This window comes from Marmota monax, unplaced genomic scaffold (genome assembly GCF_021218885.2).
Source record: "Marmota monax isolate L192 unplaced genomic scaffold, Marmota_monax_Labrador192_F-V1.1 WCK01_AAM20220418_F8-fsc00046, whole genome shotgun sequence".
Lineage (NCBI taxonomy): Eukaryota > Metazoa > Chordata > Mammalia > Rodentia > Sciuridae > Marmota > Marmota monax.
In genome coordinates this window covers 9,873,954-9,979,501 of record NW_026692486.1, presented here as the reverse complement: position 1 = coordinate 9,979,501, position 105,548 = coordinate 9,873,954, and the positions used below count along the sequence as shown (strand labels likewise).

Here is a 105,548-nt window from a genome sequence, read left to right as displayed (position 1 = left end):
GACAGAAAATAAAAAGTATAAGAAAGAGTTCCTTTCTGCTGTCCTCACCAATCCCTTTCTCAGAGCTAACAGCATGTTTGTTGCTGCTGTTCCTTGATTTATCATTTAAAAGTGTCTGTTGATTGTTTGCTGTGATGATAAGCAATTTATCTTTATTTCTCCTTACTATTAGTTACGTTTTTGATTCTTTTTTTTTTTTTTTTTTTGGTTTCCTTTATTCCTTTAATAATCTTTATTTCTCAGTCCATCAATTTTAAACAGTCTCATGACTCCCTACCAATTGAAGAACTGGTCAACAACTCTGGCTTCCTTTCCAACTTATTATGACCTTTTACCTCCTGACTTCTATAAATTATGCTATTAATTTATATAATCAGTATTAATAGATGTTTATTATTTTGAAGTTCTATATTTGACCTATGTTTTTCCTTTATATATTGATCCTAAAAACTGCAGATCTGTAACTAGTTTGTGCTAGAGTATGTGAAGGTATTCATTCACAGGCAAAATTTTATATCTTTAAGTCTGTATTGATTGAAATAAAATGCTCCAAGCATAAGGGGATGGATTCTTTTCTCTCATACCCTTAACACTCTAAAACATACTGTATGTTATTCACTTCAATAATTGGGCCATAGCTTTTGCAGATTTTAATTTTTTCTTGGAGTATTTAATTTATTTAAATTTTGACAGATGATAAATAATTTTACTATAACTGTCTTAATAATACTGTGAATTACCAAATTTGTTCAGTGGTTTTAGTTCTTGTCCTGGGATTCCTGAAGTATATTTTTGTCTGTACTTTTCTTTGACAGAATAAAAATGCCTATTCCTTGATTTATCATTTAACTCAGTATATTTTCTGTAACTCAGATCATTTTATGCTTCTTAATCAACTTTATCAAATTTGTGCAAAAGTTATTTTTAACTACCATTTTGGAATGTATTATTCTTTCTTTTTTAGTTGTAGTTGGATACAATATCTTTATTTTATTTATTTATTTTTATGTGATGCTGAGGATTGAACCTAGCGCCTCTCATGTGCTAGCGCTGAACCATAACCCCAGTCCTGGAATATATTTTTTTGGATCCCACTTTTTTCTTGAATTTGTTTTGTTGTTGTTTGTTGTATCTGTTTTCTGAAGTATATTTGCAAGTGCCCTTTTTTATCCCCCCAAATAAGACTACCTGGAAGATAAACTTTTCATCTTTTTAGGTCTGACTAGGACTTTATTTCTTTCCCATGCTTCATTATGATTGGTTTGGTAATCCTACATTGAAATTCATTGTTTAGAATTTTGAAGGCATTTCACTATTATTTCCAAGCATCTGGTTTGCAGTAATCTAGGATAGATCAAAGAAGAAGCAATAGAGGTAGTGAGGAATGGTTGGATAATGGATATATCTTGCAGTAGGAGTCAAAAGAATCTGCCTGTAAGCCATGTAAGGAGTAAGGCCCAAGCAGCTGAAGAAATTGCCATCAAATGAGATTGAAATGACTAACTCATATTTTTAAAATGAGTTCCTTGTAATAGACATTATTAATGCAACAGTTATCAAAATGCTTTATGATGTTCTGTTAACTAATAACACTAGTGCTTCTGTATCTAGTGATGATGCTTGTAAAGTCATAGCTACAATCAGAAAGCAAAAACACTTCCTTGCATATCTACCTAAGTAGTACCACTTACCACATATTAACAATCTTTGGAAGTTTTCAGATTGTCTAGTTTTATTTTAGGGAACCAAAAGAAATAGGTCTGGGTAGTGTTATGGTTCCTGAAAGGAATTTAGTTTCCAGACCACAGGATGATGTTGAGGATTAGGATTATATAATTTAAGAACATTAGGTACTTTGATAAGATAAAGTTTTATTGTTTAAGAATAACAAATCCTAGGGCTGGGGATGTGGCTCAGTGGTAGAGCACTTGCATTTTCCCTAGCATGCATCAGTTCTGAGTTCAATCTCTAGTATGGCGGGGGCAGTGCGGGGGGAGGGGATGACAAGTTCTAATTTGAATCTTGCTTGACCTCAGAACTTTGGTATAAGAAATACTCTTTTGCCCTTTTTCTTGCTGAGTTTTCATTTTGAATCCATTAAGCTTCACATTTGATGATATTTGAATGCCAGGGTTTTAATGTCAGTATGTTTAGTTGCATTCTGACTTAGCCAAAAACTGACTAGCAGAAATGGAATTTATTGAAAAAATAATACGCCAGAGAGAAGACTATTTTAGGGTGCTGAAATATTTTATATCTTGATCTAGGTGATTATATCTTAATCACAGGTGACTGTGTATCAGGTTGCATACTTAAGATTTGTGACCTTTATAAGTCTCATCAATTTTTTTAAAGCACACTTTTTAAAAATTGGCAAGCTGAAGACATAGACTTGAAAGATAGGCAGAAACTAAAAGAAGTTAAGTAGTCAAAATGACAGCAATCAAGGTCATGCCTGGTTGTGGTACTGCCATTTTTATTACCACCACACAGCCCCCAGATCATCATTGGAATTAATTATAAAATATCCTGTTCTCAGCATAATCCCTGATTCAGGATCCCTGGCAGAAAGCTGTAGATGGTGTACCAATTTCTAGGCGTTAGTAATTGGCTTTCATTCTTTCCCTAAAATTTATACAGTCAGTGGTAGATTCTGTGACTACAAGAAAGGCATTTGCTGGGAGGCAAAAGTGTCAAATGTCCACAATACTTCCCTAAACTTTATCTTTCCCTGTTGCCTAAATTGAAGTCTTTCCCACTTACTTCCATATCCTACCGATCAAACGTCTGAGTACTGTATGTCTTGACCCTACACTTCAGTTTGCTCTATTACTTCAAGCTGCCATTATGCCAATCTCTTATCATCACCTTTGCAATCAGAGATATCTCCTTTCTCCATTCCCACAGTCCATCCTATTAATAGAAGCTAAAGTGATATAAAAAAATGGACCATTTCATTCCCTAGGCCTTCTACTTTGCTCTCTCTGCTCTAGCAGGAGGATCACAAATTCAAAGCCAGCCTCAGCAATGGGGAGGTGCTAAGCAACTCGGTGAGATCCTGTCTCTAAATAAAACACAAAATAGGGCGGGGATGTGGCTTAGTGGTCAAGTGACTTGGGTTCAATCCCTGATACCACCTGCCAAAGGCTGTCTCTGAAAAGTCTATTGGTACTGAGATTTTTGGGAAAAGTAGATGGAGATTTCTGTTTCTCATAGCAAGTACTAATCATAATACTATTTGATTAAATTATAGGCATTTATAAACTTGGCAAATATTTACACTTAAACGAAATTTTAGAAGAAAAAAATTATCAATACCATTTGTCATTGTTTGTCATATCACCTTGGCTTATTTTCATCAAGATGTTTACTTCTGAAGTTACCTTGTTTTTATTTGTTTATATTCCCTCTTTTAGAATGTAAACCCCAGTATAGCAGTAGGGACTTTGTATATGCAGTTTATTGCTGTATGACTAGGGACTGTAGCACAGAAGATCTTAAATTAATTATTAATAAATGAATGACTATAAAGGGACACTTGGAGAGTACTTGTATTTTTCTTAGGGAAGGGCTAAGGACTATAAGATGCAATGTTCATATAATTTTAAAAAACTCACTCCTGAATAATTATTTGTGGTTAAGAAAGTAATGTTATCTCTTTTCTCTCCCCCCCCCCATTTCCCCCTTAATGACTTCATTTTTTAATTTTTATTTTTTGGAATTAGACTGGTTTTGTAAAATTGGCGAATTTAAAAGTGGATTGGTAAATTTTGAATAATTTTTTCTAGTAAATTTTTGATACACTATCGAGTAGAAGCAGTTTTTAAGTGATACCTATGTGAAAAGATACATCTTCCAATAAAAAGGAAGATTTTGAAGAAATAGCTTATTAAAATTCATCATTTGTTTCTTTAAAGAAATTTGTTAGCAAAATATGTCCTTAATTAATTTTGGTCTCATTTACTTGAGTATACACTTTTTCTAGAAGTGGAAAAACCTGTTTTTCATTTTATTAAAAGAATATTTTTATAAGCTTGAATGAACCCTATAAATAGACTTCTTTATTAGAATACCAAAGAAACCACTTTTGGGAACCAGTACTATATTAAATTTTTTTCTTTTTTCTCAATGTCAAATGTTTTTTTAAGCATGTTAGAAAAATGCTTCAATATTGCCACTGGGTTGGGTTGACTTTGTCCTTGTTTGTTTGATAAGACCATTTAACATGCTTTTTAAATGTTTTGGATTAACCTTGCTTTTTTTGCTTAAAGGAAATATAGATAGAGGGAAAGTTTGTTATGCAATATTCTACATACTTCTTTGGAAATTCCATTCCTCAAAATAAACTTCTCCCTGGGGAGTTTAAAATTCCAACTTTAGAAAAGTACAGTTGATATTAAATCAAGAAAGAAGAAAGTCCTTTTCATTCAAGATGTTTTTTTTTTTTTTTTGTGAAAGTTATGAGATGGCATGCTGCACTGCAGCTCAGCTTTTTTTTTTTTTTTTTTACACTGTAGATATTGAACAGTGACCCCTTGTTCTTGACCTTTGCTCAAGAAATCAGATGCAAGTTGCCAGCATGTTTGTGTCTGTTCTTGCCTAACATTCTTTTCCCAGTAAAACTCACTCTTTAACCTAAGAGCAAGTTTGAATCATTAGGTAAGTGAAAACCGCTTGTCTGAACTGGTAGCTAAGAAATGTCAGTGCATAAAGTGCTGTCTGTCTGAGGTTATGTATGAAACTGTAGTTTGATCTGTATTATATCAAAACACCTGTAAAGTCAAGCAAACGGTACATAAAAGCAGCCGCAGTAGTGTCTTTTTTCTTCAACATTTTATTATGAAAAATTTCAATTATAAAGAAATGTTGAACATTATTTACATAAGTATAAGCATTTTCCTATATTTGCTTGTTCACTAATGGACAGCCATTATCTTATTTTTGGTGCATTTCAAAGTAAGGTACAGGCATTGGTGCAATCTACAGTGTGTCATTTTGGAAAACAAAAAAATGAATTAGTGGTAAACTTTGTGTGACGATAACCTCTAAAAGTATCATATGATTTGTGAATTTGCCACAGTATTAAAATTTTTCACTATTTGAAACATCCAATTGTGTTATATTCTAAAAAGTATTAAGTATTTTGGGTAGCTTATGGTTTTTTCCACATTACTGTTAGCTATCCTAGACTTCCACCATTCACAATCTTTGCAATTTCTACCATATTCAAGAACTACCTGTGATATTATTGTTTTATTTCTCTCTCTCTCTCTCTCTCTCTCTATATATATATATATATATATATATATATATATATATATATATATATTCGGCAGTACTGAGAATTGGACCTATGGGTGCTCTACTAATGAGCTTCTTCCGGAACCCTTTTTATTTTTTATTTTAGACAGGGTCTCTAAAGTTGCCCAGCTGACCTAGAACTTGCAGTCCTCTCACTGAACTTTCAATCCTCCTGCCTTAACCTCTCAAGTTACTGATATTATAGGCATGTGCCACTGTGCTGGGCTCTCTAAAACACATTTTTAAAATTAAGTTTATTTTTAGGGTAAAACTTCATATTGCCCCATAAGCAGAAATTCAGCATCACTTGTCATTAACAAGCATAGTCTTTCCTGTATACCACAATAAATTCATAGCGATTAAGATAATTAAGATGTTAAGATGTATTAAGATAATTAAAGTATGTGTTCTGTGTACAGTTCTGTACACCTTGAAATGCATACAGTACTATGGAAAACACTGAGTTAGTCTCCATCCTTCTCCCTTAGTTCCTAACACAAATATGGAAACAACAAAGAGCTGGGGTTGTAGCTCAGTGGTAGAGTGCTTGCCTAACACATGTGAGGCACTGGGTTCCATTCTTAGCACCATAAATAGATAAATAAATAAATAAATGTCTACCAACAACTAAAAAAAATATTTAAAAGAAAAAGTCAAAGCTGGATTGGAAATCTATGGCAGAGCTAGGGAAGGTCTGGCTGCCACCTCCCTAAACACCACCCTAAGATTGTACACCTAGCAAGGGTCATTTTTCATGAACTTTCTAGACCCCACTCTGGTAGGAACAGAGCTAAAGCCCAATCCTTGCAGCCTGAATTTCTTCCTTAGGGACTTCTCTGCTGTGGCCCTGACCACATTTTCTTTTTCATTTTTTTTTTCTTTTCACACCTGTAACACTCTCCTATCACATATCTTTCCCTGAACTCTAACAGGGTGATAAGAGACCAATAACAGACCTATTTTTCCCTCCTAAATTTAGAACCAAGACATAGGAGCTGGATATGTGGAAATCAAAATGCCATGTTTACTACTGATAAAGTTAATCTATAGAATATGACATGAATCTACAGCCAAATGGGCTTCGTCACCTGGCCACTGGCAGAGTTACTGGAAAATAGGCCTCTTCTGGCAGGGGGTGGAGCCTGTCAGCATTATTTTTTTAAGAATCTCCATCATGGTGTGCGTGCATGCGTGCGTGTGTGTGTGTGTGTGTGTGTGTGAGAGAGAGAGAGAGAGAGAGAGAGAGAGAGACAGACAGACAGACATGAACTAGGAGAGAGACAGTGGTGAGAACTCAGAAGGCACTCAGCCAAGCATGCTCAAATTCTCAGTTCACCACTCAGAGAAAGCCATTTTTTGAGACTTGGAGAACAGTAAATGAGGAGGGCAGAGTAAAGTTATAAGTGACCCTCTCATACCTTCTTCTCTTGAGAGTTGGAGAATAATTTCCTTCCTCTTATGGAAACAGGAAAAGAACAGGATTTTATCTCCTAATAAATGCCTCCTATTGCTTCCTCCTATAGTAACCGAAGGTTATACATAAACTTCAGGACTTTTCTACAAATGGAGCAGGAAGTAGAAATGATGCACTGTGCATTGGGAGACAAAAACAACACACAAAGATTCTCCAAGTAATTGTTAAGCAATTTTCATGGCACACCTCATTTATTTGCCAAGTGGTAAAAAGTTGGGCATATTCACCTTTATTGATAAATTCTTTCATTTTCAGGTCCCTGTGGCCATGTGCCAGCTCTAGCTAGCTGCCTTGGGCCTAAGACATCCCAACTGGTCTTTCCCTCCCATTCCCAATAGAATCCACCACCTCCTCCTCCTCTACCTCCAGGGAAAATTTGCCTTCTGCAATCTCATTTGGAATCTTATTATATGATTAAAATACTAAGGTGTTAATTACCTGAATAAGATACTAAGGTATTAATGATGTGTAGGTTTTATTTGTACTTTATTTTTAAATGGGGGCATATTAAACCCATTTTCAAGACTAACCCTAAGAAAGTATCAGAGGAACCTCTTAGTTTCTCTTGGTTCTGTTAATAGCCATATGTCCAAACATATCTAGTTGTATACTTTATATAGAGAATATTTATAGTAACACTATGAAAAATGTGTGTGTTATAAACATGAGATTTGTGTAGGAGCACAATATTGCAGGTGAGAGCATAGACTCTGGAGGCAGACGGACTTGGCTTGTATCCTGCTGTCACTTGATTGCACTGTAATCAGTAATGTGGCATCTGTTAACAGTTTTCAGCAATAAACAACCACTGTCAAATTACAAAGGCCTATTATAAAAATATTCAAGTAATACAGACCTATTAAAGTATTACCTTTGCTTCAAAGTAATCTACAGTGAGGGCTACAGATTAAAGATTAGCCACATACTGTCTTTGTTAAAATTGAGGGTGGTAAAAGTCTGATCTTTGCTTTACACTCTTCCCTTCTTCCTTTCCATTTTTTAGAAATAAAATATCTACCATTTTGATGACTTACTTCCAGGTTTTCATATGCAGAGAAATATCACTATCTATGCCTTGGTATAAATACACATACATCTTTTTTACACAAATGGGGTCATAGTATACTTGTACAACTTGACCTTTCCCTTGCTAATTTGTGGACTTCTTTCCTTATAAGAATGAACAAACCTGTAATCATTGCTCATCACAAATAAAGTAATCCTTGTTTTGGATGAACATAATGTATTTTTCTATCAATGGGCATGTAACTTCCTTCCATCCATTAATGTTGTCTTGGCTAATATACCTCTCTTCAGTACCAGAAGTCAACACTTTGATTTTGTCAGCTTTCCATTAACAGTCTCCACCCACAGTTTTCTTGAATCCTCTGAAATCCAGTGTGTCCCTTAAACCTGTGAGGAGCCTGACCTTCACAGGATAAGAGAAGGAAAAAGAAATAAAAAGTAACTTTCTACTAGTATTATGTTTAAGTCACTGTGCAAACTCTGCTTTCCTGAGAAAGTATGGCTAAGGAATTTATTTTCAAGTTGGCTCTTTAATCCATAAGGTGAAGAAATTTCTTTTTCATTTTTTAAATTCTAAATCATATTTTTAAAAAACAGTTTTAGTTGTAGATGGACACAATACCTTTATTTTATTTATTTTATGTGAGTACTGAGGATCAAACCCAGTGCTTCACATGTGCCAGGCAAGCACTCTACCACTGAGCTACAACCTCAGCAAAATCACATTTTTAAATTATTTTTTGAAGGTACACCTCTTATGTGACTCTTTATGTTTTCTCCTTTCTTTCCATAAAGAGAAAGTAGTCAACAAATAAGTAAAATCTTCTACTGGATTTTCACTCCAACTTTGGAATCTTTATGAGTTTATGCTAGGCTGAATAATGACCCTAAAGATATCTATGCCCTAATCCCTGGAGCCTATGAATGTTACTTTATATAGCAAAAGTATTTAATAGATATGATTAAGGACTTAAAGATGGAGAGATTTCCCCAGGATATCCAGATAGGCCCTAATGGTAATTACAAGTGTCCTTATAAAAGGGAGGCAGAGGGAGATTTGACTATAGAAGGGATAAGGTGATGGATAGATTCGAGTGGTACAGCTGGGAGCCAAGGAATACCAGCTGCCACTGGAAGGTGGCAGAGGCACGGAATGGATTCTCACCAGAGCCTCCAGAAGGAACCAGCCCTGCTGTCACCTTGACTTTAGCCCCACAAGGCTTATTTCAGACTTCTGGCCTCTAGGCCAGAAAGAGAACAAATATCCTATTGTTTTAAGCTACTAAGTTCATAATAATTTATTAAGAAACTAATACTGAGGTGCAGGCCAGTAATCCCAGCAACTCAGGAGACTGAGGCAGGAGGATGGGAAGTTCAAGATCAGCCTCAGCAACTTAGTGAGGCCCTAGGCAACTTAGCAAGACCCTGACTCAAAATAAAAAATAAAATCAAAAACAAAAAAGAAACAAATACTAAGCTCTGTTCACAATACTGTGAAATTAATTTTTGTTATTTTTTCAATTTGTTACTTATTGTTCTTGTTGGTTTCTTTTCCTTCAATGAGTGTTTTTTCCCATATTTTTTTTTATTGGTGCGTTATAATTGTACATAATGGTGGGATTTGTTGTTACATATTCATACATGCATACAATATAACAATGTAATTTGGTTGATATTATTACTCAGTGTTTCTTCTTTCCCTTCTTTCCTCCCTCCCCTCTGGTTCCTTTCCTATGAGAGAGACCTTATGACCCTTTCCCTGAGTTTGGCTTCCTTCACTTAACATAATGTTCACAAGTTCCATCCATTTCTTCAAATTACATAATTGCATTTTTTCTTTATGGCTGAATAAATCTTCATTTCTTTATCTATTTTCTTTATCAATAGATAAAGAAAATTTTCTTTATCTATTCATCCTTTGATGGACACCTAGACTGGTGTTCGTGGTTTGGCTGTTGTGAATTACGCTACTATAAACATGGGTATGCCTGTGTCCCCATAGTATGAAGACTTTAATTCTTCAGGATAAATATCAAAGAGTGGTATAACTCAATTCATATGGTGATTCTATTCCTAGTTTTTTGAGGAAACTTTATACTGATTTCCATAGTGATTGTACTAATTTACATCCCACCAACATGTAAGTATCCATTTTTCTTCACATCCTCTTCAGCATTAATTATGTTTGTATATTTGCTGGCTGCCATTCTGGCTGAAGTGAGATGAGATTTCAGGATAGTTTTTGATTTGCATTTCCCTAAGTGCTACCGATATTGAACAGTTTTTCATATATTTGTTGGCTATTTGTATTTCTTACTTTCTTTTTTTTAAGTGTTTGTTTAGTTCATTTGCCCATTAATTAACTGTGTGTGTGTGTGTGTGAAGTATTTTGAGTTCTTTATATATTCTGAATATTAATCCTCTATCAGAAGAGTATCTAGCAAAGATTTTCTCTCATTCTGTAGGTTCTCTCTTCACATGCTTGTTTCATTTACTGTGCAAATCTTTTCAATTTGATGTCATCCCACTTATTAATGCTTGGCATTATTTTCTGAGCTTTAGGGGTTCTGTTGAGAAGGCACTACCTATGCCTATCTGTTGGAGTTTGATTCTATGTTTTCTTCTAGGAGTTGCATAGTTTCTGGTCTGATTCCTAGATCTTTAGTCCATTTTTAATGGACTTTTGTGTAGGGTAAGTGATAGGGATCCAGTAGTCTTCTACATAGAACCAATTGTTTAAAAGGCTATCTTTTCTCCAGTGAATGTTTTTGGCATTTGTCAAGAATCAGTTGACTGTATCTCTTAGTGTTTGTCTCTGTGTCTTCTATTCTGCACCCTTAGTCTATGTGTCTGTTTTTATGCCAGTATCATGTGGGTTTTGGTACTATGGCTTTTTAATACAATTTGAGGTCAACTATTGTGATGCCTCCAGAATTGCTTTTTTGGCTTTGAATTGCTTTGGCTATTCTAGGTCTTTAATTCTTCCAAATGAATTTTAGGACTATTTCTTCTAGTTCTGTGAAGAATGTCATTCGGCATTTTGATGGGGATTGCATTGAATCTGTATGTTGCTTTTGGTAGTGTGGTCATTTAAGAATATTAATTCTGGGGTTGGAGTTGTGGTTCTGTAAGAGTGGTAGAGCACTTGCCTAGCACATCTGAGGCCCTGGGTTCAATCCTCAGCACCACATAAAAATAAATAAAATAAAGGTATCGTGTCCAATTACAACTAAAAAATAAATATTAAAAAAAGAATATTAATTCTGCCTATCCAGGAACATAAAAGGTCTTTCCATCTTCATGTGTCTTCTTCATTTTTTTCTTCAATATTCTATAGTTTTCATTGTAGACATCCTTTACTGCCTTGGTTATATTTATTCCTAGATTTTTTTAAGGCTATTGTGAATGAGATATTTTCCTGATTTCTTTCTCAGCAGATTCATTATTGGTGTATAGGAAAACTATTGATTTTTGTACATTGATTTTGTAACCTGCTACTTTACTGAATTTGTTTATTAGCCTCAACAGATTTTTGGTGGAGTTTTTTTTTTTTTTTTTTTTGGATCTTTTAAGTATAGAATCCATATCATCTGCAAAGTAATAATTATTCTTCCTTTCATATTTTATACCTCTTATTTCCTTCTCTTGCCTAATTGCTGGGGTTAGAATTTTTAGTATTGTATGAAATAGGAGTGGTGAGAATGGATATCCTTATCTTGTTCCAAATTTTAAAGGAAATGCTTTCAGTTTTGGTTTTGTTATATTTTGTCATATGTAGCTTTTATGATGATGTTGAGGTGAGTTCCTTCTATCTCTAGTTTCTTCAGTGTTCTTTATTAATGGGTGCTGAATTTCATTGAAGGCTTTCTCACCATCTATTGAGGCAACTAAGGGGTTTTTGTACTTAATTTTATTTACGTGATAAATTATATTTATTGATTTGTGTATGTTAAGCCATCCTTACACCCCTGGGATAAAACCAACTTGGTCATGATGTGCAGTCTTCTAATATGTTGTTGAATATAATTTGCTAATATTAAGGATTTTGGCATCTAAGTTTATCAGGGATATTGGTCTATAGTTTTCTTTCCTTCATGTGTATTTAACTGGTTTTGGTATGAGTGTGATATTGGCTTCATAGAATGAAGCCTGGAAGTGTTCCATTCCTTTATATTTTTATGGAATAATTTGAAAAACATTGGCATTAGTTCTTCTTTAAAGGTCTAATAAAATTCAACTGAAAATCCATCTGGTCCTCAGCTTTTTATTACTGCTTCTGTCTCATTGCTGGTTATTGGTCTGTTTAAGTTTTCTCTGTCCTCTTGATTCAGTTTTGACATGTTATATGTGTCTAGAAATGTATCAGTTTCTTCTAGATTTTCCAATGTATTGAAGTGTAAGTTTTCAAAATAGTCCATAATGATCCTCTGGATTTCTGTGATGACTGTGATGATTTCTCCTTTTTCATTTCCAATTTTAATTATCTGCGTCTTCTCTCTTTACTTTGGTTAGTTTGGCTAAGGATTTATCAATCTTATTTATCTTCTAAGAACCAACTCCGATTCATTGATCTTTGTGTGTATTTGTGTATGTGGGTGTTTTCTCAATTTCTTTGATTTCAGCTCTGATCTTAATTATTTTCTTCCTTTTACTGGTTTTGCAGTTGGTTTGTTCATGTTTTTTTTCAAGGGCCTTGAGGCACGTCATTAGGTTATTTGGGATCTTTCTGATTTTCTTCTGTAGGCACTCATATCTATAAATGTTCCTCTTAGAACTGCCTTCACAGTGTCTCAGAGGTTTTAGTATGTTGTATCACTATTCTCATTTTATTTTAGAATTTTAAAAAATTTCCCCTGATTTTTCTATCACCCATATTCATTCAGAAATGTATTGTTCAATCTCCATGTGTTTATATAATTTCTGTTATACAGGGGTTATTTAATGTTGACTTATAATTTGAACTCGAGATTATTTACTGAACCACATCCTCTGCCCTTTTTAGTTTTATTTTGAGATAGGTTCTTGATAAATTGCTTAGACTGGCCTCAAGTTTGCAATCCTCCTGCCTCAGCCTGCCAAGTTGCTGGAATTACAGGCATGCACCACCATATCCCGCTCTATCATTATATCTTCTTTGATGTATTATTAATTTTAGCATATGAAGTAACATTCTTTGTCTCTTTTTTTAAAGCAAGCTTTTATTGAAACTTAAATTGTGATACAGAAACACATATCAACTTATTTAAGTCCAACACAAAGAGAGAAATTATGGCACTAAAATTTTCCTTCTTCTATCACATGAGGATAGATTCTATCCAGTCTACAGTTTTCATTTCTCTAGGCTTTGTTCCATACAAATTTGTGCAAGTTTTCAACATTAGACGTTTTAAAATTATTAGGGGAAAGGAAAAAATTAATAAATAAAAATAAGACCTCAAGCCAACAAACATTACCAGTCTACAGGGATACTGCTCCAAAACAAAATCCACGTTGAGTATAGGTCCTCACAACAGAGCAAGTCAAAACATTAGGTGCTGTGCTCATTACAGAATCAGACAGATCAAGCTGATTGAAAGCTTCCTCAATGAAACAGTCAGTCAATAGCATACTTGAGATATAAGTCAAACAGTGTTCCAACCATGTGATTTCAAATCAAGTAGATTTTATGTTTAGAAACACTGAAAATGTGTTTCCTTTATAAGTATGGAAGGAATAAAGCATCAATCCAGAAATTATGAAGAAAATATTGTGAGTTCAAGAAATACAAAATGTAGTCATTTTTTTTCTGTTCTCTCAGTTGCTTAAATACCACAGTATTTGCAAATACAGCTAAAAGATCCCAACTCTTGAAAGCCTATATACCGAGTCATTTCCCATTGAATATTTTTAGAATTTTAGTTTTTAAAAATCTATCCATACATTCCGCTATATGATAATATCTGAATAATCTGGACAGTTTTCATTCTGGGCAGTCATTCATTTGATCTTGTGGATACTGTGGTGGAAAGAATATGATGCAGGAACAGATGAACATGCACATGTGTTACTTAATCACAGAACTTCTAAGTCTTAATATGGAAAAATGCTGATTCTGCTTTGAACCAAAGTTTACAATACACTATTAAAGGAAATTACTGGCAATGGCTACTAAAAGTAAAATTTAAGTAGATGATCCAAGATGACAGGACTTAATGAATCCAGGACAACCTATATGCTAAATCTCCCTACTTATCTACTTAGTGATAAAAATCCTTTTATACCACTATGTAGGAAGTTAGTACAGGCATGGTACTCCATTAGAAGCTAATCTCATTTATGAAAGAGCACAGCATAGCATGGGGTATACAGTTCAGTAAACCCTAATCTCAATCTACAACTCTCCACGTCCTCCCTGCTAGTCAACATTGGAGATGCTTAAAATTATTTTGTGGGAGACATGTAATTTTGTCACTTACCTTCCAAAAGAGCCCATGCCATTGAAAAGGAGGCCAAATTAATATGCCCTTAAAAGAACAATAAGCCCAGGGACTTTTTCTCATTCTCGCACCTGGGGTATAAGATTAATATATAAACCCCCAGTGTAAATACATTGCTTCATTTGTGGGGCTGGAGGGGAAGACACCAGGTTGAGGGAAGAAATCAAAGGACTACAAATGCAGAAACAATTATTAAAATAGTAATACACAAAATGAGTAATTAGAATAATTTTCTTAAGGACTTGTGAAAGAAAAATGTAATTGGGGTTGCCAAAAACATCTCTATGAAGTAGAAACTGGTTTCAATAACATTAGTAGAGAATATGTTCTAGAAAGTCGAGGTAACTGGATATAAAATTCTGGCAGCAATTTAATAGAACAGCCCCAGATGGTTCAGCTGAGGCCAACACCTAATGAGGATGAAAGCCTTGTCTGTGGGGAATTTTGGACAATAACTGCAGAAATATTATACCGTGCATAAGCCAGTCAAAATTGTTTTCACAAGTGTCATAAAGTTTAATATAGTAAAAGTTTTTTCTGAATGCACTTCAATTTCACAGCAAGAGTGGCATAGAATACCTAAACACAGAAGACAGCCTCCATGCAAGATATCTAACTCCTTGGTATAATAATGCATACTCTTCAAAATGATTACACTATCATTAATCTAGGGCTTTTTGCAACTACAGGTGGTGGTTATGGAAAGCATGGCCCCCAGTACCAACATCTATAAAGCAGCCACCACCTTCTGTGGGTGTTCTCTTTTTAAATTTTTTTCTTCATTTTCCTTAATCAACTCTGCTGTGCTGCTTCTTGGCAAGATTAGTAAAAACAAAGTTTTAATCATTTAACTGACATAGCACTCTGGCAATCAAGACGAGTTCTAAATGTCACACAGTGCTTTTTTCTGGTGTGAATATATTTTGTATACAACTGGAGATATGAAAAATTGTGCTCTATAGGTGTAATATGAATTGTAATGCATTTCTTCTGGGGTGAAGAAAGCACTGTGTGGCATTCAGAACTCTGATTAACAAACTAGGTGGTCACAGATTTTTCTGGCTTGAAGACTTCCCAAACTTTCCTGATCAGATCATCATAAGAGATCTGACTTAAGTTTGTTTCAAAACTAACATAAGAAAATTCTGGTTCTGGAGTGATGTGAATAGTCCAATAAGTTCCATTCTTTTTTATTCCATTCATTGAATACCCACAAGGATTGAACAGTATGGCATCAATGACAAAACCTGGTATCAGGTCACAAATTCCACTCTCACGAGTGACACCCTTTGCAGTAACACCATCTTTTATGTAGAATTGGTTCGTAACTGCTGGGTCAAGCTCAGTCATCAAAATGCTGAATGTTTTCTCTGATATAAGGAGGCTGACTCATAGTGGGGTTGGGAGGGGGAGCATGGGAAGATTAGAAAAACTCTAGATAAGGCAAAGGGGAGGGAAAGGAAGGGAAGGGGGAAGGGGGTAAAAAAGATGAAAGAATGAGATGGACATTATTACCCTAAGTACATGTATGGAGACACGAATGGTGTGAATATATTTTGTATACAACCAGAGATATGAAAAATTGTGCTCTACGTGTATAATATGAATTGTAATGCATTTTGCTGTCATATACAACAAATTAGAATAAAAATTTTAAAAAATTTTCCAGGGTTTGATCTGGCTGACTTATTACCTGACTCTCTGGGAAATCCAGAGTATACAAATACCAACAGTCAGAATTCATATGTCCCATAAAATACAGTGTTCCATTTGGGAAAATTGCATCTATTTCTTCCTGGAAATTCTGGTGCGGGTATCCTTGATGAGAAGGCTTCATGAAATTCTTACAAGAATGAAAGAAGCTTTGAATTGAGTCAAACCCACTGTAATCCTTAGCAAGCTTCAACAGGGGAACCAGTGCTTTCAGCAAGAGGGTGGTACCAAATGTCTTCAAAATGAAACGTCTCTTGGAGACAAACACGCTACTTTCATAAGCTTCCTTATAATCTAGATTGAGGTTCCCCTCTCCCTTATAGGTGTGGTATCCATAGACTTTGTGTTAATTCTGGTTTTGCTGCGGGAGAAAATGTCTGTGAGTGGAATCCAAGGGCGCATACCTAGCCATTCCTATTTGGGTCCTGGTCATTAGTCTGAGTTTTTGCCTCTTCTTTTCATTGTATTATTATTTTTTTTAATATTTATTTTTTAGTTGTAGTTGGACATAATACCTTTATTTTATTTATTTATTTTTATGTGGTGCTGATGATCGAACCTAGGGCCTCGCATGTGCAAGGCAAGCCCTCTACCCCTAAGCCACAACCTCTGCCCTATTCATTGTATTAAAGTGCTACAAAAGTTTGAGTGTGGCTAACTTTAAAAATAACTATTGTAAGAAAATGCTAAAACTGAGAAAAAAGGAAAACCACATGTATAATATATATATATATATATATATATATATATATATATATATATATAGTAAAAGAAAGGAAAAAGAGTTAATAAAAAATGAAAAAAATTGTCTCCATTGAGGTGTTCAAAACAGTTGTTGAGAATGGATGGCCACTGCCTGTGCCCGACTGTTTTTCTTTCCATTTCTTCTTGAGCTAGGTTCAGAGAGAGAAACAGAGAGAGATAGAACATATACAAAGTCTGGGGGTTGTGAAGCCCTTTCTCTTTTTGAGTTGCTTCCTGAGCTGTCAACTGGAGTAGCTTAAAACTGAAGCTGATTGAAATAGCTCTCAGCTTCCCCTCTCATCAGTATAAAGTAGGATGGAATGAGAGGTTCTGTTGATTGAAGTTCTGTCCACACAGACCTGGATCAATGCACTCCCCAATTGGGACTGCTGTAGAGTTCTGTAAGGGGAGTTCCACTGGCTAGGGCTTAGGTCTAATTTAGTGTTGGGTCCTTTGTTAGGTGATATCTGCTCTGGGGAGATTAGATCACCACACCCCTATGGCCAGGCAGATACTGATCACTGCTTGGAGTCTGGATCTTAGAAACCTCCCAAAAATTCTACTCATGGGTCAGGAGAGCCTATCCTTTACACACTGCACCCATGAATATGGTCTTAGTTCCTGAATGTATTCACACTGCCTGTTCAGATTCCCAACCCTCAACTGGTCTTGTGAGCTACCAGACTCAAAGGAAAAGCGAATTTCACTCCTCTTTGTTTTTCCGACTTGAAAACACCTCAGCTCTCTACCTCCTAGTTGAGAAATACAGAGCACTTTTCAAATACTGGTTTGTTGTGCAGTCTCACAACTAAGTTCAGGCTGCTTTCCTAGCTTACACATCCATCCTTCGTGTTTCTCTCAACCCTCCCCTCGGTGGTGAACCAGCGCTGCTGTTGCCACAACTGGCTTTGTTCCATTTAACTCTTTCTTGTTCTTTGTTCAGTGCACCTGAATTTCTGAGTCTCTTAGACACTCTGTCCAATGTTGAATTTTAGTGCATTCCCTCGTTCACCCACCTTACTAAGAAGCAGTACTTCCTCTGCTTGAATCCTGAGCCATGGAGCAACTGGAGATGCAAACTTCCTGTAATTTGCTATCCTGAATCTCTTCCATGAGCCTGTTGTAGACAACAGAACAAAGTTGTATATTTACAACTTGTAGTTAAGGAGTTCATCATGGCCTTTTGTGTTGTAAAGAGGGGCTTTCTACCTCCTAAACTTATTTGTTTCTTGCCCTCCCCACCCCACTCTAGCTGCAACAGGCTCCTGTTCCCTTGCTTGGATTTGGTCCCTTGTCAGCACAGTCTGACTTCCCCTCCATGGAACTCCCTACTCTCCTCCTATCCCAGTGGTTCTTGGGGAGGAAAGAATGAACACTCTCCCACTCTGGGGACATTTGGAAATGTCTGGAGACATTATTTGTTGTCATAACTGAGGAAGTGCCACTCTTAGCATGTCGTGGGTAGAGATCAGGGAGGCTGTTAAGCATCCTATAATACAGAGGATAGTCCCACAATGAAGAAGTATGAAGCTCAGAGATCAACCGTGCCAAGGTTGAGAAACCCCATTTAGTCCCTGCACCCCAGCTCCACTTGCCTGCATTCAGAAAACTATTACTCAGAAGCAGTTCAGTTAGACAGCTTTCTTGGAATTGCTTGTTTTCCTTGTCTCCTCCTTCTGACTAATGATTTCTAATCTGGACTGTGCATCTGTCCATCTCCAGTCACCACAGGTCATTCTCACATGTAGCGAAGATCAGGAAGAATTCCTTTCTCAAGTGTGCATTCCTTGGGGTAGTTAATGAATGAAGCAACTTAAATGAAGCAACTTAAGTATTTTCAAGTTCAGAACACTGTTTTGCAAATTCTTACAGATTTTCATTCTTTGCTGAGTGACTATGCTTTAACAAGATTTTTAAAATATTTATTTATTTATTTAGTTATAGTTGGATACAATATCTCCATTTTATTTATCTGTGTGGTGCTTGTTGGGAAAACATATAACGGCAGCAGCACCCCAGAGAAAAACCCCAACATGGCGTCTAACGACCCTCTTTCTCCTCTTTGAACGTTTCACTGGCGCGAAACGTTCCTGCCGGCGCCAATGTTCAAACCCTGCTGGTGGGAAGCCTTAGCCCCAATTAGAATTAACTTCTTGGGCTCTGGAACTGACATATGGAAGAGCTTGCCAATAAACGGGCGACCTGTTATCTACCTCAGCCCTGCGACCTCTCCTTAGACCTATATAAACACACAGCCTTTTGTAATAAAGTGGGAACCTCTTTGGTGATCTGTGTCGTGTGGTGCGGCGTCTTCCAGTCTTAACAGTGCTGAAGATCGAACCCAGGGCTCCGCAGGTGCTAGGCGAGCGCTCCACCGCTGAGCCACAGTCCCAGCCCCTTTAACAAGAATTTTGATGTTAAAAAAATATTCAACATCAGAAACAATTCTCTTATATCCTTTATTTTTCACTTGCCTGACCTTTGTTTAGCTGTCACTAATGGATTTAAGAAAAAAGTCTCACAGTGAGCACAGTGATGCATGCCTGTAGTCCCACCTACTTGAGAGGTGGAGGCAAGAGGATTGTAAATTCAAGGCCAGCCTAGACAATTCAGCAAGACCCTGTATTAAAATAAAAAAATAGAAAGAGGCGGGGAAGTAGATAGCGGTAGAATGCTTGCCGAGCATGCACAGGTCCTGGGGTTAATTCCCAGTACCAAATTAAAAAAAAAAAATCCGACTTTATTTATTTTTATAAAAATGCCTTCCTTAAAAATTTCAACAATACAGAACGGTACAAAGACAAAATTAAAACCATCAGAACATTGAACATGCAAATAAATGGTTAGGTTACATATTGTTGAATATCCTTTCAGACATGTCATAGTCCATAAAATGTGTATATGTTTGTGTGTATGACATCTTACAAAAACAGGGCCATATATATACTGGTTTATATATTTTTTTTTCTTTTTTAGTAACAGTACTATGTCCTTGGTATATTTCCTGGCCAATACATATAGATCTACATCATAATTTAAATAAATTTTTAGTATTACCCTTTGTAGCTCTTTAATAATTAACATAATCAGTTCCCACTGATGGACATTTAAGTGGTTTCTAATTATTCACTATCATTAGTGAATTATTTCTAATTATTCACAGTGCTGATATGAACAGCATGACCTGAAGGCAAGGTTGATATGGTATAACTCTCAGCTCTGCTGTGTAACTTTAGATGTTACTAAATTTGTCCCTCAGTTTTCCCATAAATAAAATGAAAATATTATGATACCTAATATTTGTTAGGAGAACTGTGTGAATTAGGTAAGTTAATATATGTAGTAGTACCTATTACATATATTAGCACATAACATCTCATAAAAGTTGTGTACTATTCTAATATCTTTTCATTTGTCAGATATGTGGTTTGCAAATATTTTTTTCCTTGTCTATAACTTTTCATCTTCTTAACAAGGCCTTTTGCACGTAAAGTTATTGAGATCCAGTTTCATGGATTGTACTTTCAATGTCAAGTTTAAGAAATTTCCTCTAGGCCTGGGTGCTAAAGATTTTCTCTGATATTTCTAAAAGATTTATAGTTTTACATTTAAGTCCATGATCCATCTTAACTTTTGTGTTAAGATGCGTAAAGATAGTACACTCATATTCATAGCAGCATTTTTCACAATAGCTAAACCATAGAGGCAACCTGAGCATCCATTAACAGATAATGGATGAAGGGATAAACAAAATGTGGTATAAACATACAGTGAGACATTATTTAGCCTTAACAAAGGAAAGGAAATTGATGCATACTACAATGCAAACGAAGAAGACATTCAGCTAGATCAAATAAATCAGGCACAGAAGGGCACCTGCCGCATGACTCCATTCATATGAGGTACTTAGAACAATCAGTTTCATAGAAACAGAAAGTAGAATGGCTATTGTCAGGGGTTCATGGGAGAGAGGAATACGGAGTTATTGATGGGAACTGTGTTAAAACTTTGTACCATTTGGGGGAGAGTTAGCTTCTTTATCATGCTGAGTCTTCCAATCCATAGAAGGAGTCTGTACTTATTTGTCTTCTTTGGTTTCTTTCATTAGTACTTTGTAATTTTCAGCATAAAGATCTGTATATGTTTTAAATTTCATATCATATTCTTTGTAGCAACTTGAAATGGAGGGTTTTTTTAACCTTTATTTATTTATTTTTATGTGGTGCTGAAGATAGAACCCAGTGCCTCACACATGTTAGGCAAGCGCTCTACCACTTTGCCATAACCACAGTCCTAAATGGGGGTCTTTCAAAATAGATTTTGCAAACTGCTTTCTACTCCCTTATAAAGATGTTCTATCTTAAGGCTTCACCAATATTGAGAATTATTCATATTCTTTATCAACGTACAGGCAAAGAATAATAGTTTCTTCTTTGATATTCCAGCAAAGTTGAACATCTTTTCATTTGTTTTTTGGCCATTTGTTTATTTATATTGATTAATTGCCTAATTTCTATTGAGATGTTGCTTTTTGTTAATTTAAGAGTTCTTTGTATTTAGAGGCATTGATCCACTGTCTGTCTTGTATTGCAAATAATTTTTCCAAATTAAAAAATTCTTATTGAACTAGTATATGTGTGGGTGAAGGTTATCTGGTTATAAGGGTGTGTACATAAATAAAAATTGTACATTTTACTGTTGGCAAGCAATACTTCAATAAAAAGAAAGGTAATAAATAAATTCATTGGTTTTTTTTTTGTGGTAATTCCAACAAAATAGAAAAGTCTGTAGTATATTCCACTTGCCAGAGATTTGTTCTATTTATAATACTTACATTTATCCATTTTTAAGACATGGTATTTACTTAATTCTGTTTTCTAATATAGTTATTTGAGTACATGGCTTATCATCTCTATTGGATAATGTGTATTAAAGGTAGGGATTTATTATAGAGTCCCTTTATAGCCGTTCTGGGAATAAATGAAAGAGAAATAAATAACCCACTATTTGGGGGCAATTTCCAGTTATTTCATGTTGTGGTTATCGAAGATCTTTGTTTCAGACACTGTACTAGGAATTCTATTATTCTTCACAAGAGCCATACAAGGTGATCATTTTCTTAGCAGCAAACCATCCCCAAATTTAGTGGCTTAAAACAATGATTCATGCACTTTGCTAAAAAATCTGTGTGTGGGCATACTTAGGCAGAGACAACTACTGTTCTCAGCATCCACTGGGTAGTTTGAAGGTTCAGGGTTGGAATAATTTGATGTCACATGCATTTAAATGATGGGGTCAATGCTGGCTGTTGGCTGAAACCTTAGCTGGGCTGTTGATTGGAACACCAGTATGTGCCTCCTCCAGATAGCTTGGACTACCTCACAGAAGTGGCTGGGTTCCAAGGCTGAGTGCCCAGAGAGAGAACCAGGAGGAAGCTGTGTTGTCTTGTACAAACTAGCCTCAAAAGTGACACAATGTCATTTATACTACATTCTGTTTGAAAGCAACCACACTACTCTGCTTAATTTCTAGGGAATGGGAAATGGAGTTTGGGGTGTGGCAAGAATACGTGGGATGAGAAATACTGCTCTGGCCGTCACTGAGAGTTCCTTTGACCTTGGCAGAAACTCATCATGATTAATTTACTAAAATTTCTAAGAGGCTTAATGCTCAGAATTCTGACTCCAAAGCCATGAGTGTGAGCTAGATATTTCTCTGATTTTTAGCACCATTGACAAATATATCAATTCCTTTTATGTTTTATAAACAAATCCTTATGCATATCATTCATTTTCCATAGGAGGATCATCTATGAAATATTATTTTCCAATTATATTTAGACAATTTTGTGCCGCATAAGGTACTAATTTGTTTTAGAGTATTGTTTAATTCTTGGTTACTTTTTATCCATGGAAAGGGACTAGCATTTTGAGGAAGCAGAGAAGAGAGAGCAGAGCTTAAAATAAATAAATAAATAAATAAATAAAGAGAGCACAGCTTGTGTGGAGAATTGCATGGAGGATAATGGCTTGAGCAAAAACAGGGGAGAGAAAAGCATTAAGAGATGAACTTAAAAGTAAAAAGGGCTGTGTCATAAGCAGGAAAAGGGCTGAGACCCAATGCCCGAGGCTTGGGGGGATCTCTGAAATTTTCTAAATAGGGGAGTGATGAAGTTCAGATTTGAATTTTAAATGAACACTTCATCTTCAGTGTTAAAAGCAGGAGATTCAGAGTGATAATTTAGTCACTTCTTGTATAATTTGTAGTTTGCGTAGAATATTGTATGCTCATTCAACCCATAAATACAAGTAATTTTCAACTTAGGAAAGGGTTGTTTCCCCCACCCTCCATCGGACTTTCTTTGGCCATGCCCCTCTTCCCCCTGTGTTTTATTAACTGTGCATAGGTTTAAGTCTTATTCTGGATTTTTAGGTGATAGTTCAGCACATCTGTTCTAATGAGATGGAATTTCTCTAATCTACTTGAGTATATTAGGATAGGATAGGCCATGAAATAAATAAACCCAGAAGTCTTCACAGTTGAACATGGGTAATTTTCCACTTGCAAAATGTCTGATACAGATTGAGAAACTTTTCTCTGTTTTATAAATTATTGGCATTGGAACACATAGTACGAGAAGTTAAAATTGGAGGATTTCATGAAATGATTTAAAGTCAGGCCTGGAGTGGCTTCTGTCACTTCCACCCACATCCTGTTGGCTGGAACTCAGTCAGTCACGAGATTCTAATCTAACTGCAGAGGGGGCTGACAAATTCAAAGGCACACAGGGACATTTGACAAGAACAGCGGTTTCTGACACCACCCTCTGCCCAGATTTTATATTCTCAGTCAACTAAAATTAAGATTCTCAGAATAAGTGGAAACAGAATCTTTTTGTTTCCAACTCTGTTTATAGTGTATCATCTCTGAGGACTAAACTCCTCACCAATATTCCCTAGTAAAGCTTGAGTGGATTTGTAGGGTTTGCTTTCCTAGTGCTATGCTGATAGCCTACTGGAGAAATTCAAACAAAATTCTGTTATCTTGAAAAAATAAAATAGAGTGGTGCTTACATGTTTCCCTGGTTGATATAGATTGGGTTGAGAGGAACACATAAAATGCCTTTCTACTTTTTAAACAGGTGTCTCTCTTCTTTTAAGATAATGTTTACTTTTTTTTCCTTTTTCTAAGTATAAGACTTTAGGGCCTATATAATTGTTAAACTAAATTAATTGGCTACTAATACGTGTAAACTATTTATCCAATGGGTTAAAACTGTGTTATGTATTGGAAAGTTGAATGTTAATTAAACATCGGCTAGGGCTGGGGTTGTGGCTCAGTGGTAGAGTGCTTGCCTAGCATGCATGAGGCACTGGGTTCGATCCTCAGCACCACATAAATGTAAAATAAAGATATTGTGTCCACTTAAAAGTAAAAAATAAAAAAAATAAACATCGGCTATTGGGAGTTACATTGTAATAAAAATATACTACAAAAAAGGTAAGTTACTCCCTTTGATACTTCAAGTCACCTCAGAATCCCAAACTAGTTCAGCATTATTATTATTATTTCACATATATTTACAGCATTTAGACTTCACAAATTACTTTGATTTATTTTATTTAATCTTTATAATTCCATGCCATGGGAATTATCATCCCATTTGTTGGATGAAGAAATGAAGGTGATTTGCCCAGCATTATAAAGCTTGTGAGTGGCTGAGCTTGTGCTGCACTGGGCTCTTTCTGTTCTGACGACATTCAAAACCTATTGCCCAGTCCTCCAGACATGACTCTTAGCCGAATTGTGCTGACACTTTCATGAACCTTGAATTTGGTCATCAAAATGATAAATCCTTAAAAAGTTGCCTAATTGTATTTTATTGTTCATCACAGAAACTAGAAAATAATGAAGTTCTAGTTACTTGTTATTATTCTGGATAATTAGGCATCAATTTTTTTTAAGATGTGTGCATTTTTTTTTGGACACAATATCTTTATTTATTTATATGTGGTGCTAAGGATTGAACCCAGTGCTTCACACCTGCGAGGCATGCGCTCTACCACTGAGCTACAGCCCCAGCCCTCAATTCATTTTTTATTATTACATTCAGAGCCATACAGCCTAGAAATGTCTTTAAAAATGACAAGCTAGTATCGATTTCAGTTTATAATTTAGCTTGTGTACTAAGGCTGAAATAAAGCAGACAATCAGCACTTAAGATTTGATTCTGTATTGTTTTCTTTTAACAACGCCTGAAGCAAGAAAGGCATTAAAAATCATTGAAACATATATGGAAAATATGCATTTGGATAGAATTGATATAAGTTTGCCTTTATTATTTATTGTACTACCAACAAAAAATATTCCTACAGGAGTATTTTGGCAAGAAGGTCCATTATTATGGATACATTTATCTTATTCTCCTAACACTATTCTTACTAGGTATCCTGAGGCTATAGGACAATTAATACTCAAAGGAATAAAAGCAGCAAAGGGAGTGTTTGGAATTTCTCCCAATAAAATTATTACTCCATATACTATGAATCAAATTGATGAGTTAGCTAATGAGTTAAATACTTGGGCAATAATCATGTGCAAATCTAATGTTTCATTTGATAACCACTTACCATCTAATCCTTTATTGTCTTTTTGGTCATTGCATCCTGTAATTTTTCCAAAAATGACAAGAAAAACACCTATCATGAATGCTCCAAATATATTCACTGATGGGTCAAATAATGGTACAGCAGCAGTAGTTACCCCTGATCAAACTTTTACATTTTTAGTACCCAAACAATCAGCTCAAAAGGTAGAGCTTCATGCAGTTTTACAAGCTTTTGTGATGTTTAAAGATTCTGTATTTAATTTATTTTCCGATAGTCAGTATGTAGTTAATGCTATAGTATCTCTTGAAGATGCTGGTAGGATTTCCCCTTCTTCTACTGTTTTCTCTTTGCTTTCCACTATACAAAGTCTAATCTGGGACAGAAAAGATCCATTCTTTATAGGACATATCAGGGCACATACAGGATTGCCTGGAGCCCTTAGTTTGGGCAATGATTTAGCAGATAAAACTACACATGACATACATATTTTCTCTACACTAGAAGAAGCTATAAATTTTCATAAAAAGTTCCATGTCAATGCTAATACTTTACAAAAGCGTTTTAAAATAACTAAGGAACAAGCTAGACAAATAATAAAACAATGTCAAAATTGTGTGACCTTTTTTTTTTAAATTTTTTATTGTTGGCTGTTCAAAACATTACATAGTTCTTGATATATCATATTTCACAATTTGATTCAAGTGGGTTATGAGCTCCCATTTTTACCCCATATACAGATTGCAGAATCACATCAGTTACACATCCATTGATTTACATATTGCCATACTAGTGTCTGTTGTATTCTGCTGCCTTTCCTATCCTCTACTATCCCCCCTCCCCTCCCCTCCCCTCCCCTCCCCTCCCCTCTTCTCTCTCTGCTCCCTCTACTGACATTCGTTTGTCCCCCTTATATTATTTTTCCCCTTCCCCTCACTTCCTCTTGTATGTACTTTTGTATAACCCTGAGGGTCTCCTTCCATTTCCATGCATTTTCCCTTCTCTCTCCCTTTCCCTCCTACCTCTCATCCCTGTTAAATGTTAATCTTCTTCTCATGCTCTTCGACCCTACTCTGTTCTTAGTTACTCTCCTTATATCAAAGAAGACATTTGGCATTTGTTTTTTAGGGATTGGCTAGCTTCACTTAGCATAATCTGCTCTAATGCCATCCATTTCCCTGTAAATTCTATGATTTTGTCATTTTTTAATGCAGAGTAATACTCCATTGTGTATAAATGCCACATTTTTTTTATCCATTCATCCATTGAAGGGCATCTAGGTTGGTTCCACAGTCTAGCTATTGTGAATTGTGCTGCTATGAACATCGATGTAGCAGTGTCCCTGTAGCATGCTCTTTTTAGGTCTTTAGGGAATAGACCGAGAAGGGGAATAGCTGGGTCAAATGGTGGCTCCATTCCCAGCTTTCCAAGAAATCTCCATACTGCTTTCCAAATTGGCTGCACCAATTTGCAGTCCCACCAGCAATGTACAAGGGTACCCTTTTCCCCACAACCTCGCCAGCACTTGTTGTTGTTTGACTTCATAATGGCTGCCATTCTAACTGGAGTGAGATGGTATCTTAGGGTGGTTTTGATTTGCATTTCTCTGACTGCTAGAGATGGTGAGCATTTTTTCATGTACTTGTTGATTGATTGTATGTCCTCCTCTGAGAAGTGTCTGTTCAGGTCCTTGGCCCATTTGTTGATTGGGTTGTTTGTTCTCTTATTGTCTAATTTTTTGAGTTCTTTGTATACTCTGGATATTAGGGCTCTATCTGAAGTGTGAGGAGTAAAGATTTGTTCCCAGGATGTAGGCTCTCTATTTACCTCTCTTATTGTATCTTTTGCTGAGAAAAAACTTTTTAGTTTGAGTAAGTCCCATTTGTTGATTCTAGTTATTAACTTTTGTGCTATGGGTGTCCTATTGAGGAATTTGGAGCCCGACCCCACAGTATGTAGATCGTAGCCAACTTTTTCTTCTATCAGACGGCGTGTCTCTGATTTGATATCAAGCTCCTTGATCCATTTTGAATTCACTTTTGTGCATGGCGAGAGAAAGGGATTCAGTTTCATTTTGTTGCATATGGATTTCCAGTTTTCCCAGCACCATTTGTTGAAGATGCTATCCTTCCTCCATTGCATGCTTTTAGCCCCTTTATCAAATATAAGGTAGTTGTAGTTTTGTGGATTGGTTTCTGTGTCCTCTATTCTGTACCATTGGTCCACCCGCCTGTTTTGGTACCAGTACCATGCTGTTTTTGTTACTATTGCTCTGTAGTATAGTTTGAAGTCTGGTATCGCTATACCGCCTGATTCACACTTCCTGCTTAGCATTGTTTTTGCTATTCTGGGTCTTTTATTTTTCCATATGAATTTCATGATTGCTTTCTCTATTTCTACAAGAAATGCCGTTGGGATTTTGATTGGCATTGCTTTAAACCTATAGAGAACTTTTGGTAATATCACCATTTTGATGATGTTAGTTCTGCCTGTCCATGAACAGGGTATATTTTTCCATCTTCTAAGATCTTCTTCTATTTCTCTCTTTAGGGTTCTGTAGTTTTCATTGTATAAGTCTTTCACCTCTTTTGTTAGGTTGATTCCCAAGTATTTTATTTTTTTTGAAGATATTGTGAATGGAGTGGTTGTCCTCATTTCCATTTCAGAGGATTTGTCGCTGATATACAGGAATGCCTTTGATTTATGCGTGTTGATTTTATATCCTGCCACTTTGCTGAATTCATTTATTAGCTCTAATAGTTTCTTTGTAGACCCTTTTGGGTCTGCTAGGTATAGAATCATGTCATCTGCAAATAGAGATAATTTAAGTTCTTCTTTTCCTATTTTGATGCCTTTAATTTCTTTCGTCTGTCTAATTGCTCTGGCCAGTGTTTCGAGAACTATGTTGAACAGAAGTGGTGAGAGAGGGCATCCCTGTCTTGTTCCAGATTTTAGAGGGAATGCCTTCAATTTTTCTCCATTCAGAATGATGCTAGCCTGAGGCTTAGCGTAGATTGCTTTTACAATATTGAGGTATGTTCCTGTTATCCCTAGTTGTTCTAGAGTTTTGAACATAAAGGTATGCTGTACTTTGTCAAATGCTTTTTCCGCACCTATCGAGATGATCATATGATTCTTATTTTTAAGTCTATTGATGTGGTGAATAACATTTATTGATTTCCGTATGTTGAACCAGCCTTGCATCCCAGGGATGAATCCTACTTGATCATGGTGCACAATTTTTTTGATAAGTTTTTGTATCCGAGTGGCCAGAATTTTATTGAGGATTTTTGCATCTAGGTTCATTAGAGATATTGGTCTGTAGTTTTCTTTCTTTGAAGTGTCTTTGTCTGGTTTAGGTATCAGGGTGATGTTGGCCTCGTAGAATGAATTTGGAAGTTCTCCCTCTTTTTCTATTTCCCGAAGTAGCTTGAAAAGTATTGGTATTAGTTCCTCTTTAAAGGTTTTGTAAAACTCTGCTGTATACCCATCCGGTCCTGGGCTTTTCTTAGTTGGTAGTCTTTTGATGGTTTCTTCTATTTCCTCAATTGATATTGGTCTGTTTAGGTTGTCTATATCCTCCTGACTCAATCTGGGCATATCATATGACTTAAGAAATTTATCTATGCCTTCACTATCTTCTAATTTATTGGAGTATAAGGATTCAAAGTAGTTTTTGATTATCTTCTGTATTTCTGAAGTGTCTGTTGTGATATTGCCTCTTTCATCCCGTATGTTAGTAATTTGAGTTCTCTCTCTTCTTCTCTTCGCTAGCATGGCTAAGGGTCTGTCGATTTTGTTTATTTTTTCAAAGAACCAACTTTTAGTTTTGTCAATTTTTTCAATTGTTTCTTTTGTTTCGATTTCATTAATTTCAGCTCTGATTATAATTATTTCTTGCCTTCTACTTCTTTTGCTGTTGTTTTGCTCTTCTTTTTCTAGGATTTTGAGATGAAGTATGAGATCATTTATTTGTTGGTTTTTTCTTTTTTTAAGGAATGAACTCCAAGCAATGAATTTTCCTCTTAGAACTGCTTTCAATGTGTCCCATAGATTCCGATATGTTGTGTCTGTGTTTTCATTAATCTCTAAGAATTTTTTAATTTCTTCCTTGATGTCTTCTATAACCCATTGATCATTCAGTAACCTATTGTTCATTCTCCAAGTGATGTATTCTTTTCCCTTCCTTCTTTTATCGTTGATTTTCAGTTCCATTCCATTATGATCAGATAGGATGCATGGTTTTATCTCTACTCCTTTATATTGTCTAAGAGTTTCCCTGTGACATAATATATGATCTATTTTTGAGAAGGATCCATGTGCTGCTGAGAAAAAAGTGTAACTGCTTGATGTTGGGTGGTATATTCTATATATGTCAATTAAGTCTAGGTTATTAATTGTGTTATTGAGTTCTATAGTTTCCTTATTCAACTTTTGTTTGGAAGATCTGTCCAGTGGTGATAGAGGTGTGTTGAAGTCTCTCATGATTATTGTATGGTGGTCTATTAGACTCTTGAACTTGAGAAGAGTTTGTTTGATGAACATAGCTGCACCATTGTTTGGGGCATATATATTTATGATTGTTATGTCTTGTTGGTGTATGGTTCCCTTGAGCAGTATGTAGTGTCCCTCTTTATCCCTTTTGATTAACTTTGGCTTGAAATCTATTTTATTTGATATGAGTATGGATACTCCTGCTTGTTTCCGAAGTCCATATGAGTGATATGATTTTTCCCAACCTTTCACCTTCAGCCTATGTATGTCTTTTCCTATCAAATGCGTCTCCTGTAGGCAGCATATTGTTGGGTCTTGTTTTGTGATCCATTCTACTAGCCTGTGTCTCTTGATTGGTGAGTTTAAGCCATTAACATTTAGGGTTATTATTGAGATATGGGTTGTTCTTCCAGCCATATTTGTTTATTTATGTTACTAAACATGGTTTGTTTTCCTCTTTGATTATTTCCCCCCCTTTAGTGTCCTACCTCCCACTGTTGGTTTTCATTGTTATTTTCCATTTCCTCTTCCTGTAATGTTTTGCCAAGGATGTTTTGAAGAGATGGTTTTCTAGCTGCGAATTCTTTTAACTTTTGTTTATCGTGGAAGGTTTTAATTTCATCTTCCATCCTGAAGCTTAATTTCGCTGGAAACACAATTCTTGGTTGGAATCCATTTTCTTTCAGTGTTTGAAATATGTTATTCCAGGATCTTCTAGCTTTCAGAGTCTGTGTTGAAAGATCAGCTGTTATCCTGATTGGCTTACCCCTAAATGTGATCTGCTTCCTTTCTCTTGTAGCTTTTAAAATTCTCTCCTTATTCTGTATGTTGGGCATCTTCATTATAATGTGTCTAGGTGTGGGTCTCTTATGGTTTTGCACATTCGGCGTCCTGTAGGCTTCTAGGATTTGGGGTTCTGTCTCATTCTTCAAGTCTGGGAAGTTTTCTCGTATTATTTCATTGAATAGATTGCTCATTCCTTTGGTTTGAAACTCTGTCCCTTCCTGTATCCCAATGACTCTTAAATTTGGTCTCTTGATGTTATCCCATATTTCTTGGATGTTCTGCTCATGGTTTCTTAACAGTCTTGCTGAGCTGTCTATGTTCTTTTCAAGTTGAAATACTTTATCTTCATTGTCTGATGTTCTGTCTTCTAAGTGTTCTACTCTGCTGGTAGTATTCTCAATTGAGTTTTTAAGTTGGCTTATTGCTTCCTGCATTTCTAGGATTTCTGTTCGTTTGTTTTTTATAACCTCTATTTCCCTGTATAGTTGATCTTTTGCTTCTTGGATTTGTTTATGTAATTCATTGTTGAAGTGATCTTTCATTGTCTGATTTTGCTGTCTGATGTCTTCCTTGAGACTCCAGATCATCTGAAGCATGTATATTCTGAATTCTTTATCTGACATTCCATCTGCTGCAGCTATTACCTCTTCTAACGTTGAGTTGACCTGCAATGCTTGTGGTCCTTTCTTTCCTTGTCTCTTCATACTGTTCGCGTTCCTTTCTACTTGGTGAAACTGTTGTGCTATTGAATTTTCCCCCTATATATTTATATTGGTCTTGTATAGTTGCAAAGTCTCGCTCGCAGGCGCGGGCGGCGGCTCTGTCCCTCTGCGGGCCGCTAGGCTTGTTCTGTCGGTGGTCACAGTTCTGTCTACTTTGCAGGCGCAGGCAGCGGCACTGCCCCTCTGCAGGCCTCTGGGGCTGTACTGCCAGTGGGTCGCAGGTCCGCCTACCTTGCAGGCGCGGGGGGGGGGGCGGCTCTACCCTTCCTCAGGCCACTGGGCCTGTTCTGTCTCTCGGTTGCAGGTCTGGCCTGTTCTGATGGTGATCACAGTTCCGTCTACCTTGCAGGCGCGGGGGGGAGGGGGCGGCTCTGCCTCTCAGCAGGCCGCTGCTCCTCTTCTGCCGGTGGGTCGCAGGCCCGCCTACCTTGCAGGAGTGATTGGAAGCTCTGTCCCGCCGCGGGCCACTGGGCCTTTTCTGTCCGTGGTCACAGTTCCACCTACCTGGCAGGCGCGGGGGGTGGGGGGCGGCTCTGCCCCTCAGCAGGCCGCTGGGCCTGCTCTGTGCGTGGTCACAGTTCCCTCTACCTTGCCGGCGCATGGGGAGGGGGCGGCTCAGCCTCTCAGCAGGCCACTGCTCCTCTTCTGCCGGTGGGTCGCAGGCCCGCCTACCTTGCAGGAGTGATTGGAAGCTCTGTCCCACCGCGGGCCACTGGGCCTTTTCTGTCGGTGGTCACCTGGCAGGCGCGGGGGGTGGGGGGTGGCTCTGCCCCTCAGCAGGCCGCTGGGCCTGCTCTGTGCGTGGTCACAGTTCCCTCTACCTTGCCGGTGCAGGGGGAGGGGGCGGCTCTGCCTCTCAGCAGGCCGCTGCTCCTCTTCTGCCGGTGGGTCGCAGGCCCGCCTACCTTGCAGGAGTGATTGGAAGCTCTGTCCCGCCGCGGGCCACTGGGCCTTTTCTGTCCGTGGTCACAGTTCCCCTACCTGGCAGGCGCGGGGGGTGGGGGGCGGCTCTGCCCCTCAGCAGGCCGCTGGCCCTGCTCCTGTGTGACCTTTTTACCACAAGTTAATCTTGGAGTCAATCCTAGAGGATTAATACCTAACCATATTTGGCAGATGGACGTCACACACTTGCCAGAATTTGGAAAATTAAAATATTTGCATGTTACAGTTGATACTTCTTCTGGATTTTTGATGGGCTCCCTTCATGCCGGAGAAAAAACTAAAGATGTTATAGCTCATTGCTTACAAAATTTTGCCACTGTGGGTGTTCCAAAACAGTTAAAAACAGATAATGCCCCTGGTTATACTTCTACCTCTTTTTAACAATTTTGCTCAACATTTGGCATTACTCATATAACAGGAATCCCATGCAATCCACAGGGACAAGGCATAGTTGAAAGAGCTCATCAAACTATTAAAATGTACTTATTAAAGCAAAAAGAAGGAATTGGGAAGGGGTATATATTCCCCAAAGATAAACTTAAAATAACCCTTTTTACTCTAAACTTTTTAAATTTGGATTCATCAGGACTTAGTGCTGCGGAAAGGCATATGTGTCCAAAAAATGTGCATAAGCCCAAGGTACTTTGGAAGGATATTCTAACAGGACAATGGAAAGGTCCTGACCCAGTAATTGTCTGGAGTCGGGGGTCTGTTTGTGTGTTTCCACAGGGAGAACAGCAGCCGATTTGGATTCCAGAAAGATTAACTAAAGCGATTTCTACAGACCAAAAAGAAGATGATTTGGCTCAAATCTATAACAACTGATATCCAAAACTCCAGTTTGGCTATTCTTACATCTGCAACAGAACCAGGATGCTTTTTTCAATATCTATTTTATTATTGTCCTTTGCCATATCATGAAGTTCTATTTTGTTTTTTGAGCTCATACAGACCTAGGTTAATGTTTTGCTGATCAGTTCTATTTTTTGACTATAGAGTTTTTAAACATTGCAATGGAGATTTCACCTGTAAAAGGTTATAAGGCCTTTACTATAATGTTATGTGTTGTATGTATTCTATTATGTGTGCACACTTGTGTTTTGTGTTATATGTTTGAATGTACGTATGTCCATATATCATATATGATGAGCGCTCATGATAAAATGGATCCAAATATTTTTTTTCACGTGATTTATATGGTTTAATTTAAATTGGGTAAACAACTGTTGAGGATTGTTTTAATATGTAAACAAAAAAGAAGGTTAACAGATCTGTTTGTTTACTTTCACCTTTCCTTTTCATTATATTTAATAATTCTCTTAAAGACAATGTAAATTGTTAAGAAAATTGTTTTCTTTTAGTGCCTTCTGTAATGTTACATAATTTTTTCTTTAGCCATTATTGCCAGAATTCCTATCTTCATCCCAGTGCTGGTGAAGTCAAAGATAAAACCAATCTACAGCTTCTACAATAGCCATCACTGAACTGCTTGCAGAACTTGCCTGGACACATTGTGAGCTCACCTGTATGCATTGTGAACTATCTGTTGGTGCAGCGACTTGTGGTAGTGTTGGGGTATTTTTGCTGATGATGTCATTGGTGATACAATTTTTCCAAAAGGAGCCGTCAATTGGCTTGGTGTATCTTCCTCCCTTCTGCTTGTCATGATCGTCCAGCTATTTGGGGGCCAACAGAGGTGAGGCAAAGAACCTCACCCCCCCGCTGGTACAAAGACCTCTCCATAGGTGTGGCTGTATACTGGACCGGTAGTCAGTGACGGGTAAGATCCAATTGCAATGGTACCAACCTAAGGACCATATGTACTATTGGACAACCTAAGGCAGGCACGGTCCCTAAGCCACATGCTTGTTGTTTAAACAGAGAGGGGGAGATGTTGAGAGCCACAGCCGAAGGGGCCCCGGCAAACTTCCAGCTGCCAGCAACCAGGTGCCGGCTGATGATTGGCTCACAGCGGCCCCAGCAACATCTAGCTGATTGGCTCCTCTGCGGTGATGCTCATTGGGCTGTTTCCCTGCCCTTTCAGACCACGGAGCTGCTCATTGGGGGACTTTTTTGGCTCCGCCCACGTGACCCAGCCAATCGGCCTCAAGAGCAGGCGGATTGTGGGAGGTGGGGAGAAGCTTGTGTGGGAGAGAGAGGCTTGTGGAAAGCCGGTGGTGGCAGTTGAGGCTCTGAGGGTTTTTCCTGAGAGGCTGTTTTGTTTGGCATGTGTGGTTCTAAAAATAAAGTTAGTTTCTTTTGACAAGTGGCTCCTGATTGTGCCCAGCCAGACTGCGGCAAAAGAGAATTATTATTCTTAAAAAATATGGCCCCTTTTATTGATTAGGTTATTTGTTTTTTTTTTTTTTTTTTGGTGTTTTTTGAATTCTTTATATATCCTAGAGATTAATGCTTTATCAGAGGTATGTGGTAAAGATTGTTTCCAATCTATAGGCTCTCTCCTCATATTATTGTTTTCTTTGCTGAAAATAAGCTTTTTAATTTGAATCCATCCCATTTATTGATCCTTGATTTTACTTGCACTTTAAGGGTCTTGTTAAGGAAGTTAGATCCTAGGCCTACATGGTGAAGATTTGGGCCTACTTTTTCTTCTGTTAGGCGCAGAGTCTCTGTTCTAGTGCCTAAATGAAATAAGTCAATCCCCCAAAAACCAAAGGCCAAATGTTTTCTCCAATATGTGGATAATAATTCACAATAAGGGGGGCACCAGAGAAGAGAGTTACTTTAGATTAGGGAAGTGAAGGGAGGGGATGTGGGGATAGGAAGGATAGTAGAATGAAACAGACATTATTACTGTGTGTGTGTATATCTATCTATCTATCTATCTGCATGACCAATGTGATTCTGCAACATGTACACTCAGAAAAATGAGAAATTATATCCCTTCTATGTATGATATATCAAAGTACATAAATGCATTCTACTGTCATGTATAAGTAATTAAAACAAATTTAAAAATTAAAAAAATGGCCCCTAAAAAGAGCTGGAAAATGTATCTCTAGTTGACAAGGGAGAATGTAAAATCTTCTATTTTACATTTTTCTAATTCTCCTCTGTAAAAGAATAAAAACATCCTAGAGTGTCACAGTACAGGTTAGTTAGAGAAACCTTACTCTCTGTCTGCCTATGTTTTAGTGTGGGCATTGTTACAGGGAAATACAACCTATATCATTTGCCATATTCACCATGTATATATTTTGAGTCATATTTGTTGACAAGAAGGTAATTACACGTTTTCTTTTTAACCATCATTTCCTCAATAAAAGTTGGTTAGGTGTGTGGGATTCTGCACTGATGGTGTGCATTTGTTTTACATGAGCCTGTGTCCCTCAAACAGCTCATCAGCCATGCAAGAAATGGATTCATCTCACAGGATTTAATCTGCCCTTCAGTGAGATATTTCATTTCCATAGTGGGGATCTAGCTCGGTTATACAGTATCTGCCCTGGCAATGGCAGCCTAGAAACGGGGTAGAATGCCGCCTACCCTGGGCAGAGCTCTGGGGCACCAGGGCACAGAGAGATGTTAATTATTTACAGTGGTGGATTAGCAAAGCTGCAGAGGAGCTTATGGGCCACTGACTACTGGAGTTAATTGCTTTTCCATCTGAAGTACACACAGATGATGTGTTTATTTGAGGACCTGAAAATATGCTGGTTAAATTACACATTTCTTGGTGAATAAAAAGGATTTATAATGCAGAATAACAATTCAATTTGATCTAAATAAGTCAAATATTATTAGAATGATTCATTTATTAAATAGCATTTTAATTTCTGCAAAACAGAAAGCTACTCTTCAGATTTTAAATAGTGTCCAATATTTGTGGTCTCAGGATGATCAAAAGCTAATATTAAGCCAGACATGCACAGTTGCTGCTTAAGTCACATTTAAGAGTGGGAGACATTCCCATAATTAATAGTAACCAAAATGTTAAAATCAGAGATTATTACATGGGGCAGAGGAAACACTGGTGGATGTGTCCTTGTGCCTGAGACCAAGCAGAGGAGACAACATTCATTAAGTGCCAACAATGCTCAGGTACTTCACATTGTTTTTGTGAGTTGGGGTAAGTATTATCACCACTCCCATTTTATAGATGAGGTAGCCAAGACTTAGAGGATAGTGCAGCTTGCCCAGGGCATGAAGCTAGGCTCTGGACTCTGGCCTCTAAAGCTCCCCCTCTTTTTACTACCCTGTAGGCCAGAACAAAGAACCTATGAACAGAAAAAGAAGATCAGATTGACCCAAAGTACAGCTTGGAAGGAATGGGCAACAGGGGACAGGGCAGAGCCATGGGAATAGGAAGATACACCAGTTAACTCTGTTTTCATTCATGCCCATATTCCTACATCTTCCATTTTAGGTGGTTTGTTTCTTAGCTTGAGCATCAACCATGAGATATAGCACGTCTGCCAAACAGCAGGTCTGCACCAGAGAAAAGGACATCATCCCATGGCAGTTGTGTGAGTTTGCTCAAATTCCAAAGCCTTGGAGTCAAAGGGAATAACTAGAAAATCATTAAACCATATCTGACCACCTGAGACACATCCTGCACGACCTCTGCCCTTTCCTCTCTCCTTCTGTTGATACAGATCGGCATTGAGGGATGAAGTCTCTCCCTTGTTTCTCCCTCTTTCTTCCCCAGCAAATCTTTTGTGCATCTAATTCTGCTTGGTGTTTGCCTCTTGTTACGACTTCAACTCCCAGGAACACTGTCCCAGCCATAAGTCATTATGTAATCTAGCATTTTGGAAGAAGGGAGCTTTGAGTGTCTGGTGGTCTTCAGCTGGTTTTTTGGACATATGTGACTCCATCTTTATCCCAGGTGGTACTGGACACACCTAGGGGCTCTTTACAGAAGGTTGAGATATCTGATGAGCAGTTGGAACAAGAATTCACAAATCTTGGGTTCTGGCTGCTAATGAGACCCTATTGGTGGCCACAGGATAGGGACATGATAGGACTTGGAAAAATTGAGTTTCCAAACACAGAATGAAAATATATTAAACTGATAGTAGTTGTAGTTATTAACATGATGAATCCCATGTTTAGTCTCTATAGCATAAATGTTATAATCATTTTGTATTTGTAAATTAGGGGAAATAGCAAAATATTACTTATGGCTTACTAAATACTAGTCACTATACAAAGTTTTTTTTTTTTTTTGTACCAGAATTGAATTCAGGGGCACTCAACCACTGAACCACATCCCCAGCCCTATTTTGTATTTTATTTAGAGCCAGGATCTCACTGAGTTGCTTAGAGCCTTGCTTTTGCTGAGGCGGGCTTTGAACTAGTGATCCTCCTATCTCAGCCTCCCGAGCTGCTGGGATTATGGGCATGCACCACTGAAGTTCTTGATAACCAAGGCAGACACTTATTCAATATTCATTATTTACCCCACCTTCTATGCTAATAAAATCCTGATTTTGAGAAAACAAAGTGCTTAGCCCTCGGTAGTGGTTTATGTCACATACCCATGACACTCCTGTTCTCTGTAGTCTAAGCATTTTTGCACTGAGGGATGGAGGACTGGATTATGGAATACACTTCCAGAAGATTATAGGTGAAATTCCTCACTTCCTTCAGGTCTTTGCTCAGATCAGCTTCACTGGTCACCAGTTTAAAAGTGTAGAGCCTGGCACACAGTAAAAACTTAATACTTTTTTTTTTTTTTTTTTAGTGAGTGCATGAAAATAAAACAAGGACTATCTCTGGAGAAGGTTCAGTACAAAGGCCTTGGGTTTGGAACATGCCTCACACATTTAGTGAATAGGAGGTCAACATGACTGGGGTGGGTGTCATGGAGGAGAGAATGAGTGATAAGACCAGGTGACATTGAAGCACACGGAGGCTTGCAGACACGGTAACAACTTGAGCTAGGAAGCTGTGGGAAGAATGATAGCACCTGACTTTCATTTAAAAATAGCAGTCTAGCTGTCATAGAGAGAGAAGGGAGGTGGAGGACACAGAAGCAGAGAGAATCAGAGGTGACGGCAAACTCCAGCCTGGTGATTATGGTTGCTTGGACCATGGTGAAGCCGTGAGGGAGGAGGGACAAGATAAGGTTCTGGCTGTATATGAAGGTGTACTCCACTGGATTTGTTAGCAGATGGATGTGGACTGTGAGAGAGAGAGGGTGAAGGATGACCCCGAGCTTTTTGGCTCTAGCATCCAGAAGCGTGGTGGCTGAAAGGATTGTCAGGAATGGGTTTTGGAGGGAAGTAAGGTCAGGCACTCAGTTTTGGGCATGTTGAAGTTTGAAATGACTATTACCTCCAAGTGGAGATAGAGGGTCAAATGGCTCCATGGCTCTTGGTTTTATGGGAGAAGTTCAGGTAGTTTTTAAAACCATGAGACCTGGTGAATTCAACCCAAGATCCAAGTGCAGAAAAAAGTAAGACAATTCTAATAGGAATTCATCCTAATAGAAGCAGAAATCAAAATTTGCGCCTACTGATCACATTGCTTTTGTTCATCTCTCCAAAAAGAGCTTCCCCTGTAAGACTGCACAAATTATAGGGCCATGTGCTAAACACAGTTCTAACAAATAAAATCTAGAGATAAACACATTTTTAAAAAAATAACAGATGGAGTCTGAGTTGGGTTTATCTAAGGTTAATTTAACCATAGAAGATCAATAATTGACTAAAAGAAAGTATGATGCCAAGTAGATATAGAAAAACCTTTGATAAGGTTTAAGATCCATTCATGAAAAACAATAAAAACGTAGGTGGCAGAGAAAGAAGACAAGTTCCTTTATCTAACGAAGGTCATCTAAAATAATCCTATACCAATCATTACACATGGTGAAAAGCTAAAAACTTTCCTCTGAGTTGTGACCAGAACCCGGTACCCACTGTCTTTGTCGTCCTGTTGGTGTGGTGCTGGGGGTTTAGCACCCAGGCACAAGGAGGAAATGATAACATGTGAAATTGAGCTGCCACAGAATATGACACTGGGCTGTAAAGGGAAGTGGATTATAGATTGTGGGGAATTAATAAAAGGGCTAGGCAGGAAGGTGCCAGTCAGCTTTATTTTTAGGAAGATAAGGAATGGATTTGAGCCGGGAGGGTCTCCTGGCAGGAAAATGACATTTTTTTTTTTTGGTTGTTGTTGAAAACTCTTATATGCAGGTACAAAATTCAGTGCACACTCAGTACAAAACTTAAACATATTTTATTGTTATAATCCAAATACTTTAATAGAAATGAAATAAAAGCCTATAAGTAAAACTATATATGTTCAATTTGTTAGTTCATCTTATACAAAATAACAAATAAAACAAGACCCACAGAGACCCCCCCAAGTACCCCTTCAGATGCTTTCCTATATGATGTCTATGTATGGCACCTTCTCTGTCTCTTTGGCTAGGCCAAGATTGATGAGGACGCTCTTTTCCAGCTCCAAATAAGCCTCGTATTCCAATTTCAGTTCAGCCTCCGCTTGTTCTTTTGACATCTGATATATTTTCTAGGAGGAAAAAGAGCAAGACATCTCTAGAAATTGCTAATAGATAAAAACATCAAAGAATTAGAAGAAGCTGTTTTTGAATAGTTGGCGTGACTGGGCTCTCCAGAAGGGGCCGGGGAGGGTGGGAGGGCTAGAGGGCAGTCCATGTGCAGGAGTGGGGAAATGGGGAGAAGTGAAGGCCTGGCTCTCTCCAGTGCTTCTCTCCAAAAATAAAAGAAAGTCCTCTTTCCCATAACTCTTTCCTGGCTCTCATGGCCTGGAGGGAGAGTAACTTGACTACAGGTTGCAGAATCCTTTTGAAGTTCTCCCTCCCCTCAATCCCAGAGAAAAGGCATAGCTTGTGGATCACATGGCAACTACTCCTTTACCCAACTCTGGTTCTCCAGCTGAAATTTCAATTAGAAAGATTCCCATTTCATATGCTGTTAGAGCTGTAATTATTATTATCCTTTGAGAAGTGAGCTGTGTCCAGACTCGATGGTGGCAAAGAGATGCTGTATCATTTCCCTGGGGTCTGTGGGTTGAAGCCTCATCCCTGGCATCCAGAGGGCATTCGTGAAGTCCAGCCAGGAAAGTAGGATCCTCCCCTGACCTCTGACTAGCACTTTCTAGGTACCAATCACTGTCTCAGTGCTGGAAATATGGAAATATTTTAATTCACTTAAATCCCCACTGCAATCCTCTGAGGTTCATATTGCTATTGTTCTCATTTCCTCCTTTCTAAGGGGATATTTCTAACTAACATTGTTTTTCCTTAGTGACTTTATTCATCGTCCAAATGTAACAGAAGAGCCCTTTGAAATTCATTCACTTATCCATGATCTAGTTCCAGAGAAAATTTGAGAAGTGGCAGCTCTACTTACAAGAAGATAATGTGTCAAATGGAAATGATGTTACAAGAAGTAGTTGGAAAGGTTTTGGAAACTTTAAAGTAACACAGTTTTAAGATATGACTATTGTAATATCCACTCATTTAAAAAATATTTCAAATGCAAGTTATTTTTTTGAATTTCCATAATTCTACTTTATTTTCACTGATGTCGGTAATTTGAAGTTGTTGCTATGATATATAAACACACATAAAAAATTTGGATAATTACTTGGGTAAGGGAAGGGTGGCAGATATATCCCACCACATAATTTCATTGAATGTTTTTAAGTGTGAAAAAGAAAAACCCAAAACCGTTTTTTTTTTTTTGGTAGCAATGGAACTCGATGAAGAGTTAATTAACTGGCATTAATGCATAATTTGTTAAAGTAAGCAATGTTTTTGAAATGAGTTCCTCTGCTTCTATTGCACTAATTAGTTATCTATCAGTAAGTGATATTATTAATCTATTGGCTAGTGCAGTATGTTACGATATTTCCACATGTTGATGCTTTTAACAGGGAACTCAGGTCTCACCTGAATAATTAAGGATGCTATGCATTTGGCTACAAGGAGACTACTGCTAGGACCAAACATAAAATTATTGGTGACAAAGGGCAAGGAATGGAATGAACCAAAGAGAAGTAAAAATCTCAAGGGAAAAGGAGAGAAGAGCTTAATTAACAGACTATTGAAAAGACCAAATTCCAGTGGATAAATGAAGATCAGAATTATAGAATTCATATAAAACAAAGAAAGGCTGAGAAAGAGGAGGGTGAGAGCTTGATTTAGAGTTCTAGGTTCCTTTTTGGTGGAATTAAAGATGGATGTGTCCTGTACCAAATTCTTCTCTATTTCAAGTGTCATACACAGCTCCAATATATTATATTATAGGAAAATCCACTCTCTCCTTATCTGTCATCTGCCATTATAGTTATTGTAGCTCTCATTTGAAGACAGTCTACTATTTGTCAGGTTATTTAACTGAAAGTCTTACAGTAATCATCAAAGGTAGTTACTAATATTTCTATCTTCCACACGAGACAACTGAAGCTCAGCAAATCAAAGAAAAGCCCTCTTGACTCTCATAACGAGAGAAGGCTGTGGAAATGAGGGGAAAAGCCAAATGCACATATTTCCATGGGTGTGAGGGGAAAACAACTTTCATTTCTACAATTTAACTTACAAATTTTTTCTTCTCCATTTCTAGTTCCATTTCTCTCTTTTCTTGCTCACGAATATTTTTGCGCTGTTCTACATATTCCAGATGCTTGACTTCTCTTTCGAAGTAGTGGTTAACACTTGCTATCTGTTAGAAACAATGGCTTGTGAGACAGTAACCCACAGGGAAGCTCTATGTTCTGTCCCAGACTCTTAGAATTCCTGCTGTTTGTAATGAGGCAGGCCACCTACCTGACCAACCTACTTAGTCCATCCTGACATTACCTAGTGACCATCTACCTAGTCATGAGAGAGATATCTACTTTGGGATGCTTCTAATCCTTGAGGTGAATGTAATTTGGAAATTGTACCCACCTGCCCACTTCCAGAGTAGCCAGCTTAATATGGGAGCAATTGTGCTTAGATTTAGGTCCTTGTGACTTGGAGGTTTCTAGGAAAGAAGTAGGTTGGAAGGAGAGGGCTGCAAATAACTGCTATTGCATAGTAGGAATATTTTTCCCTTTTTCTTCCTTGATTCGAGGGATATTTCATGTCATCAACTGAACTTAGAAAACCCAGATGAGGATATCAGTGGAGACCCTGAAGGGACTGAAGTAGAGCTGAACTAGTCCCCTGGAGGGCTTAATATGTGAAAATAAGAACAGAAGCTGAAAAGTCAGCAGAGTCCTCAGGAAGGCAACCTGAGTAGGACGAGGGAAAGTGTGTCACATGCCAGTAAGCAGGTTGTTGTTGGGATGTGCAGTGAATTACAATCTGTGCATTTAATGTTGGTTGTGTATATACTTATGCATCTCTATTCATTGATTTTCTTTTTATAACCTCATTATTAGCATTGCTTTAAACACTTGGGTAGTGTGTACCAGGTTTCGGGGAGGGGTGCAGAATATTGACAGTTCAGATATGAGGCCTGCAATATACTAAGGTGGGAGGAGGAGGGCAGAAAGATGCATAAAAATGTCACCTGGGTCCTAAGGAAAGAACTTCACTGAAATTGGGAGGCTAAAATTTAGTTACAATCTGAAAACATTACTATTTATGATTATGAATTCCCAAACTGATTTTTCTATGACTCTGGGCTTCATCTAATTGCCTTCTCTCCCATCTCGTGTTAGGTCTTTTTTTCTAGCTTCAAACTACTGAACTCATATTAAGAGAAATATATCTCCTTTTTTTTTTTTACTGCATTAGTTTTTTGTTTTCTCATAAAGCAAACATGCTGCCATTTTTAACACACTTTTAAGATATGCCTCAGCAATGTCTAGTCACACAAATCTTCAAAACTAAAAGTCACTAACCTCATTGATGGAAGGGTGACTTAATGTCCATGGAATTTCTAATATATGCAGTGTTCCATAATAGTCAGCTATGGCTATAAATTGTTGCTTAGCTGAAAGATTTAAAAGAGAGAGAAAATTCAGCAAATTCAGCTTCAGAGGCTAAATATGCAATGTGTTTTGTTTTGTGGTTTCCCAAGGGACGTGCTGTGGTTACAGTGATCTTGGCAGCTTCATCAGATGTTCATGACTGAAACATATAAACATGTAAAAGTCATTTTTTCCAGTTGATGAAATGAAAGCTAAGACTCTGAGTCTTCCTTGGCCTCCCGGTCACCTCAAACCTTGCTTTCCTGGCATCCGTATGAGGAGTATGGCTGATAGCCGGCTTCTTTGTGGCTGGGCTCATTGTCAGAATTGAGAAGAAAGTAAGGAGGGCACATGGAAAGATTTTCAAAGAAAAACCATGAAGCATATTTTCACCAAACACACTGAGGGCTAAAAGAATACCAGTTGAAATTCAAAGACATAGCCAGAACCACAGTCTTCATTACAAAACCGAATTGCTTACTTGAATCACTTAAAATGGGCAAAATACACTAAGTGAGAATTTTAATTTTCTATCTCATTATATATGTCAGTATACTTTCTTCTAATTTTCAGAAGTTCTGGTTCAAAAGGTTGAATCCCAGACTCATGATCCCTGCAAGTACAAAAACAATATTTTGTATCAAAGATAGGGAAACATACATCGGTGACACGTATAGCTATGCAGTACCCAGATTGTGATATGCTACAGATGCTGATGACAAAAGTTTCTGAATCTAATGTTTCTGAGAGAAATGGATCGACAACTTCTTGCCTGTACACCTTTGGAAACAAAAGGGAACTTCTTTTAGAAAAAGGCAAATATGCTGGATTTACCCAGAAAGTACTATTTAAATGCAATAGAAAAATTGGGGAAAAGGAAATAAATTTGCTCTTTCATAGATACAGTCCTGGGTATATGCTTGTTTTGCTGCATATTACCTTTTCCTCATCCTTAATCAAAAGATTAAAGTTTAAATAGATATATAACCCTAGAGAATCATTTGATCTCATGAAGAGAACTGCTTGATAGGGCCCACAGGAAAAATCACAAAAGTGACATAATGTCACAAAATATAAATTATAATAAAAAAGAGACAAAAAATATTTTTATATGGAAAAGAAACAGCAAAAAGTAGCCAAACTTCAGGGATGACCCTGTCTGACCCCAAGAGGACAAGAAGGATGTTTCCCGTCATGCTTGACATGGTAAACGTGTATCAGAAATCATTGGCAACGAGGCCAAACAGTATGGGAGGCTCTGGGTGTTTCCAAGGTTTGAGAGCAGGAGGGAAGGGGAAGGATGAGGAAGGAGGGGAGAGAAAGGAAAGATGGAAGAAGAGAAGGAAAGAATGAAGAAGGACAAGAGAGAATGGGGTGGAAAGATAAACCAAAACCTGAGAGAAAACACTGGGATACTTTCCAAATGAATGTCAAAATGTTTCCCAGTTACCCAAAAGGTTATAGCTCACTTATTTAGAATTAACATACAGGAAAAGGTCCAGGGCTTGATGTTGGTGATCATAGTTATGCAAATATTCTGTGACAGAGCTGGTTCATGGGTTTTCTCCAGAAGGTCCCAGACATCGATGTATCCATCTTCTCGGCCAATATAGAAAACTCCAGGCCTTGTCAGGGACCAGTGTCCTGAGGTGTACCTTTTTGGTGAACAGCATGACTGAAGGAGAGGTCCATACTTCCGAGCAAAATTTTGAAAAGATAGGTTAAAAGCATTTGTTATTACTGGAGAGAAACTCAATGATTTTCTTAAAGTATAACTCAGCTGGCTATGATCGTTTAACAGCAAAATTATCCCACTGGAAAGTCTTACTTCTTTTTGTTGTGAGGGTTGAATACAAAAAATTTGTTTTCATAGGTCATTTTTTTTTCTTGTTTTAGTTGCTTTTAGACAAGATTGAACCTTCCAGTTGAGCTGTTGAGGGTCCTATCAATACCCGCCTATCAATACCAGATGTGAGACACATGTTGAAAGTCAAGAGCTGAGCTGGCAAATTCTAATTAATTAACTTCAGATGAGAGTATCTGATGGCTTACAAAAGTATTTGGAAGAGATTTTAGACCACTAATGCATCTTGATATTATGTCTTTTATCTATCTACCTTAGGATAATTTTCTGATTTGGGGAACTTTTCACAGAGATGATTGGAATATGTCTTCTACCAACTGCCAGGGTCCATCAACCAACCAGGTTGTCTATGGGCATCTGCAGGGACTAAGCTAAACCATCTGCCTCATACCCTCCAATACATGGGTAGGAACTTTTCCCATGGTAAAAGAAGGTATCATGGCTTCCTGGACTTCTTGCCCATGTCTCCCAGCTTCTTCAGTCTCTATGAGGGTCTTGGCCCACATGGTCTATGAACCATCTTGCCTGAATTTTCTTTTTTATTTCTTTAACTACAATGCTAGCTCATTGTAAAAAGAAATGTAAACATTCAGATGTAGATTGTTATAAAGTAGAAGTCATTTGTTGATGCATATTTAAGTAGTTTCCAATTTTTTTCAGTGATAAATTTGTACAAATGTTCACATACATTTCTCTATTACTTGTGTAAGTTAGAGTTTCAAAGGGGAAACCATTAGGGTCAAGAAATCTATATTCTACCTGGATCCAGCCCCTTTCCTAATCCTGACCAGACTCTTCCTCCTGCCTCCCTGTGACCCAAGCATGTCTCTGGCAGGTAATCATCTGCCCGGTGATGGACTTCTGAGCCTACTTATTCCCTCTTTCTGAAGCTTCCAGAAGAAAAGCTGGAGCAGAAGATGACAGACCCAGTGTTTCCCGATGGAATCCATCCAAGAATCAGCCTCCCATCTTGTATTTTAAAGGGAGGCAAAAACACCAGCCAAGCCAACCGCCTGTGGTGTGTATTTCCAAGAAAAGGATTCGGAGAACAAGGGACTTGCTTTGCTGTTTACTGCCCTCAGGAAAGAAAAGCAAATGGATGTTTTAAAAAGGCTTAAGGTGGTTCCGCTGACAAGCTGGAGCGCAGGCCACCTGCTCTAATTTTTCTAAAAAAGTACCCAAAGGCAGTTATGTCAGATCAGGCCATTGTTCCTACTGTCTTTCCCAAGAACAAAGGACCACACCCCGACTCTTCCATTTCACAGGCCACTTACCATAACACCTTCTTTCCAAATAGCCATGTTCCACCCACCAATGGTGAGGACAATGTCATTGTAAAAAGGTGATCTCTGGACAGTGTGGACAGCTCCATCATGGACAGTGTAGATGTTCACTGGTTTCTTTGCTGTTGGAGTGGAAAAGACCATTTTGGAGGTGAATGAATTTATAAGGGATAGCTCCTCATCTTTCTATGAAAAGGTCTGGAGAGTTTCCCACCAGGGCCATTTTTCAGACTCAGAGGAATACTTCGTCTTCTTATTCATTTACTCACTCATTAGTTCACTCAGGGAATCAATAAATATTATCTGTAGATTGCCTACATGTGCCAAGATGGATGGGTAAACAATGGCTAGTGAACAATGTGATCCTGCCCTCATGGAGCTTAAAAATCTAGTGGGAAAGACAGATGCTCAGTAAATAAATCCTAACATATAGAATTAAAATATGGTAAAGACTGTTATGAGAGAAAAAAATCTTACAAGAAAGTAACAAGGAACATTCATCATTTAGACTGATGGACAGAAAGCCTTCTCTGACGATAAAGTCATGGACACTGGAAGACATTGGTGTGGAGGAACATTCCAGAAAGAGGGAACAGCACACACCAAAGTCCTGAGGAGGAAAGTGTTTGATACCTTTGTACACCTGAGGAAATCAGCACCAGTGTCTGGTAATCACAACATGAGCCAGGAAAGGTCCACACCATGCAGGGCCTTGCAGGACAGTTTAGAGTCTAGTCTAAGGGTAGTATGTTTTAATGAGTCCTAGAAGGTAGACAAATTGATTGGCGGTTCTAAAGGGCCTCTTGTTGTTGTGGGCGAATGGATTAGAGGCAGGTAGAGGTGAAGAGGGGACAGTAGGGGAGGCTGCTGCAGTAGTTCTGGGGAGAGAGGGAGGTGGCTTGGATTAAGGGGCAGTGGAGAAAAGTGGATTATCAAGAAATATATGTGAGCTGGGATGTGGAGACCACTCAAATAAGGAGAGTGAAGAGATGAAGTGCTGAGAACAAAAGCTAAATTTCTCATGAGAGTAATTGGCTCTGTGAGGTTTCCACTTGTTGCAAAGGGTTGGGAGGGCACTAAAGAAGGAACATTGCGGATGGAAGATCAGAGTTGATGTTAGTCTCTGCCCCAGGCCACAGAGTCTTCCCACTTTTCTGGACTCTTCACCCAGAGCACAGGAAAGTTTTGCTTGGGTTTATTCTCTTCCAGGCCTGTCTGCAGAGCTCGATGCTCCTCATTCCTCGTGTCAAAGCCCAAACCAAAATGTCTATTTACTTTATACCAAAATCACAAACTTATTGTGAATCTCACTGTAGTAATAGTTATGTGGGAGCTGGGGTTGTTCTTCCCCTGTCCCCAGAACACTGATGGAACATGAAGTATAAAAAGACCTTCTATATCTTAGAAGACCTTATGAAGAAGGTTTTTCTATCCACATTAATAGCAGCATTATTTGCAATAGTCAAAAGGTAGAAGCAACCCAAGTGTTCACTGATGGTGGAATGGATAAATAAAATGTGATGTAGACTGACAGTGGAATATTATTCAGTCCTAAAAAAAGAAGGAATTATGATACATGCTACATTGTGGATAGATATTAAGGCTATTATTGCTAAATGAAATAAGTCAGTTGCAGAAGAGTAAATACTTTATGGTTTCACTTATATGAAGTACCTAGAGTAGACAAGTTCCTAGAGACAGAAAGCAGAATGGTGGTCACCAGAGACCAGGGGAAAGAGGGATAAGGAGTTAGTGTTTAATTGGTGTGGAGTTTCAGTTTTGTAAGAAGAAAGGAGTTGAGATTGGTTACAGAACAATGTGCATGTCCTTAACACTACTGAATTGTGCACTTAAAAATTATTAAGATGGCAAGTCTCTGTGTATATTGCCACAATAAAATTTTTTTTTGGAAAAAAAACTTATTAGGAAAAATAAATAAATAAAAATGTAAACATAGCACTTCTGGATTAAAAAAAAAAAGGCCAATTTTCCTCTACCCAGAGCCTAACCTTGAAGACAGTACAAAGACATAATTCTAAAGGCCACCTTGAAGTGACCTAGTAGATTCCTGTTAAGACAGGAGACTCTGGAAACCAGTGGCTGTCTTCTTGCTGCTGCCCCGGTGTCTCAGGGTTAACTAGGCTTCCCTAAATCTCACCTCACCCTGGTGAGCAGGTGCTTCTGTAGTCTGGAACTCCAGTGACAGCAATATCCATAACAATAAGGGTTTTGGGATTTTTTTTTTAAATCTTTTTAGTGCTGGGGAACCAAACCCAGGGCCTCATACACCAGACAAGGGTTCTACCAAGGAGTTAAACTCCCGGCCCAGGTTTGTTCTTTAAAATAACAGCCCATAAAAACTTTTTCTTCCTTTTGTTCTTTGAAAGACCCATTGGCCATTCAGCAGTGAATGAGGCTGTCTTAAATTATTAAATGGAGTGCCAGAGCCTCTGGGTCAGATCACTAAAAGAAAATTATAATAAGCGGAAAAGTAGTTTTCCTAAGTCATTATCTCTTGTGGGATTCAGTAGGGTCATGCGGTTAAGAACATCGACTGGTGGCATATGTGACCAAATGCTGGCCTCAATGTCAGCACTGCCACTTATATAAGCTACCCATGGGGCTGCTATGAGGTGAATTACATGGGTTAACTCATAGAAAGTGCTTGGAAGAGTGCCTGGCACATGGCATATGCTGATTTGACAACTTGAGAGCAGACTAAAGGAAATAACATGTCAGCTGTCACCATTCCGAATCTGCATTTCTTGGCTTGTCACTTAGATCATCTGGAAATGTTTGGTTCAGTCTTCTTTATCACACACATCTCAGTGGGTGTAATCTGACTTCCAGAAACATCTCCTCAGAAGAAGAAATTCTCCTTCCTTCCCAGTTATATATTTGAGATAAGCAGACCCCAGAGTGTCAGGCCACAGTAGGTGCCTCACCTTTACTCAGGAAACTCCATGCTGTTTAAGAAAGACACTGGGATGGGAGGTGCCAAGAGATATCCTGCCAGTTCACAGAAGGCAAATAGGGCACATAATTTACAGCGCAGAGCTTCTAAAACATTGACTTTCCCTGGACTTCAAATATTATTCAATGAGAATAATGGGGTTTTTCAGCTTTCCATGCTATAAAATACTTGCCTGCTGATTTAAAATATTAACCGTGATCTTTTAGCAGTTAAAATGTTTTTAAAATGAACTAAATGCAAGAAATTAAAACAACTCCTCTAGTCCTGACTACCCACATCCCATTGGCCACAGAGTCCTGGCATGTTGACCCCTGCATCTCTCCCCCTCCAACATTTCCCTGCTACCCACCCCTGTAACCATGCTTGGACTTCAGTACTGTCTCTCATCTGGGCTGTTGCAACTGAGTATCCTGTTTTCATTATGAGTATTATCAACAAACCAAGCCATCTTTGCTCTCCTTACAGGAGATTTTCTGATTATATGCATGGCTCTGGGATAAAGTCCAAAGTTCTTAGGAGGGAGTTCAAGGATCTTTTGTTTTTTGCCACCTGGACCAAGTGTCCTCCCTAACAGCTCCCCTGTTGCCTTCTCTATTGCTGGGCTTTGGCCATGAACTCTTCCTTTTTCCTAACTATCCATTGCTCTTCAGGTTTTTGTGTTTTTGCCCTTGATATTTTTTTTTTTTTTTGTACCTGGAGTCTTTCCTCATCTGGTCCAATGGAAACTTCTAATCTATTTTTCAAGACCTAACTCAACTGTGTCTCTCTTCAGTGGGACCTTTTCTTAATAGCCCCATGTTGAGTCAGTTCTTCCTTGGGCTCCCACATCACTTTGCATTTTCTTATAACCATAGATCTAATGGCTGTGTGATGCCTGATTTGTTTTGTCTGATTTTTCCAATAGATCATGAAAATCGATTGAGGTGGAATAATATCCTGGACATCTTGATATCTCCAGTGCCTGGCACATAACAGGTTCTCAATAATGACCTGATAAGTGGATAAAAGTAAGAGGGAAAGAACAAGCCAATAACAGTATGTTTCAAACATAAAGCTCTTACATTTTAAGTTTACTGATATTGTTATTTTACTAGTAAAATAAAATCCATTTAAAATAGATGAATAAACCTGTTTGTGCTTTTGCTTCGAGATTAAAAGCTTTTGCTTCACTGTTGGCCTGAGTGACAATGAAAGCCTTCCCAGGTCGATGGCAGACTCTGGTCTCTGGAACCAGATCAGTAGGACTGACTGGGGGGAAGGTTTGAGGTAAAGATACCAGCCCCAACAGCTGTCCCATGCAGGATGTGGCTTTGACCTCTGACCTCTGTGGGTCATTCACTTGCCACTCTTCCAAACACCCACAGAACTGAGCCAGCTGTTCTACCGGGGTCTGCTCCTACATGGTATTCTGAAGCCTTCCAGAACCTTTATCTGCTAGCAGTTCCAAGAGCCACCTCTTCCTTTGCTTATGGTTATTTCAAACTTGAAAATGTAGTACAATTACATTGTCATGGTGGGATAAAATTTAAAGGTCTAAAGTAAGCAGCTGTAATTGTAGTGAATCCCAAGACTCTGAGCCTATCAAAGACAGGGAGCTTTGCTTATTGGTGTACCTGTTCTCCTGGGTGTGACCCACGCACCTTTGCTTAGCTGCCCAAATCACGGGAGCAGGAGTTCGGGGTTACTGTTTAATTAAGTCGTTCAAGTGTCTCAGTGATGTAAGCATCATATAAGTCAAATTTGGGGGTAAAGTAAATCACCTAGAAAATCTTATTGAAACCTGTATTTAGGTTCAATAGGTCCCAGGGTAGGATCCAAGATTTTTGTATATTCTTCTAGTAAGCTCTGTGGTGACAAATATGCCACTTAGTCAAGGCCCTCATTTTAAGTAACACATGTATTAGAACGGGTGCTCTCCCTTCCACGAGCAGGACAAGGACCAGGCCTCTCAGGACTTCACAATATTTCTTTGGATGGTTTAAATTAAAAAGAAGAATATCTTATTAATAACAGAGCAATCCACAAAACTTACTCATCAAAACTTACTCATAAATCGTCCAGTGTCAGGATCTCTTTCTAATTTCCAATCTGTATATATCACTTCACCTTCCTAAAAATATTACAGGTTTCTTATGAATACAATGACAACTTCAGAGACAAACCCTCAAATTCATGTGTTCAGACTAACTGCAACCAAGACAAATATGAGTCCACAGTTCAATGTCATCAAATGATAATTAGATAATCACTTTATGAGAGGGTATCGAAATCATGACTGTACTTGGTTTTACAAAAAATAAGTTGATATTTATATACATACAGTGACATAGAGAACATGATGGCTATGGAAATGTGCTATGTACAAAGAATTCTGCTTCTGGGGTTCCAGAATTTTTGCTGATCCATGATCAGTTTCAACTCATTCAGTGATCTGTTCTTAACATGTAACAAAGTACTTAATAACAACTTGTGGACTAAAAGAAAACATTACCTTTCAATTACCTTTTAAAGTTGAGAACAGGAAACATTAAGTTCAACCCAAATAAAATAACAAGAAGGAGTATATATGCTGGTAGTACCTTATGACCATTTTAAGAAGGGAAGGCAGAAGGACCCAGTGTAAAAAAAAAGAAAGAGCCACACGGGAGGGAAGCATACATGACAGAGGTGGAGAGGCAGTAGCCCCCACTGTCATCTTTTAGATGAGGAAAATGGAAACAGAGAAGTTCAATGACTTAGTCAAGGTCACCCAGATGTAGACTCCTCCTAATTCTAATCTCCACCCCTGACCCCACCCCCACCCCGGACTGAGGGTATTTAAAAAGAGGAATTGAAAGGACTTGGAGGAGGGGATAGATTGGGATGTATAGGCCAGGGAGGAGAGATGAGAACACATTTGATTCATGCAAAGTGAAGGATGAGTTCAGTGGTGGTTGCCAGGAGCTGCAGAAAGGTGAAAAATGAGGAGTTATTGTTGAGTGGGTGCAGAGTTCCAGTTTGAGATGATGAAAAGTTCCAGAGATGGATGGTGACAGTAAGAGTGGATTTAATACCACTGAATGGTACACTTGAAATGGTCATGATGGACAATTTTGTTATGTATATTTTGCCATAATTTGAAACAATTTTTTAAAAAACCTTGCTGTGACACGCAAGTTATAAAACATAACGTCTATTGGTAGTGTCCTACTGCTTACTAAACGGAATTCAAAAGGCCATCTCAGGTATTGGACTCCAGTTCCCCACGCCAGGCATAGCTCTCCCTCCTTCACCATTCTGTGCCACCACCTGCTGACAAATCCCAGACTTTTATGACTCCCAAATATTACTCAGGCTATGACTCCTGCTTGGAACCAAATTCTCACCCTGAGCCTTTTGGGTTCTTCTCAAATGCTAATTTCCCCTCAACCCTCCTGCTTCCTGTTTTAGCAGTTTCTGGACTGGTGTTGACCTCTGTCACACTGTCAATGTGTCTGCTCCTTAACTAGGCAGAAAGTGCCTTGAGGACAGGGACTGTAGGGCACACTTTATCTCTAGCCAGTGTTGAGCATTGCTCCTGGCAGGTGCCATGCTCCCCAGAGCTTGTGACTGGGGATTAATCTTGGAGTACCAGATTGTGAAGGCAAATTGCATTCTGTTAAGACGGAGCTGTGGCATCTTCCCCTGGTGTGTTGGTCTGGGAAAAAGAGGGTCATGAGTGAAAGGAGCATCTCCACCTGACTGTAGACAAAGTTCTGAGTCTCACTTCTTCATCTGTGAAATGGGACTAATAATATTGGCCTTTATTCTTGGGATTAAATGAGTCATACTTTGGAAGATCACCTGGCACAGACCCTAATACATAACAATGTTTGATAAATGTGGGCTTGCTTTGGTTATTACGGTAGGTGCTGAAAATGGCATTCATTATCATTATTATACTCAATGGTTATTTAACTTCTGAATTAATTTTTTTAACAGTCTTTCCCAAGTCTAGCTTGTGTTAGAGTAAGAAAGTGGTATTTTCTTAGTAAATCTCTAATACTTAGCATGTTTTTTTTCCCATACAGTGAAGAATTCAGTGAATATTTGCAGGTTGATCAATAAATTATTAGTAAAAAGTGTCCCTAATTTTATAGAGTTTTTTTTTCAGATTTGTGAATCTATGAGGCAACAAGGTTAAAAATCTCAAATGCAAATAAGCACATGAAAACATGGAAAATATTTTAATAACATAAGTCTTAGTACAGGAAACACATAAAACAGGACTATAATCTCATATTTTGGTATAATTAGGTATTGATTTTAAAAGCAGGGGATTCCTATTTACCTCTGTCCCCACGAAGAACTTTGTGCAGAAGTCTTCTAGTGGCTTCAACTGCTCAGACATCCCACCTTCCAGATTGTAGTACGGGCTAGTTTCTCCTGCCTTCAGTGCTTTGGTCTGGGCTAATATTTTGTCTTTCAGAGGAGCATAGATAGAAGAACACATGTTTACATGAAAGATCTTTTAAAAATACAGTTTACATTTTCTATTCCTTGCCGTATACATCTGTCCCAGTCTGTTCTGTTCTGTGGCATATGATATATATCATAAGTAAATACGCAAGCAGCATAAGAGCGTAATTAGTCCAGGGGCTGAAATGCAAACACCATCAGGAAAATGCTTCTTTTAAAAAAATATTTGATGTCACCTTGTCTTAAAACAAAGTTCATGGTCTAAAATTAATAAATATCATTTCCTGAATCTTTGGAAAATAAAGACAAGCATGAGTGAAAGAACAAAAGTCACTCGTTATCTTGTCTCTCAGAGATAACCACTATTAAAATATTGGTATTTTCCCCTCTAGTGATTTTTCTGTGTGTGTGTGTGTGTGTGTGTATGTGTGTGTGTATGTGTGTATATATATATACACACACATACACACACACATTTTTTAAAACATTGGACCATTTCTATTTGACCTTATCATTCTGCTTTTCCATCTTAAAGATATGTCTTAAGTATATTTGCAGATCATTTATTATTTTTTTAAAAATAAATGTGGTAGTAAATCTCTGGGAAAGATGGTACAAAAAATACATGTTCACAAAACCCTTCTCATTGCATCTCCTCAGTCTGCCCTCTGGTTATGTCTATGGGAAACACCAGCAGATACAAAAACCAGCCAACAAACAGACAAAAACTAAAGTAGGGTAAGAACACTTTAGCTATACTAAAAATTTATGTCGCATTAAAAGATCTTTAGCATAATTCTGGACAAAATTAAAAAATGACATAGTCAACCAACACTTCCTTTGTTCTGGGACCTATATGTTTTGAAAGGTCTCTTTTTTTACTGGGTAAGACATTAAAAGCAAGAAGTGAAATAACCCAAACACAGGGATTTAAAGAAACTGGACACTTAAGTAATTGTTTACAAAGTGCAAATCAATGTTTTAATAAATAATGAGGCACATTCAGTCACATTATTCTCCTTAAAAGAGACTATTTATACACATTTAGGAAAAGCAAAGAGGAATTTCTATTCATTTCATATATAAAATTAAATCATTAAAATATTTTAGATTTTTCACCCTTGTTTTAATGTCTGCTTTTTTCTTTTTAAATAATGTACATAAATATATTAGTAGAGTAGTACATGTATATAAGTTATAAATAATTATATGTACATTGGAGATCTGTACTCAAAAATATTTACTGAGAAGGTACAAGATCAAAAATTTCGGAGGTGGGCTGGGATTTTGACTCAGTGGTAGAGTGCTCGCCTAGCATGCATGAGGCCCTGGGTTCGATTCCTCAGCACCACATAAATGTAAAATACAGATATTGTGTCCACCTAAAACTAAAAAATAAATAATTAAAAAAATTTTTGGAGGCCTCTGGTCTAACAAGGCTAATGAAAAACAAGAAGCAAATGAGAAGTAATATTGTAAAAGAGAAGAGAAGCAGGGTGGGCTGGGAGTCATGAATTCTGTACTGGACACATTGACTTTGAGCAGGTGGGTTGGATTCAGACCTGTGAGAGGTCTAGTGGAGAATTCTCAGCCAGAAAGTGGGAGTCACTTGAGTAGACTATGTTACCAACAAGGGTATAGCTGAAGTTAAAGTTTGAGGTACATTCATGATGAGAGCAGCAAGGCAAAATGGAGCCAGGAAATGGAGGAGGAACTGAAGAAGGAGCAGGATAGGAAAATCACCAACACCAAGGAATGCGTGATGAGCTCCAGGAAAATTTATTGTGGTAGTGCCAGAGGATGAGGCCAGAGAAGAATGTTACCATCAATTTCATTTACTCAGACCTGAGTGGGGCATCTTTGGATATTTAATAAATTCAAAGTCATCCTAAGAGGTCATGGATTTTTCATCATGGGGGTTAGTAATACTAGTAGCTCACATTCATCAAATGCTGTGTGCTTTATGTGAACCATTTCACTCAATCCTTGCAATAGCTTCCAAAGTGTGAATGTATTAATCCTCCTTCAAGGATAAGTAAACTGAGGTTCAAAGAGATTGAGTATTTGCCAAAGGTCTCAAAGATGGTGATTAACATTTATTGTGCTGTTCTTAAAGCTTTGTGTGTATTCACTCATGTTTTCTTCACAATATCCTATGAGATAGTTATCTTTATTTTTTACTACCTATATCTTCTCACTCTGTTTTCAAACAGGTTAAAAAGTAAGGCAAAGAGAGGTAAAGTATTATGATCTGGTCAAATAATGAACAGTGACTTTGAGATTTAAACCTAGAACATCAACTTCACAGCCTTAACCACTATACCACATTGCTTAGAAGGATATATGAAAGGCCCTGAAAGCTGTTGCAAAAGAAGAATTTCACAATCATTTAGAGCTAAGACTTCCTCATTAAAATAAATGTAGGATTTCTTAAAATCATTACAGTTCTTCAAAGGGCATTGTCACGGACCTAAAATGGGAGGAGGCAAAAGGTGAGTGGTCTCTGGCCCCTAGATGGCGACAGAGCACGAGAAACTGAGACCAATTAGGTCTCAAAAAAAAAAAAGGAATATCCAGGACTGGTGATCCACAGTGGAAGGAGGGCCAATATTGGATCTGTAGCAAAATGTGCTGAAGCGTTTATGAGTGTGTTCTAGTTAAAGGGTCCAAGTCTGGCTAGAATAGGTAGATAACTGGCAGTTTGTCCAAAAAAGATCCAAAATACCATAATTGATTTCTAAAAATTAAGGTCCTTAAAATTGGCTATTTGCACAGGAGGCAGAAAATGACCATATAATGTCTGACTGTTTTGTTTTTTTTTAAGATTAAAAAAAATGTGATCAAGATTCCTGGGATTAGCAAATGAAATTTACTTCTTTTAGGCACTATAGAATTGCCTGAAACATGAAGAGCCAGGCATGCATAAGGGGACCTAAAACCAACTAGAATCTAAGTTGGGAATCCAAAAACATGTATCCATTACTGTTACAAATTGATTTAAAATGCCTTTTCTCTGAGAATCATTTATAAAATCATGTTGTCTGGAAAGAGAACATTCATTTGATGATATATACTCTGGTTTGATGACATATGGGACATGCTGTAAGCTTCTTATTTATGTATTTTGATTTTTTATTGATGCATTAGAGCAAGCTTCTTATTTTAAATAGGCCTTTCCTTAATGGGATGTCAATATGTACATTACTTATTTTAGTGTCTATCCCACCAGAATATTAGCTCCATAAAAAACAGGGACTTATCTGTTCTACAGGTGGGCTCCCTCAGAGCCAGGAATTTTATAAATATTTGTTGAATGAACTCAGACATCAATATGGAGATAATTAAAAATTATTCTTCAAAAATATAAAGGAGCACAATATTTCTATATAATACTTCTGGCCACATCTATTTTTATGCACTTATTGTTGAGTGTTGGCTGTGTCAACAGTAAAATGAAGTTTCTTTTAGAGATAAAAAAGGCCTCTATGTCATGAAATGGTACTATATTTAGGCAGCCTTCAGCAAGAGGTAGCTTGGGAGTCTAATATTTATAAAGATATGATGGAAAGAGAAATTATCCTCACTTAATGAATATTAAAATTTAGATTCATTTGTTTAAAAAATATATTATCATATCTCAGTGCATTTCAAAAAATATACTATAGAGAGACATCTGCTTTAGGTCAAGATGGAGCAACTGGGACTGAACTTAGGCTATCTCACCTAAAAAAAAAATCACAAAACACAAAGTATATGAAACAATAATATTTAAGGTGCTTGACATCAGACAACAAAGGGCAGTGATATCTGAAAATTAAGGTTAAAAAAGATAACAGTTTTAAATCTGTCAACAATCACATTAAATATAAATGTTCTAAATATCCCAGTTAATATACAGACATGATCAGGCTGGACTAAAAAAAAAAAAAAAAAAAAAGACCCCAAAGAAGTGTTCAATACAAAGACACAAATAGGCTAAATTTAAAAGGCTAAAAAAGGTACTTCATGTTTTTTCACTAAAAGAAAACTGGAATGACTATAACAATAGTAAACAAAGTAGATTCTGAAGTCAAATTATACCAGTTATAAGACATTAATCTTAGGATTTGTGTATCTAATAACAGAGCTTCAAAAATAATTGAAACAAAACTGATAGAACTGTGAGAAATAGAAAAACCCACACTTACACTGGAAAGTTTCAGTGTTGAAAATCAGAAAGGATACAGAAGACTTAAATAGTACAGTAGTCTCCCTTTATCTGTGGTTTGCTTTCTGTAGTTTCTGTTACCTGTGGTTAACTGTATTCAGAATATATCAAATGAAAATTTCCAGAAATAAACAATTCCTAAGTTTTAAACTGCATATCATTCTGAGTAACATCATGAAATTTCACACCATCCCACTCCATCTTGCCTAGGATGTGAATTTTCCCCTTGCCCAACATATCCACCCTGTATAGGTTACCTGCGCATCAGGTGCTCAGTAGCCATCTTGGTTATCAGACAGACTGTGGTGGTACTGCAGAGCTTGTGTTCAAGTAACCCTTATTTTACTTACTAATGGTTGCAAAGTGCAAGATTAGTGATGCTGGCGATTCAAGTATGCCAAAGAAAACCCATAAAGTGCTTCTTTTTAGTGAAAATGTGAAAGACACAATAAGATATTTGGAGAGTGAGAGAGAACACATTTATATAACTTTGATTCTAGAATATAGTTCCATATTGAAGCGTTTGATTTTCTGTATTATTTTCACAAATTAAACTGTTTTAGCAAGTAACTCACCTTAGATATAATCAAATACAGATGCCCAAACTATTAAATGCCTTTTTAATAGGCAAAAAGCAGTTACCTTGTGTTTTGTAAAGAAGATGGTCTTCAGTCAGGCTTATCTTGGTTGGGCAGAGGTCTAAACTTGTTTCCCCCTTAGACAGCTTTATCTTTTGGGAGAACATAAAGGAAAGCTGTATTCTTTCATATTAAGAAAGAAGTTCTTATCAAGGATAACTTAAGATATCCTTAATTTTGCCTGTCACTTCTGACCTCAGATTGTGGGAAACCCACCTACTCCTCCTTTCCTTCCTGCTTCCTTCCTCCCAGGTGCTTTTTACCATGGAAAACACCTAACCCACATTTCCAAAACCTTGCCGCAAAAGGGAGCTTGTCTGGAGGCACATTTCCAAATCCCAAAGTTTCATGTTGTATTATCTTTTTGAAAATGCCTTATATTCTACTCCATAAGAATCCTTGTTAGTTTTAATATAAAATGATGACTCAGTCTCATGTTCCCTAAATATTTCAATTAAATGAGACTCCAGGAAGTTGTAGAGGGACCTTTGCATCTACCTGACCTCCTCCAGGTTCCATCAGGGACATATGTGACTCTAAGTTCTAGAAGTGGCCTTGGGCCTCCACCAGATCCTAGTGGCCAGAATGATATTCTTAATTGTCTCACTTTAGGTTTTTCCTTCATGGCTCCTTCCCTATTTTTCTATTTCAGAATGTTTGCACATGTTGTACAATTATTCTTAAGTGTTGCTGCTTGTTTTAATTATTCACCACTCAGTAAATTCTACCCCAGAAAATTTCTAATATTTTCTTTCCAATTCTTTCCTGGTTACTTCAGGAATATTCTCATCCCTCTATGCTCTCTCATCCACTAGGGGCATATTTAATAATGTAGTTCTTGTGATACTTATAAACTAAAAGAAAAGTATTAAGTTTGGAATTAAAATTAGATGTTCCAAAGAAAAAGCCCATTCACACTTACCATACACGGCCTTGGCCATATTGTTCTCAAGGTAAATTGCTTTTCTTTACATTTTGTAATTCAAGATGTATACAAATAACTTTCAAGTTCTGTTTGGGCTAAAGTATTGCAACTATATTATTTCTTACTATTGATATGCAAACTATGCAGGATTTTGACAGTGTTGGGGAAAATTAGCTTTTCTGGGCTAACTTGGGTAATTACCCATTTTTGAGTAATGGATACACAACTGAATAATTCTTACACAAACCATTTGTAAGCTGTTGTTCATGGTTTGCTTATATATGAAATATCAATCTCAAGTTCACAATGATTTTGATTTCTGGTTTGCTCTAGACAGGCATCAAAATAATGCTCAATCAAGGAATACATTGTTTGAATGAGTTCATGAATTTTAAGGTCCTGTGTTAATTTGAGCTGTTTTACTTTTAGAGGCTGTGCATATGCATGTGTATTTATGCAAAATATATAGTGTACATAAGTAAATAGGATGGCTCTAACCCCATGCTACCTCACCTTAGCAAGAGGTTTCCAGGAGAGATCTAGATGCAAAAAAGTAGGTGGTACATCAAATGGAATTTCAATACTTTCTTCTTTCTTTTTCTCTGTTGGCTGAGGGGTTAAAGGTTTCTGTGGTCTAATATCCCAGAAACATATCGTGCTAAAAGAAAGTTGACAGACATCTTTATTAAAAACAATTAAGAGGTTTAGTCTCAGCACCAACATCAGTGCTGATATACACCAGCAATCTGACTATGGCTATGTTCTAAGGTCTCTGAAATTAATTTTTTTAAAATAGGACAGGTTTTTATTTCATAGTTTAGGGGATTATACCATATATAAGGTTTCTCGCTTGTCTAGAGATTAATATTGCCATATGTAAGAATAGAGTTTAGACACTGATGCAGTCTTTTAAATATGAAATTAAGATACGTCTCATAAGCTAAAAATTCCACCCATTTAAGGTGTATGATTTAATAGATCCATCAGGTCTCCCTTGCTCATGGCTGCGGCTCAGGTCACTTTTTCTCCTGTCAGTTTGCATATACTTCTGCTGTCTTTAATAGTACAGTTTTTCTAGTATTTAAAGGCTAGATAAATAATAAACTCTACATATTTCCTACATTGTTACAAATTCTTGGTCCTATAAATTAAAGGACAGAATTTTATTTAAATGATTATTCTCTACCAAGTTACTTATAAAAACACTTTTTACAAATGTACAAAGAAAATAGAAAAACTCTTCTACTTTTTAAAAGCTTTCCCAATGAAACGTTACAATCTCCCTAAGTGTGAGATAAAATTGAATGTAAATATCACACACTGCAAATTTATAAATAAGAAAATGTGAAGAAGCATAATAACTATAGATAACACTATACACTGTCATTAACCATGAATCCTGGTTAATTCCTTTTTGTTTTTAAAACAACATACCTACTGCTATAAAAATATTTTTACATACTAGCAGCAATCTATACCAGTCTGCCCTTGAGTTATATTAAGGTTAATTGTTATAATAAAGATGAGTTAAGGAGCACTAGACAATGTTCTTAGGAACAAATAAGAAAAAAACAATACATTGGGTGAAAACATTTTAGGTAATGTTTGAAATAAGACATACCAATCTGCTGAACATGTGGCAAGCTGACAGCATATTCCATTTCGATTCTCAAAGACAGAGCCCATTCTGTTAATCTATTTTTTAATGCAAAAAAGTCAATTCTGTATATCTAGAAAAGTAATAACTTTTTTCTCATAGTTATTTTTTTATGTTTTTAATTTTCCTCTTCTATTTTAATATAAATTTTAATAAAAGATCTTAATACTACCACAAGAGTTTGGAAAATACGTCTTAAAATCAAATATGATTTTGTCACATATTCTTGCCCAGTCACAGAAACATTTTTAACATAGTTTTAATTAGAACACATGTAAATATTTATCCTCAGAATTTTCACTTCACATAACTTGAACATTTACCTAGGCATATGATGGATTATTTTAATAGTTTCATAATGTATAGATGATGTACTATACTTTCATTATTGTTGGAATGTAGGCCCTATTAGTTCTTTTATATTATCAATTGTGGAGCTAAACATAGCAGCTTTTATGAGGTGGTTGAGCAAGTAAAATCAAGAAAAGAGGCTAATATTGGTGACTGGGGTAGGAAGAAAGGAGGGGTTGCTGGGACAAAAGGATGGCTACTTCCAGGCCAGCCTTAGCAATTTAGTGAGCCCCTGTCACAAACAAACAAACAAACAAACAGAGGCTGAGTGTTAACTAAGAGACCAATGGTGTCCAGTGTCTGTAATTACTGGCGTAACTCTGCAAGTACACGGAGGATCTGCAGGAGAGTTGATGACTCCTCCTTGTCCTAGAAGCTCCTAAATCTCAATTAACTAGCTGTCAATGCAAAAGCCTTTGGAGGCGGCTTGAGAAGATGTCACTCTTGAATTAATAGGGAGACATGATTTCCCCAATTCCCTCCCCTCCTGATAGGGATGAGGAGCAGAACAGTGAAACAAAGGTGGGACTTCCAGCAGCAAATAAGCGGTGAGAGCAAGAGTGGAAGAAGAGGACAGAGGGGGCTCTGGTTAGGCCTGGAGGCAGCACAGGAGTTGGGCAACCACAGACTAGGCTGACACCACTGTGGCCTGAAGGCCTTCAGGTTGTGGAGCTGCGGCCAACTTCCCCTTAAATCTGATAGTCCTTGCACCAAAATCTCTCTTTGCTGAGGCTCCCTGTTGCATGAAATCAGGGCCCTCAGAGATGTGACTGCTCTGGGGTTTTATGTTTTAAAACTAAAAATTCCTAAAACCATAATATTACAGAAGCTTGGAAAGCAGAAAGCCTTCAAATCAAACAGAAGGCTACTTTATCTTCTTTTCCAATCTTCTTTCATGTGCACACTTTGACATGAGTCTTTCGGGTGTGCATGTAATTTTCTATCTTGAGACACAAGATAAATTGAATCAAATATGATTTGGATCATTTCTTAAGTTGAATTCCCAAAATTGGAATTACTGGTCAAAAAGCTTGAAACTTTGGATGACTTAAGAACTACACTGACTAATTGCATTCTAGAAATTTCATATGTCAGTCAGCAATGGTAATGGACAACATTTTAACCTTTCAAATACTACTTTGTATTAAAGAGATTTCATTCTTTAAATTTTAATTTAAAAATTAAATAGATCCAAAAGAGTAAGTTATCTTTTCTTTATTAATTTGTTTGATATTAGAAAGGCTGGGTGATTTTCATGTTGACTCACTGTTTTGTTTGGTGTATGTTTTTGCTTACTTATTGAAAATTTTTATAATAACATCACATTTAGTACAAATATTTTCCTCCATTTCATTATTTACTTATTTTTAAATTTATTTTGTGTGACAGGAATTGAACCCAGGACCTCATGCATACTGGCCAATATACTCTACCACTGAGCTATACCTCCAACCTTGCCTTTTAATTTAGAAATTTAAATGTGTATGCTTTGAATCTGTCAATTTTTTCCTTTATCATTTCTTTCATCATTAAAAAGCTTAAAAAACTATCCCCATTCCAGAAATCTGACATTATATTCTGTTTTTTTAAATATAATATGTTATTTCTATTTAAATGTATTGTCATCTGAATTAACTTGTGTGTGTGATGTGAGTTAAAAGGGAGTTATTTTGTGTTATAACTTTCATTATCAAATGTAAAATTTCTCAAAATTATAGAAACTGTGTCTGAATTGTTTATTTTGGTCTATTATGACTTTTTAACAGTAGTTTTGTTTTACATAATCCACTTGAATACCTGGTTGAGCTAGTAACTCTCAAAACGAATTTCTCAGAATGTTCTTTGATATTTACACTTGTTCATTCTTTAAAGTACACAGCAAACCCTGGTGTCCTTGAGGGAAAACATGTGGGGAGCTTGCTTGTTTTCAAATTCATAAAACCACACTTTGTGAGGCTGGAGTCAAGCTCAGACCCTCAGTTGGGGTGGTCAGCCAGGCGTGCTACTATGTGGCTAATCTTCACTAGCAGCCCTTTGACACACTCAACTCTAAAATGCCTTGGCAAAGCCACACCTTACAGTGTGTTACAGATTGTTAGGGTTGCCTGCCCCTAAAGACCTGAGATCATAAATTCTAAGTCCACAAATGCTAAAGGAGTATAATATTTGCACTTAAGTTTTGCATATCAAACCCTCATTTTCTCCACCATCGTACCTGTATCAATATTGATACTAACTACAGTTTTCGGTGGTTAATAAACTATCCCTAGTTGGAAGATTGACCTTATTCGAATCCCCAAGTTCTGACACTGATCTGGAAATGGTGACCCAGTTTTTGATGTTAGGCTCCTATTTTTCTTTTTCCCACAACAATTTAAATATAAATGAACTGTTGACTTGAAACACCTACTTTGGATAAAATCTGAAAATTTATAATCCAGCAGGAGAAAAGTATAAAGCCATCAAGACTCACCTCGAATGTGTCAGGCAGCCAGTGTATATCTGTAATTATTTTCTTATGTCCACTTTCTATTGAAGAAACAGCACAGTGTCTGATGAAGTTGGACTCTTTAGGACTTTCCGGTTCAAGGAGAAACATAGGCTGAAGAAATGTTAAAGTCACATTTCAGAGAGCTGATGAGTGAACTCAGACTCTACTCATCATTTCAATTAAAATTAATAATTTGAAGATATATCAGTTCAAGGGAAAACATAATGAGTGTTTCTCTATAGTGTATATTTATGTAAGATTCTTGATTTCCCCTTAAGTTTAGTCGTAAGATTTTATTTCTAAACCTAAGTATTATTGGCACACTCCTGAAAGCATCATTGGTCTATCCCAGTCTTGAAGGAGAATTTCCATGTGTGCACAGAATGTGACATTGACCATTCCTTGATAAGAGGCTTCTTGATATTAAGACTGAAGAACTGGGGTTCTGAGGATGGGGATGGGGGTGGGTGGGGGGATGTTCAATATAGTGGCCAAATACTGAGTCAGGAGCAAGATATATTTTTCCAGTGCTTTTTAACAAAATCCACAGCCTCACAAAATTATAGTGTATTTTGACCAGAAAGGATTTGAAATCCCTTCATTTCATATATGAGAACTAATTCCTGATGAAGTAAGGTGATGTGTCTAAACTCACCCACTGTGAGGCAGAGCCTGGATACCTGGCCCTCTGTCCAGGGCTCTCTCAATGACAGCACATAATATAAATCACTTGGTCCCTTTGTTTTACTTAACAATAACAACAACAACAACAACCCCCCCCCAACATCTGGTGGGATAGATGATGCAACTTGTTTTGTTGCACTTTTAAAGAAGGGTCCACACAAATGCAATTTGGAACACATCTATGAAAAAATGGGAAGGCTTAGGAAATAACATTCTTTTTTTCTTTTCTCTACTGAGTCTTTGTTAAACTCGGCAACTTTTTGATGAATTCCTAAATGAGAAAAAATTTGCAAGTAAAAATTTTTAGAAAACCAACCTTGAGTGTGACCTTTTTGCTTTTGCCACTCGCCTTAATGTTTTCTATGTGATCTGCAAATGTGGTGATGTCCCACAAGACAATCTAAAACAGAAATAAATGGTTTCTTTAAACACTTTCAGGAAACAGCTAATTGGATCTTAAAGATTTCTTTAGAAAACTATTGATATGCAGCCTGATAAATCAGTCTTCTTAGGTGATAATCAAATTTAGTCTATATCTTCATAAGCAATTTTTAAAATGAATATTAAAAAAGAATGTTTTCTCCTTTCTAAAAGTTCTTCAGCCATTGGATTTTTCTGCTTGTGATAATAAATGCCAATATTTTAAAAAGATCTAGATGAGTATCATGTACTTTGCTTTGCTTTGGGAGGAATTCTTCTCCTGTACTTGTGAATGTACAACTGCTATAGACCCAGGGGAAAAGATAATTTTTCAAAATTCTCCAGAATCAAGTTCTGAATTAAGTACAAGGCTGGTAATTGATGATTTCTATTTTTTGGGGGGAGGGGTGGGGGGACTACAGGGGCACATTACTACTATGCTACATCCTCAACCATTTCTATTTTTTTTTTTTTTGAGAGAGAGTCTTGCTAACCGCCTGGAGTCATGGGGACTATAGGTGTGTGCTTCTATGCCCAGCTTGTTGATTTTTATTTAATTGAATATTATAGCCAACTTCAATTTTGTATATACCTGGTCATTTTCTTGAAAAACCAGACTAAAATAGAACTGTTATACAATATTAAATTAGTTTCAATGACTAAAAGTTCAATCTTTTTTTTTTTGTGTGTGTATATATATATATATATATATATATATATATATATGTATATATTTTTTTTTCTGGTGAATTCTATTTAAATTCTGTATCATCCTCTAATAACTACTCACAGGAAAATTTCAGAAGAGGTCTTTTTTTTTTTCATGAAGTGGTAATGCTTGTAGCTATTTTTCTTCCATGGATTCTTATAGAATATGTGGCTCTATCCCAGCAACTCCAATAGAGTTGACTCAATTTTTGTCAATCATTGTAACTGGGTTACCCTGTGAACATCTCATATGCTGTTACCATGTCTCACACATCTTCATCCCCTGGTTCCTGGCAGGGTGACTGGCACACAGCTGACAATGCTTTCTTCTGTTGAACTTAATTTTTAAGTTAGTTCAAAAAACTACCGAATCAAAATTTATAGAATGTTATCTACATTAATAAGTGACTAAAATATTCCATAAATACCTGTCCATTTATACAGCCTCCAGCAATGATGTTAGGGTCACTCGGACAGAAGTTGAAGCAGATGATATCATCGGGGCTCTCCAGCATTAGCTAAAGCAAATCCCACAAATGGAAGAAAGAGCAAGAAAACCTATTAAGATCATAGCTAGTAAATAACATTAAGGTGGTTTGAGGTCTAATTTTATAGCTGTCTATAAGCAACGTGCATTAGAGTTCATTCTCAGAAATCTATCTCTGATTGGAAGGTGCTTTTGTTGAATATTATCATGTACATTGGCCATACCTATGATAGTGGGGATATTTTCAAGGGCACCTAGGTCTTCCCCCTTACCTACTTCTAATGTGCCCCCTATATAATGGTTGGCACATGTTAGAATTTTTCTAAACCAAAGGACTTTTTAAGGAAAGCCTTATAGTAACAACATATTATTATATTTAAGAATAGTACAAAAACTTAATCTAACATTAAAAAAAAAAAAAGCACCTTCCACTAAACAGAACTCTTATTGAGCAGATACTGGAAACTAGAACCATATGAAACAAACCCAGACTTCAGTCTCATTTTATGCAGATTGCTATGTGTTTTAGTTTGGTTTGAGTGAGGTGTGTGTGTGTGTGTGTTGGTTGGTTTAGCTTTAGTTAGGCTATTTAAAATTGGGAAATTTTCACACAAAATCTTAAATTACTGATTCTCTTGACAAAGGGACGCCCTGGCAACAAGAGAGCTGAAGAGTACTGATCCAAGGTAGAGAGGTCCTGTACTTGGGGACACAGTCCTACTCCTTCCTCCCTCTTGCTCTCCCACACAATCATCTTTTCTCATTTCCGCCACCTACTGGTGTTTCTTGGAATTGAGGAGATTCATGTGAAATAATTGAAAATGAAATACAATTGAAAATCAATTTGTATTTGAAAATCAATATTAAATAAACCCAGAAGAGTTTGTTTAAAAATAAGTTTTAAAATTCCTCTTTAACCATTTTTTAAAAAAATATATTGCTTTGTTCAGCACACTGTTTCAATAAACTCACCATAAACTTTAATTTTGCTCAAATTGGATGACAGGCTAGGCATTGAAGAAATCCCAATTTCATAAGGCTTTACAACATTAATTAAGTGGTAAGAAAGTACTTTTCACTTAGAAAAACTGCTAAAGATATATGACAAATTAGTACCTGAAATTTCCCGGTTATGTGGGTAACTTGTAAATTACCTGAGGATGTATGGGATCAGAAAAACTCCAGAATAAAATCAAGGATGGTTGCAGCAATAATTTACCAGAAAGCTGGACTCTCTCTTCAAAGGAGAGACGCTCGGCCATTGACACAGCGATTAGCCCTGAGTGAAATGTAAGGAGACATTAGCATTGGCAGCAATAGGAGGTGGAGAAGAGCTTCCATCTTGTGCTCTTCTGTGTAGCAACTACTCATTGACATTTTGATGAAATTCAAGTAGAAATCTTCCACAGGAGAGCAAGAGTCTTCTTAGAGCTCTGTTGTTGAACACAGTAGCCACTCGCCACATGCCACTTGTTAACTATTTCAAATGGAGATGTGCTGTGAGAATAAAATAAGCACTAAACTTTAAAGATTTGGTAATAAAATAAAATGTTGCCAGGCATGATGTTGCACACCTGTAATCTCAGTGACTCAGGAGGCTGAGGCAGGAGGATTGCAAGTTCAAAGCCAGTCTCAGCAACTTACTGAGGCCCTAAGTAACTTAGTGAGACCCTGTCTTAGTAAATGAATGAATAAATGAATGAATGAATGAATGAGTGAGTGAATGAACAAATAAATAAATAAAGGGCTGGGAGTATGGCTCATTGGTTAAACTACCCTGGGTTCAATCCCTGAAAAAAACAAAATGTTTCCTTTTGTATGTGTGTGAAAAAGGGCTGGTGGGGAGTTTGGGGAGAGAGTGAGCAGGGACTTCATGTTTCTGCCTTCACATGTTCCTCTGCTTCTCAGCTGCCAAGCTCCTTAAAGAAGGTAAGTGTTCTGTCTTGCCCAGCAATCCTGGAGGCAGAGTGTCAGGAGGAATGAGTCCAGTTGGGGAGTCCCCTTGCACTGCACAATTGAGTGACCTGAACAAGTCACTTCCCAGAGTTGAGATTTGGTCCTCTTGTTGTAAAATAGAGGCAGTAATATGTGCATGTCCCATGGGATTGCTGGGAAGACCTGTGGAAGCAAAGGTGTTTGGCAGGTACCTGGCACTCAGCAAATGGAATTGGTTTTGAAATTGATCTAGTTTGATCTAATTTTACATAAATTTAAAATTGATCTAATTTTACATAAAATAGCAAGACTGTTTGATATCAGCACAAAAGGGAATCCATCATTTCCCTCTCACCATAGATAGTTGGGTGCCAGGAGATGTAGCTAATCATTTTATCCGTGCCACTATGAAGGTCAGTAAAGGACTGGTACTCTTTCAGGTGGGTGTCAGTTTTATCTCCAAAGGCACCTTCTTCTTCTGCCAGGCACTTCCAGTCTTCAATGAATGTGTTCATGATTTCATTTTGCTGCAGGGCTATTTCAACACTATTTTATTCAAGAAAGCAATGAAGATGTTGGATTTTAGTGTTCAAAGATAAGGCTATTTTAACAGGTTTTTCTTCATTCATATTGAACAAAACTAATAATTCTCAATTATATTTGGTCATAAGGATTAGCCCCACATGAAATAAATAACTTAAGAGAAAAAAAAAAAACTTCATTGGAATTTGTTACTTAGAACTTCTTTCATGAACTTGCTATTCAGCAGCAGGAAGGGCCATTAGCTGACAGCCTCTGGTAACTGCAGGTCTGTGAGTTCCGAGGCAAGTCTGCACTCTGTGCAGGTCAGTGACTGAGCAGGATGCCAGGGCCTGACCAGTTCTGCTCTGAAGGCTGTGCCGGATTGGCTGAGAGTTTGTCTGAAGCTCTACCTGAACACTTCTCCCTTTATATTTCACAGTTTATACTCAGGAAACCTCTACTGCTAATTTGGCCTCAATTGCTTTCTGGAAAGGCCAAAGTGACACAAAAGGAAATTTCTAAGGCATTTTCAGTATTAAATTATCACTTATACTAAAAGAGGACAGCTCAAATATGTGTGTGGACATGCATGTAATGCATATGTGTGTATTACATAGATACATATACATATGTGTGTATAAATTCAAAACAACAAATAACTGATTCTCAACAGGGGGAGATTTGGAGTTTAGCAGTGTGTGTGTGTGTATGTGGAGTTTAGAAGTTTGTGTGTATGACAACTAAAACTGGTGGTTTTAGTTGTCACAATGCCACAATGCCTGGGAGGTGTTACTATATTCAATTCTATTACCCACCCCCTTACAATATATAAGATAGTTCCTAAAATGAAGAATTATGCTACTAAAAATGATAATATTGGTCCTTTAAGGAATAATCTGAGTGCTTGTACAATCTCTTAGCCGGCTAGGGATTCTGGTTTCACAGGCTCCTGTTTTTAAATAGTTACTATGTTTATTATTCCTTTATATAATTAAGTTTGAAAATAGCTCACTAGGCTTCTTGGAGCTTTCTTACAATTAGAATGCTGCTTCAATGATTGAAAGTCCAAATATCTTGTGTGTATATGTTTACATAGGTGTGGTAAGCTGAATCATTTCCAATGATGAATTTCTTAAAATAAGAAGAAACCCTGCATTTAGACAATTAAATGTAAACACTAAATTTCCTAATGGACATTCCTAAAATGTAAATAAGGGTCCCATTTGATATCTCTGTCACTGATCCTTAACACTACTGGTCACTGCTTAATTGAATTCTCTCTTGGTTAAATTCCTTGTAGTTCATCTTTTCGAACAGAAGCATTTTTAAGTCCCTGTGCTTCAAGTGTGGATCATGGGCCAGCAGCAGCTGAGGGCCGGCAGCTTGCTAGCAGCACGGTCACAGGCCTCTGTCGCCTTCTACCACCTGTATCTGCAGAGTCATCGCCTGAATTTTAACAAGGTCCCCAGGTGGTTCACTCGCACATTAAGCTTTGGACAACCCTGCAGTAGAGTATGTTCATACCCTGGGACTTCAAAGTATACACTGTTTCAAGAAGAAAAATTAGTTAGCCTTTTTCAAAGGGTATTTCTGTTTCAGCCTGAAGGAGAAAGGCAGTCTCAAGAGACAGGGCTTGTGTTCTATTCTCATGGCCCCAGTGGGGAAGTCAAGGGAGAAGTGAAGACAGCACTTTCTTCTGGTTTCCAGTCGCTCCATCTCCAGGAACCTTGTGGTTCCTGAGAGGAATGAACTACAGCTGGCAAAACTGTTGTCCCAGGTAAAGCCCATGAGGATCACTGTTTTTTGTAACCCCATGTTGGTTGCTCTGTGAATCCCTTTGAAGTTTCTTTCCTATCATTTCTTTCTTTTGCAAATAATGCTTCTCTTAGGTTTGTTTGTTTTGAATGAAAGAAAGAACTCTTTTCTAAATGGACATTCTTCCAGAACAAAATCAGGTATATATTACTTTAAAAATCTTAAGTAAATTCTAAACTGGTTTAAAGTTGGAAGTACAGCAGTAGTATAAACATGGGTTTCTTATTTATTTTGGCCACTGCTATTGTAATTCCTGTGCTAATTTTCCTTTTTAATAATTCTTGCTTCTGCTTTGTACATCTCAGGGAACAAATTAAAAAGCAGTTCATCATTCCTTTCTTTATAAGCATGGCAATTGAAAGGAAAGTATAAAAGCCCAAGTCTAAAAATAACAACCAGATTATCTTTAGAATAATTAGGGATTGATGAGTGGTCCTTTTATTTTTAATCTTCTTATCAAGAAAAACATTAATGACTACTTAGTGTTGCAATGAGGTGCTATGTGTTTTGCTATGTTTTGATTCTTGTAACCTAAGTAAATCCATATTTTAGTTATGATCAGTGTGACTATGCTCTGGCAGCATTAGGTCTATTTTGAGTCTTTTCTTGTAACACAAACTTTAACTGAGCTGAGTTGCTGGCTGACGACACATTGACAACTGAGTATTGATATACAAATCCGATAGTTGGTATCTCAAGACTTTTCCTTCCAAAGTTACCACCTGGAAACTTTACATGTCTTCAGAGTCCATAAATAACAGTACCTTAAGACTGCCATTTGAGACTCATCTCGCTGTGACTGCACTCTGAACATTCACTCTGAACATTCATTGGATGACAGAGGTGAGCAGTCCTTTGTTTCATTGTTGGACAACTTGGCTTTTCACACAGGGGACTGGTCTCCCAATCCATTAGGACATTTTTATCCATGGATGCACAGTGTTTAGTTTGTAACTAACATTTTGTGTCAGAGTAAAATTTTTTTTTTACCCATTTTTGCCTAAATGTTCACATATTCCTTTTGTTTATTTTGCTCTTGTGTGCATTACAATGGACTGATTAATTTGGGAGCTATCTTGACTTGTTATTTGATTAGGAGGACAAAAAAAAAAAAGGAACCTATTTTATTGCAAGAATTACAATGCTTGAGGTTAAAATTGTCATCAGGTATTGGAAAACCTGACCACCCTTCTTGGTCCAGTGCAACAAGTGACAAGAAACCTTACATTTTCTTCTTTCTTTCTCATTGCATCATGCTTGATGTGAGTGATTGGCAAAGAGTGAATGTACTCTGAATCATTAAATGAATTTTTTCATCAGATTCTTTCTAGACATCGGTAACAATTTTTGAGAGTTGCTGGAGTTTTCAGGACATTTTAGTTCAGTCTGAAAGAATTAATGAATGTTTTCTTAAAAATAAAAAGCTTATCTTGTGCTATGTATAAATTTAACTATCACATTTTTTTAATTTCGGAAAGAAATAGAAACCAACCAATTCAGTACAACTGCTAGACTGGTCCACTACTGATCACTTCAAACTCTGATGATAGTTCCATGAGATTTAGTGAAGCTCATTCTCTAGTTTAGAAGCCCCAGCACTCTGCTCTGAGTCCTAGCACAAGCATAGGGGTTGTTTTGAAAACATCTCTCTTTCAGAACCTGGGTGGGCAGCAACAAAGAAATTTGTGATAACAGTGACATGTCCAAAAAGCATATCTGAATTGAAGATAGTTTTTGAAAATTCTTTCATCATAATAATGATCATCCCTAACACCCACAGCATCTTCAACCTAATTGTCCTATAAAAGGCAATGAAACTGAGAAGGGAATTGGGGGGTGGAGAAAAGAAACCATAGTATATACAAATATACTTTGACTAAGGTCGAGCATCCTTAGTCCAAAAATTTGAAACCTGAAATTGTTGAAAATCTGAAACGGTTTGAACAAGGACAAGACACCACAAGTGGAAAATTCCATACCATGAAACTTTGTGTAAAATTACCTTCAGGCTATGTGTGTAAGGTATATGTGAAACAAATTAATTTAATGTTTAGGTGTGGGTTCCTCCAAAGCTATCTCATTATTATTATTATTCCCAAATCCAGAAAAACCTGAAATTGGAAACACTTCTGGTCCCAAGCATTTTGGATGTGGGATACTCAGCCTGCAGTTGTTAATTTGTAATTAGGAAAACATCCTCACACATTCAGTTGCTCAGTGTGTTTGATGTGGTCCCAGCATAGGATATTGCTTAGCAATAGAAGGGCAAGAAATACTGATAATCTGTAGAATGTGTCATGATCTCATGCACATTTGATGTTTTGTACTTTCTATCTACATACCATATAGAATTATTTATTAGAAGCATTATAAATAAACTTGCACATTTTATGTTTTATTTCTAAATTTTAATATAAAGTTTTTTACCTTGTGGATACCTTCTTAAGAAAATCAATCAAAGTCTTTGATTGTCCAAGTTTCTCTCTTTCCTCTTCTGAGAATTCTCTAGCATAATATTGTGTGGTAGCATTTTTGGGGTATGTCCTAATATATTCAAAGAAAATAGAATACAAAAAATTATATAAAAGAAAAGCAAATATAGATCATGATAGGTCAAAAGTTTATCTCTGTAGGTGGGTGCAGAGGTGCATACCTGTAACCCCAGAGACTTAGGAGGCTAAGACAGGAGGATTGCAAATTCAAGGCCAGCCTCAGCAACTTAGTGAGATCCTGTCTCAAAAATGAAAACTAAAAAGAACCGGGGATGTAGCTCGGTGGTAAAGTACTCTGGGTTAAATTCCCAGTACAAAAAAAAAAGTTTGTGACAATGATATTAGCTATTAATTTATACTTAAATTCTAAAGTTCGAAATTTTTTTTTGTCTTAGCAATTGATATTAACTACCATTCAAAATCTAAATGTATTTCTCTCTGACATAATTAAAAGGCTTATTTTGTAAAATTTTAACTTAGAAATCATTTTTAATTTATAGAAAAGTTATAAGGAGGATATAAAGAATTCTCATACACCTTTTGCCCAGATTCATCGATTATTAACATTTGCCAGATTTACATTATCGTTGGCTCTCTCTTCATGTCATTAATGTTTCTTGACTACTGCAATACACCCTCATGCTCAGGGAATATTTGGCAATGTCTGGAAACAGTTTTGGTTGTCAACGCTGGGAAGCGTTGCTGGCGTCTAGTGGGTAGACCCCAGCGATGCTGTTACACAGCCTACATAACACAGGTAAGTTCCCCCACAACAGAGGATCATTCAGCCCAACATGTCAGTTGTGTTGAGGTGAGAAACTCTGCTCTAAGTATGCAAAACTAGGAAGAAGTTATAGTTAGGCAGTGATGGCAGCATGATCTCTGAAAGGAATCTGCTTCCTCCAGTCTGCTCTCCAGGTCACCTTCCCCGTGAAAATGTCACATAGCCTTTTACTTCTGGGCTTCATTGATAGCCCCCACTCACTAGACTGGGTGATGTTGGTCCTAGCATGTGGTGCTGAGAAACAGATGAAGCACAATGATCAGGAGTGTGGGCTCTTAGGACAGGCTGCCTGACTTTGAACCTCATTCTCTCACTCACTCTTGAATTTAGATCTCCTGACCCTCTCATCTATTTACACCCTCTATAGCCATCACTATTACTCACAGCCAACATTCCTTGAAAGCATACCACATCCAAAGTCTTGTGGTTGGGGTCCCTGTTGTTAGAGGTTTACTGTCCCTTCTGAGTCCACCTACTGAGTCTAACCTGGCTGGCTTGGACTTGTCTTCACCGGGATAGGGACCCAGAGGAAAGCTGGCTGGCTTAGCTGGACATTTGTCTCAAAATCCAGGGCCCTTTGGTACTTACGTATCACCTCTCTCCTTTGTGTCTCACTCTCACTTCTTGGGAGTTTATGGATCTCTACTATCATCATTCCCTGCAGGGACTTTACTACCAATCCTTGTCTTTCTGTTTGTTTTCTCTGGTTCAAGCCTGTCAATTCATCTGCATCCTTAGTTTCTGATTCATTTTTTGGCCCAGCATTTGGTGTTTATGTTTCTGTGCCCTGACTTTAACATTGCACTCTCAAAGTTTCTGATTTTTGGCTTAAATATATCTGAAAAGCATTTGTGTGTTACGTTCCATGTTTTAGACCCTGATTCTTCTGGTCTTGAACTCTTTTACTGTATTTCCTGGCTTTTCCCTTAACACTCAATATAAATGCGTGATCAAGCTGAAAGATTTCACTAACTCCATCCTTCCTCTTTCCTTCTTCTATTCCTTTTTTTCCTCCCCATTTAGTAAGTGCATGTCAGGAACTACTGTAGGAGTTAGAGACACGGGGTAGGGAGAAAGAGAGAGACAAAGTTTTTGTCTTGTGGAGCTTAAATTCTAAATGGGGAGGGGAAAAGAGACAATGAAAAATATATATTAAGCAACGCCAGCACCATGAAGAAAAACAGAGTAAGGAGTTAGATAGTCATCAAAGTGGTAGCCTTTATGTAGGAGTGTCAGGGAATGCCTCATTTGAGCAGAGGAGGAGGGAAGGAGACATAAAAGATACCTGGCAGGGAAGAGCATTCTAGGTAAAGGAACTGCATACATATACCAAGCCTGAGGGTGTTTGGAGAATCCAAGAAACAAGAAAGACAGTGTGGCTGGAATGGATGAGAAAGGGGAATTATGAGAAAGGAGAGGGGGAAGGAAAAGGGATTCTTGATCATGTGAAGCCTTATAGGTTCCTTTAGGATGGAAACCACTGGAGGGCTTTAATCAGTGACATGATCTAACTTACTTTTTTTTTTTTTTAAGAATTTAACATTTATTTATTTATTTATCTTTTTATTTTTGTGGTGGTGCTGAGGATTGAACCCAGTGCCTCACCCATGCTAGGCAAGCACTCTAGCACTGAGTTACAACCCCAGTCTCCCAATATACATTTTAACAGGATTTATCTGGCTTTTCTATAGAGAACAGAATGTAGGAGGAAGAGGATAGATAGCAGAAGCCCAGTCAGGAGGAATTGCAATAATCCAAACAAGAAGTGGTGATGGCTTTGTCCAAGTTGATAGCAGTGGATATATTTAGAAAATAGATCCAAGAAAATCTGAGGCTTTGGGTCTGAGTAATTAGGAGTATATAATTGTCATTTATTGAGAGTAGAAAGATTCAGGATGTTTTAGGTTTGGGGATATAAAATCAAAAATTTTGTTTTGGGGCATTTAAATTTGAGATACCATTAGACAATTCAATTAGGCAGATGAGTAAATGAGTGTAGGATTCGGGGAAGAGATGGAGGTTGCATGTATAGATTTGGGAGTCATCAGCAAAGAGATGGTAGGAAACACCACAGGACAGAAGGAAATCATCCCAGGATTAAGTCTAGTTAGAAAAGAGATCAAAAGGAGATAGCCTTGGTGCCCTGAAATGTTTAGACAGTTTCTAAAGGAAGAGGAAGATCCAATAAAAGAGACTTAAGAGCTGCCAGTGAGTTAGGAGGGGATAATAAGAGTTTTCAATAAGTCCAACAGAAAATGTGTTTCAAGAGGGATCAACAGTCAATCCTGTTAAAAACTGCTGAGTGGACTAAGGTCTGAAAATGGATCACTGGATCAAACTGTCAGAGATCTTGTTAAAGACTGCTTAGAGTGGGCCTTAGACAGAAAGCCAGAAGAGAAAGTGGAACTACAAAATATGGAAAACTGCCGTGAAGAGTTTTATTTGCAAAGAAAAGCAGAGGCATTAGGTAATAGCTGCAGGGGGCAAGCTATTTGTTTGCTTTAATGATGAGTTCATAGTATTTTGTATGTACACATGTCTCCTTTCCACTTCTTCCACTCTGTTGACAGCCACCACGTGAATTTAAACATGGTCACATTTTTCCTGGTTTAATTACAACAGGCTCCTAGTTGGTCAGTCTCTTCAATTCCAGCCTTTCTCTTCTCTGCCCTCCAATCCACAGTACCTGGATATCTATAGCCTTACCATCCTGTCTCTGCTTCAGAACTTGCCAAACTTTCCTACTGTCCTTCATTCTTTGTCTGCCTCACCATGGAGGAAAACAGAACCTTTGATGCCATCCCAAGAACTCTGAATTAATGTATTTTTGTAAGTAATAATGAACCAAATAAGAAATCTAGCCAATGAAGTAAGACTTGAGGTGTAAAAATGATCACTTAGGTGGTATAATAGAGCAGTTAGGAAGAAACAGTAATATTCCAGGTGAGGAATGACCAGCATTGCAATTATTAACATCACTCATTTTCCCATCTCATATTTTTTATAGTCTTACATAGTTGTATCTCACTTTCTTAAGATTTTTAACGGCATTATTGAGCATAATTAGATCTTGAATTGAATGACTCTATGTGATCTATAGGATCATTGTCAATCCATTTCTATTACTTAAAAAGAGCTCTCAAACTATCATGGAAGTTGCTAAATTTTATGGCAATTGTCTATAAAAATACATAAGCCTATTCTATACCTACCATTTTGTCTGAGTGCTTATGTCCTTGACAAAGGGGATTACTTGCATGCCAATATCTTTCTCGAGTTTTTTAAGGGTGAAGTTTTTATCTGGGTAGGCTGTACAGTCAATGTAGGCATCTTTTGTACTGGAAGCATTCTGGTCACTGAATGTAACTGGCGCACCAAATTGATTTCGTTTTCGAGAAATCATATATATAATCTGCAACACATGCAAGCAACAAAGGTAACATAATGAAGTCCTAGGAGAAAAAAAATGGATGTATAGTAGACAGTGTTGGCATTGTTCCCAGTTCCTCTCAGCTCCCTTTGTACAATTTCCATGTGCCTGTTCAGTTTTCCATTCCCCCTGGCTACACCCACTTTGGAGGACCCTCTAGCACTGAGAACACAGGAACAGAAAGTGACCGACAGATTGCGTCTTGACCAATAAGGGACTGGTAGGAGGTATATGGAAGCCCAGTTTCTCGGCTTCTGAGGTAGAGTTTAGATTGCAGGCCCCTCTACAGGTTCAGGATGAGGCCTGGGGGACTTTTGCCTGAGATTGCTCCCTTGCAGGACTTCCTCCGTGTCTCTGTCCTGCTGCTTTTCATCTTATCTTATGGGGCACATTCATAATAGTCACTCACACACAAATCCTCCTCTCAGGAGATGCTCTGGGAAGGAATGCCATTATATTCATTCCCCAGGGCTGCGATAAGGAAGTATCACAAACAAGGTGGCTGAAAACACAGGTTTTGTTTTCTCAAGTTGTGGAAGGTGGAAGTCGCAAATCAGGGAGTTGGGAGGGTTGGTTCTTTCTGAGGGTTGATGGGAGAATCTGACCTGACTTCTGGTGTTGGCCACAATCCTTGGTGTTCCTTGGATAGTAGTTAAGATGGTTCTACTCTCTACCACCTTTTCCACGGGGTGTTCTTCTTGTTCTACATATTCTACATGTAGCCATCTTCTTATAAGGATACCAACCAAATTTGGATTAGGGATTATCCTACTCCAATGTGACCTCAACTAATTATATCTGCAATGACCCTTTTTCAAAATAGGGTCAAATTCTGAGATAACTGGGATTACAACTCCAAAGTGTCTCTTTTAGGGGGTGGGGCAGATTCAACCCATTCGCACCTAAGGAAATGGCCATTTGTCTATAAGATATTAAAAAAAGACACATCCCCATAGTACATATAACAAATTTTATAGATCCCTCAGGAATAAATGTTGTTCAGCTATAGGGAGGTAAGAACTGGAAGTTATATTTAAGCCCCTGACCTGCTTTGTAGATTCCTTCACCGATTCTTCCTCAATTTCTTTTTCACTGCCCAAAGAAACCCATGGTTTAGAGACAGGTGGTTGGTAAACATATATGTCTTCAGGAATAAGTTCTTTATTTTCTTCCTGTTCTTCTGGTAGTACTTCTGGGGGCTGGAGTAAAAGAAATAGCATTTTAAAATATATGACCAAATTTAGGTTTGCAATCACATGTATGTATTTTGCAATAAATGTTGCTTTTATGTAAGTTCATTAAGTACTTTCTGTTTGTTTTCTTTGTAGGTTTCATGATTTTGAATGATGAGAAGTAAATTAAGTCCAAAAAGGGAAGAATAAAGAATTAAAAAGAGACATTAAGAATGTAGAAAGAAGAAGGGGAAGATAGAGGAAAAGAAAAAAAGGAAGCATGATAAGAAATAGTCATTTATTACCCATCTTTATGACCACAGAATGCCACATTTGATAATAAAATGTAAAACTAATTTTATCTGATTTAAAGAAAGGTTCTTTGATAAAAGGAATGTAAGTATGAATAAAGATGATATCCCTTAAATATTAGCAATGAATTTTTTAAAAACCAAGATGTTCACTGCTGTTTTATTTGTAATACTGGAGGAACTAGCAACCAAATGAATATCACTAGGGAAATGGATCAATGACAGTGTGGTATCATTGTAAAGTAAAACCCCATAAAGCAATTAAAATGAACAAACACAATCAACATATATACGACATCCAAATGTATCATATTTATAGATTCTAGAATTTTACTATTCTGAAAAAAACTGCAGAATGCTTTATATAAAATGACATAATCTTCATGATAAATTTTAAATTAATTAAACAACAAAACACATTATTTACAGAGGATACATATATGATAAAGGTATAAAATCATGGGCACAAATATTATAAAACAACCTTAGAACAATGGTTCCTTATAGAGAGGAGTGAAGAAAATGAAATTAGGGACGATATCAAAAGGAGTGAAACATTATTTTTATTTTATTTCATTAAAAATTTTTTTGAAGTAAATATAAAATATTCATTTTGTGTGGTGATTTTATAGATATTTGTTATACCACTCTTTTCTATACATTTAAACTATTTCACAATAATAATATGAAAGCAGAGAAAACAATGATAAAAATAAAATTTAAAGTATTAAGGCAAAATGAAAGATTAGTTTTAAATTAGAAACTATCAGGTATTTAAAATTCTGGGACTTTCCCCTATTTTTTCTTCTTATTGGACAACCATGCAAATCTGTGTGTCTCTCTCAAACAATCTGACCAACCTTTCCAAATAATTCTACTCAAATTATGAATCTCTTGCTGAGTGCAGAGGCGCACTCCTGTAGTTCTAGTGGTTCTGGAGGCAGAGGCAAGAGAATCTTGAGTTCAAAGCCAGCCTCAGCAAAAAGCGAGGTGCTAAGCAACTCAGTGAGACCCCATCTCTAAATAAAATACAAAATAGGGCTAGAGATGTGGCTCAGTGGTCGAGTGTCCCTGAGTTCAATTCCCGGGATTCCTCATCCAACAAATTATGAATCTCACAAATCTGTTACCTTTCTTGCCTACCTTCAGCAAAGGGCTTTACCTGTATTAGTCCATCTGATTCAAATGGGTACTATTGGTGCCACTGTTATAGATTTGAGATTAATAACTTACCCAAGGTCATGATAATGGGTGTGACTGGAAAAAAAGGATCATGGACCAGGGAGAGACACTCCCAGGAGACCAGTGGTGCTCCAGATAACCTGGTTTTCTCTCTTGCTGGGTTAATGAAAGGCAAGCAGGAAGAGTGCCTACCACCCAGAGACATCTGATTCTGTTCACCCTCCATTTACTGCTCACCTGTTCTAGGCACCTGAATCTGATCTGGGTCCCAGGGAAACTGAGCTGAACAGGAATAATCAGAATACATATAGGGATCCCCCAGAGGTACAGCTTCCTTCCAACAACTGACAAATCATATGGGCTTGGGATCTGCTTACATTTAAATAGTTTTCCTTGCCCTCTTCGGTGCCAATAAGATAAAAGTTGAGTCCATATTTGAAGTCTTTGTCATAAACAAGCAGAAGCTCATCTCCAGGATATGCCTGTAAGAATATAATCAAAAGAGAAGATTAATGTTTAATGGTTTATTCAGACGCTGACACAATATTGATTTTTCTTTAATCAGTCCATAAAAGATAGCCATAGTACTAGTCTGTGACTGATAACCCCAGACCACAAAATTATTTGCTTAACTTAAAGCTCTTAATAAACACAAAATGTCCAGGGATATTTATCAATACAACTTTATTTCCAACAGGAAGAGAGAAGCATTACTTTTATTTGGTGTGCTCTATAGCATGTTTGGAGACAAATCATGAGCAAAATTATGAATTAAACAAAGCAATATGAGAAAATAAGAGGTAAATTTCTATTCAAGGTAAAACTGGGCAAGGATGAGCTTTACTGGGTGCAGGATAAGACAACTAACCTGAACTGTTGGAGCTTTGCTTTTCACAGAAGATAATCAAGCAGGATTTCCAAGGAGATGTGGGCAGGCTAGTGTTTGTTCAGGGTAAGGGGGGCTGCCAGATTTGAAATTAACAACCTCTCAAACTTATGTTATATGTTCCCGGTACATAATAACACACTGTGCACCATAATGAGGTAGGATAGAAAACAAAGGGGGATATTGTACTTACTTGGACAATTTTTTTGACTGGGTGGAAATCAGATACTGCGTCTCTGTTGTGCAAATCTTCAAAAATAGCTTCTTTTTTGATAAGCTTATAAGGTACTTCATCTGTGATATCTTCATCTATTCGGCAGTTGAATATTTCCTGGGTCTTGGTAGTTAACACTATAGGATAAATTTCAGGATGACCTAGGAGAGATAAAGTGAATTTGGACATTATTTATAACTACTTCAAATATTGGCAATGGGAATATGCAATTGTTTGCTTTTAATAAATTTCTTGGTTAAAATTTAAAACTTCAAATTTATTGTTATTATATTCAAAGTAAATACATCCATTATAAAAAGATGTTGAGCAAAACAAAAAGGAAGAAAATAACAATGGCCCATAATCATACCCTTCAAGAAAGAACTTCTATTAATATTTCTTTTAGTCACCCCATATATACCTTATATGAAATTCTGGATCCTGCTTTTAATACTTACTATTATGTCACAAGTATTTTACTGACATTAACTAATCCTTCAAAAACCATCATCTTAATTTAATTCTGTAGCATAATTTTAAACCCTTATTGGTAAACATTCTAAAATTGTCCCATTTGTTTCCAATTATTGTAAATAACCCTATAAATAAATATCTAGCTCATAAATTTTATTGCATTTCAAATATTTTCTTGGGATAGATTTTAAAAGTGAAAGTATTGGTTCAAAGATCTGATCATCTTTTCAGGCTCTTTCAAGCCTCTATTGCTTTTTTAAACACCTCCAGGCACCTGCCTGGGCTGTGGCTTTCTGTCTCTAGGTGATGGCTTTCCATTTCACTCAGAAAACAGGATCTGTATAGCACAGAATCCTGCTCAACAGCTGATCAGCACAGGTGCCACAGTCTCACCCTTTGCTCAAAGCAAAAGACCTGCCCACCCCTCAACCCTCGTTAGCCAGGGTCCCACCAACTATTCCTCTCCCTTCAACTTGTCTATGCCTAAGCTGTTTTCCCTCAGCACACTTATTTGCTCAATGACTTCCCTTTAAAACAAAACAAAACAAACACACACACACACACACACACACACACAAAGAAAAACCCCTTCCCTTGACCCAATATAGTGACTCTGCTCTTTAGGGCTTCTTCTTTTCACAGTCTAATTTCTTCATGTTTTTCAATTATTGACTTCTCAGTTAAGTTGTATCATGAAACCCTTGGACATTGGAAGGAAAGCGGGTAGGGAATCCCTGTTTCCCCTCTGGTTCACCAGTTCCAGGGTTGCTCTCCAAGGAGGAGGGAGGAGGATGGAGAAGCTTCCATTCCTGGTCTCTGGTGCCTCCCTCCCGCCCCAGACCTGTCCTCAGTAGCCACATGCCCTGGGACAGAGGATGCAAGAGGACAAGGGAGCATTTTGACTGTTGCCATCCACTCATTTAAACTTTCTTCCCATTTTCTTATCCTTTGTCTCACCATCAGCTTCTGCCAAACACTCTAGGCTCTGCATCTGCCCCCAGAACTTTCTCTCTCACATCTGTACTCCTGGGGTCCCAGGCCCACTGTCATCTTTTCCAACTCCCATATACCTGCATATCTCAGCATCCTCCTTCCAGCTGCTCAGCAAAGGCACCAGTGAGGGGAGGAGTGTATGTGTCCTCACGTTGGAATTCTGAGCTTATTTTCCTGTAGAAACATTTTCCACTACCCAAGTGGTTCTATGGTACAATTATTCAGGATATTTTGGGGTTTTGAATGACTGCACACATAACACTGACTATATGTGGAAATATATTCTAAATTGCAATCAGTTGGTATAACAAACATTTGAAATTCAGTAAATAATGAATTAGGGACAAATACCCATTTTTATCTCTCTCAAAATACTAACCATAACACTTGACATATGCAAGATGCTCAATAAATAATTGTTGGCTTGAATTACATATGGGTAAGCCTTTGAAAACATATTGTGGACAGTGATTTGTATAGTGTTGAATACATAGTAAAAATTCTGAAGTTTTGTCATGAAAAACCATACAGTGACACAGCCACATTAATGTGTATAGCAGCACAATTCACAATAGCTAAATTCTGGAACCAACTCGATGCTCTTCAATAAGTGAATGGATAAAGAAATTGTGGTATATATACACAATGGAATATTAGCTTAAAAGAGAATAAAATCATGGCATTTTAAGATAAATTGATGGAGAATATCATGCTAAGTAAGCCAATCCCCAAAAAATCAAAGGCCGAATATTTTCTCTGGTAAGTGGATGCTGATCCATAATGGGAGGTGGGGAGCAGAGACCACTGGAGGAATGGAGGAACTTTAGATAGGGCAAAGGGGAGGGAGTGGAAGGGAGACGGTATGGTGGAATGAGATTGATATCATTACCCTAGGTACATGTATGATGACTTAAATGGTATGACTCTACTTTGTGTACAACCAGAGAAATGAAAAATTGTGCTCCATTTGTGTACTATGAATCAAAATGCATTCTGCTGCCATATATAACTAATCAGAACAAATAAATAAATTAAAAAAAAACATATTGAGAGAATTCATTTAAGCAACCCATGTATATTTTATACAATTCATCTGCACTTTGGTTTAAAATTTCTTTTTAACATATTGGTTGTTAGTTAGCTTTTAAAAATAGGACTAGGTAGATCCTTGAAGCTCTCTTTGCATTAGGGTAAGACACAGGTAGTCAGACCAGAAAACTGCCTGCCATCCAAGAAACTGGAAAGACAGTGACAAAGATTGTGTACTATGCTACCTTCCCAGCCTAAACAAAATTTTCAAATTCTACTAGCTTGATATTTTTCACAAAGCTATCCTATTGCAAGAATTAGGCATTCTTAAGGTGACTTTAATATAGGATCTAATAACATTCCTTTATCTATAAGTTTATAAACCTTAGAGACTGTTTCTAGCCGGAGTTGGCAATTAATCAGACAAAAGGCAGCCACTAGACTACAAAAAACCCTCTTCAGGCTGGTATATTCATGCCCATCAGAATAATCTCCAAACTGAAGAGAGCAAGGCTGGATGCTTTTGGCCACCCCAAAGGGTCTGGGGATAAATTCAAGACAAGAACAGTTCTTGTTTATGCTTTGAGGCACACATAGAGGGACAGTAAGTATCTCAGGTTACAGCAATGGGGCTAAGGTGATCAGCACTGAGATGGGCCCAATTGGGCCTCCAGCATATGGGATATTAGTTGCTGGAAGATGTTGGGGCAGAGGAGGAGGCCTTGAGGCCTCCTGAAGCTGACGGAGGTCAAGAGTGCCTGACACAGGGCTGTACCTGCTGGGAGGGTGCAGGCTAGTACAGGCCTCAGGCCTAACAATGTAACAACCATTCTTTTATTGGAGCATCTGTGCCTGGTGCAGTTCTAAACACTTTGTATGCATTACAAACTTATTTAGTATTCATTCTGAAGTGGTTACAAAAGCTGTCTCTTTTTTTTTTTTTTTTTTTTAAACCGAGGAACTGAAGCCCACAGAGTCTGAGAAACCTTTGCAAGGTCAGCCACTGAGAGTTGGACGCTGCGGAGCTGCCATCAAAACTAGAATCCTGCTCCCCCACATAGTCAGGGAGGGCACAGAGAGGAGGCTCCATAGGACACAGTGAAGCGCAGATATTCACCTAGCAACCTGATAGAGCAGGATCTAAGACAGACTTGAGCTCTACATAATTCATGCCTCAGACTCTTGCTGTGTACACAAGCCAGGGCCGTGCGAGTTAAAGCATAGGTTATACATGTATTGTCTTACGTATTGAAAGAGTTCATTTAAATGAACCTATTCATTTTATATACTTCACCTGTGCCCTTTCCCCCCTCATTTTGGTTGTTATCTAGCTTTTTAAAAATAGCTTTACTGAAGTCTAATTGACAAACAATAAACTGCATATATCTGAATGTACTATTTGATAAATATATGAATTTGATAAATATATATAAGCCCCAAATGTTTCCTCCTACCCCTTCCTCCCTGCACTCCTCCATCATCCCCAAGCAACCGACCACTGACATGCTTTTTTTACTTGAAATATTTATACATGGAATTACACAGTGTGTACTCTTTGTCTTCTTTTAGAAGCATAATTATTTTGAGATTCATCCATGCTATTTGCTGCATGTAGCAATGATTCATTCTTTGTTTTGTTGCTAACTGGTATTCCACAAAAGAAAATAATCAAGATTTTAAAGAGATTTTCTTAAATTCCTAGCATTTTTTAAAATAACTAATAATTTTAGGTATTATCTATAGGAAATCCTTGCCTAAATTCAGATCACACATATTTTCTTCTAAAGGTTTTATAATATTTGGTTGTACATTTAGGCCTATGGTCCATTCGAGTTAATTGCATATGATGTGAGGTATGGATTGAAACTTATTTATTTTTGCATAAAGACATCCAATTGTTCCAGTATCATTTGTTGAAAAGACTATCTTTTCTCCACCCAATTGCCTTTGCACTTTTGTTGGAAATAAGTTGAACACATCTATGTGGGTGGGTCTATTTTTGGACACTATTCTCATCCATTGATCTTTATTATCTTTCCTATGGTGATAAGAGTTGTGTGAACTTATTTTGTTATAGCCCCATGTGAGGAAATGTATCTCCTATTTTAATTTCTACAAAAATCTCATGAGGTAGACATCCTACCTCATTTTTCAGATGAGGATGCAGAGAGACTCAGGGAGGTGAAGTTATTTAGGACTATATAGTCATTAAGTGGAGGAATCATGATTTGAATCAGATCTGTCTGGTCCCAAAGGCTGTGCAATTAACCACTTATAGTAAACAGAATAATGTCCCTCCAAAGTTGTCTGCGTCCTTTTGGGGACCTTTTGGGTTGCATTGTCATGCATTTTATTGGTGATAATGCTGAAGTGCAGTCTAGTGTTCCTAAGTGCAAGAAATCTGATATGCCTAATGGAGAAAATACGTGTTAGATAAGCTTCATTCAGGCATGAGTTACAGTATTACTGGTCACATGTTAAATGTTAATGCATTAATGATATATATACAATTTCAAATATTAAATGAGGAATCTTTAAACAGAAACACACTTAAAACAAGGTTGTGTATTGACTAGTTGATAAAAATGTAAACAGAGGCTTGAAGGAATATAATTCTGTATTTCTCCTAGAAACAACATTTGATATTGGATAAGTCATTATTGAAACAATTTTATAGAATTTTCATGAATAAAGAGTATTATTTTTGGATTTGGAATGTTCCCCAAAGTCCTATGTGTTAAGACTTAGTCCCCAGGTTGGTACTAATGGGAGATGGTGGAAATTTCAAAAGGTGGAGACTAGTAAGAGGTTTTTAGGCCATTGGGGGCATGCCCTTGAAAGGGACTGTGGGACCTGGGTCCCTTCCTTTTTTTCTCTTTCACCTCCTGGCCATGAGGTAAGCAAGCCGTTTGTTTTGCCATATGTTCTTGTTATGATGTGCCACTGCAAGCCCAAACCAACAAGGCTAACTAACTAGTCAAAACTGTGAGACAAAGCATACATTTCTCTTTATAAGTTGATTATGTCCATTGTTTGTAATAGTGACAGAGAGCTGACAAACACGTCTGTACTTTAACTTGACAGTTACACATGCTATGAAGAAAAGGCCTCTTAAGATGGGATTGGAGTCTAGATCTCAGTGATAAAAGATAAGATAGGTGCATAGAAATGTGAGAGCTATTTCCCTATCCTATATAACCAAAAGCCAAATCTTCATCTAAGTCAAATCTGAAAGTGAGGTTTCTCCTCTACTTCCCTGAAAAAGTCCTGTTGGTATAAAATTATTTTACCCTTAAAAGAAAGAATGTCATTAGTTTTGTTGTTTAAGTTCTAGTTCATTTCCTTGAAAGCCAACCCCTTTCCTTGAAATAGTGGAATCTATGAAGGAAAGACAAATAATGCTTATGAACCAGACTTTGAAAAATACTATTTTGATAAAAGTTATAATAGGCAGACTTAAATACTTCATAATTACAAAAGATCTTTCAATAATTACAAAATATATTTTTAAAGGTCTTCTTGGTCCAACTCTATTTCTTAGTTTGAAATTCTGTTTTCATCTCTTATTTTTTTATTCTTTATTTTTTTCATTTTATATTCTAAATCACATGGTATAATGGTAGCCTTTGGACATTTTGATGGATCAGTTCATATGTAATAAATATTCTTTTAAAGACATCTTTTAAAAAATTGTTTATTTATATATGACAGTGGAATGCATTACAATTCTTTTTTTTATTTTTATTTTTTATTTTTTTTTAATTTTTTATTTATTTTTTATTTATTTTTATTTATTTTTATTTTTTTTTAATTTTTTTTTTACAATTCTTATTACACATATAGAGAACAATTTTTTCATATATCTGTTTGTATACACAGTATATTCACACCAATTCATGTCTTCATACTTGTACTTTGGATAATAATGATCATCACATTCCACCATCATTAATAACCCCATGCCCCCTCCCTTCCCCTCTCACCCCTCTGCCATATTTAAAGTTCGTCTATTCCTCCCATGCTCCCGCTCCCTATCGCACTATGAATCAGTCTCCTTATACCAAAGAAAACATTCGGTGTTTTTTTTGTTTGTTTTTTTTGGGGATTGGCTAACTTCACTTAGCATTATCTTCTCTAACTCCACCCATTTTAAAAATGTCTTTAATTAATTTACTTTTATGTGGGTCTGAGGATTGAACCTAGTACCTCAAACATGCTAGGTAAAATCTCTCCCGCTGAGCCATAACCCCAGCCCCAATATATAATATTTGTGCTTGCTTATTGCATATTAAAATATTATAAAACTGGGACATAAATACTAAATTATATTTCTACTTACCCATGCTCTCCATATTTAATGGTTCCTCTTCTTCAGTATCTAGAATATAATAAAATGATATCATATGTACATTTTTCAATCAAGTAAATATCTTAGTTTATTGTAACCTTTTGCCAAACGGTATAACTTAGAGCATAATTACAAGTATACAATGAAGACTTAAACTGTCTTATGAATAATTATAGAAAAATCTGAGTAATTGCTTTTCTCGAAGTTATTGCTTAGTGATACACTTTCTACAGCATTCATCGTATGTATGGTATTTAATTGATAGTGAAACAAAATGAATCCAAAGTAAAAATTAATCCCCAAATATTGAAATCTGCATGTGTTTTTGACTTTATGGCAGCAAAAATATTTCATTTTGCTTGATACATGAAAACAATCATTTTGGCTGCTAATATATGTAGAAGAAACACAAATCCCCTTTGAATGAAAAATAATCTTACCAGGTAATGGTTTATGTTTTTTTTTACCACGTTTCCCACCACCTGGGCTCTTTCCTCTTTGAGCTTTTGGAGCCATGGTTCTGATGTAGGCTGCTGAAAGAGAGATTATCATTAGTAAATTCTAGCTTACGATTTCAAATATCATTTTGTGAACATAATAATATGTTTTCTAAACTTTGCCCTGGACTAAATCAACATGTATTTTCAGTGGAGTAGATGTTCTGTGACCAATGGTTTATTGTGAAAACAATCTTGCTGATAATATCTTGTTCCAATGGAGCCATTCAGCTGAAGCACAAGATGGTGACCTGCCAAAATTTCAAAGTTTCCGCAGAGGCCCTGCCATGGAAGTGCAACAGAGGGCACTGGATCCCCTGCTTCTCACTACTGTTTCCACCCCAGGTGATTGATCTCTGCTGCCTTGTGCTGGGATCCAGCACAGGTGCCCCAGCTACAAAGATGAGCTTAAAGTCTGCTGGGAAGGACAGGCCCACAATGTGCATATATGTACATAATTGTTAAATAAACAGTTTAAGTTGTACATTGGCCTTAGCATGTGAGCATATAACCACTAAGGTCTCATTTATGCTGTCAGAGGCTGCCTCTGGATGTTTTCCGTGGAGTTGCTTATCGGTTTTGACAAGATATAACACTAATTAAGGTCATTACCATCACATCAAATCCCCATGTTCTCCAAGATGCCTGCTTTGCCCATTCCTATTTAATGGTTAGGAGTGTGATTTCAGGAGTTTAGCCAGCAGTATTTAAAAACAGGCTCTACTTTTAACCAGCTGAGTAACTCTAGGCAAATTACTTAACTTCTCAGTTTATATTCATCTCTTCAATGGTAAAAACAATGACCTTCCTCACAGGGAGTCCGTGAAGACTTAAGATTAATCAAAAATCTCATCATCTTCAACTCAGTTATCTCAGAATGGTTTGTTTCATTTTAACAAATCAACACAGTTTGACTATTACCTCATAACCTATGATCAAAGAAAATCACAAGTCATTTTTTTAAAACCTAGTTTCCGGATTACAAAAATCTTGACCCAAAATATGGGTGCTTATAAATATCTTTATCTTCAGATTTTTGCCCAATACGCTTTTCAAATGGTAATAATGATAGCTTGTGGTTGTGGAGCACTTACTACGTGCAAGGCATGCTTTTAAGCAATTCATGGGTACTTTTAACTTAATCTTAACCTTATTTTATTATTACTGCTATCTTTATCTCCACTTTATGATGAGAAAAGAGGCCCTGAGAGGTTCAATGACTTTGCTGAGGGGACACAGAGAGCAGTGGGCAGTGGGTCAGGCTGTGAGCCCTTACAGTACAGCTATAGGGCCGCGCTCTCTCTGTAATAAATTGTCCCTCAGACTGGAAACCGTTTTTTACGTTTCATTACAAATGAAACTATTTGTTGGGTACAGTGGCACACACCCATAATCCCAGTGACTCAGGAGGCTGAGGCAGGAGGATGGCATGTTTTAGGGCAGCCTCATCAACTTAGAAAGACTGTCTCAAAAGAAAAAAAGGACTGAAGATGTAGCTCAGTGGCAGACCTTGGTTCAGTCTTCAGTACTACAAAATAAAACAAAAACAAATGAAATTATTTAAAATCATTGTCTTCATATAGAAAGGCACAATGTATGATTTAATCATCACTATATTATTATGATGTAGAAATCTGAATTTTTAAATATTTTTCAAAAAAAAAAAAAAAAGCTCAGCTTCAACTTTTCAGACTAAATGTTCTCTATCCTACTTGTCAGTTTTAGCATAATTTCAGGCCTTGGACCTAGCTCTTTTTTGTAAAGATTTCTTTTCAGTGTACTTATCAATTCCTTATCTCCATTTTCTATTTCAGGAGCATTTGGCTTAAAATGCATACACAAAAAATGAACACTACCTAGCCTCATCTTGCACACCACTCACTGGCATGTGTGCATGCACACATACACATACACACACACATACACACACATACACAAACACCACCACCGTCACCACTATTCCTTCTCATATTATCTATTGACTAGGACGGACAAGGGGTTATCCTAGGTATTAGGGAAACAGCATTGGACAAAATAAGCAAAATAGGGGTAAAAAATGCTTGCCCTGATAAAGCTTGCATTTTAGGATGAGACAGAAAATGAAAAAAATAAAGGAGCACAATAGTGAGTATTTAGGTGGTGACAGTTGCTAAGAGGAAGAATAAAGTAGGAAGGGGAAAGGAAGTGCAGGAGTGGTGCAGCTATGATTTTACAATCTCTGACAGGGGAGGCCTCACTAAGTGTCACCGGAGAAAGTCCCAGAGAATGGAGGAAGCCCAAAATGCAGACATCTTGGGGAGACAGACAGAGTGTTTCTAATTCAAGGGAAAAGCAAGTATGAAGCGTTCTGAGGGCAGGAGTGCTGCCTGGCACATTTAATAAAACAGCCAGAAGGAAAGTCTTCTTTTCATTGGCACCCTGTCCTTCTGCTCAGGTTCCAGGGGCCCTTGCAAAGTATGGGGCCAACTCTGGGGATGGGAGAGGGATATTCTGCCTGCTTGCCAATAGGTAGGAATGTATGGTCCTTTTTACAGGGAAGAGAGGTAGGAGTTGGGGACAATATAATTGGGAACAATTGTATAATACACACAGGGGGCTAGGTCAGAAGCTTTAGCTTTCACTGTGAACAAGTTGTGGAGCTACTGGATGGTTTGGAGCTGAGGAGCTGCTTTACTCCACCTGACCTGCGTTTTAACTATGAGCAGGTGCGCTGTGTTAAGACTGCATCAAGGAGAGGGCTGAAGCAGGAATCCAAATGAGAGACCTTCAACAATTCGTGGAAGAGATGATCGCAGCATAGATCAGGGAGAAAGTGGGATGAACAAAAATGGTTGGGTCAGCCTGGTGGCATGTCTCTATAGTTCTAGCTACTCTGAGGGCTGAGGCAGGAAAATCTCTTTGAGGTCAGAAATTCAAGGCCAGCTTGAGACTAGGAATTTGGAGCCAGCTTGGGCAGTATAGCAAGACTCCATCTCCTAAAATAAAATCATGATTTGGATTCTAGTTGTATTATTTAGGTGGAGCTAATGAAATTTGCTGATGACTTGATATAGGGTCTGAGAGAGGAGGGGATAAAGGATGATTTTAGTGAATTTTGCCTAAGAAATTGAAGGCATGGGGTTGCTATTCATTGAAATAGGGAATATTAGGAGTTGAGGGCATGTGAAATTAGTCTCTGTAAATTGTGAAGATGGGGATTATGTCTTTATCTCCATTGGCATAACCCGTAAAACTAGCATAGTGAACATACTAGAAAAATTGTTTTAAAAAGTTGAATTAATGATTGCTTAGTTTCCTCTTCCCTTCTGCCATTTTTTGTGAGTCTCCAGTCTGGACAAAAGGTTTTTTGCCTAATGGTCCATGGAATTTCTAGTATGCATGCTGTGTTAGTTTTTTACTGCTGCCATAACAAATTATCATAATCTTGATGACTTTAAACAACACAAATTTATTTTCATACATCACTGTAGATCAGAAGTCTAAGATCTGAAGTATTAAGTTTGAATTAGGTAACAGTTTAATACCATCATTCTCTAAAATACTCAAGGTAAACAGGTGTCCATTTCTTTTCAAATGCTGCTTTTAAGTAATCTGTGTACTTTGATTGAATCTCAATTTTTGTAGAGGAACAGTTTTCCAACAGTAAATTGACAAAATTGGAAGACACATTATAAATGCCTGCTGCCTAACCAGAATAGCTCATTTACTACTTTCACAAATATTAATTAACTTCTGTCTCTAAATTATAGACTAGTGACCAAGGGTAAAGGGAGAATCAGGTTGTTCTGTAGTCTTTCAGAGGCCGTAAGCCTTTTAAATTAAAAAGCAACATGTCTTAGTTTCTAAATAGAAAATTCATTAGCTGAAATTAGACTGGTGAATATAGTCAAAACTGGAAAGAAAATAATAACTTTGGTAGTAGCTATCTTACAATGAATTTGTGTTTCAGGAAAAATCTCATAGTTTATTTTAGTAATTACAAATAATAAAAACCCCACCAATATTATATCTAGAAAACAAATCACTTTTGGTTGGAGGTACCTATAACAAATGAATAATACTGTCTGCATACTTTTAATAAGTACACTTCTTTCAGGTTTATTTTTATAAATATTTTTATTTTTTTAAAAAAAAACTCAAATAAAAAATACTGATTTTAAATTATAGTTGGGCTTACTGAAGTTTTTCATAAAAGTGCATATTTTATATACTGAGCATGCTATATAATACTTTCCAAATTTTATTTTTCCATTAAATTGATTATTAAAAGGTTATGAACACATTTTCAATATCATTTATTGCTTTACTGAGATTACTCTGAAATGTTCACATTTTTCCTGTTTCCAGCTGAAATTGATTTGTACTTACTAATAATAACAGAAGAGATATCTCATTTCATCTACTCCCTAAAGTAAAGGTTATGTCCAGGGATTTGTGTTATGATTGGTTTTCAAAGCATTAGAGCTGACTGGATTTCAACCAGAAATTGTAGAAGGTAACGCTGAGAAATGTTAAGCATTTCGTTAAAAAATATTTTCAACGTTTGAACCACTCATAGTCATTATAAATTAATCCATCCCTTCTAGAGTACTTTCTTGCTACCAAGGTACCAAGGTCACATTGTCTATCATCTAGGTTAACAGCCACAGACTTCAGAAGCTGACGAATTGGGTATTGGATGAGTCCTCCAAAAAGTGGATCAAAACCCAAGATGGTGCTCCACTGACTTCAGAGTTGTCCTTGATGTGGTTCCAAGCTGACTCTCCAGACTTGTCCATAACTATATCCTCTTGAGATGCTTCTATTATTTAGGAGGATGACTACTGCAGATGAAGGAATATGTGGTGCAAATTACAACTGACATAGCACAGTGACTTAAATAGCCGCAATTTCTTCTTTACCTTCTTTGTGTGATACACACAAGCTGTTTGCTTATGCCCATCTTTTTGCCATATTTATCTGTGGCCTGTTGCCAGCAGATCTTGATTTGAAAAGACCTGTTGCAATAGCATCTTTTCTTCATCTAGGTCCTCAGAAACTTTACCTTTCTGAGTCTTCTTCAATTAGCTGACCTTATCTAAGGTCATTAGCCTCTCATCCCAAAGTATTTATAAACTTATCATGCTTGCCTCCCATCTTTTATGTTTTTAAACAGATATTTAGAATAAAATTTGAGACTAACATCTTGGGAATTTGATAAATGTGTCTCCAAGAACTGCTTGTCTGTAAATCTCCATTAAGACCCTGATTAGTCTTCAGGGTTCTCCTGGGCCTTTCAGCTGTCTTCTGACAAGTACAAAACATGCACCCCTCGGAGATAACCTATGTTTCCTTTGTCTACTACTCTTGTTTCCTCCCCTCTGTATCTATTTTGCTTTCTTTCCAAGACTGAATATTCACTCATTTAAGCAGATGCTGTCTTAACACTTTATCCTTTGAAATGTCCTGGCACCCTTCAATACTAGGGCTCATTAAAATGTCTCCTGAATTCTCAGCCCTCCTTTTCCACAGCTTCCTCTGGTTCCTGCCTTCAACATGTCTTCCTAGTCCAAAGCTCCTTTTCTATTTTGTGCCATAAATCCCTTTGGCAGCATGGTAAAGCTCATATATCAGATAAAAATGTGAGGTTACAAGAGAGATAGTCTATATTGAAATCTAGCCATTAATATATTTTGAAAAACTATGCTTCGTTAATTCATGTGCTTCTTTATTAACACATTAAATAAGATCAAGCAGTGAGTCGAACAACCACCTTAATTTTGGAGGTTGTAATGAGCATAAATAATATATCTGTAACATCTATAATATGAAAAGAGGTATGATTTATTTTTGTGACAAAATTACAGTTCCTGCTATTACTACTGTGGTTTGTTACCAAATGAATACATTTAATTTAAGTTAGTGAAAATAAACATATAATTTTTTTATTTTATGTATATTTATTTTTTAAATTCCTTTTTTTTTGGTACTGGGTATTGAATGCAGGGGCACTTGACCACTGAGCCACATTCCCAGCCCTATTTTGTATTTTATTTAGAGGCAGGGTCTCACTGAGTTGCTTAAGTGCCTCGCTTTTGCTGAGGCTGGCTTTGAACTTGTGATCCTCCTGCCTCAGCCTCCCAAACTGCTGGGATTAAAGGTGCATGCCAAAGCATCAGTGTAGAATTTTTTTTTTTCATCCACAGAGTCCCCTTTACCCAACCCTCTAATCTAGATCATGACACTTAGCTGACCTTCCTGCCTGTGTGCTAAGTGGAACAAACATCTAAGGCCTGCCTTCAGAACTCCAGTTCCTAAAATGCAAATCTTATTTTTCAAGTCACTTTTCTGAACTGGAGCTAATTTGAAATGCAAATTTCACCCTCTGATTCGGTAGGCCTATAATGATTGTGGGACCCTGAAATTTTAAAAGCAGTACCAGGCAGTCCTGCACTGGTGGTCTGCACATCACACTTTACACCATGGGATAGAGTCCAAACTTGTACACATGTCCTTCAACACCCTTCGCAGTCTTCTCATCACACTCACCTTTTCAGTTCTTGTCCAGCCTCACAGGGTTACCATCCAATCTCAAACAGTTCTAGTACTTCCCTGCACCCCCTCACCCACTCTCTCTCTGTCTGGAGAACACCCTACCCTCCAGCCATTTCTGATCCACACCACGTGCATCCTTTAAGGTTCCACTAGGCACAATGTGACCAGTTTTCTGAAGCTACCCCGACTTTCTCTCAGACTAAAATAATCTTGTTCTCTTTAACACATTCTAATCTCACTGTATATTGTTAATTATGCCAGACCTCTGCAAAAGCCGAAGGCCTCACACTCAGAACTGCCTGAAAAATTGCTGTTTGAATTTATTTAACATTTAGCATTCACCATACACTAGGGAGGAAGGAGAGAGAATGTATTTTAGCAGAAACTCACTACTAGGTAAAATAATCCCTAGGGGAATAGGTAGGGTCCTTACTTTCAAGAAGTTTGTATCTGCATTCATCTTCCTGTTTATTTTACAGTCCTGAAGTCATCTAACTACTAAAGCCAGCATTAGTCTTTTCTTGGATCCTCCCCCACCCTGAATAACCAAGATCGTGCCATTTTTTTAATATTCATTCATTCAATGATTTATTGAATGTCTACTATGTGTCAGGCAATGTAATAGTCACTGAAGATATATAACTGTGGACAAGTCAATACCTGCTCTCAAAGTTCTCGTTAACTGCTCTTTCTTTGCCTGCTTGGCTAGGTTGGAAGCTCTCTCTGAAAGCAGTGAAAGTCTTATTTTATTATTGTTGTTGTTATTTTCATCTGTATTCTTCACCTCAGCAATGCAGAAATATTTCTGAACTCCCTTGAAAGAGTGAATAAAATAACTTTTTTTCACTCCTTTCTCGTTCAGAGCTGTCCTTACCTGTTATGGATAAACTGAAGAGAAAGAAGTCTCTTTGCCGTACTCCAGAGAAAAGCTCCTTCGAGAACTGCAGATGGGAGTTTGACTCTCCTCTCTCAGAAAAACAAATCCCAAGAGTACAAATCGCAGCTCCTTCGCCGGGTGTTGCCAGGACGCATCCGTTGCTAAGAGAGAAGAGGCGGTTCCTCTGCTGAGATTGACAAAGCATCATCACCAATACAGTGTTTGCTCTCCAACAGTTTCTTTTAGAGATGGCTTGTGATTGGTTGCTGGGTTGTGACGTCACCTAACGGAAGCGAGGGTTGTACGCAGTTTAACACTGACCGGGAGGGTTGAGCAATTTAGGTCTGTTTCTACGTCAGTGGCCAGGTCTCACAGGCTCGATCCAAGCCTCGCACCCACCAAGAATCCTCGTGGGGTGAGCTCTCTAGGATGGGGGACTAAGGGCTTATGGAAATTGCCCTTTAGGAAACCCTTGGGACAGCTGCCCTGGCAACCCCTCTCTGGCGAGCTGAAGCCTTCCTAGGAACCTGTCTTAGAATTCAGGTGTGAAGAGGAAATTGGGTTCAACCGGGTGTCATGGGCGTCCCAGAACTGTTAATATAGTTTCCTCTTGGAAAAATAAGTTTTTCATAGAGTTTGACTCGTCCTGGATGTCTGAATCTCAGGGGTGGAAACGTTTGAATCCCTGAGTAACTCTAAGGATCATTTTATCTTGTAATTATGAGACCCAAGGGATTCAGAGTGAAGCTCAAGCTCTCTGAACAGTTTCCCTCTTTTCCTTAAAAAAATTAATTATAACTGCCCTAATTTGTAAATTGGCAGAATTTAATAAAACAACGCAATTGACTTCCATAATTGGTCTGAATTAATTTTCTTACATTCGATATGAATGAAACACTGGAGAAGAGGCTATAGGCTTGTAACATAAATGACATTTAATCCTAAATAAAGATTTTACAATATACATAGAAAGATCACGTTGATTCTTTACAATTTTAGAAGAATTTGCTTGCAAAATCCAGATACATTTTACTATAGGAATCATGAAAGGAGGTGGAGGAGGAGGGGGAGGAGGAGGAAGAGGGGGAAGGAGGAGGGGGAGGAGGAGGAAGAGGGGGAAGGAGGAGGGGGGAGGAGGAGGGGAGGGGGAAGGGAGAGGGAAGGGGAGGAAGGAGGGGGAGGGGGACGGGGACGGGGAGGAAGGAGGGGGAGGGGACGGGGACGGGGAGGAAGGAGGGAGAGGAGGAGGGGAGGGGGAAGGGAGAGGGAAGGGGAGGAAGGAGGGGGAGGGGGACGGGGACGGGGAGGAGGAGGGGGACAGGGACGGGAGGAGATGATCTTGGCTGAAGTCTTATCTAAACATTGTTAACCTTTTCCTGGACTCTTCTACTCCTGATGCTGAAAGATTAACTTTCCCCTATCTCAGTCCTGAGTCGTGTTTCCTCATTCTGTGTGCTTTCCTCATTCTGTGTTGGCATCTTATTTTTCCTCTCAGTATAGAATAGCACCTTTAAATGCATCCGTGACCATCATTTCTATATTCACAGCCTAAACTTCAGACCTGAGTTTTCACTAACTATCCGACATTTCTAACTACCAGTCTAGTTTGATATTCTAGTTTGATATCCTGATATTGAATAATTGCTACATAAAGATACTGAATGAGTGAATTAATTTATTACTATGCTGTACGTACCACAATGTAGTCAAAGCCAATCCATTATCTTTCAGATATCTTTCAGAAATCTTTCAGAAACATTTTTCCTTTTTTATTTCCTGAGGTAAGAGCATCACTGTCTATCAGTGATAGTTGGCAAAATTAGAAAATTGAGTCATCCCTAACTTGCCTTCTATTGCTCACAATCAACACATTACTAAATCCTATAACTTTTCTTTTGCAAATCTCTCTCTAATAATCCATCTCCTCTTAACCATCTTCTACGTCTCCCTTATTTCAGGTATGACTTATCTACCATCTAATGTCTAGAATTGTCCTATCTTCTCCTGTCTCATTTATTTGCCAAGTTGCCATGAAATGTTCTAAACCAGGGATTCAATGCTGAGCCTGCTTAAATATCCTCAACCTGGCATATGAAGTGCTATGCAGAGTTCTGAATGATACATTTAAAAACAGGTAGTTAGACTTTTCTCTCTTCCTTCCTCTCTTCCCAGTGCAACCCATTTAGTCCAGTGCTTCTCAACTGAAGACCCCTAAGAGCTGAAAGGCATGAAAAGAGGGATTATGGGTTAGTAGTAGGCTGATGAGGGGTTATAAATTGAAATAGATTTCTGCAACTGATATATTAGTTTTATATAAAGAATTCATGAGGTTTTTACATTCTGCTTCACAAGGTATTCATGTTTATTTATTTTTGGGGGGATGGTGCTGGGGATTGAACCTAGGGCCTTGTGCATGCTAGGCTAGCACTCTACCAACTGAGCTATATCCCCATCCCTCATGTTTAATTTTTAAAAATGTATAAAACCACTATTAGCTAGAATTGATATTAAATTGGATAAACACAAATTATTGCAAGGCAACTGTGACATACTTATCCCATTCTTTTCCACAGCTCCTGATGTACTACTGGACAAACCCTGGAGTGGTGTGTTCCAGGGTGGGAGCCAGGGCCTTAGTTATACAGGGCTCTTGATAGCTCCCCCAAAATGCCATTCCCTTTCACAAACATCTGCTCATCCCTTTATTTCTGTCCAGCTCTACCTCCACCCATATGCCTTTCCTTGTCTTCATTACTTGATAAACTCCTTTTTAATTTTCAAAACTCAAACATCACATTCTCTGTAAAGCTGTTTCACCTTTTCCTCTGTTTATCAATTAGAGTAAGTATTACCTTGTGCTGCAATGGCTTGTTTATATGGGTGTCTCCCTTTAAAAATATTAGGGGTGGCAAAGTGTTTCATTCTTTTATATTTGCACTGCCAAAAGTAGCATCTGATATATTTGGTAAAATATGCTTAGTTATTTAATTGGCTGTTCTTGAAAACAGACCTAGAAGGAGCTAATCAAAGCCTCTTTGTATTCTTCTAAAGAATTTGTCTTGAAAAATAGTCATAATTCACTGAAGTCAGATATAAGGAAGTGAGAAGTATAACCTTGTGATTTAGATGAGACACCAAGCACTTCTGTCATCTTTTCTTTAGAGATATCCCAAGGGGATGTATGTTTGGGGGAATGAGTCATAAGCCACATGTCAAGAAAGTTAGAAATTAAATGGAAAATGTTTAGAAATTTCTTCATGTTACAAATGCATGATTGACTGACCGTCCGTTCTTTCATGGGAACTTTCAGAAATGAAACTTTCAGAAATGAAACTGCACTATGGTCACAGTGAATGCTTCCATCCAGGGGATGCTGATTTAAATTCGCCTGAAACATAAAAATAAAACATAAAACTTAGTTTTGGGACTGGGGATGTGGCTCAAGCGGTAGCGTGCTTGCCTGACATGCACGGGGTGCTGGGTTCCATCCTCTGCACCACATAAAAATAAAATAAAGATGTTGTGTCCACCGAAAACTAAAAAAATAAATATTAAAAAATTCTCTCTCTCTCTCTCAAAAAATATTTTAAAATTTATTCTTAATTTTATTAATTGAATGGAGGTTGAATGAGTCAAGAAGTCAGGACTGAAAATACTTTTTTGATAACTTAGGGACATTTAGATAAATTTCAGATTGGGTTTATGGAAGATGATCTGACAACTTAGATCTGAGGCGGATTTCTACTAATTATATGTATTTTAAAAGAATTAGCACAGAAACTAGGGATGGAAAACCCCGTTTTGGAACCTTAATAAGTTTTGTTTCTCTGCACCAATATGCCTGGAGGGAGAAAAGGTGAGAAAGATGGAAATGTAATTGTTTGAATCCTAAACTAATGGAATGACCACATGTTTTCAAAATGCTTGGAGAAATATCACAGTCTAGTGCATGAGGAACCAAGGAGCATCTGAGAAGAATGCTCAGCTATAGAAATGAGAAAACCAAACAGAATGGTCTGACCTGGGAACAAAGCTTAAGCTGTTGGAGAAAGGGACCAATTGTGGCATTTCTAGAGAGAGGAAAAATAAAAAAAAAAGAACTCCAATGAGAAATTAGAAAATGTTCAACACTAAAGTGAGGAAAAAGGCAATCTTGCTACTTATGCAGAGAATGGCTTAAGTGTACTGAAACTAAGGAGTACAGGCCTGGATGACTCCAGAATTTCTGACCCTTCCCACAAGGGAATCTCTGCAGACCATTTGAAGCACACATCTCCAGTGGGGCAGTTCAAAAGCTGAGGAAGAAAAACATGGGGCTGTGTGGTAGCAGAGTGGACTTCTCTGTGAGTGTAGGTGAATCTCCCTAAACCCAGAAAGAGTTGGTGATGGGGGACCTGCTGTATGGCAGTGATAGTGCTACAATATCAGCAGGCACAGACAGCCAGTGAATACCAATTCCACATGCTTAGTGATTCTTACCACCAGGGATGGACACACACACACACACACACACACAATAATACTGGATTTAAAATGGGAAAATAGTGTTGAAGACTAAATCTGTCACTTTTTAGATAAGCAGCATCATATAAACTATTTTTTAAATTTATTTATTTATTTATTTTTTTAGTTTTCGGTGGACACACATCTTTATTTTATTTTTATGTGGTGCTGAGGATCGAATCCAGTGCCCCACACATGCCAGGCGAGCATGTTACCGCTTGAGCCACATTCCCAGCCCTAAACTATTAAATTCTTTAAATCTCAGTTTTATATCTGAAAAATTTGGGATCATGATGCTCTCCTCAGAGCAAGACAGATAAAGGGTGGGAGCAAGCACATTGTTGCCATAGGGGAATTCTTCAAAAGGTCATTTTTGAAATGAATTGCAAATAGTTCAGGTTTCTGTAGGGAACTCTCATTTGCTGGGAAATAGAAGAATTGATTCTTCTCTCAACCCAGCTTCAGATTTGAAATAAAATCTGTGGTGAATATTTTTGTCATGTGAGGTTCCAAGTCATAAGGTGCAATTAAAAAGCAATACTCCCATCCCGGAGTCTGCCCAGTTTTCATAGCCAAATGTTGAACGGTTCAGTATGCTCCCTCAAAGTTGTATAGTTTAGAAAATTGTGTTTAATAAATCATTTAAAATGTAAAGAACAAGCATATGTTTATTAACAGAAACCATTTTCCCCCTCTTGCTATCAGATAAATGGTAGATGAGCCTTTGAGGATGGATATGAAGAGATTACCCATTATTAGCCTGTCCAGATTGCCCATAGATCTTCATCTGGTCCTTCTTACATAACATCGCCATAAAAAGGCCCACATAGTGCCTTAAATGTGGTATATATTTAGCGAATGCTTGTTAAATCAGAATCTTAATTCTGTGCAAAGTGAATTTAAAGACATTGTTATTGTCCTTTGGTTATGATTAAATATAAATTTAAATATCTATCTGTCTTCTAGGCATTTCCACTTGGATGACTAACACATAGTTAACCAGAGTGTGTCAGTCAGGTCAGTGCCTGCCAGGAAATACTTGTTACTAGTCCACTAGCCCGTGAAATATTTGTTACCATTCCACAAAAGAAGTGCAGAAATTGAAAGTGCTTAAAAACTTTTTAGCAATTCAGTAGAGTCTCTTTGTGTTATATATGAAGAAAATTGAGGTTCATATTCAAAATGTCTTTATTCCAGTTTTCCATTTGTACTGTATTTTATAGAAGTATCAGTGTGTAAAGAGATGAAAATGAAATAAAGCCAACCAGTCCTTTAACGGTCTGAAAAGAACTCGATTGACATCTCAGATACACATTCAAGACTAAATTCTCCCCACCTTCCTGTTCACCCTGCAGTCTTCTTCATTGCAGTGGATGGCAACTTTGTCTTCTTGGTTGTGTGGCAGAAATATATCAGATGCTATGTTAGGCAGTGCAGACAAAAAAGCCTAAGTCAATATCACGTCAGTCCTTTGCTTAAAACCCTCAACTGGCTCTCATTTCACTCCATAGAAAGCTCACATTTGATGGCCTGCAAGGTCCAGGACAACCTGGTTCCTGTTACTAGTTTCATTTTCTACCATTGCTCCCTGCAGCTCACATCTGTGCAGACACACTGGCTTTCCTGTGGTTACTCAAACACACATGGCAGGTAGCTCCTCTCTTGCATTAGATATTCCCTCTGTCTGGAACATTTAAACCACATACCCTTCAAACTTTTGCTAAAATACTAACTTCTTAGTGAGGCCTACCCTTCACCCTTTAAAATGACAACTTCCCAGCACCCTTCATTCTCTTAAGAGTATTTATCACTTTTCAGGGCATTGCAAAATATACTTATGTTCATTGACTGTCCACTGAGAAATAAACTCTACTAAGGCAGAGGTTTTTGCCGTTTTTACTGCTACACTATAAATGTTTGTTCAATGATGTGGGGCAACCATTTTGGAGATCATTTGGGTAGTCTACATTAAAACTGAAAATGTACACTCCTATAATTTAGCAATTCTATTCCTGGATACTTACCCTAGGGAAACTTTTACACATGTGCATAAGGAATTGGTTCATGGATGTTCACTGACAATTTTATATTTTTGTAATGGAAAAAAAAAGTGCATTAGTCGTGAAATGGATGGAATGCTATGGTATAGTCAATAAATTATTATGAAGCTGTTAAAATAAATACACTTGCCTGGATAGAACTAGAACAAAATTATCAGGTAAGCATTGAAGATTAGGTACAGAAAAATCTCATCTTTATGAACAAAAACATGCATGAATTATTTCTATATGTGAGAGAAATATTACATAGATATGAATTGAAAAGATTTACATGAATTCATGACTGAAGCTGCATTGAGGTAGAGCAGTCAATTTTGTAATGCTTTATTTCAATAAAATAAAAAGACTGGACCCGCAAAAAATGAAAACTAATATTTGTTCAATTGGAGGATTGTGGGTATCAATTGGGATCGACCTGTTATTTATTTTTTGTATTTTCTCTATTTGAATTTTTCCCATAATTAAAAAAAAAAAACATTGTTTACTAGACTAAGATTGTTAGAATAGGAACTATATTTTATTTTATTTTGTGCAGTGCTGAGCATTAAACCTAGGGCTTTGTACATGCTAGGCAAATGTCCTGCCACTGAGCTCTATTCCAACCAGGAATTATGTTTTATTTCTATTTTTATCAACAGTACCTAACAATCTCACTGTAATATAGGAGGTCCTCAATAATCTAAGTGTGTGTGTGTGTGTGTGTGTGTGTGTGTGTGTGTGTGTATGCTGAATAAATAAACATTTTATTAGGATCTCCTTTAGGGACAGAAGATGAATGCTTTAGACAGAAATGTGGACAACCTTTTGGGTTTACATATGTGTGACTTAACACCCATACTACCTGAGACTTCAGCTGAGCTGTTACTATAAAGCAAATACAATTTTGACATGGCAAGAATATCTGGGAAATAAGGAAAAAAGTCCCCTTCTATCCACCAGATACCAAGGATGTCATGAGGATCTATTGGTTATCATAGAAGTGTTTCCAAATTTCAAACAGATGTTAATCACTGGAATTCAGGAATAGAAAAAAATTGAAATTTCTAAAATTATAAGTTATTTTGTATTTTTCATACCATTTTATTTAGATGTTCTTAAAATATAGGGAGTAAGAATAAACAGTGAATAGTTTTTCTGTGTTAGAATTATGCTAAAAGTTCCAAGGATTTCTTTTCGTTTAAAAAAGATAATAAAAGCATGGTTTATTATTACTATGAACCAGTATATTGAATGAGATTAAATATTTCAATTATATATAATAATGATTGCTGTTATAGATTGTGTGTGCGTGTGTGGAATTAAGAATTGAATCGCCAGCCATGTGCTTGCTAGGCAAATGCTTCACTACTGAGCTGTATCCCCAGCACCAAGCCTCTCCCCTCACCTTTTTTTGGTACTGGGGATTTAACCCAGGGGCATTTTACCACTGAAGTACATCACCAGCCCTTTCTATTTTTTATTTTTAGACAGGGTTTTGCTAAGTTGCTGAAAGTGGCCTCAAACTTGTGATCCTCCTGTTTCTGCTTTCCAAGTAGCTGAAACCTGCCACCATACCTGACCTGTTATAGATATTTTATAATAAAAATCATTAAAACAAGGAAGCATTGATACAAACTAATTCTAAAAAATATTTTTAAGTGAAAAATAAGACTAATATTTTAAGTTATTCTGTCAATGGTAATTTAAGACATAAAATAATCACTTTATTTGATATTTTTACTTTGTGATAAATATCTAGAGGTGATAAAATTTCTCTTATTCTGCATTTGATGTTGGTTCAGTTGTTAAAAGTGCTTCCAAAAGCATTATCATATTGAACATAGGGCATATATTGCTTTATATAAACTAACTTTTTTTTTCTTTCATACAACTGAGTGTTTTATTGGTTTCTTTTTTATTTAATTTGGAGAATTTATTAGTTAGGCTTTGGTTAATATGGTCTAGTTCTTCTCAAAAAGGAAATAGTATTCATATATACTGATACTCATAAAAAAATACATATTCTTCATTGGAAAACCAATTAACTTTCTTTTTGCCTCATTTATTTATTTATTTATTTATTTATTTATTTATTTATTTATTATTACAATTCTTAATACACAATTACACAATAATTTATCATATCTCTGATTATATATAAAGTCTGTTCTAATTAACTTTTTTTATTATTTATTTTTTAGTTGTAGTTGGACACAATACCTTTATTTTTAGTTATTTATTTTATATGGTGCTGAGGATTGAACCCGGGGCCTCATACATGTTAGGTGAGTGCTCTACCACTGAGCCACAACCTCAGCCCAATTAATTTTTTTTAATAATGAAAATATTTCATCTTTTTTTATATACTTTAGTGAATACAGTCATGCTTCTATATTAACAAGGGCATATTCTGAGAAATGTATCAGGTAATTTCATTGCTGTATGAACATCATAGAGTATACTTACAAAAACCTAGATGTGTAGTCTATATACAACTAGTTATATGGGATAGCCTATTACTCCTACGCTACAAATCTGCACAGCATGTTACTATACTGAATACTGTAGGCAATTGTAAAACATTGCTGAGTATTTGTTTTTAAACATATCCAAACATATAAAAGTATGGTAAATATGTGGTATAAAAGTTTTTTTTTAAAAATACTATACCTTATCAGACACTTACTGTGAATGGAGCTTTCAAAACTGGAATTTTCTCTGAGTGAATAGTGAAAGAATATAAAGGCCAAGGACATTACTGTAGACTGTGAACACTGCACTTAAGCTATATCAAATTTATTTAAAAATTTCCTTCTTTATTAACAAATTATAGCAGTCTTACTTTATACATTTTTAAGTTTTAAACTTGACTCTCATAATAACAGCTTAAAACATAAACACATGGTACAATCGTATGAAAATATTCTTTATGTCCTTGTTCTATAAGATTTTTCTATTATTACTATTTTTACCTTTGAAAATTTTTGTTAAAAACCAAAAAGCATGCACATCATCCCAAACCCACACAAGACTAGGATCATTAATATCAGTGTCTTCCACATCCACATCTGTCCCACTGGAAGGTCTCCAGGGGCAACAGCATGTGTGAACAGTCATCTCTTCTGGTAACAATGCTTTTACCTGAAGGATTGGTCCAAGGCTATTTTACAATGAACTTTTGTTTTATATA

General features: G+C 37.2%; 1 protein-coding gene and 1 pseudogene across 5 annotated transcripts; both read right to left on the bottom strand.

Moving 5' to 3' along the window:
- Positions 1 to 15,065: 15,065 nt before the first annotated feature.
- LOC124091906 (S-adenosylmethionine decarboxylase proenzyme 1-like) lies at positions 15,066 to 17,651 on the bottom strand (annotated as a pseudogene).
- A 21,819-nt stretch (positions 17,652 to 39,470) lies between these two features.
- On the bottom strand, positions 39,471 to 95,955 carry Dnai3 (dynein axonemal intermediate chain 3). Of its 5 annotated transcripts, none has more exons than XM_058579010.1 (24): positions 95,814 to 95,955; positions 89,793 to 89,933; positions 88,349 to 88,441; positions 87,900 to 87,938; positions 81,044 to 81,225; positions 80,342 to 80,446; positions 78,346 to 78,498; positions 77,082 to 77,281; positions 73,021 to 73,137; positions 68,612 to 68,802; positions 67,476 to 67,600; positions 66,263 to 66,352; positions 65,023 to 65,106; positions 64,005 to 64,133; positions 61,145 to 61,218; positions 60,037 to 60,181; positions 58,603 to 58,690; positions 53,626 to 53,756; positions 51,363 to 51,426; positions 46,334 to 46,464; positions 44,684 to 44,888; positions 43,127 to 43,218; positions 41,836 to 41,958; positions 39,471 to 39,781 (listed from the first exon to the last, which is right to left on the bottom strand). In XM_058579010.1, the coding sequence occupies exons 2-24, from the start codon at positions 89,794 to 89,796 to the stop codon at positions 39,638 to 39,640; spliced, it is 2,709 nt and encodes a 902-aa protein (XP_058434993.1). In that variant the 5' UTR covers positions 89,797 to 89,933; positions 95,814 to 95,955; the 3' UTR covers positions 39,471 to 39,637. The 5 variants fall into 5 exon arrangements, with proteins under 5 accessions (XP_058434993.1, XP_058434994.1, XP_046299219.1 ...); XM_058579011.1 differs by having other exon boundaries at positions 88,349 to 88,438; XM_046443263.2 differs by lacking the exon at positions 89,793 to 89,933.
- Between the last annotated feature and the right edge of the window lie 9,593 nt (positions 95,956 to 105,548).

Coding starts and splice junctions, on each gene's coding strand:
- Dnai3 (XM_058579010.1), bottom strand. Junction 68,803..73,020: donor CTTAAGAAGGTATCCACAAG/GTAAAAAACTTT, acceptor TGAATAAAATAG/TGTTGAAATAGCCCTGCAGC. Junction 43,219..44,683: donor CAAGCCCTGGACCTTTTCCT/GTATGTTAATTC, acceptor TAAATCTTTCAG/CTAAGCAACAATTTATAGCC.